Raw genomic sequence first — 104,110 nt, 5'->3', positions numbered from 1 at the left:
GGGAATGGAACCACGGAACCATGGAACCATGGAATCATTGAATGGTTTGGATTGAAAGGGACCTTAAAGCTCATCTTGTTCCACTCCCTGCCATGGACAGGGACAATTTCCACTCTCCCAGGGTGCTCCAAATCCCATCCAACCTGGCCTTGGACACTGCCAGGCATGGGGCAGCCGCAGCCTCTCTGGGCACCTTGTGCCAGGACCTCCCCACACTCGCAGGGAACAGTTTCTTAAAAATATGCAGTCTCAACCTACTCTCCTTCAGTTTGAAGCCATTATTCCTTGTCCTGTATCTCCAGACCCTTGCCCAAAGTCTCTTTCCATCTTTCTTTCTCCATCTTTCTTGTTGGCTCCCTTCAAGTATTGGAAGGTTGTAATTAGGTCACCCTAAAGCCTTTTCTTCTCCCAGCCAAGCTATCCCAATTCTCTCAGCAAAAAACTGCTCCATCCCTCTGATCATCCTGGTGCCTCCTCTGGACTCTCTCCAGCAGCTCCAGGTCCTTCCTGTGCTGGGCCATAGAGCTGCAGGCAGCTCTGCAGGTGGGGTCTCACCTGTGTGGGGCAGAGGTGCAGAATGCCCCCTCCCCTGCTGCCCACGCTGGGGGCTCAGCCCAGCACACGGTGGCTTTCTCTGAGGTCAGATGCTGCCATCCCAGCACAGAGCCCAGCAGCAGCTCCTGGCAGCAGGGTCAGGCCAGTGCAAGGTTCAGCATCAGCAGATCCGGATGCTCAGCTCTCTGGCCGGGATGGTGCCCCATGTTTATGGAAATGAAGTAGGAGAAACACTGCTGCTCTGAGTACAAACGAGCTGTTGTGACCTCTTGGCAAGAAATCCAGGGAAAGCCAGCAGCAGTTCTTCCAGAGCCATGCTGGAGCGCTGAAAATAAACTCACATCTGAGGAGCTGGAACATGAAGTCTGTGCTGCAGAAAGTACAGAGGATTTGAGATACCCCAGCACGTAGTGAATTTTACTATTAATAAAATCAGCACAGTTTTCACATCTCATTTGTACCAGGGCCTTGACAGGCACTCCGAGACCACCACGTGCTCAGGGAGTGTTGTTTTATTCCAGCACAAAATGTGCTGCTGAGGCAGGACAGCAACTTGCTGTGAGTCAGGAGACTTGGAATGTCACCAACACTTGTTTTTCCTAACTGGGATACAGCTTTGGGTTTTGAGACAGCAACTCAAAGGCCCATCATCTGCTGCCTTCCAGAGAGGGAAGGAAGAGCACAGGTTTCAGCATCTCTGGCTGGGAGAATCCCAAAGATATCACCTTTCTCTTCCCCCACTCGACTGCCACAACTCTTTTTCAGGAGATGCTTGGGAGATGCATGGTTATTGTCCCTGCCCATGGCAGGGCATTGGAATGGGATGAACTTTGAGGTCCCCTCCAACCCAAATCATTCCATGTCTTATGATTTGAGCAAACTGCTCCTTGACCATGAAGAACCCCATTCCTTGGTGGGGTCCCATGGCCCAAACAGATGTGAGGGGTTGGAGCCAGATGAGGGGCAGGCTCTTTTCCTAGGTAACAAGAGGCAGGACAAGGGAGATGGCCTCAAGTTGCACCAAGGGAGGTTTAGGTTGGATATTAGGGAAAAATAATAGAACAGGCTGCCAGGGCTGTGGTGAAGTCCCCATCCCTGTAAATGTTTAAAAAATGTGAGTATGTGGCACCTGAGGACATGGGTTAGTGCTGACCTTGCCAGTGCTGGGGGAACAGTTGGACTTGGTGATCTTATAGAGCATATCCAACCTCAACCACTCCATCTTTCTCTGATTCTAAGACTTTTAAAATGTCTTGAAGCTTCTGTGATTTCATCTTTTAGAAACTCAGCAACTCAGCCAAGAGCCTGCTCAGGGCAGGGCAGGAGCCTGTGACACAGAGCCAGCAGTGAAGCCAGCAGTGAAACCAGCAGGGAAGCCACCAAATGGTTGGGACATCCCCTCCAAAATCTGGAGGGGATTTTTGGGTGCCGAAACAGAGGCTGTGGAGCTGGAACGGAGTCTGAGGGGTCATCCTGCCCATCTCCTGGCCTCCAGTCTCATTTGGGCAGCTTCAAACACCCTCAGCTCTCTGGACTAGGCTGTCCTACAAGGAAAAATGTAATCTTCCTACATCTACCCTAAAAAAGTCTTTGCTGTAATTCCAGCTCCATACCCAGGACAGTCCCTGACACTATTTGAGGACTGGGATGTGGTAAGTTTGAGAGCACAGCTCAGCATATCCCGGAAGGATATAATTTCCTGGCTCAGGCTCCCCAGCTTAGCAAATGTTTGTCCCTGCTGCAGATCCCAAATCCTGCTGTGCCAGGGCAGACGGGCCCCAGGGCAACAGTTAATCCCTGTCCTGAAACAGAGATAATTTCCACCCTGTGCTCCAAGGCACAAAGTAAATCCAGCCTGGATTTCCTCTCTGCTGTGTGGGCACACGCTGTTCCTCCTCCAGCACCATCCCAGCACGTTCCATCGCCACTTCCAAGGAAAGGTTCAGCAGCGGTTCAGCAGCAGATCCATGAAAACTGTCTGGCCTGATGCCATAACTATGCTGTCCCACTGGACCTTGGACTTTCACACTTCACCTGGAGCTCCTTGATGGAGAGGGACTTTGACCAAGGGGGTGGAGGGACAGGACACAGGGAATGGCCTCCCACTGCCAGAGGGCAGGGATAGATGGGATATTGGGAAGAAGTCATTCCCTGGGAGGGTGGGGAGGCCCTGGAATAGGCTATGCAGAGAAGCTCTGGCTGCCCCTGGATCCCTGCAATGTCCAAGGCCAGGTTGGACGGGGCTTGGAGCAGCTTGGGATGGTGGAAGGTGCCCCTGCCCATGGCAGGGGATGGGATGAGATGACCTTTAAGTCCCCTTCCCACCCAAAGCATCTTGTGATTCCATGATTCTTTGTCAGCCAGCACCTCCAAGCATGTGGAGATGCCGCCCATCCCTCAGAGCTGTGACCCCTCCTCACAAGGAGCCACCCTTGCCCATGTGAGGGCTGGGCCCTTTGTTCCCTGCTCCAACTGGGTTACTCCTGCCCTGTGCCAGGGGCTGCTCTCCAGGAAGGTGTCTCATCTGCTCCCTTCCCAAAAACCCCAGGGCTGGGATGCCTTTCCCTCATCCAGCTTGGCTGGAGCAGCACCGGGCTCAGCACATGGGCAGCTGTTGGTGTGGTGGGAAACCCAATCCTTCCTGGGGCCGGAGCAGAGGGATAACACCAGGCTGAGATCATGGCCTGGAATACCCAGAGAGAGGGTCACCACAACCAGCCACCCCTCCCAGCTCTGCTGGGCTTTCATGGGCAACACAGCCTCAAATCCAGCAAGAATGCTGCCCTTGAACCCCCATGACCAGCCCGGCTACTGTCACCACTGCACAGGGACACACACGGCCACAACCGGCCACGCTCCCTGGAGCTGCAGGGCACCGGGATCACCACATGGCACTGAATCCAAGGTGGAAAAGGCAAAGCCATGGATGGAGCCAGGATCCAGGCAGCCCCCAGTGCCAGCAAATGAGTCAGGGGGCTGGGATAGGCAGGGAGTCCCTGGCAGAGGGCTCCTGAGCCAGCCATGCTGCAGGTGGCAGGTTTGCAGGTCTCAGTCCTCCTTCCAACACTCCCCGCTGTGAAAAGCCTCTGGAATGTGAGCTCAGAAAGCAAACACGCTCCCGGCCAGAGCAGGGGCCGCTGGCTGATAACTGCGGGCCCTTTGTGTCCTTTTTGGGATGGGCACCACTCCAGCCGCACCTGGGGCACCTTGGCAAAGGTGGCAGCAGCGGTGGCACGCTGGGCACACCCCGGAGAGCTGCCCACCCCTCACCCATGTGCTGGGAAGGAGCCGTTCCTCAGGTGCTGCTGGAAGCAGCCTCAAATCACTGCCCTAATAATGGAAAAAAATCGGTTTGGGAAAGAGGGCGGGAACCAGCGGGGATTTTCCAGGGGAAGCAGGGTTGTGCTTTTGTGTTCAAGTGAGTCACCAGGCTGGCAAGAGGAGGGACAAGCAACACATGGTGTGACTTCTGGGGCTGTCCTGTGCAGGGCAAGGAGCTGCACTCGATAATCCTTGTGGAATATCCAACCCAGGATATTCCATGATTCCATGACTCGGGAGACAGGATGCTCCAGCGTCATGCCACCCCAGGGCAGGGCAAAGCTCCCAGCCCTTTTTCAGACACTTGTGGTCAGTGACTGCTCTCAGTGTCACCGCATCCCTCCCGTGTCCTGTGGGGTGTCCCAGTGCCAGCCCTGAGGCTGCCAAACCACAGCTGAACTGCTGGAGCTGGAGATGCTGGACACAGCTTCCCAGGAGCTGGAACATCCTGAGGCATTTCTGTGCCTCAGTTTCCTATCCCTGCACTAGGTGCTCCTCCCTTCCTTCCTTCTTGGCCAGATCACTGGGAGCCAAGGGTGGAGTACAACAAAAATAGAGCTTTATTTTGGGACAAGTGCAATCGGAGCTGGGTCCTTCAGCCCTGGCGTGGAGATACAAGTGTGGCAATGGCCACCACGGACCCCAGCAGCGGTGCCAGGCACACACACTGGACTGTCCCTTTGCCATGGTGAGCATGTGCTGTGCGACAGCCCAGCACTGCCCTGTGTCACAGCCCAGCACTGTCCTGGAGCGATGGAAGCTGGCCCAGGCTGCTCCTGTGCCCTCGGCTGGGCTCTCACCATCTCTGCCACAGATGCCAGTCTGCAGCGAGCTGGGAGGGGTGGGGACAGCTGTGGGGGCTGAGGGGCGTAGTGGGGACAAAGACAACACTGGCAGCACCACTGGCAGCCCCGTGGGATTGTCACGACACAGTGGGGATGGGGACAGGAGAGGGGACACACACCCGCCCTGTCCTGGGTGTTCGGTTTGGCCACGAGAACCGAGTGTACATAGAGAGCCAGGGGCCACTCCAGCCAGCAGAGCTCAGTAGTGACACACACAGACACAGACACACAGACACGTCTCTTTTCCCACGTGGGACAGCAGCTGGATGCACGGGGCTCTGTATCCAGAGCCATGTGTCCCTGGGCACGTCCAGCCCGTGTGCACCCACAGGGACATGTGCAGAGCCAGTGCACAGCGGTACCTGCCAGCAGCACACACACAGAGCTGTGCACACCTAACCAGCACACGTGTGCCACACAGACACCATGTACACACCTGTGTACAGCCTGTGGCAATGCACACGTGCCCACAAGCACAAGACCTGCTTGCACACAGAGCCTGTGCACACCAATGTGTGCAGTGTCACACACATCAACACAGGCATGTCCCACACAGAGCCATGCTCACACCTGCAGAGCCTGTGTATACTCACAAGCACAGAGCTGTGCACAGACCCACTCACACCCAAGAGTGTGCAATTCAACACCGATGCACACAACACGTGTGCATGTCAGCACGTCCATGTGCACAGTGCTGGGCACACCAGCACACCTGCACACTGTGCAAAGCAGGACGTGTATACTCACTTCTGGGCACACCAGAAAACGCACACGCACACAACCATGCACACTGACGCACTTGTGCACCTCAGCAGCTGTGTGTGCACACAGAGCCATGCACACTGGCACACACGTGCACAGAGTCACAAACACACGGGCACACACATGCACAGTCACACACACACTGGCACACACGTGCACAGAGTCACACACACTGGCACACATGTGCAGACTCAAACACCGGCACACATGTGCACAGAGTCTCACACACACACACACTGGCACACATGTGCACAGAGTCACAAACGCACGGGCACACATGTGCAGACTCAAACACTGGCACCCACGTGCACAGAGTCACACACACACTGGCACCCACGTGCACAGCACTCCCCCAGAGCCCTCCTGGCCCCAACCCCCCCACAGGTCCCTACTCGTGGTGCGGGTGTTGCCGCAGCCCACGCAGGCCCCAGCAGGCGGCCAGGAGCCGGGGCTGGTGGTACAGCACCATCCCTGCCAGCGTCAGCGCCACGCCGGCGTAGCCCAGTGCGCCCAGCCGTGTGCCGAACAGCAGCCACGACAGCAGCAGGTTGCCCACCACGGTGAGGCTGCCCAGGAGGTGCAGCGTGAGGGCCGAGGTGAGGGACAGGAGGCAGGAGGTGGCCAGGTTGTAGAGGACAGAGCCCAGGCAGCTGAGCAGGACGCAGCCCCAGAGCGCGGCATCGGGGCGAAGGACGCCCTGCCACGAGGGGCCCAGCTCCAGCGCCACGGCCGCCCCGAACAGCAGCACGAAGCTGGGCAGGGACGTCAGGCTGAGCAGGGACAGCGCGTCCAGACGGTCCTCCTGCAGCAGGACACCTGGGGGACAGGGGGACGGTCAGTGGGACATCCCACGGGAACACCCAGCCACCGCAGGGACACCCAGCACCCACAGGAGACACCCGCCCACATGAGACCAAGCAGTAAAGAGATCCCAAATGTCACTGGGAAGGGGAGAATGGGGGGGGGCAGTTCCTTCCATGGGCTGGGGGTGCCCTGGTTTGGGGGGGGGGTCCCAGTTTAGAGGTTCTCTGGTCTGGATGTGTCTCTGTTGAGGAGTCCTTCATTTCTGGGATTCCTTGGTTTAGGGGGTGTCTCACTCTGAGGATGCCCTAATTCCAAGGGTGTCCACTTTCAAGGGTGCCTGTTTGGGGTCGGAGTGCCACCGGGAGGGTTGGACAGGGCAGCTTCCCCAGCCCGTTTCAGAGCATTTGTCCCCATGTCCCCCCCTCCAGGTCATCCAAGGACAGTGGGGACAGCAGGCATAGCAGGGCTGGCTGCCACACACAGACGTGCCCCTACCCTCCTCCCCAGGGCCACGGTCCATGTCCCACCGGGGGTGAAAAGGTGACGGGGCAGTGGCAGATGACCAATGCTGTCCCTTGGGGGCCCACAGCACCCCAGTACAGCCATGGAGACCTTGGGGTGGGCACAGGGCCCCATGCCAGAGCCTGTCCCCACGGTGCCCCAAGTCACAGGCTCCAGAGGAAACGCTCCCTTCCCAGCCAAACCCTTTCCAGCTGGCTCCTCGCTGCCATTTGCCAGGGACACCACGGCTCGGGTGGCACCGTGGTCACTAGAGTCCCCAGGAAGGGGGGACTCGCAGCGAGTCCAGCAGCGCACAGGGATGGGACAGGGTGACACTGTGCCAAGCTAGAGCGCTTCCACCCCCCATGGCCCAAGGACACCACAGGGACACAAATGGTGTCACCACTGATGAACTCAAGTCACATCACCTCAGGGCCACAAGCACGACACAGCCCTGAGAGGGGCAAGGGTGGCTCTGGGGTGGCACCAGGGCCAGCAGGTGGCACCGGGGCTGGGGTGAAACTGGGAGCCACAGTGTCACCACAGTTGGGGTGACACTGTGGCCAGGGTGGGCAGGCAGTATCACCAGCCCAAAGGAGGCACTAGGGTGACATCAGTGACAGGGTGGGGTGGCATTGGGGCTGGGGTAACACCAGGGTGCATGGTGGGTAGCAGGGCAAGCAGGGAGAACCGCCAGCAGCGGGAGTGGCACCGAGGTGATGCCAGCACCCCTGTGCCCCAGGAGCCGTGCCAGGGGCGGGCAGACATGCAGGACAGGGACAGGGACGGCCGGCACTTACTCTGCTGGATGGACTTGAGGGCACGGAGCACGGTGGCGGCCAGGAGGAAGCCGCAGCCGGGCTGGGAGAAGCAGAGCCCGCCGGCGATGCTGCAGGCGGCCCCGGCACACACCGGCCCCATGGCCCAGAACTGCAGCGGGTGCGGCCGCCGGCCCCCCAGCAGCCCCAGCACCAGCGTCACCAGCGGCGTGGTGGTGGCCACGGCCTGTGCCACGTCCAGCTGCACGTAGCTCAGGCCCAGGTTGCCCAGGGCCACGCTGGTGCAGAAGGTGAGGCTGAGCAGGTAGATCCTGGCGCGGGGCCGGGGGCCCGGTGCCCGTGCCCAGCCCAGCGGGTATCCCACGGCCACGCCGGACAGCATGTGCAGCGCCGAGAGCAGCAGCGGGTAGCGGAAGCCGTGCGCCGCGAAGATCCACTTGTTGAGGCCGGCCATGGTGGTGCCGGTGCCCAGCCAGGCCAGCACGCTGAGGGTCAGCGGCAGCGCCGGCCCCGGCGGCGGCCGCCCCCCGTCCGCCTGCCCCGGGTCGGGCTTCCAGGGCCGCACGGTGCCCGCGCCCGCCGCGCTCATCGCGGCTTCATCGCCCCGCCGCGACCGCGGGCACATGGGCACCGGCTCCGCTGCCTCCGGCCGCCCCTCGCCGCTCTGCCCCGTCCTCCCGAGAGCCCCGCGATGGGTGGCGGTGACAGCGGCGCTGGCGCGGTGGCGGCCGCGCTGTCTCCGCTCCCCGCGGTGGCGGCCGCGCTGTCTCCGCTCCCCGCGGTGGCGGCCGCGCTGTCCCCGCTCCCCGCGGTGGCGTCGCCCCGGCCGGGGGTGCTGGCGGGGCTCAGCGCCGGGGTGGCGGTACCATGTGCCGGGGAGGCGGCGGCGGCGGCTGGGGCCGGCGGAAAGTTTGGTGATGGCGGGAGCGGAGGGCGGAGGCTCCGCCCTGCGAGGCCAGCGCGTCACTGCCGGGCGGGCGGGGCGCGGCGGACACGGGCACCGGGGGCACCGCCGGCGCTGCCGCCCGCCGGGCACCCCGGCCCTCTGCACCCTGCGGTGCCTCCGTGCTGACAGCGGCGCTGCCTCCAAGCCCGGCCCGGCCCCCGGCGCCATCGCCCCCGCTCCCGAACCGCCGCTGCCCCCGGGATTTTGGGCGCTGGATTAACCTCCGGGGGGAGTCACGCAGATTTGGGCACACCTAGGGGTGTCCCTCGGGCACCGCGGTCGCCGAGCGCTGGGACAGTGGGGGCTCAGTGCCCCCCAGGGGGTTACAGAGGAGGAGGATCCCAGCTTGCTGAGGATGAACAGCGCTGACTCAGACTCCCCACATTTTTGGCCGTCCCAAAAATGCTTTGGACATCCCAAAAACGGCTCCTCCCAGCGGCTGCCTGCCCCATTCCCGAGTGGGACCAGGACTGGAGGAGCTGCTCATTTTGGTGCTCCCATCACACTGCATCTGTAGGACACAGAGCATTGTGTGTCCCCTCGTCCTGCCCCTGACAGATTTGGGGTGCTGGCCCATGGAAAGCAGGGGACAGGGAGCCAGCAGATCATGTGCCCACAGTGGGGGTTTCATTGCCATCACCCCCCACCCTCTACCACTCGCTGAGGCGCAGGATGAGGGTCTCGCCATCCTGGGGCCTGTAGTCAGCAATACCTGTAGGGAGAGGGACAACAGCTTGGGGTGAGACAGCAGCCACAGGGCTGCGGGGGACCCCTGCCACCTCCCCAGGGACCCCCACCCACCACTCACCCATCTGCAGGGGGGTGTTGGGCGCAGTCAGGATCTGCCAGTAGTTCCGCTTCTCCTGCCGGGCCTGCAGCCCCAGCACCTCAGTCAGGAAGGGGCCCTGGGGGGTGTCCTGGGTGTGGAACCTGGGGGTGGGACAGCGGGGTCAGGGGGGCGAGGGTGCAGCCTCGGCACTGCTGGTGTGGGTACGGAGCTGCTCCCAAGGGAGCTGTGCGCTGGGAGCTGGAGTGAGCCCGGCACAGGGCACAGCTGCAGGACACGTGGCCACCACAGCATGACCCCCACATACCTGAAGTCACGGGGTTCCAGCGCAGCAGCCGCCTGGAGCACGTCCAGGAGGGAGGCGGCGGCGGGCACGGGCACCAGGCGGTCGTAGAGCCGGAGCTCGTAGCACCAGGGCAGGGGACACTCCACCACCAGCTGCACCGTCTTGTTCCCCAGCACCTCAGCCAGGGGCTCCATGTCCAGAGGTGTCAGTGTGTCTGCGAGAAGCCACCACGGCACTAGGGACACCCAGCCACCCCTGTGGTGACACCAGCTCTGACCCCAGTCCCGTTACCCCAGCTCCCACCTGGCTCCTCCCCACAGTGCATGGAGGCGATGTCCAGGTAGGAGCGGCCATGCAGCACCGGCAGCACCTGGGCCATGGTGGCGGCGGTGCCGAAGGCTCCCAGGTTCTCCTGCAGTGCAGCCATGGCCTGGCCGAACGCCGGCTCCGTCTGGCACTCGCCCGTGGCCAGGAACACCTGGGACAGGGAGGGATGGAGGGGGTGGGAAGAGGGAGGAGGGTTGGGTACCTGGGCACTGCACTGCTGAGCATCACCTGCCCCGTGGCAGCTGCATCTGCCTGGGCACCCACATCTGCACCCCATATCTGCATCTGCACCCACATCTGCATCTGCACCCACATCTGCACCCCACATCTGCATCTGCACCCATGCCCATATCTGCAGACCCACTTCCCCCATGCCGATTCCCAGTGCCAGCCCAGATGTCCCCTCAGGTGACACCCACCTGCAGGGCCCACGGGGTGCTGTAGATGTTGCCGATGATGCCGTCGGGGCCCTGGGCCTCGGCCATGTTCCTGCTGGCCTCGTGTGTGGCCACCCGGAGCTTGGCCGCTAGCTCGGTCCCCACCAACCTCCTCCGCTCCAGGCAGGTGAAGGCCAGTGCCACCACGGCCTCGGTATCTGCAGGGACACCCCGGTGTCACCCCGGAGTGACACACCCGCTGGGGCGCCACCGCCTGTGCCCACGGGCCCTTACCCACGGTGTTGCCGCCGTGCCCGAGCTTTCCACGGTGCTGGGCCGTGAGGAGCCGCCGGACCACCTCTTCCCGGACCCGCTTGCGGTGCACACACAGCGCCAGCACGCCCAGCCCGTACTGGTAGTAACTGGTGATGGGGTGGCCTTGCTGCCGGGAGCCTGGGGACAACGTGCGGTGTCACCAGGGTGAGCTGGTGCCTCACAGCCGGACGTGCAGGTGCCAGGTGGGCACTCACCCCGCAGGGACACTCTCACCTGTCCAGTCCTCCTCCAGGTAGTACTTGAGCCATGTCACCAGCGAGCGATGGGGACTGAGTGGGGGGCAGGTGGCCTGCAGCCCCAGCAGGTACAGTGCCAGCCGCCCTGTGCGCGGGGGCTCCGCCACGCTCCTGCAAGGCACCGGTCACCTCCCAGGACACCGCCCGAGGTGTCACCTGCCCCGAGGGGACCCCGGGACACCCACACGTACGTGCCACTCTCAGCGTCCCAACGGGAGTGGCCGTGGCCCTGCAGGCTCCTGCGGGGACAGGAGGTCAGCAGAGGCGACAGGAACGGCCCCAAAGGCCCGTGGGGGACCCGCGGGCACCCACCTGCCGTAGGGGTGCTGGAAGGCGTCCTGCAGCCGCTCCAGGTAGCGCTGCTCCAGCCGCGGGTCGTGCTGGCGGGCCAGGCGCAGGGCCAGGTACACGGCGGGGTCGGGGTCCCGCGCGGGGTCCCCCGCCAGCCCCAGCAGCCGCGCGCTCAGTGCCCGCACGGCGCCCGCCGAGCCCTCCGGGGGCTCTGCCCCGGCCCGGGAGAGGCAGCACAGGTGAGGGGGCACGAGAGGGCCGAGAGCCCCCCCAGGCACGGCCCTGCAGCTCCACAGCCCCCCCAAAGCTGTGTGGGGCCGCGGTGGGGAGGGACCCCCAGCACCCACCCATCCACGCAGCCCACACCCTCCGCGTCCCCCCCTACATCCCGTAACCTCCAGATTTCCCAGCAAAAAGAAGAGGAAGAAACAAGGAGACGTGACATGGAGAGGAGCACGGAGAACCCGAGGGGGTGGCAGGCGTCTAAGGTGGCACCTGTGTCCCCAGGGACCCGGGGGAGGGGTGGGCACGGGCTGGCTCCAGGCAGGGGAAGGGGTGGCAGGGCTGGGGTTGGCTTGGGGGGAGCTGAGCCCCGGAGAATTTTTCACCGAGGGGCTGGAGATCGCCCGCAGCCCCGCTCCTCGGGGACCCCCCGAGCTCAGGGCGAGCCCCCGGCCCGGGGGGTCCCGGGCGGGTTCGGGGGCCGGGGCCGCACTCACCGCAGCAGCGGGCGGGCAGGACCGCGGGCAGCAACAGCAGCAGGACGAGCGGCAGCCCCATGCCGGAGCGGGACGGGGGAACACGGGGGTGGCACAGCCCCGCCGGACAGCCGGGAGCGGCAGGACGAGCCGGCGGCGGGGACAGCACGGGAAGGTGTGGCGAGAGGCCGTTTCCGCACGCCGGGGCCGAGTCAGCACAAACGGGGCAGAACTTCGGCTGAGGCGCGGCCGGGGGCAACGGGGGCACCCCCAGGCAGCTCGGGACACCCCGCCCGGGCCAGCCCGACCCGAGGGGCCGCTGCTCGGGGCGACGCCGGCGGCCACAGCCCGAAAATAGACAGGGCTGAACAGCCGGCCAAATCAGGCCCCCTTGAAAGGAGAATTGCCATGCTCGCCCCCAGGGACGATTGAATTGAGAAAACGGAGATCGATCAGCCCCACCCGGGAGCCGCGGGACAGGCGGGGAGGGGGCACGAACCCCCCAAAAACACCCCTAAAGCCGGGGGGGGTGGAGGTCCTGAGCCCCAGGACGTGAAACTCCCCCTGCCGGGGGGGACGTGGCGTCCCGAGCCACAGAAGGGAATCCCCCGAGCCCTGAGGGGATCCCGGGGCACCGCTGGGGCTCAGGCCCCGTCAGCCCGGGGACACCCGAGCACGGCGGGCGGGCCTGGGGACGCCCTGGCACCGAGACCCCCCGTGCCCGGGAGTTCCCCAAACACCCACCCCGCTGTGGGCCCCCCAGGCCGGTGCCATCGGTCGGTGCTGCCGCGTCAGGGACCACAGGAGGGCAGCGGGACCCGCAGGCCCGGGCAGGGACCCGCGGCCGCGATCCCGGTGTGTGACCGGCCCCCGACCCCGGGCCGGGCCCGCCGCTCCTGCCTCGCTATATCCCAGCATGCCCCGCGCCAGCACCGCCTCGCTATATCCCGGCATGCCCCGCGCCAGCACCGCCTCGCTATATCCCAGCATGCCCCGCGCCAGCACCGCCTCGCTATATCCCAGCATGCCCCGCGCCAGCACCGCCTCGCTATATCCCGGCATGCCCCGCGCCAGCACCGCCTCGCTATATCCCGGCATGCCCCGCGCCAGCATCGCCTCGCTATATCCCGGCATGCCCCGCGCCAGCACCGCCTCGCTATATCCCGGCATGCCCTACGTGGCACCGCAATATCCCAGTGCGCTCTGCGCCTCAGGGCCCCTCCTGCTAGGGCTATGGGCTGCCCGAGGCGCGCCTGACTGAACCGCCGGTGCCGCCGGTCCCGGCCCGGCCGCTCGTTCGCTCTGCCCCCGCTGCTCTCTGTGCCCGCGCCGCGCTCGGTGCCCGCGCTGCTCTCGGTGCCCGCAGGCCCGGCCGCGGGCGCAGGCGCGGCGCGGGCAGCGCGGGGTCCTGCGTGGCGCGGGCGCACGCGGCGGCGGCGCCATGGGCGGGCTGGAGAAGAAGAAGGTACCGGGCCCTTCCCGGGCCCTTCCCGGCCCGCTGCCTCCCCTGCCGCTCCTCCCTCCCCGCTCCCTGCCCTCTCCGTGCCCCCCGGGGTCGCTCCGTGGCTGCTCCCCACGCTCCGGTGCCGGTGCCGCCCCTCCGGCCGTGGCGAGCCCCTGCAGCCCTCCCTGGCAGCGGTGCTCGCTCCCTCTCCCGGTGCCCGGCTCCGCTCCTGCCCCCGCGCTGGCCGCGCCCGGTGCCCCCTGCCAGCCCCCCATGCCCCGGCTCCCGTCTCTCCTCCCTCTCCGCTCCCAGGGCTCCCGGTGGCCCCGGGGCGGTTGCGGGGCTCCCCTCAGCACCCCCGAGCTCCCCCCAACGCCCCCGTCTCTCCCCAGTACGAGCGCGGAGCCGCCACCAACTACATCACCCGGAACCGGGCGCGGAAGAAGCTGCAGCTGAGCCTGCCCGACTTCAGGTGCGTCCCTGGGACCCCCCTGCGCCCCGAGCCCCCCTTGCTGCGAGCCCTCCCGGGCCCCCGAACCGCTGCCCCGCGATTCCCGGTGCCCCTGCGCTCCCCCCGGGACAGCCTCAGCAGCCCGGTCCTGCTCCCCGTTCCTGGGGCCCCTGGAGCGCCCCCAGACCCCGGAACCGCTGAGCTGTGCACACCCACCCCCGGGGGGGGCAGAGGGGCTGGCTCTGTGCTGGGTGTGGGGCGGCCCTGGGACACCCCGAGCTCCTCCCCAAGGGCTGCCCCAAGGGGGCCCTGGAGCCCGGGCCGGCCTTCAGGCTGCCGGGATCGGGGTTCCCCCTCCAAGGGAAGGGCCTGGGCTGTCCCAGGGACACGGGGGAGCCGTGGCCCCCCCGTCCCAGCGCCGTGCCCGTCCCCAGGCGCCTCTGCATCCTCAAGGGCATTTACCCCCACGAGCCCAAGCACAAGAAGAAGGTGAACAAGGGCTCCACCGCCCCCAGGACCTTCTACCTGCTCAAGGACATCAAATTCCTGCTCCATGAGCCCATCGTCAACAAATTCCGGGAGTACAAGGTGATTGTCCCCCCCGAGGGGCCCCGGGGGCCTGGCCTGGGCCGCAGAGCCCCCACGGCCCCTGTCCCCCCAGGTGTTCGTCAGGAAGCTGCGCAAGGCCTACGGGAAGAGCGAGTGGGGCACTGTGGAGAGGCTGAAGGACAACAAACCCACCTACAAACTCGACCACATCGTCAAGGAGAGGTGAGGCTGAGCAGCCAGGGGTTGCAGCATCCAGCCCTGGGGACCTGGAGCTGCTGGAGAGAGTCCAGAGGAATCCATGGAGCTGCTCCAAGGGCTGGAGCCCCTCTGCTCTGGAGCCAGCCTGGGAGAGCTGGGGGTGCTCACCTGGAGAGGAGAAGGCTCCAGGGAGAGCTCAGAGCCCCTTGCAGGGCCTAAAGGGGCTCCAGGAGAGCTGGAGAGGGACTGGGGACAAGGGATGGAGGGACAGGACACAGGGAATGGCTTCCCAGTGCCAGAGGGCAGGGCTGGATGGGAGATTGGGCAGGAATTGTTCCCTGGCAGGGTGGGCAGGCCCTGGCACAGGGTGCCCAGAGCAGCTGTGGCTGCCCCTGGATCCCTGGCAGTGCCCAAGGCCAGGCTGGACACTGGGGCTTGGAGCAGCCTGGGATAATGGAAGATGTCCCTGGGAATCCACCTCATGTGTCATTTGTGGAGTTATTGGTGGAATTTTATGTTTCTGTGTTGGAGAAGAAGGAATGAGAGAGCAGGGAATGCCCAGCTATCCTGGGAGGCTCCAAGAGAACACAGGGAGCTCCCCTGCTCTCCCTGTGGGGTGTTTTCCTCGGAGGGCTGGTGAAGGGTTAACGCTGCCAAGGCTTTGGTGAGTTTGGTGACTGTGAGCAAGGAGGGGACACATTCCTAAATCAGGATATTCCCTGGCTCCCTGGCTCTGCTGGGATGTGCAGGCGGATGCTCCACAGATCCCGTCCTGTTCTCACCCGGGTCTCCCGCAGCCGCAGCAGCTTTTGCAGGACTCTGGGGCTGGGTGTGACCCCCTTGTCCCCCGCCTGGGCACAGGTACCCCACGTTCGTGGACGCCCTGCGGGACCTGGACGATGCCCTGTCCATGTGCTTCCTGTTCTCCACCTTCCCCCGTACGGGCAAGTGCCACGTGCAGACCATCCAGCTGTGCCGGCGCCTGGCCGTGGAGTTCCAGAACTACGTCATCGCCTCCCGCTCCCTGCGCAAGGTGGGCGCCGCCGCGAGCTCTGGGTGTCGGCTCACCCATCCCCCTGGGCTCTGAGGAACCTTCTGCTGCGGGAGGGGGGGACAGGGACACGGCCTTCCCTTCCTCCCGCTGAGCCTGGCCTCTGTCCTGCCAGGTGTTCCTCTCCATCAAGGGCATCTACTACCAGGCAGAGGTGCTGGGGCAGCCCATCACCTGGATCACCCCCTACGCCTTCGCCCACGATGTGAGTACCTGGGGAGAGCCCGGGGGACCCCCCCAGGATCCTTGGGGGTCACCAAGGGGTGAGGGACGGTCCCGTGGGACACAGAGCAGGGGCCTGGCTGCAGAGGCACGTGGGGACACGGCCACCTGTCACCTTGGGATCCCCTGAGGCTACCGGTACCAGGCTCCCCAGTTCCTCGTGTCCTCAAATATTGATGTGTTCCTTTTTCAGCCATTAAAGATTAACCTGGGGGAGCAGAGGGAAGGGATGAGTCAGATGCTGCAGCCTCCCCACAGGAATTCTGCTCCAGGCAGAAGGGCATGGGGATGTCCCCGCTGTGCTGGGACAGCTTCCCCTGAGCCTTGGCAGGAGTTCACAGGCACAGCAGGGCCCTCTCCAGTCTCTCCTGGGACTTCCAGGGCTGGGCAGGGTTGGGTTGAGGTTGTGTGGTTCTGAGTCATAGTACCCTGGGATGTTTTCAGTTGGAAAGGACCTTCAAGCCCATCCAGTGCCACCCCCTGCCCTGGGCAGGGACACCTTCCATTATCCCAGGCTGCTCCCAGCCCTGTCCAACCTGGCCTTGGGCACTGCCAGGGATCCATGGGCAGCCACAGCTGCTCTGGGTACCCTGTGCCAGGGCCTGCCCACCCTGCCAGGGAACAATTCCTGCCCAATATCCCATCCATCCCTTCCCTCTGGAACTGGGAAGCCATTGTCTCTTGTCCAGCTCTGCCCTACCTGCACTCTTCACCTTGAAGAGTTGGGAGTCCCTGGACCAAACCCCAAGGTCCCCATCCATGGTGGGATGAAGTGTTCCATGTATCCAGGCATGGAGGGGTGGCAGCAGGACCCTGGGGGAAGCAGAGACCCTGCCCAGGGTCTGGTGCTGGCTGTGACATCTCTGTGATTGGGGCATGTTTAGGTTGGTTTTCAGGGAAAGGTTCTTCCCCCAGAGGGTGGAAGAACCACCCCAGGGAATGGGCACGGCCCCGAGGCTGCCAGAGCTCCAGGAGCCTTTGGACAGCGCTGCCAGGGATGCCCAGGGTGGGGTTGTTGGGGGTCTGGGCAGGGACAGGGGCTGGGCTGAGTGATCCTGTGGGTCCCTTCCTAAATGGGGATATTATGTGATCCTTCTCCCTGGGGGTGGGCTGGGCCCCTGTGGAGGGGAGTCCTTTATCCCTGTGTCCCATCCCGTGTGCTGGCAGCACCCCACAGACGTGGATTACCGGGTCATGGCCACCTTCACAGAGTTCTACACCACCCTCCTGGGCTTCGTCAACTTCCGCCTCTACCACTCCCTGAACCTGCTGTACCCCCCCAAGGTGAGGCCACCACCCCGGGGTCACTGTCCCACCCACCCTGGGGTGATGGCAGCCCGGATTGGTGGGAGGGAGGGTGGAAATGAGAGATTTGTGGGGTCTCTGTTTTTGGGAGCTGCCTCCTCACCCCTTTTCCTCCCCAGATTGACAGCCAGGCTGAGGATGAGCTGAAGCCTGCAGAGGGCAAGGAGTACGCCATGGATTCAGAGAGCTCCCTGGAGGTGAGGGACACTGCTGGCACTGTGACCCATGGGGACACTGTGGCTTTTGTGTCCTGCCCACGGCCCTCCTGGTGTGGCACAGAAGGACAGAGCCAGATTCCTGCAGGGTGGAAGGGGCTGATCCCAAACTCCCTGTTGCTGTAGGACGGAGCTGGGCTTGGCCTCAGGCACCACCGGCCTCCCCCTGCATGGCCAGGGACCCTCCAGAGTCCCACGCTGGGGACATTGTCCTGGAGGAGGCTGAACTCTGTCCAAGCCCGGGCTCTTCCAGCTTCTTGCTCTGAGAAATCCCCTTCCCCCGTGGGGCTGCCCCTTTTCCCACCCCCTGGATGTGATTCCATGTCCTCTCCCTGCAGAGGCTCTCGGCTCTGAGCGCCAGCCTGGCCCGGGCGGTGGCTCCAGCCCACGAGGACGAGGTGGAGATGGATGAATTCCCAGTGGAGGGGGTAAGACCCTGCTGGGGGGCTCATCCCTGGCCTTGGGGGGTCCTGTCCTGTGCCCAGGCTGGCAGCTTGGGGACAGCTCCTGAGACCCCTCCTTGGCAAGGGCTGTGTGTGGGAGGAGGCTGAGGGCTTTGCTCTGAGCAGGAGACAGCAGAGCTGATGGATGCCAAGAAGAAGGAGCAGGAGGCTCTGGAGAAGCACAAGAAGCTCTTTGAGGGGCTGCGCTTCTTCCTCAACAGGGAGGTGCCCCGGGAGCCGCTGGCCTTCATCATCCGGTGCGTGGTGGGGGCAGGAGACCCTCGGCAGCCCTGGCCTCCCTCTCTGGCAGGACTTCTGGGGCCAGCCCACCCGATGTCCTGTGGGCGAGGTGACCCTGAGGGTCCCGCCTGCCCGTCTGACTCCTCGGTGGCGTTCCCTGCAGGTGCTTTGGTGGCCAGGTGTCCTGGGACAAGTCCCTGTGCATCGGTGCCACCTACGACGCCACCGACCCGTCCATCACCCACCACATCATCGACCGGCCCCGCCTGGACAAGCAGGTGGTTGGCAGGTGGGTGGGGCAGGGGGGCCTTCCCCAGAACAGCCATCCCAGAGCTGTCCCGTGGGCTCCAGAGCCTGAGGTGGGACCCCTCTGCCCTGCCCAGGTACTACCTGCAGCCCCAGTGGGTTTTTGACTCGGTCAACGCCAAGCTGTGCCTGCCCGTGGCGGATTATTTCCCCGGGGCCCTGCTGCCCCCGCACCTCTCGCCCTTCGTGACAGAGAAGGAGGGTGACTACGTCCCTCCCGAGAAGCTGAAGCTGCTGGCCCTGCAGAGGGGAGAGAATCCAGGTGCTGGGAGCCCTTGCAGGAGTTTGGGAGCTGGGCTGCGCCTGCTCTGGAGCATCCCAAGGGTAACGGTGGTGTCTCCTTACAGAGGAAGAGAGTGAAGAGGAAGAGGAAGAAGAAGAGGAGGAAGAGGAAGGTGACAATGACAAAGAAGAGGAAGAAGAGGAAGATGAGTCTGAGAAAGAAGAGGAGATGAAATTACAGAAGATGGAAGAGCAGAAAATGGAAGAGCAGAAGACTCAGAGCAATAAGGTGGGAGCCCATGGAGGCAGCTCTGGTGCTTCTGTCCCTGTTGAGGCGTGTCCCTGTCCTGGGACCACTGGGACATTCAAACTGTCATGGAATGGTTTGGGTTGGGAGGGGCCTTAAAGCTCATCCTGTTCCACCCCTGCCATGGGCAGGGACACCTTCCACTGTCCCAGGTTGCTCCAAGCCCTGTCCAGCCTGGCCTGGAACACTTCCAGGGGTGTTGCTGGCCCCACACTCATGAGCTGCAGCTCCCATCCCTGTCAGGGCTTGGCTGTGGCTCTCCCTGGCCCGCAGTGAAAGGGCTGGGAATGCCTTTCCCTGTGGAAGGAGGGTGGGTTCCTGGTATCCTGAGCTCCCTGGCTCCCCACAGGTGCTTCCTGTGAAGGTGACGGCGGGGAAGGTGCGGGTGGAGGACAAGCAGCGCCTGGAGCAGGAGCAGCAGAGCGAGGAGAAGCGCTTGGCCATCATGATGATGAAGAAGAGGGAGAAGTACCTTTACAAGAAGATCATGTTCGGGAAGAAGCGCAAAATCCGCGAGGTACGGAGACTGGGCCCCTCACCTGCACCCTGGGGCAGGCTCTTCCCAAAGCCGCTCGCTCCTTCCGCTCCTCCCTGTCCCTGGTGAAGGTGCTGAGGTCCCTGCCAGTGTCCCCAGGCTGCCCCAGGCGTGCAGAGCTCCCTGTGTCCCCTCAGGGCTCTCCGTGTCCCACCCCTGATCCCGGTGCTGTGGGGCCCGTCCTCCACATGCAGCTGGAGCTTCGGTGGGACCGAGGGCTTGCAGCCCCATCCTGCTCTGACTGAGGGTCTCGGGGCTCTCTCCCCAGGCCAACAAACTGGCTGAGAAGAGGAAAGCCCACGACGCAGCCCTCAAGGAGCAGAAGAAGAAGAACAAGAAGGCGCGGCAAGCATGACGGGACCGGGGGCTCCTGGATGGTTTTCCGCTGTTGCTTTTGGGTGGAAAACCCTTGGCTTTGCTCCTGGGGCAGAAATGTTGTATTTGAAACGTTTCCCATCTGTAAATACACCTGCTGCTCTGCCTTTCCCTCGCTGCCCTCTGCGGAGTCAGTGTTACAAGGACTGTCCTCTCCATGCCGGTGCCACCTCTGCGTGAGGAAGAGGAGGCCAAGGAGAGCTCTGGGTTGTTCTGTGTGAATGTGTGAATTTGCACAGCCCTGGGTGCTGGAGCCTTCCCCAGGAGCTCCCCGGGGCACAGGAGTGCAGAGCCTGGAGCTGCTTCCCAGTATCCACACAGAAAACCATATTCCCCTGTATTTTTATTTTTAATTAAAGAAGGTGATGCTTTCCTGGTGCTGTTTGTTGTCTGCTCCTTCTGCCTGGGCATGGGGAAGCTCCTCGGGGGGTGATGTGGATGGATGTGGAGATCCATGGCTGGTGCCAGGGTTGCTGATCCTGCTGGATGTGATCCTGACATCAGCAGTTACCTGTCAGTCCTGGGTTTTCCCCCAAAAACACCTTGGAGACGCCACAGCTGGGGACAAGGTGTCTCATGGGCTTTATGGGCACACCTTTGCCCCCAAAAGTGGTGAAGGCTCTGTCTCACTCTCAGGAATTTTTGGAGGATGCCACTGGCACTGCTGTGGGGACACACAGGATCTGGAGAGAAACAGCCCCTGGAAGGGAGGGAGCTCAGACAGGGAACAGCTGGGAACACCCAGCTCAAAGGAATTTCAGATTTAGTTTCTTTTCCTAGATATTTTTTCCCAATTTTTTTTACATTTTGAATTTGTTTTAAGTGCTTTTTTTTCATTTTCTGTTTCCATTCTCCCCCTTTATTTTCCATTTATTTAAATATTTTTTTATTTTTCATTTTTTTCTTTTGTATTTTCCTTTTATTTTTATTCGTTTTTTCATTACTTTGATTTTTCCCCTTCCCTTGTTCCCCACTTTTTCCCCTCCCTTTTTTTTTCCATTTCCCCGCTTTATTTTTGCTTTATTTTTGCTTTTTTTTCTTTTTTTTCTTTTTTTTTCTTTTTTTTTTTCTTTTTTTTTTTCTTTTTCTTTTTTTTTTTTTTTCTTTTTTTTTTTCTCCCATTTCAGAGCGTTGCAAAGCTTTTCCCTTTTCATGTTTTTCTCCTTGCTGTCCCCTCTCCCCAGAGGAGCAGGACCAAGCCCTGGGGCACCCCCAGGGCCAGGGCTCTCCTCAGAGCAGGAGACCCCAAACAGGGCCTCAACCCCCGGGAGCCCCCGGCCCCAAACAAACCAACCCTGGCCCCAAAGCATCCACAGCTCCCAAAACCCTGGCCCCAAACAAACCAACCCTGGCCCCAAAGCATCCACAGCTCCCAAAACCCTGGCCCCAAACAAACCAACCCTGGCCCCAAAGCATCCACAGCTCCCAAAACCCTGGCCCCAAACAAACCAACCCTGGCCCCAAAGCATCCACAGCTCCCAAAACCTCAGCCCCAAACAAACCAGCCCCGGCTCCAGGCCTCACTCCCAAGGCCAGGCCGAGGGCCTGGGCCGGCCGGGCAAGGCCGGTGCTGGTGACCACAGACGGGTCCGGGCCCGGGGCCTCTCCGGCCCATAAGGGCGCGCGTCTGGCCGAGTGTGACCCCTCGGTGTTGCCACCCTCGGCCTCCTCACCCAGTCCCTCAGGATCCACAGCTCCCTCGGGATCCACGGTTCCGGCCAGCAGGGCTTTCAGTGAGTGCTGCTGTATAGCCCCAAATCGCGGGGAGGGGAAGGGACCGGGGTGGGGATGAGGTGGTGGAGCCCTCCTGGCCGCCCCCCGTGGGATGTGGGACATGGTGGATGTGGGGAATGGGGGGTTGCGGCTTCCCGGCTCCGTCACATCCGTCCCCAGGCTGTCAGCATTCCATGGTTGAGCTGCCGCATACCGGCCACTGCTGCTTTTTTCTGGCTGGAAAGCCTTTACAACCCATTCCCTAAAAAATGGAAAACCTGGAAATAGTTTGTGATCCAAAAAACCAAAAACAAACAAACAAACAAACAAAACCTACCAAAAAACAAACAAAAAAACCCACCCAACGTCCCCCCCAAAAAAACAAAAAAAAAAAACCACCAAAACCAAAAACAAAAACACACAATCAAACAAACAAAAAAAACCAACCAACCAAACAAAAAAAAAAAAAAAAAAAAACACACAAAAAAAGAGGGAAACCTGGAATTGGGAGAGGTACCCTGCAGAGAAAGGGTGGGACAGCTCATTGCTCCCATGCCAGCAATTCCACATCAAATCCTGTGACTGTGATCAGTGGTCTTCACCTCTCCTCTTGCAATGATGATGATGATGATGATGATGATGATGATGAAAACTCAGCTGTTATGGCTTTTCCTGATCCCAGAGGGTCGTGCAGGTTACCCTGGTGTGGGAACTGATGAGGTCAGGCAGGATGGGCCAGGGATGAGGCAAGAGCTGCCAGCAAGGTGATGCCCACAAATCCCGTAGGGACAAGCTCTGATCCCCGAACACCTCCAGCAGGGATGGTGAGTCCCAGGCATGGCCAAGGTGGTCACCCCTTGCTTGGGACCCCAAGGCCGACACCACCCCCTTTAGTGACAGAGACTAAGGGCAGCAGGAAGAGCCAAGGCTGCATCCAGGAGCACAGGAGCCCATTTTTCACCCTGCCACATGAAGGGTGACAGACCAGGGACAGGACTGAGCCCTCCTGGCGTGGCCAGGGCACCCTCTGGGCACCCAGTCAGCTGCTGTGATTAGAGGAGGGTGGAAAGGCTGGTGGTACTGTGGTTGTTCCACAGTTGTCACACTAAGGTTGGAGATGCCAGAATATTGTTGTCATTAAGGCCATAAAGCCATGGAAACAGTGGGAGGGAGGAAGGAGGGCGGGGAAGCTGCGGGAGAATGAAGAGGAGCCGATGGTGCGTGGCCAGGGTGCCCCGGGGAGCAGGCGGCTGGGACGGGGTGCGGGAGCCAGCTCCCCAAGCCCGGGTGAGCTCCGGCTGCAGGAGGTGACAGCCGGGCTATGAGCTGTCCTGCGGGACGAGGAGGAGGACGGCGGCTGGCGAGAGGTGAGTGCCACCGCCCAGGGACGGCCATCGTCACCCAGGGCTGTGGGGCCACGCCGGGCTGGTGGCAGGGAGCCGAGGGGCCGGCAGTGGGGCCCGCGGGGACAATGTCCCCGTTGAGGCCGCGGACACAGATGGAGACAAATGTCCCTGTTGTTCGCGGCGCGGGCTGAATGGCTCCTCTGTGCCCCGGCAGTGGGTGGGGGCCGGGTGGCTTGGGGTGGCCGCAGGCACCCAGGGCCGGCCCCGGGGAGCCGGGCAGTGCCCGGCCGCAGCCCCGCGTCCCCCCGCCAGCCGCTCCCACTCCTGTCCCGTTCCCCCTTCCCAGGCCGGCGAGCCAGGGCCGCGATCCTGGTGATGCCATAAACACCGCGGTGCAGTGGGGAGGCTTTGGAAAAGCCGGCATTTGCGGGGAGCTGCCCGGGAAGAGCTTATTCCATGTCGGAGCAGCATCGGCACCCCCGCCCCGTGCCGCCCGCTCCCCTGGCACCCCGGTCAGGAGCACAGGAGAGCAGAGGCACGGCCCAGCACCAGCGGTGCAGGAGAGGAAAAGGTGATGGATACTGGGGGGGTGCTTGGAGGGTGGCAGGATGGTAAGGGGGCAGCAGGATGCTTGTTGGGTCCTTGGGAGGCAGTGGGATGCTGGGGGGGCAGCAGGATGATAAGGAGGTAGTGTGATGCTTGAGGGGGTGTTGGGATGTCTGGAGGGTGTTGGGATGCTGGGGGGGCAGTGGAATGCTCAGGAAGCAGCTCTATGGGGCAGGATGATGAGGGGAATTGTGGGGTACAGAGAGGACAGGGAGGTAGGAAGCAGCATGCCTGTGTGGGATGGGGCCTGTGGAAACAGTGTCCATGGATTGGTGGGATCAGGAGCAAGCAGGTGTATGCACCTTGTGTTTGGCAGGGGCTTGGCCGTAAAAAAATTGACCCTGTAGGGAAAACCCAAAAGCAGATTCTGGGATGCCCCCAGGGAGATGGAGAGCTGCTGGGACACAGAGATGGGGCTGCAGAGCTGCGTGGCCTGGCTTGGCCCGGGGGTACCTCTTGAGGAAATGGTGGGTGCAGCCGTGTTCTCTGGCTGGGCATCTCAGCCGGCTGGCGCCGTGGGCACGCCCCACCCGTGGGAGCCCCAGGAGAACACCCAGCACACCACTTTCTCCTAACGAGCTATTAATAATTAAGCTGCTCACTGAAGGCAAAGTCAATAGAATATTTGGCTGGGAAGTGTTTGCCAGAACCACCCCTGGGAAGCAGGTAGGGTGGAGTGAGGCATCCCCTTGGCATCCCAGAGCTCTGGAATTTGGTGCTGTGTGGTCCTGGGGTCATGGTGGGGTCACGTAGGGATCTATCAGGATCCATTGGGACCCATCCGGACTCACTGGGATCCATTGGGACTCATCAGAGGGGTTCATTGTGCCATTTCACTCGCTCCTGTGGAGTTGGTGCCAGCTTTGCTCCCTCTTGGCAGCACCCACAAAAGTGGGTGTCTCCCAGCCCTCTCAAGGGCCAGTGGCTTTGCCAGGTGGTGCCAGGTGGTGACTGTGATGGAATCACAGCCACCGTGTAAAACTGAACTCCAGCTGCTCCTGGAGCCGTCTGGCATTCCCACACACACGGTGGTTTTGGGATACAGTCAGAGCAACCTGCTCCCCCCGTGGTGACACCGTGCACCCCAACATCCACATGAAAACCACTCGGGAAGAGGCTGGATGCACCAGCCCTGCCTGATCCAGCGGTCCCGGCTCCAGGGGAAATGGGGGGGGGGGGGGGGGGGGGGGGCTGGATGAGCTTTTCGGGTGCCCCAGGTGCTCCTCTCCCAGCTCCCCCGCCGTCCGCGGCGCTGTGCCCAGCACCCGGCCGCAGCCCGGGGCTCCGGTTGCATTTTCCATTCATTATTCATCGAGCTGGAAATCTCGGCAGCACGAGGCGATCCGACCTGGGGGGGCCGGAGCGGGGGAGCGGCGGCAGCAGCGGCACCCCGGGATCGCCGGGCGGCGGTAACCGCGGTGCTGGGTGAGCCGGGAGCCGGGGCGGCTCTGCCGCGGGGGCTGGGGGGGTGGGATGTGCCGGGCTGCGATCCACGGCTCATCGCAGCGGGATTTCATCCCGCCGGCATATCCGCGGGAGCTCTGAGGCTCTGAGGGGGTGATGCGAGGCGGGGGTGGGGGGCCGGGGGTTATTTTTGGGGGTGATACTCAGAGGGAGCGCAGCCAGCCTTGGCCGAGGGATCCCGGAGGATGTGGAGCAGCGGGAGCTGGGGCAGGCAGGCGATGCTGCTCCCGCCGCTAAATGGGGGAGCAGGGAACCGGGGGGGCTCAGGCCACAGCTCGGGGGGGGCTCCCTGGCGCGGAGCTCTGCTGTGGAGGCCTGCGGTCGCGAGTGGCGTGTCCCCGTGTCCCCGTGTCCCCGTGTCTCCGCGTCCCCGCGTCCCCGTGTCCCCGTGTCCTGCCGCAGGGGACGGCCCTGCTGCAATGCGGTGTCACAGTGAGGGTGACCCCGTGTCCCAGGAGGAGGGAGGGGACAGGGATGGGGGCCACGGGGGGAGCGCTGGGGAGGGAGCAGCGGGCACAGGGGCTCTGTGAGCGTGTGTGTGTGTGTGTTTGTGTGTGTGTATGAACACAGCTGATGTGTGTGCACGTTTGGTGTGTGCACCTGTGTGTGTATACGAACACGCATTGAGGTGTGTGCGTCCTGGTGCACACACGAGCACACGAGGGGTCAGGGGTATCTGTGTGTGCCCTGTGTGTGTGTGTGTGTGTGTGTGTGTGTGTGTTGTGTGTTTGGGGGGGGCCGTCCTGTCTGCACCCCTCTGTCCCCAGTTCCGTGTCCCTGGCCCCAGCCCTGGGCCAGCCCGAGCTGCCATGGCCAGAGGGGCCCCCCGAGCCCCCCACTGCTGCTGGCAGGGCTGGAGAGGCTGCACAGGGAGGGCATTGCAGCACCCAAACCATTCCGAGCTGCTGCAACTCCTGCTCTGGCCTGCAGATTCTCCTGGGAAAATGGATCCCAGAGCCCTCAGGGAGCTCCTGCTGGCACTGGTGGTGTCCCAGTGGAGTATGGCCACTCTGTCCCTCAGTTGCCCACTCTGCCCCTGGGCTGTCCATGGCTCCCCTTTCTCCCAGTCCCAGCCCTGCAGCCTCTCCCGCCGTGGGAGTCACTCGGTTTTCCCAGGGCGGGCAAAGGTTGGCGCGGCGGGCAGAGCCGCTGGGGCTGGGCCACAGATGTGCTGTGAATCATGCCAGGCACCAGTGGGATGCTTGCCTGGGAATTGCCATGCCCATTATATGTCCACGTGCCTTGTTGGAGCCACTCACCCCCCAGTCCCTGGCACCAATGTCTCTCCTCTCTGGCTGCAGGTGACCAGGATGCTGTGGCATGGGAAGCCCTGGAGGTCCATGTGCAAGGGGCTGGTCCTGGGACCCTCCTGACCAGCTTCATGTTGCTGCTCTACTCCTACGCCGTCCCCCCACTGCAAGTCAGCGTCACTGAGTGAGTCTGGGGTCCCCATGTGTCCGCCCCGCAGCTCGGCCTCCCTGTTCCACACCAGGAACCCCCAGGTGGAGGTGGGGGACATGGAGATGGCCCTGGGGCTTTCCAGGCCCTGGTGGCTTCACACCAAGATGTCCCCTTCCTGCTGGAGGCTGCAACTCCCAGCAGGGCTAGGGACACCGTAGGGCACTCAGTGCTCCTGGGTGGAAAGGGGAGGGGAAGGGGAGAGAGGGGAGAGGAGAGGACTCGAGTCTCGGGTTCTTTCACTGCCAGAGCTCCACAGCACGCAGCTCCTGGCCGTGCTGCCTGTCATCAAATTAATCTCCAAGCTTGTAAACAAGGTCCACGTGCCTCATAAGCCCGGTGCTGTTGGATGATATCCTCATCAAGGATCAGTTTGGCAAGTTCATTACAGGTGTCCAAAGTCACTCGACTCTGGGCTTTGCTTACTGCCTCGGGCAGCTCAGATAACATCCCTTGTGTCCTCACATGTTCCTCCAGGGCCCAGCTCTCATACCCATAAAAATGTTATCAGCTCCTCTCCATGGACTTGTGGCCACGGAGAGCTCCCCTTTTTGACATCACCTCCACCAGGACCACCATGGCCATGCCCAAGGAGACCCCCTGCTCTATTTCCATTTCCAGCACCTATTCCCAGGTCCAGAACCCACTCCCAGATCCAGCTCCACCAGCACAGAATATCCCTAAACCTTCAAAGTGCCAATGCCACTCTCACCACGGCGCTCCACCTCTTCTCTCACCCAGGATCCCCGTCCCCTTCTCCTGCTCCTCCCACCTGTCCCCCGTCCAGGCTCCGTCCCCACCCAATGGCACGGGCAGCGCCTCGGGGTGGAGCTGCCGGCCCAAGCTCAACGTCATGTTCATGAAGACCCACAAGACCGCCAGCAGCACCATCCTCAACATCCTCTTCCGCTTTGGGGAGAAGCATCGCCTGAAATTCGCCTTCCCCAACGGCCGCAACGACTTCTACTACCCGTCCTTCTTCGAGCGCAGCCAGGTGCAGCACTACCGGCCCGGGGTGTGCTTCAACATCATCTGCAACCACATGCGCTTCCACTACGAGGAGGTGCGCAAGCTCCTGCCGCCCGACACCACCTTCGTGACGGTGCTGCGGGACCCCGCGTACCTCTTCGAGTCCTCCTTCCACTACTTCGGGCCCGTCATCCCCCTCACCTGGAAGATCACGGGTGAGGATAAGCTGGATGAGTTCCTCCGGGACCCCCAGCACTACTACGACCCCAACGGGTTCAACGCTCACTACCTCCAAAACCTCCTGTTCTTCGACTTTGGCTACGACAGCAGCATGGACGCCAACAGCCCGCTGGTGGAGGAGCACATCCAGGAGATCGACCGCCGCTTCCACCTCGTCATGTTGCTCGAGTACTTTGATGAGTCGCTGGTGCTGCTCAAGGACCTGCTGTGCTGGCAGCTGGAGGATGTCCTCTACTTCAAGCTCAACGCCCGCAAGGGCTCCACGGTGTCCCGGCTGACCCCTGAGCTGTACGAGCAGGCGACCGCCTGGAACCTCATCGACGCCAAGCTCTACCGCTACTTCAATGCCACCTTTTGGCGCAAGGTGGAGGCCTACGGGAGGGAGAGGATGGCCAGGGACGTGGCTGAGCTGCAGAGGGAGAACAAGAAGATGACCAGCATCTGCATCGACGGGGGACACGCCGTGGATGCCAGCGCTATCCAGGAGTCCTCCATGCAGCCCTGGCAGCCCTTGGGGGAGAAGACCATCCTGGGGTACAACTTGAAGAAGAAGATCAGCAAGAAGCACCAGAAGCTGTGCCGCAAGATGCTGACGCCCGAAATCCAGTACCTGACTGACCTGGGGGCCAACCTCTGGATCACCAAGCTATGGAGCTACGTGCGGGACTTCCTCAAGTGGTAGGGGCTGGCAGGTGCTCCGCTTCCCTGGGGAAGAACCAGGTGCTTTCGTTTTTGTTACTCATGGTTCTCTTGGTTTGGAACTGGCTGGAGGCTCTGGAGCCCAGGAACTTTTGGGGGGACCCTCCATCACCTTCCTGCAGAGCCCCAGCTTGGGCAGGAGAGCAGAGACTGCCTCCATCAGCAGGGTCAAGGACTGGGGGCTCAGGGGTGGTGTTTTCCTGCAGGATCCTCTTCTTCCTTCCCCACGGAAAAGCTGGAGGAGGGATTTGTGAAGGATGTGGCCTTGTCACAGCGAGAGCAGCATGCATCACCAGGTTGCTGGGTGCAGGCAGGGATGTGCTGGGACAGCAGTGGTAGAGGGTCTCCCTTGCCCGGGGTGGGCAGAGATGCCCACAGGGACCCCAACCCTCCAGGCACTCCTCAAATCAACCTACTGAGCCCTGGCTTTGAGGTGTGGGAATGTCAGAACCTGCTGCACTGCCTCAGCCCATGGGTGTGATGAGTGCCGCATGTTCTCAGCCCACCCACAGCCATCACTCCATGCCAGGCTATGACCCGGAGCCATTTGGAGATTGGAAAACCCATCCCAAAAGCCTCCACCTTTATCAACAGGTCCCCGTGGCAAAGGGCACACCCTCACTGCCCCCCATCATCCCAGTTAGAGGAGCCCGTGGACCTGGTCCCCACAGGGACCAACAAAAGGCCAGCAGGGTCTGGTGACAACTGGTGTGGGGAGGAGATGGGAGCAGGTGCAGTGGGACTGTCCCTGTGATGCCACCTGGGGCACGGTGGGGATGCTGAGGGCAGGGGCCATCCCCAGTCCCCACCCTGCCTTGGGGACAAACCTCGTGCATCCCAGCTGGGCTGGATGACACTGGTGACACCACGTCCCACTGAGAGTAGCCCTGGCTGGGCACAGAGGTGGCACCTGTGGCTGAGCCACCCTCCAGCAAAGGGACCCCCTTGTCCCCCCCACCTGTGTTCAGCTCCTTCTGTAAAGACCAGAAATAAAAAAACAATTTACTTTTGTAATATAATTGTATATTTGGTAGTTTTGGATGTAAGGATGGTCTAGCTGGTCTCCAGCCATCTCCTCCTTCTCTGGGATGGGATGGATGGGGTGAGTATGTTCTTACAGACACAGTAGGATGCTCAGCCAGTCCCTGCTCCTTCTGGGAGCTCCCCAGGGTCCTGGCACCATTGTCCCCATCAATCCTGGGGGTGGAGGGCCCCATGCCCCCAGGCAGTGCTGAGGAATGAGACCCTCAGTGCGAGTGGGGTGCCAGGGTCTGTCCCTGCTGGATGCTGGGGGACATCCTCATGGTGTGCAGGTGCCCCCAGGAAGGTCTGCTGGCTTCACAGGGACAGCAGAGCCATGGGACCAGCCATCACTGGTGACACAAACCACTCGTGCCACCATGTTCCAGCTCTGCTGCTGGTGGGGGGCACCCCGTTTCAGGGGTGGCCACAGGACTTGCACTGGGACTTCTCCACGCTCCCTCTGCGCCCAGGCCACCAGGTCAGCCCACTCAGAGGAGGCCTGTGGTGGGGTGTTGGGGCTGTGATGGGGACACCTGCAACAGGCAGGACCCAGGGACACAAGCACTGCACCAGGTCTCTGTCCTGGCTGTGACGGAGCTGCTGCTCCCAGGTGGTGTTCCTCTCCAGCAGAGCTGGAAGCAGAGCTGTGATGGGACAAGGAAGGGAGCTGGGGACGGGGACTGGGACTCTCTGGTGGGACCAGGATCAGCCATGGGATCCTGACAATGGTGGGGTCAAAACTGTGGTGGGTTAAGAACCTTGAGGTGGGACCAGGGACATCCAAGGGACCAAGGCTGAGTGATGGGACCAGGCCATGGTGAACTGGGATCAGGGAAAATTGGCTGGGTCAGGACCATGTGCAGGAGTAAAAGGACATGGTGGGAGCAGCACCATGCACAGGACCAGGAATAATTGGTGGGGATGGGACCTTGTGGTGGGAGCTGCACCTTCCTGAGGACCAGGACCACAACAATGACATGAGAGGCCCACACCTGGGAACAGGACTGATTGGCACATATGGGACCAGGACTAACTGGTGGGTACGGGATCATGCTCAGGACCACCTGCAGGACCAGTCTGAGTGGTGGCACTGGGACTGTGGGATAGAATGGGGACTGGAAGATGGGCACAGGCTCTTGTGGTGGGACTGGGAAGGTGTGAGGGATGGGACCAGCCCCAGGTGTGGGGCTGCCAATGGCTGCAGAGACCAAGCAAAGCCCCCAACCCCATCAGTGCCAGCTGGGACCCATTGACACCCAGCCCCATGTCCTTAAAGACCCCCAGCTGGTGGGGTGGGGACGCTGCTCACTGGGGATGGAGCTGTGCTTGTTGGTGATGGTGTGTGGGGTTGTGCTGGAGGTGGCAGGTGAGTGGGGCTGGGATCCCCCTTCATTCCTCCCACTGGTTGTCCTGGGGGAGGTGGGTGGTGGGTGTCCCTTGCTTTGCCCAGTGCTGGTTCCAGATGGTCACCTGGGGGCTGGCCCGGGCTGGAGAAGCCTTCCTAAAATGATCCCAAGCTCTGAGGGTTGGGGCAAGGGGCTGCCAGGAGCTCCCCTGAGGTCCCAGAAGGGCTGGTGGGTCCTGGCTGGGTCTGTGGCTGCTGACAGTGGTGTCCCACCCCATGAGCAGCTCCTGGTCTGTCCCCAGCCCTGGTCAGGGTCACGGTGCTGGGAATGCTCCTGGTGAATTCCTGTAGTGCAGGTGAGTTCCTCCTGGGGTGGGGCTGGGGACAGAGGAGCCCCTGATGTGCTCCTAGGTGCTCTCCCTGCCTTTGTGCTGCTGCCACCTGTCCCAAACAAGTCCTAGGGACACCTGAGGACCTGGATGTCCCTGCTGTGTCTGGGACATGCTACTGCTGGCTCAGCCCTCCTCTTTCAGGGACCACCATGGCTGCAGTTGCCTCAGAGTCCCCTGGTCACACGGTGACAGCTCCAGTGATGTCCTCAGGCATGGGGACAGGGAGGGTTCCTGCTCACCCCCACTCTGAGGAGCCCGTCATGAACTTCACCTTGAGGCTCCTGTATGGTGAGTGCTCTGGGAATGCTGCAGGAAAACACTGGGGGGGTGAGACCATGGGATGGGTCCAGCCAAGACCCCTGGGCTCAACCAGCAGCAGTCAGTGCCTTCTCCTGGCTGGCCCCAGCACCAGGACCACCAGGAAAGGTGGCTGTCCCTGCAGGAACTCCCCCCTGACCTTGTGGAGGGTTTGAGATGTTCCCAACCCTGTGCCTGATACCACAATGGGGTTTGGGGTCAGCTCTGCCCCTGATGGGTGATATGGTCCCTCTCAGCTCCATGGGGGGGTCCAGGAAGGTGCTGTAGATCTGAGAGCAGGAAAGGCAGGCCTGGGGGCTGGGCTCTGAAAGGGGGAAGCTGCAGGGACGGTGGTCTGGGATGTCTGGTGCCCCTGCCTCTGGTGGGATAGGTTTAACCCATACCTCTCAGAGGACTCCAGTGCCACTCCAGAGAAGCTGCCAGTGCTCAGCTCTGGCTCTATGATCCACCTGGAAGCCAGTGTCCACTTCAGTCCCAGCATCTCCATGAAGATCCACGTGGATCAGTGCTACTGGACCACCATGGAGCAGCCAGGACACTCCAGGAGAGTCTTCATGGTGGTGAACAGCCATGGGTCAGTGCTGGTGGGGCAGGAAGTAGGGGCTCCTTCTCCAGCCACCCTTGGGTCCTGCAGGACCTCCTGATGGAAAGGGATGCCCAGGGCCTGGAGACAGCCCTGGAATGTCCTGTGTCACTCTCCTGCCACAGGTGCCTGCACGGGGAGAAGCTGGGGAACGTGTCTGTCCAGCACCAGAGAGGGGGGTCTGTCCTCCAGCTCTCCATCCTGGCCCCTACGCTGGAGGGTGAGCCTGAGGAAGAGCAGGTGAGGTGGGGATGATGCCCTTGGTGGTGGGATGGAGATCCCAGGGAGGGGGATGACCTGGGTGTCCCAAAACATTGTTCATCCTGAGACATGGTGCTCCTGCTGGGGTGGCCTCAGCCCCACAAGGTCGTGTGGAAGGAGAGCAGGGTCCCTGAGAAGGATGTGGTGTCTCAGCAGGTCTACGTGCACTGCCTGCTGATGGCATGGGGACAAGGACGTGCCACCAGGTCCTGCTTCTACGGCCACACCACGGCCAGGTACACTGGGTGTCCGGGGACACAAGAACCCCATGGGTGTGTTGGGGGCAGAACTCCCTTCTGGGTAGACCAAATCACCCCACTGTAGTCTGGATGTTACCTCTTCAATTCAATGGTAGCTGGTGGCATTGCCAAAGGTCCCAGCTCCCCCGTGCTGCGGAGGTGTTGTGGAGGTGCTTGGAGACATCTCCTCTGGGGTGGCACCATGTGGGTCTTGTGGTGGAGTCTGGGGACCCCTAGAGCCACCCCCCTCCCCCACTTCTGTCCTCTCCTCTCCCAGCTGGCACAACGCAGAGGACCCTGTCCGGAGTACCCCATGCCACTGCTGTGACACCGGTTGTCCTGCTGCTGCCGCCCTCCATGGAGATGTGCCAGGTACCAGGGGTGGGACAGGGTGGCCCCAGGTTGTTTTGGGGTCTTGGGAGAGCTCCTGGACCTGGGCTGGACTGCACTGGACATATCGTCCCACAGCATTCCCAGGAAAGGGGACACTCCACCGGGAGACAGTTGGACCAGTGCTGGTGCGGAAGGAGAAGCTGCCATGGTATGAAGGTGAGGGACACTCCAACCCTGGCCCATGTCCCCAAAACCCCCACCCCTTGTGCTGAACCCCCTTCTGACCCCTAGGTGTGTTTTTTGCCATTCCCAGCACAGTGCTGGACGGTGAAGAGGTTCCTGCTGGCTGGGCTGGCCCTGGTGGGCAGTGCCATGCTGGGGGGCTGCTGGGGCTGGCCCTGAGCACCTGGCGCCTGGGCAGACCCCGGTGGGGACAGCAGCCACCGAGGCAGAGGTGTCCCTTCCAGGTTGAGGTGCAGAGCGTGGTGGAAGCCCTGGTCCTCAGGGAGACTGAGAAACAGGGCAAGACGGGACCAGAGTCTCTTTCTCAACAATAAATGTGGTTTTGCTTTCTCTAAAGCTTCTCCTGGTTGGTAGCGTGTGGATGCCACCGAGGGACGGAGATGTGCCCCTACACTGGCAAGCCACTTCTCCAGGTTCCTGTGGCTTCCAGGTGTTGTGGCACTGTCCCAGCCTGGGGTGCTGGAGATGGTGGCTCCTGGCTGGGTGGATTTCATGTCCTTGGAGACCATGGACATGGTGACAGCTCCTTGGGGACAGTCCCCAGGCTGTCCCATGAGGCTGTGGAGATGGTGGGGACAGCAGGGCTGCTCTGGGCAGGCAGAGACCCCCTCTCCCAGGTGGAGACCCTGAGGGATTGGGACCAACCCAGACCCATGTGTCCCCCAGGTGAGGACATGGCCTGGCTGTGGTGGCACCTCAGCATCACCCATCAGGGGTCATGTTTGAAATGGTTTATTAGGACCAGTGTGGGGCAGGGTGGCCACTCTGGGGGTCACAGTAGGTGGGTCACAGCAGCATGCCTCAGTTTCCCCAGAGTGTGCAGGGTGGTGCTCAGTGGGACGTGGGGGGTTCTCCTGGTGTCCTGTAAAGCTTGCGGAGGCTGGAATCCATCAGGAAATCCACAGTCCTGCAGCAGGAGAGGGCATCAGCGGGGTCTTGGGGTGTGTCTGGGGCAGTGGATCTGATGTGGAATGGGTGGGACTGTCCTTAATATCCCCTGAGACACGAGCGCCACCCAAACCAGGTTTAGTACAGCCTCACTGTGCTAATCCCGGCTCAGCTCCGGATAATCCCTATCCTGGCAGGGACATGTCCTGGCTGGACCCCAGCAAAGCCCCTCTGGAGTGGAGACATCCTGTCACCACCCTCTGCTCCCAGCCCCAAGCCCATCCTGGGACCGGTCTCCAAGGAGACAAATGTGCTCCATCCCTCTGGGCTGTGGGGATGGGGTGCCGGCACCCACCTGTCCCCCAGCCCCAGGGGTGTCCCCGTTACCTGTCGATGGGGGTGATGATGAGGGGGATGGCAGCCAGCCCCAGGGCAGTGGTGGTCCAGCGGCGCACGGGCAGGGGCCAGCGGGTCAGGGAGCCCAGCAGGGCCAGCGAGGCGGCGCAGAGCCGGTTGATGGTGAAGCCGGGGATGGCCACCGAGGCCAGGCTCTGCCACACAAAGGTGTCCACCACGGCCATCCCCACGCGTGTGGGGTCCTGCGCGTGGGCCTGGGGGATCACAGGGGTCAGTGGAAGGGCAGGGATGGAGAGGCTGGGGGGGTGAGGAGGGAGTGGCACTCACGGTGGCGGCTTTCCGACCCTTGTCGATGGCGTCGGCGGTCACGTAGGCAGTGGCCACGCCGTAACTGGCCCACACCACCGGCACTGGCACCAGTGGGCGGAAGGACTCGCCCACCTCGTTGGCATAACCTGAGGGGATGGTAGGGTCAGGGACCGACACCCTGCAGGGTGTCCCAATGTCACTGGATGGATGTTGCACAGGGGGTGTTTGGAGTGCCTGCGTCTCCTTGGACCCACTGCACCAGGACAGCTGGGCTGGGGGTGACCGCTGCCAGGGCTGGTGTCTGTGACTGCCCAGTGCTAGTGACAGTGCCCACTTCTGGTATCTGTACCTATTCCCAGTGCCTGGCAGGAACCAGTAACTGCTCCTGGTATCCAGTGTCCGTGCACGGTGCTGGTGGATGGTGCCACTAGCCAGTGACAGTGACAGGTACCTGGTGCTGGCGTGCAGTGCTGTTACCCTGTGTGCTGTGCCATGCCAGGGCCTGCTGTGTGGTACCAGAACCCCATATCAGTGCCCAGTACTTGGTGCTGGGTGTTGGTGCCCAGAACCACGGAGCCAGTGCACTGTGGTACCAGTGCTGGGTGTCAGTGCCCAGTACCCGGGCAGTGCAGTGCGTGGTGCCCGGTACCCAACACCGTGTCTGGGGTCACGTCCCTAACGCAGGGCCGGCTGTCAGTGCCTGGCTCCTGCTGTGGTGCCTGATGCTGGTGCCCGGTACCAGTGTCCAGTGTGTCAATGCCCAGTCTCCGGTGTCGGTACCCTGCGACAGGGGTTGGTGCCCGGTATCACCGCCCCGTTTGCGCAGCCGGTACCCGATGTCAGTGCCCAGGTCCGGGTGGTGCTATTTGATGTTAGTGCTCAATGTCAATGCCCAGGTCCCCGTGCCCGTACCCGGTGTCAGCGCCCGGTGCTGCTACGCGGTACCCGATGTCAGTACCCGGTTCCCGGTGCCAGTGCTCTGTACTCAATGTCAGCGCCCGCTTCCCGGTGTCAGAGCTCAATGTCAGTGCCCGGTGCGGGTACCCCCTTCCCGGTGTCAGTGCTTAGTGTCAGTGCCCGGTTCCCGGGCTCGGTGCCCGGTGCCGGTTCCCGGTGCTCACCCAGGTATCGGACCCACGTGTCCCGGTACAGGTCGGGCTCCTCCGGCCCCATGGCGCGCGCCACCGCTCCCGCTGCATGCCCCGCCCCCGATGCCGCGTCATAGCCACGCCCATTCAAGCCTTATTTGCATGACCCCGCCCCTCGGGGCCGCGCATGTGACCCCGCGGCCTTGCGTCACCGGCGGCCACGGGGGCGGGGCTGGAGCGGGGGCGGAGGGGGCAATGGTGGGGCTGGGGGGGCAGCTGTGGGGATACCTGTGAGGCTGGGGGGGCAGCTGTGGGGCTAAGGGGATAGCTCTGGGGCTGGGGCTGGGGACAGCTGTGGGGACAGCTGTGGGGCTAAGGGGATAGCTGTGGGGCTGGGGCTGGGGGACAGCTGTGAGGCTGGGGGGACAGCTGTGGGGCTGGGGACAGCTGTGGGGCTAAGGGGATAGCTGTGGGGCTGGGGCTGGGGACAGCTGTGAGGCTGGGGGGACAGCTGTGGGGCTGAGGGGGCAGCTGTGGTGCTAGGGGCGGCTCTGGGGCTGGGGGGCCATTCTGGGACTGGGTGGGTAATTGTGGGTCTGGGGGAGCAGTTGTGAGACTGAGGGGGCCGCTCGGGGGCTGGGGCCGCTGGCCTGCTGGTGGGGTTGAGGCGGGCAGCAGGGGCGGTTCTGGGTCCGGGCAGCCACAAAGCGCAGCAGACCCCGCTCAGTCCATCCCTTTACTCCCCAGCCCAGGCAGCAGCGGCGGTGGGTGCGGGGCCCACATAAGGCACAGAGTCTGGGGGGGCTGCAGGAGCTCGGCCCCGTCCGGCCCCCGCCTCAGTCCGGCAGCTCCGGGGCTCAGCCCCGGCTCCATCTTCCCAAGGGGCCGTCCTGGGGGCGCGGTGCAGCCCGGGGGGCTCAGGGGCTGTGGTTGGGGGACTCCCCCTGGATCTGCTGGGCCGAGGCGGCGTCGGGCAGCAGCACCTCCACGCTGTAGCTCACCTTCTTGGAGTGGAGGAAGCTGTAGGTGTTGTCGAAGCGCAGGACATCTGCGGGGGGACAGGGACATGGTGGGGTCAGGGACACGGGGGACGCCCCGCAGCACCCCGGGGAGGGCTCGGCACTCACAAATGCCGGGCGTGGAGCAGGTGAGGGAGCCGTCCTCGGGCACCATGTGTGCGTTGTAGCGCTGGCTGGGGAGCACCTCGGTCATGTCGCCCGCCCGCTGCCGCTCCCCGACCTTGGTCTTCAAGTACACCCCAAAGCCGATGTCGGCGCCCTCGGAGTGGAACTGCCACCTGCACGGCACAGTGGCTGTGCTGCGGCGGGCTGGGGACACTGCGGCCGTCACCTGCTCCCTGCGGCGCCAAGCCGCCGCTCACCTGAGGACGCAGCCAGGGAAGAGGATTTCGTACTCGACCTGGTGGGACGAGCCCCGGTTGACCACGACCGAGTGTTCGTACTTCTGCGCCAGCTGGTCCCGCACGTAGTAATGCTGGGGCACATCCCCCCCGTAGTTTATCTGGAAGGGACGGAGGATGTGGGGGTGGGGGAACTGCCCAGCACCCCTGAAGAGCCCAGCGGGGGCTCCTCCTACCTTGCTGGAGCACTTGGGGTCCCCGTCAGGGTCCGTCAGCGTCCCCCCGTACTCCACCGGGATCTGCGCGGGGTCGATGTACTTCTGCAGGACCTCCTTCCAGTTGGCTGGGGGGGGAGGACAGCAGGTTTGGGGGGCTGCAAGTTGGAGTATGTCCCCTGGGCAGGGTGACAGCAGAGGGGGGGGACATGTCAGCTCCATTTGGGACGCCCCGGGGAGGGTCAGGACTCACATCCCAGCACCACGACCTTCTTGCGCGTGTCCTCGCTCAGGAAGTGCTTGACCAGGTTGTAGGCCACAGGGAAGAGCTTGGGGGCTGGGGGCAGAGGGGGCCATTAGGAGGGCATCAGCACCTGGAAAAGGGGAGTGGGACCCTGGGGCCAAACTCACCCTTCACAATAAAGAGGCGCTTGAGGGACTCAGGGTAATTCTCCTCGAACATGGACAGGATCTGCAGATGGGGGAGCTCAGGTCACCCGTGCCATGCACCCAGCAGGACCCCACCCAGAACCCTGGGGAGTGCAGGGCACTGCAGGGACCTGCTCCTGCATCATCCCAGGGATCAGCCCAGACCCCTGCGGTCCAGTGGGAAGGGGGGTGGGCAGGAGCCCTCACCTCCCCATACGTGTCCACAGCTGGCTTCCAGAGGTGCTTCAGGCCCAGGCCCTCACAGTCGTACACCATCATCACCATCTCAATCTTCTTGCCCAGCTGGGACGGGAGGATGGGGGGGATCAGGCAGGACCCATGGGGAGGTCTAGGGATGGGGTGGCCCCAACAGGCTGGTCACGCCAGCCAGAGCCTCCTCCTAAGTGGTGGTATGGGGAGAAGGGGCATCGTGGGAGCTGGGACAGGGACATGGGCTGAGGGACAGTGGGAACATGGAGTGGTGGGGATGGGCAGGATGCGGAGTTGTGGGCTGGGAGGATGAACCAGAGATGGACATATGGGGTTGGCAGGGACATGGTCCACGGTGGGGTGGACAGGACATGGACTTGTGGGGCGGAGGGAGATGAACTGGACATGGACCTGTAGGGCAGGCAAGTGAGGACATTGGCTGGAGAGATGGACAGAGATGGACATATGGGACAGGGGAGGACATTGGGTGGTGGGGATGGACAGGACGTGGGCTGGCAGGGACACAGGCTGAGGGGGATGGACAGGACATGGACCTATAAGATATAAAGGGCCGTCAAGGTTATTGTCTGGTAGGAATGGACCAGAGATGGACATATGGGGCTGGGGAGGACTTAGAGTTGTGGGAATGGACATGGACTTAGGGGGCTGGCAGGGACACGGACAGAGGGAAATGGACAGGATAGGGATCCATAGGGCTGGGGAAGATGATGACTGGTAGGGGGCAGACCAGATGGGACACATGGAGCGGGCCGGGACACGGTCCCACAGGCCTGTTGGGGCCAGCAGAGTGGGGGCAAGTTCCCACCTTTTTACTCTGCTGTTCACACTCGTGCCGGAGCAGTTCACAGTCTCGGAACTTGTTCTTGATCAGGTCCTGCTTGGAGACGGAGAAGAGCAGCCCCTTGGCGTCCAGCGGCCCGATGATCTCGTAGCGCACTGGGCTGCCCTCCCGGTCGTAGCCGCACAGCCCTCCGGACATGTACTTCCGAATCACCTGCAGGAGCACGGGGGGCTCAGGGCACCTCACACACACCCCAGGGCACTCAGGGGGACGGTCTCCTCCAGGGCCACCCCCGGGAGGCCAGGGACACTCGCCTCAGGTGGCTCCCAGGCGATGATGTTGTCGGCATCCATGTGCTTGCGGACCTCGATGTGCTGTAGCGGGGGCAGAGCGGGCCAGGGTGAGATTTGGGACAAGCCGAACCCCATGGGCGGGTCCCCCTTGCTGGGGCTGGTGGCCCAGGGCATGGGGTCCCACGCCAGGTATGTCCCAGCACAGCGGGGTGCCCCTCTCACCTTGCGGAGCATCACCTCTGCCTTGGGCAGGTCGAAGGAGCGTGCTGCAAGAGAGCAGAGAGCTCAGCCCCTGCCAGCCCCATGGGGCTCCCACCCCGCCAGCACTGTCCCCACTTCGGGGTTACCTCGGAGCCATTTCAGGAGGAAATAGTCGTCCTGGGAGGGTAGGGAGGGCAGCACGTCCTGCAGCTTCTCCCGGAACTGCGAGGACAAGAGGGACAGTTGGTGAAGGGATCCCTGGTCCTCCCCAAAAACCTCAAGGCTGGAGGTTTGTCTCTTCCTTGTCCCCCTAAAAACATGCCAACCAGGACTGGGACGTTGCCAGGGGAGAAGGGTCACCCTGTGCCCTCTCCCTGCCCCACGTGCAGCCAGGATCAGCGGTCACCTGGCAGGGACCGTCCCCAGGCCGGCTGCCATGCTCTGGGTGTCCCCCAGCACAAGCTGTCCCCAAGCCCTTGCATAAGGTGTGAGTGTGGGCTGTCACCACCCCTCTCCTCCCGGGGTGTCCCACAGGGAAAGGTGAAGCAGTCCCCTCCAGGGGTGTCCTTTGGGATGGATGGAGGCTGTCACTGTGTGTACTCCAGTGACCCCCAGTGGACCACAGCCCCCCTGGCACAGGCAGGAGGGTGCCAGGGTGCTGGACTGGAGGGTTGGGAAAGCCGGGGCCCCTCAGAGGGGGTCCTGCAGGCACCAGGCAGACCAGGCCCCACCAATGGCATCCTTGGGATGAAGACAGTCACTAGCAGATCACCACATGTCCCCATTTCAGTGACACTGCAGTGTGTCACAGCCCCATGACACAAGCAGGAGGGTGTTAGGGTGCAGGACTGGGTGATTTGGGGTCCCCTCAGGGAGAGACCAAGCAGATCAGTCCCCACTAGTGGCATCCTTTGGGATGGAGCTGGTCACTGTGTCCCCTGCCGTTTGTGACCCCCAGCACAGGCAGGAGGGTGTTGGGGTGCAGGATTGGGAGGTTTGGGGGACCCAGGGTCCCCTCTCAATGTGGCCCCACTCACCCCAACCAGGCTACGGCTCAAATCTCCGTACCAGCCGAGGCCCTCCCCTTAATGAGCCTGATTAGCTTATCTCCCGCTGAAATTAGGGGTAATTAAACCCGGGATTAGCTCCTTCACCCTGGGACAAAGCCGGTGGTGGTGGACGAACGGGTTCGGCCACTCGCCTCCCTCACCCGCCCAGGGCACAGCTGGCACCGGGCACGGTTTGGGCTCCGTGCCCCACGCCTGCCCCTGCCCCCCCCGTGCTGGCACCCGGAGGGGTCATCGCCCGCCCGTGGAATTTGGCTGGGAATGAAAAGCAGCGATAAGATAAAGGCACGGGGATGCCCTCGTGGTTGGGGTGCACTGAACCCCGATAACGGCTGGCACCCAAGCACGAGGGGCTGGCAGAGGTGGCCGTGGCGGGTGACAATCACCGGTTCTGGGTGTCCCCGGGCCTGCAATCCCGGCGGTGAGGGCAGGAAGTTCTCCGGTCCCATGGAAGGGTGGAAGAAGAAAATGGGGCTCGGCGGAGCCCAGTCTGGTGGGACACCCGGGATGGTCCTTCCCTGGTGGGCAGCGCCACGGCGGCTCAGCCCGTGGGACTGGGGTCCAGGGTGGAACAGAGGTAGCAGAAGACCACCGTCCCAAGGGCCCTACAGTGAGGCAGGAGGTTCCCGAGTCCCGGGGAGGATGGGAGAGGGATGGGGGCCCACCACCGGGATGGTCCAGCCAGCGGGACCCCCAGGACCCACCCAGGACGGTCCGGCCCTAGTGGGCAGTGCCACAGTGGGGCTCGGCCCGTGTGTTTGGGGTCCGGGACGAGGGATGGAGGCAGCGGAAGCCTCCCGGGGCCGGATTTAGGGGGCGGGATGGAGGCTGAAAGCGATGGGACGTCCCCGGGGCCAGGAATCGGGGTGAAGCCGGTAGGTTTCGGGTGCGGAGCCCTCCGGAGGCCGGAGCGGGGGTGATGCCGGTGGGTTTGGGGTGCTATGGGGGGCTGCGAAGCCCCCCGGAGCCGGAAGCAGAAGTGCTGCCGGTGGGTTTGCGGTGCGGGGTAGGGGTGATGCCGGTCCCGCGGCGGATGCGGGCACACATCGGGGAGCACAGCCCGGCCCTGGCCCCGGTCCCCCCGCAGCCCCCTGGTCGCTCCGTCCGAGCTCACCTGGGCCAGCACCTCCGCCTGCTGCGGGCTCAGGTCTCCGACGCAGCCGCTCATGGTGCGCTGTGGGCGGCTCTGCCCGGCCCCGGCGGCCGGGGAGGCTCCGAGCACCTCCCCGGGACCGCCCCCGGGCCCGCCCGGCCCCCGCCCACCTCCGTGGCCTTGGACCCTGCCCGACCCCTGCCCGCCCGGTCAGCGCCCGCCGCCGCCCCGGGGTCGGGGACTGGGGGTGCGGGTGGTGATGGAGGCATAGGGGATATGGGGGCACAGAGGGGCTTGGGGAGTATGGGGGCTGTAAGTGATGTGAGGGGTATGGGAGACTTGGGGGATTTAGGGGCACAGGGAGATATGGGAGGCATGGGGAGCACGTGGGAAATGGGAGGCTGTAGGGGTATGGGGGCTATAGGGGTATGAGGGCATGAGGAGGCACAGGGGGCTTGGGGACCATAGGGGAGTGTGGGGGCTTTAAGTGATATGGGGGATATGGAGGACTTGGGAGGGTTTGGGGCCTACAGGGGATATGGGGGCATAGGGGGCCTTGGGGGTATGAGGGACTTGGGGGCTATAGGGGACATGTGGGGTAGGAGTGCATGGGGAATATGAGGAACAGGGGCTATAGGGGCACAGGGAGCCTTGGGGGGCATGGGGAATGTAGGGATTTGGGGGGACAAGGGAGAGATGAGTGTAGGGGCTCTGGGGGTTATGGAGTGTACAGAAGGGTGGGGCCCTATGAGAGTTTGGGGGACACAGTGGGGTAGAGAGGGTGTAGGAGGACATTGGGGTATGGAAGATGTGGCTGTGGGGTGGGAGATGGTGATCCGGGCCAGGTGTCAGGGAGAGGGGACAGGGATGGGAGGTGGGGACAGGGATTGAAAGTGGAGCAGGGACAGGATGAGAGTGGAGGGGGCAGGGTGCCAGGTAGAAGGGACAGGGATGGGAGATGGGGACAGGGACAGATTGAGGGCTCAGGTGCAGTGATTGAAAGATGGGGATCAGGAGCAGGATAGCCATGGGGCTGTGTGTGTCCCATGGAGGCATGGACGCCCCACAGAGCCCTGTGTCCCCCATGGACACATGGTTGTCCCAGAGAGCTCTGCATATGCTATGGAACCATATTTGTCCTGTGAAGCTGTGGATGTCCCATGGGTGTCCTATGAAGTTATACATATCCATGGATAACCCATGGAAACATCCCATGAAACCATACCTTGTCCCTTAGGGCTGTGGATGTCCCACAGAGCCATCTGTGTCCCATCTGTGCATGTCCCAAGGAGCCATCTGTGGCACGGAGGCATGCGTGTCCCTTGGAACTGGGACCCATAGATGTCCCATGGAGCCATCCACGTTCTGTGGACCCATAAGTGTCCCCTGGAGCTGCAGATGTCCAGGAAGCCATCTGTATCCCACCTATGCATGTTCCATGGAGCCATTCACACCCCTTAATGTGTCCCCTCCGAGGGGCAGCTCTGGCAGCAGCCACCCCCAGGCCCCATTTTGTGTTTCCCCCCGAACACACAGAGTCCCCCACATCCATGCTCGCCACTCCAGGCTGGTTCCTGAGCCAGCCATGCTCCCGGCTGTTGTTTATGGCACATCCAGACCGTTGCAATCGGGATGTTTCGCCGTGTGGTTAAACCGGCTCTGGCTGCAGCCGTGGGAGGAGGGATTACCTCACCCTGTGATTACACCCCCGCACTTAAAACATGGATGGGGACATGGGGACACATCCAGACCCATCCCACAGCACCCTGCAGCCGCGGGAACTGGGTCCCACAGCCCCGAGTCCCGTTCCTGGTGTGGCCCCTGCCAAAAGGAGGTCAGCCTGGGCCCATGCCGCGGCTAATCCAGCCGGCAAATCCCCCGGAGGCACATGGGCTGGGCACACGTGGCCGGAGCGGGGCCAGGCTGTGGCACTCAGGGGGTGGGATGGGGCACCCAGGGGTCAGGATGTGGCACTGGAGGCTGCTCCCAGGCTGGGGCTGGTGAGGGGTGTCCGGTGGGGGGGGGCAGTTGGGTTTTGGTACTCGGGTGTTGGTGTGTGTCCATGTCACCTTGGGCTGGGGGGTGTGCCCATGTCCCTGCCTGTGCCACGGCTGTGGGTGCCCGTGTCCCCATTCCCCCAGAGCACACGTGTCTCTGTGTCCCCGTGTGTCCCTGTATCCACACGTGGGGATGTGGATATCTGTGTCCCCATGCCTGTTCCTGTCCCTGTCATTCTCCTGGTGACAGTTGGTTTCCTGTCCCTGCGTCCATTCCTGTCCCTGTCCTGCTGCTGCTGCCAGTTCCCATCCCGGTCCCAGCACTTGTCCCTGTCTTGCTCCCGCTCCCAGTCCCTGCCCTGTTTCTCTCCTGATTCCCGTCCTCCTCCTGGTCCCTCTCTTTGTTCCCATCCTGGTCCTGGTCCTGGCCTTTGTCCACGTGTTGCTCCCACTTCCTGTTGTTCTTCCAGTGCCTCTCCTTGTTCCTGTTTTCCACCTGATTCCTGCTTCTGTTCCCATCCTGGTCTCATCCTTGTCTCTGCCCCTGCCCCATCCCTGTCCCAGTGCTGGTTTCCACCCCAGTCTCAACCCTTGTCTGTGTTTAAATCTCCATCCTGGTCTCAATTCCCTGTCCCTCTCCTGGTCCCTGTTCCCATCACCTTCTTCATCCCTGCTCTGTCCAAGTGTCCAGCTTGGTCGTGGTCCTTGTCCCTGTCTCAGTCTTGGTCCCTGCTCCCTGTCACTGTACCTCTCTTGCTCTCTGTCCTGTTTCCCCATCCCTATCTCTGTCCCCCTGGCCCTCATCCCTGTCCCAGCAGTAGTTCCTGTCCCTGTCCTTATCCCAACTCTTGTCCCAGTCCCCATCCCTGTCCCCATCCCCTGTCTCTGTCATTATCCCGACCCTTGTCCCGATTTCCATCCCGATCCCTGTCCCTGTCCTTGTCCCGATCCCGACCCTTGTCCCAATCCCTGTCCCGATTCCCATCCCTGTCCCTGTCCCCATCCCGACCCTTGTCCCAATCCCTGTCCCGATTCCCATCCCTGTCCCTGTCCCTGTCCCCATCCCGACCCTTGTCCCAATCCCTGTCCCGATTCCCATCCCTGTCCCTGTCCCTGTCCCCATCCCGACCCTTGTCCCAATCCCTGTCCCGATTCCCATCCCTGTCCCTGTCCCTGTCCCCATCCCGACCCTTGTCCCAATCCCTGTCCCGATTCCCATCCCTGTCCCTGTCCCCATCCCGACCCTTGTCCCAATCCCTGTCCCGATTCCCATCCCTGTCCCTGTCCCTGTCCCCATCCCGACCCTTGTCCCAATCCCTGTCCCGATTCCCATCCCTGTCCCTGTCCCTGTCCCCATCCCGACCCTTGTCCCAATCCCTGTCCCGATTCCCATCCCTGTCCCTGTCCCTGTCCCCATCCCGACCCTTGTCCCAATCCCTGTCCCGATTCCCATCCCGATCCCTGTCCCAATCCCTGTCCCCATCCCGATTCCTGTCCCGATCCCTGTCCTTGTCCCAATCCCTGACCCCATCCCGATCCTTGTCCCTGTCCTTGTCCCAATCCCTGACCCCATCCCGATTCCTGTCCCAATCCCTGTCCCGATCCTTGTCCCTGTCCTTGTCCCAATCCCTGTCCCCATCCCGATTCCTGTCCCGATTCCTGTCCCTGTCCTTGTCCCAATCCCTGACCCCATCCCGATTCCTGTCCCGATCCTTGTCCCTGTCCTTGTCCCAATCCCTGACCCCATCCTTGTCCCTGTCCTTGTCCCAATCCCTGTCCCGATTCCCATCCCTGTCCCTGTCCCCATCCCGACCCTTGTCCCAATCCCTGTCCCGATTCCCATCCCTGTCCCTGTCCCTGTCCCCATCCCGACCCTTGTCCCAATCCCTGTCCCGATTCCCATCCCTGTCCCTGTCCCTGTCCCCATCCCGACCCTTGTCCCAATCCCTGTCCCGATTCCCATCCCTGTCCCTGTCCCTGTCCCCATCCCGACCCTTGTCCCAATCCCTGTCCCGATTCCCATCCCTGTCCCTGTCCCCATCCCGACCCTTGTCCCAATCCCTGTCCCGATTCCCATCCCTGTCCCTGTCCCTGTCCCCATCCCGACCCTTGTCCCAATCCCTGTCCCGATTCCCATCCCTGTCCCTGTCCCTGTCCCCATCCCGACCCTTGTCCCAATCCCTGTCCCGATTCCCATCCCTGTCCCTGTCCCTGTCCCCATCCCGACCCTTGTCCCAATCCCTGTCCCGATTCCCATCCCGATCCCTGTCCCAATCCCTGTCCCCATCCCGATTCCTGTCCCGATCCCTGTCCTTGTCCCAATCCCTGACCCCATCCCGATCCTTGTCCCTGTCCTTGTCCCAATCCCTGACCCCATCCCGATTCCTGTCCCAATCCCTGTCCCGATCCTTGTCCCTGTCCTTGTCCCAATCCCTGTCCCCATCCCGATTCCTGTCCCGATTCCTGTCCCTGTCCTTGTCCCAATCCCTGACCCCATCCCGATTCCTGTCCCGATCCTTGTCCCTGTCCTTGTCCCAATCCCTGACCCCATCCTTGTCCCTGTCCTTGTCCCAATCCCTGACCCCATCCCGATTCCTGTCCCAATCCCTGTCCCGATCCTTGTCCCTGTCCTTGTCCCAATCCCTGTCCCCATCCCGATTCCTGTCCCAATCCCTGTCCCGGTCCGGGCTCTCGGGCTCCCCCTGCGGGCGGTGGGGGGTGCGGCGGGTCCTCCCCGGCGGCAGAGGGCGCTGCGGGGCGCGGGGCGCGCAGCCATGGCGGCGGTGCGGGCGGCGCTGCTCGCCCCGCTGCTGGCGCTCGGCCGGGCCGGGTCGGGGCCCGCGACCCCCGCGCGGGTCGAGGTGGCCGTGTCGGGGCCCGGGGCAGCGGGGCCGGACGGGGACGGGGCCGGCAGCGGGGCCGGCAGCGCGGCCGCGGTGCCCGGCGGCTCGTACACGCTGCGCGGGGCCGTGCTGGGAGCGGGGGGCGGCCGGGCCGGGCCGGGCCGGGGGGGCCCGCGGGGGGAGCGGGAGGAGATGGAGATCCGAGGCCGCCTGGTGCTGGTGAGCGCGGGGAAACGGCGAGTGGGGCTGGGGGGTGCTGTCGGCACTGGCGAGAGATTGGGAGGGGAGAAGCTGGACGTGGAGGGCACTGGGAGGTATTGGGGGGGCAGGGGCAGTAAGGGAGGGAGGGGAACAGCGGGGACTGGGGGCTACTGGGAGACATTGAGGGGCTGCTGGGTATGGGGTTGGGGACGTGGGTGCTGGGTGGCAGAGATGAGGGGGAAGCAGTGGGAACTGGGAGACATTAAGAGACCGGGGGCATTGGCAGGGCCGTGTTCAGTGGCAGGGAGGCGGGTCACTGTGGGCCAGTGGGTGCTGGCGTGAGTCCTTGGGCACTGCGGAAGGAATGAGGCAGCGGAGGAGCCGGAACTGAAGGGCACTGGGAGGCACTGGGGGATTGCTGGGGAGGCCGGAGGCACTGGGGGACTGACCAGGGCAGGAAGCCCACTGCTCGGGTGTGGCCAGCAGCAGAGAGGAGGTGCAGGCAGGGGCACAGTGGCACCCTGTTTTCCCTGTGTTACCCCAGCTGCTGTCCCTGTCCCCACACAGCACCCAGCTCCCCAGGGCCCCTGGGGCATAGGGGTGCTTTGGGGGTGCCCTGAACCTTGGGGTTCATCCCAGCTCTCCCTCTCCTTACCACGTCCCCAGGTGGGTGACGTGGAGCCGGAGCTGAGCGCTGCCGACAGCTGGATCGGGGTGGTGCCCGTGGGCACCGAGGAGCCGGCTGAGGGCCCCCGGGGTGCCAAGGAGGAGTCCTTCACCACCGCCGTTGTCACCAAGGTGACCCTCTGTCTCACCCTGTCTCCCCTGCCTGGCCTGAGGGCTGCCGTGGTGTTTGCAGGTCACAAACCCACAGGGGTGTCTCCTGGCCAGATCTGGGGAGTCCTGGTCTGTGCTTGGTGGCCCACGGGGTCTCTGACAGCTTCTGACTCCTCTTGGGTCCCGTGTGACCCTGGCAGAGACGTGCTGGGTGCTTCCTGCAGCAGGACAGGAGCTTGTCAGGGACACAGCCCCGCTGTCCCCTGATCGTGTCCCCACTGTCCCTGCAGATGAAGCGAGCGCTGGTGCTGGGGGCCTCCGCCCTGCTCATTCTGGCGCTGAACCAGAACGCCATCCGTGAGGTAGGGCGGTGCCGGCGGCGGGGCCGGGCGGGGGTCGTGCCCCGCTGACCGCTCCGCTTCCCTCCCGCTGCAGCTGGACGTGTCCCAGCTGCTCGCCAAGCCCGTCATCGTCATCCAGTCCTCAGACAATGTCACCAGGCTGCTGGGAGCGCTGCTGCGGTACGGCCGGTGGTGTGGGAGGGGCTGGACCCTGCCTGGTCCCTGCCTTGTCACTACCTTGTCCTTGCTTTGTGCCCCAGCAGGCTGCGGCACCCAGGGAACCACCCTGGGGGTCTCTCACTCAGCCCAGCATGTTTGCTGGGGTGGTGTTGAGCCATGCCACGGCCACCTGGGGCTGAGATGTGTTTCCAGGGAAGATCTGGGTCAGATCCATCCCTTCCTCAGGACTGGAGCCCTTCTATAGTTCCCCATGTGGTGGCAGGTGGCCTCAGCCAGGAGCTGTAGGACTCTCAGTAGAAATTATCCAGACCAGTTGGTTCTTGTCATGGCACCGGCCTCCCCACAACCTCTGTGGGTGTTTGTTCTCACCATCAGCAGCAGCGGGACCCTGTCTATCCTCCTGACTTGTGGGACATTTGGATTGCTGCCATGGTGTCACACATGGGGAAACTGAGGCACAAGGCTGGGAGGAAGAGCCCTGTGCAGGGTCACTGAGGGCTGGGCACAGCTGGGGAGGAAGTGTCTTGCTGCCACCTCCCCTACATGTTCCTCTGGTCCCCTCAGTCACTGCCAATTCCTGTGGGGAAGGGGTGCTCCCTGGCACAGGGGAGCTGTGCCCGAATCCTGCCATGTCCATGGAATTGACACTTTCCTCTTTGCTCACAGTGGGCTCCAGGCTACGGCGAAGATCACGTACCAGGCAGTGCTGCTGGAGAACCTGGTATGTTTGTCTGTCCTCCTCTTCCTCATTCTGCCAGTGGGAGAGGAGGGCATGACTGTGCCCAGCCAAACTTCTCCGATCCATCGGAAGCAGCTGCAGGGAGCAGGGAAGAGAAGAGAACCCATGGGCACAGGGCAGCTGGCAGCACCAGCGTTCCTCCTCCCAGGACACGTGCGCTCCCATGGCTGGATGCTGCCGCGGCCATCAGCAGTGCCGTGTCCTGCCTTGCAGGGAGTGACCCTCACGCTGTGGTCCACCTGCGGCCTGTCCCGAGGGGGCCTCTACGGGGAGTGGCAGGGGGTCATCTGCCCCGGGGAGAGCAGCTCGCAGGTCCAGGTACGGCACCGGGCTTCCGGTGGGGCCGGGAGCGGGGCTGGGAGCGGGGCTGGGAGCAGGGCCGGGTCTCCGGCTCCCGTCCCCACCGCGCTGTCCCCACAGAAGTACCTGCAGCAGCTGTGGAACACCATCCTGCTGATCGCCCTGCTGCTCTGCACCGGCGTCATGGTGCAGGCCCAGCGCCAGTCGCGGCAGGACCTGTCGGAGCGTGACGCCGAGGTGGGAATGTGGGAATGTCTCTGCTGTGCACCGTGCCGGGGGTTTGGGGTGGGCCGTGACCCTCGGCTCTGCCCCCGCAGCTGGACCTGAAGCAGCACATCCGGCGGCGGCTGTTGGCGCTGAAAACCCGGCGGTACCATCCTGGGAAGCCGCCCCGGAGCCGGGCCTGCGAGATCGACAGCTGTGCCGTGTGCCTGGACCAGTTCCACAAGAGCCAGGTGGGACTGGAGCCCACCCTGGGCCGAGCCTCCGGTCACTGGCCGGGGCCAGGGTGACCCTGCCAGGGTGTGGGCTGTGTCCCTGCCACCCAGCTGTGCTCACGTGTGCCCTCACTTCCCTGCTGGCAGTGGCTGCGGGTGCTGCCCTGCTCCCATGAGTTCCACCGGGACTGTGTGGATCCCTGGCTCCTGCTGCAGCAGACCTGCCCTCTCTGCAAGCGCAACATCCTGGGTGAGAACCGCCCTGGCACCCAGCCAAGCCCCCGCTGACCCTGGGGCACAGGCTGGGGAGGACCTGGAGCCTGCCAGGCTCCCTGTGCCAAGGCTGTCTGTCCTCCCTTGCAGGGAACTGCTGCACGGACAGCTAGCTGGCCCGAGGACACACTCCAGGGACAGACCCATGGCTGCTCCAGGGACAGGGAGGGGCCAGGGGGTGCCCAGCGAGCGGCACTTGCTGCTGGAGCAGGGTTGGTGTGGCTGTGCCCATCACAGTGCCCAGACTTCGGAGAGGGAAGGACTTTGGGCTCTCCTGCTGGGTGTGAGTAGAGGGGTGGGGGAATCCAGATGGGCAGTGCTGGGAAGGGAAGATTTGGGGCACCCATGGGTGTAACGGGGTGGGGGCTGGGGCAGGGAGAGCCCTGGTCCTGCTGCGCTCTTGCCCTGCTCACAGCAATTTTTCTAAGTCTTGGGTTTTTTGTCTATTTGCTGGTAGCTGTGGCAGGGTAGGCAGAGCCTGGCTGCAGTGCCAGCCCCTCCAGGAGGTGGGTGACAAACCTGCCAGGGCTGGGGCTGGCAGGGCTGTGGGGTGACTCACGGCCTCACCGTGGGAGGGCAGGGGTCAGATGCTTTATTTATAATAACTTATTAGAAAGGATGGCATGAGTTGGCTGCAGAGCCAACACAGGGCTCGGCTCACCAGCACAGTCACTGGGGACACACCATGGGTCCTGCCCGGGTCCTGCCCCACGGGCTGCAACATGGCACGTGTCCATTCCTATTAAACATGGAGCAAGGGCTGGCTGTGTGGTTTGTGTGGGGCTTGCACGGGACTCATAGCGCTGGGCAGGCAGCTCAGAGGTCAGGGCCAGCCTGTGCCAGTGACTCGGTGGTTCCCAGCCCCTTGGTGCTCATGGAGCGGGGAAGGACTTTCCCAGGCTGTGGCTGTGCTGGTGGGCTGAGGGTGGCTTGGACTCCTCTCATCCCAGGACAGCTCTGTTTTCCTTTTCCAAGAGTGGCCACATCCCAGTCCCCTCTTGGGAATGGATCCTGGCAGGAGCTAGCACACGCTGTGCCCTGGCATCAGCCCCAGGGCTCTTCTGGGGACTCCAGCAGCAGCGTAGCCATGGGTGACTGATCCCAGTGCCCAGGAACGTCCCTGGAGCAGCTCCCCAAGGAACCAGGCAGAGCCCAGGTTTCCCTTCCTGACGCACAAAGAACTGGTAACGAGGTCCCCTGGGCAGGGCAGGTGGCTTCTGGTGGAACAATTGCTCTGTTAGGAAATTCAGACTGATCCGTGTTTATTTGCGGTGAGCCCTGGTGTGGTGTGAGGGGAGGCCAAGCCCCAGGCGTTGCACTGGGAGAGTCAGGCAGGGTTTGGCCTGGGATGTGGGCTCTGCCCGGAGTTTCTTGGAGTGCTGGCTGCTGGGAGCTCTATACCAGGCCTTGTCAATGCATCCTGGCACCCCTGTGCTGTCCCTGCTGCTCCCGCTGCTGAGCTGCCTGTGGGGTGGGAGCAGTTAAAGGGGAGGAAGTGCAGGGGATCCGCCCCCAGCTCCTTCCTCTGGGTTCCTACTCACCCAATGTCCTGTCTGCTGGCCTCCCTGTGGAGCTGGGACCCCAGTTGGGCCTGTGGGACGAACTGGGGAAAGGAAGAGGAGGTGAAATTTCCCCCCACCAGCTTCAGCTCCAGTCACATCCCTTGGCCACCACACCCTGGGCACCTCAGGCAACAGCAGTTAAACCAGAGCAACCTCCCAGCAGCATGAGGAGCTGGGAGGCCACGGGGTGGTTTTGGGGTACACAACACCCACCCCTGTGGCATCCAGCTCACCTTGAGCACACCCTGCTCGGCTGCTGCCTTCACCTTGGCGAGCAGAGCCTCGAGCTGCGCGTTCTCCCGCTCCAGCACCTCGATCCGGATCTTGTTGGCCTGGAGCTGACTCTCCATGTCCTCTGTAAAGTTCCCGCTGCCTGCAAACAAAATCCAACAGAGCCCAGCCTGCTGCTGCTGCCTGTCTGCTCAGAGATGTGGGCATCCCTCCTGCCTGTCGAGGAAAGGAGCCTGCCCCGGACAGGGAGTGGCGGCACAGCCCAGGAAGTGGCAGCTGGGACCCCAAGCCCTGTGGGCAAAGGAAGCTCTGCCATGTCCTGGTCCTGCTGTGTGTCCTGGTCCAGATGTGGGATACACAGCACCCATGCAGGGGAGCACGTTGGGATGGTCACAGCTTTGCACGGCGTCTGAGCCCTTCCTGGGTATCAGTGGGACAAACAGAGTGTCTGGGGCCAGCAGGATCCCCTGAGAGCTCTGGAGACCCCAAGGCACAAACCCAGTGTGCTGCCATCTGCTCCCTTACTCTCAAATTGCGTCTCAGTGGGGATGTGGAGATCGGGGAAGAACACCAGGAGCCTTTCCCGCTCCCTCAGCTCCTGTGCCTGTTGCTCCAGCCGGGATGTGTTTGCCTGCAGCTCCAGGATGGATTGCTCCAGTGCCAGCTTCTCCTGCTGCAGCGTGTCCAGCAGCTCCTGCATGGCACAGTGGGGAGGAGATGAAGTTTGCAAGAGTGAGGACTCGGCCTCTCATGGAAGGCTCTAATGGAAGGCTCCCACCCTTCCCTGATGATAAGGATGTCCTATGGCAGCTGGAAGTGGACAATGTGCAGGGTTTTAGCTGTGAGATCCCTGTGTGTGCTGGGAGCCGGAACACCAACCATGAAGTGTGGACCATGTCCAGGTGTCCAAGAACAGAACACTGGAGATGTGGAAGCACCTGAAGATGTCCCTTCCTGCTGCTCCCCTCTGCCCTGACTCAACCAGAGACTTGTCTGGCACAGGGTGGACGGAGAGGGCTCTTCCCCCAGGAATCCCATGAGGATGTGGCCATGTGGCAACGTCATCCTAGGCCCCAGAGTACCCCTCCTGGGCAAACTGGCTGTGGGTGTGGGCAGGACAGTGTGTGGCTCCTGACAGCCCTGTGGCACAGGCTGTGTCCCACACCTGGGTACCAGCACTCACCTGCTGTGCCTGGAGCTGTTTCCCACTCCGCTCCTGGCTCTGCTCCAGCTGCTCAGCCAGCCGGGCCTTGTCCTCCTCAGCCTCTCCCAGGCTGGCCTGCAGCTCCTCACGCTCCCGGTCCAGGCTGTCCAGCTGCTGCAGCAGGGTCCTCTGCTTGGCCTGCAGGGACTGTGGTGGGGGGTGAGCCTGTGTGTGGCTGTGGCACCCATTCCCCACAGCCCTGACACCAGCAGCAGCTCAGCTGTCCCACTGCTGCGGAGCCGGCCGTACCTCCTCATGCCGGAACATGCTCTCCACACGGACCTTCTCCTTCTCCAGCTGCATGCTGGTGGCACTCAGCTGCTGCTCCAGGCTGTTCCTCTGGCCTGTGAGCACCTGCACCTTCTCCTCCAACTCTAGCACCTGGCTCCGGGCCACCATTGTGGTCCTCATCTCCTCCATCAAGGTGGTCTTGGAGAGCTCTGGGAAGACACAGCCACCATGGCCCAGGCTGGGCAGGGGTGAGAGGCTGGAGGACCATGGAGGTGATGTGAGGGTTGGGGGTGTTCAGCCTGAAGAAGAGAAGGCTCCAGAGAGAACTTAAGAACCCCTTCCAGTGCCTAGAGGGGCTCCAAAAGAGCTGGAGAGGGACTTGGGACAAGGGCCTGGAGTGACAGAACAAGGGGAAATGGCTTCCCACTGCCAGAGGGCAGGGTTAGATGGGATAGGAGGAAGAGATTATTCCCTGTGAGGGTGGGCAGGCCCTGGCACAGGGTGCCCAGAGCAGCTGTGGCTGCCCCTGGATCCCTGGCAGTGCCCAAGGCCAGGCTGGACAGGGCTTGGAGCACCCTGGAACAGTGGAAGATGTCCCTGCCCATGGCAGGGGTGAAATGGGATGGGCTTTAACGTCCCTGCCCATCCAAACTAGTCCGTGATTCTGTGGTTCAGGGGCACCCCATGCCCTCCACAGGCCTTGGCAAAGTGAGGCAGGTCTGACAGGAGGCCTTGGACCCCCCCCACGCCCCCAAACCTCCATCAGCATCAGCCCACTCTGGCACTGGCTGATGTTGGGGTGCTGCTGTGAAGGAGGCCCATCCTCTGTCCATCCCCTCAGCTCTACAGCCCAGTCTGGGGGGTGCTGGGGGCGACATGGATGTGAAACACTTGTGAGGCCAGGGTGAGGGTGGGGATGTGTGAGCTGGGCAAGCCCCTGCATGAGCCCCTTACCCAGCTCCTGCACAGCCACCTGTTTCGCTGCCAGCTCTTCCTTCAGGGCCGAGAGTCGTTCCTCCAGCAGAGCAGCTCCTAAGCCAGCACAAAAACCTTCTCATTAATCAGTTCCTAAAAAAAAACTAAACCAAGGGGCAGCAAACAGCCACACCAAAGTGTTTTCATCCTGATTGTGTTGTGCTATCAGGGAGGAGGCAGTGATAGGACACACACAACCAGCTCCCACTGCCCGGGATTGGCCTCACAGCAGGGAAAATCCCCCAACACTTACAAAAAGCCCTGCTGGTTGTGGTGGGGCCAAAATTTGCCCATGGACTCTGTTATTCTGTCTGCAAATGCCCCCGGGGCTGGGAGGGGATACCAGGAACAGCTCTGTACCTCTCCGGAGGTCATCCTTGTCCTGCTCCAGCTTGGCCACAGCCTTGGAATGCTCCTTTTCCTTGGCTTTCAGGCCCTGCTCAGCCTTCTTCTGCTGCTCTGCTTGGGTGTCCTTCTCTGCCTTTAGCCTCCTGGAAAAGTCCTCAACCTGTTTCTGCAGCTTCTCCTTCTGTCTGCCCAGCTCTTCCAGCTCAGCCTTCAGGGGGTTCACCTGCTGCAGCAGCCCCTGGAGGTGTTTGTTGATGCGGGAGAGGTCCTTGCTCTGCTCCGAGGCCCAGTAGCTCATGTCTGTTGCAGAGAGGTTCCTTCTCCCTGAGCTGTCCCCCAGCACCTCCTGGAATTTGCTGAGAGCTGAAGGGATGTTCTGGCTCTGGCAGATGCTGGTGATGGCTCTGCCCACCTCGTGGAGGCTGGCCTGGGCGCTGGAGCAGGTGTCACAGGAGCCCAGGGGTGACCCCGGCGTCTGCGTGGGGACACTGCGGGTGCTCTGAGCCAGGCTGGGGCCAGCCCTGGGCTGGACACCCGGACGTGGGCACACAGAAGTGGACTGGGCAGCCTCTGGGGCAGTTCCTGACTCCAAAACATCTGGCAAGAAGCATTTCAGGTGTTCCTTCTGATATTTCCCAGCCTGGGGAGCAGAGGGTGGAGTGGATTGCTGTTTGGGGATCTCCCACCTGCAATCCCTCCCCCGAGAGAGAGAGCACAGAACAAAACCAGAGCCCAGATCAAAGTGGAAATGACCCATAAAAGCCTAAATCAGGTGTGGAGATAGGACAGCAATGCAGCCAAAGGGACAGTGACCAAGGGGAACCCTCAGCAGCAAAACCTACTCCCCACCATCCCTTCTTTCCCACCTCCTTCACTGCCTCCTGGTTTTACCACATGGATTGTTCTGAGACTTTTCCATGAGAAAGATCATTTTGGGGAAAAATAAAATGCAGGAGAGGTTGTTTTTACCACCAGTTATTTCACTGTTTTGAGACAGCTGAGATCCACAGTGGGATCGGCAGAGCTGCAGCATTTTGGCAGTAGGAGAATATTTTCCAAGCTCTAGAGGCAGCCCAGCTCACTCATCCCGACATCCTGGAGCAGGACGGATGCAGTGGCACAGCTGGGAGGGGCGGAGGGAAGGGACTCGGGCTGGGAGGGGACAGATGTGTGACACTGGGGCCAGCACTCAAAGGGTGCACGCACATCTGGTGCGGCCACAGGGTGTTGAGAAGGACCACGATCCAAATCCAGAGGGGGAGGGGAGTGACTCAGCTCATGGGACGTCCCCAAATGTCCCACCTCGTCCCGGAGCTGCTGGCAGAAGGCCCCGAGTTTCAGCATGCTGCTCCAGAAGGTCCTGGCCGTGAGCCCCGCGGACATGCCGGGCGCCGGGCCCCGCGCCGGCGGCACCGCCCGCCCGCTCAGCACCGTGTCCGCGTAGCCGGTAAAGCTCTGCAGCAGCAGCAGCAGCCTGTCCCGACGGGAAAACACGGCTTGGAGCTGGCAATGCCAGCTGGGCCAGGGAGGGCGGCCCCCTCCCGCCACCCAGACCAAGCCGCAGTGATGCAGGACGGTGGGATTGGTTCTCCCGGGACCGCCCGGGCGTGGATCACTGCATGGAGCAGCCACGTCCGAGAGGCTGTGGTTAAGCTCCCCACAAACATTTGGGGCACCCGTGCTGCTGCAAATCCTGACTTTTAGGGCCAACAGCTCAGTGGGAATGGCTCCTCTTTTAATCCAGAGCTGTATTTATTTCACCCAGACTGCAAAAGGGGCTTTGGCCTCCCAGGGCTGTCAATGCAGCTGTTTCCAAGGTTTTGGGAGACAGTTTAACAAGCCTGTCCCATCTGCTCCACCTCTGGCTCTGCTTCTTTGTGGCCAGTTCGTGCTGGGAGCTCTAAGAAGGGAAAGGAGTTGGGTTTTAAAGGTCAGCAGAGCATGAGGCCAAGGTGCTGGCACTGCTCATCATGGAAATACATGGGGAACAAAGCATCCTAGAGTTCATAAAATCATGGGATATCCTGAGCTGGAAGGGACATCAGGGATCATCCAGTCCAACTCCTGGCCCTGCATAGACACCCCAACAATCCCACCCTGTGCCTGAGAGCATTGTCCAAAGGCTCCTGGAGCTCTGGCAGCCTCGGGGCCGTGATGTGGCACTTGGTGCCGTGGTTTTATTGATAAGGTGGTGTTACGTCATGGGTTGCACTTTTCCAACCCAGCTGATTCTGTGATCATTCCCTGGGGAACCTGTTCAGTGCCTGAGCACCCTCTGGGGGAAGAACCTTTTCCTGATATCCAGTCTAAACCTCCCTGGCACAGCTCCAGCCATTCTTTGAATCCCATCCCTGGTCACAGAGATCAGAGCAGTCCCCCTGGAGGAGCTGCAGCCCGGCTGAGGTCTGACCTCAGTCTTCTCTGTTGCAGCTGAACAGACCAAGTGCTCTCACCCTCAGCCCTCATTTGGATGCTCTCTAACAGCTTTAAGTTCTCTCTGTGCTGAGGTGCCCAAAACCTTCGCCAGGACTTGGATAAGCTCAGCACGTCAGGCACACAGCTGCCCTTCCCCGCCGGGCAGGAGCCGCTCCGGGGGGCCTGGGGCCTCTCACCTGTCTATGAGCAGCTCCAGCAGCACCACGTGTGCGTGCTGGCTGAACTCGGGCTCGCTGTCTCTGTGCCTGTAGCGCTGCAGCAGCAGCGGCACGTCCAGCTCGCAGGACACCTTGTCGGGGAACTTCCAGGAGGGGAAGCGCACGGCGCCGGCCCGGGAGCACACGTCGGCGATGGCGGCCTGCAGGTCCCGCAGGTCGGCCCGCAGGCTCTCCATGCAGCCGCGGTGGCCCAGGAGGTGCGCCATGGTGCGCGGCGGGACGCGGCCTGGGAACCACGGGGCCACCGCGCCAGGGAGCGCTGGGGTCAGCAAGCCTGGGATGCAGGGAACGCCCTACCGGGACAGGCTGCTGGAGCCGGACCGGCACGGTACCCCCCGGGCCCGGCGGTCTCCAGGAGTGCTGGGGAACCGGAGGCAACCGGGGGGATCGGAGGAATCAGCAGCAACCGCGGAGAAGAAGCGCCGGGCCCGGGACCGGTGCTAGGCCTCGGCGTCCCAGCCCTGTCTCCATGGCAACGGCGCCCCTCCCGCGCCTCAGTGGTGCATTCCCGCTTTGCCCCCCCCCCCCCCCCCGAGCGGGGCACTAATGGTACATCCCGCAGCGGGCGCGCGCGCCCGATGCCCACCCCCTTCCCGGCAATCTGCGCCTGCGCCCCCGCCGGCGCGCGTCACTTCCGGCGCGCACGCGCGGCACAGCGCCCGCCGCCGCCATTTCGCCCCAGTCGGTGCCGGTGCCGCGTCCGCTCCGGACCGAGCCGCGCCCGCCCCTCGATCGGCCCCGCCCGGCGCGGAGCTCCCGGCCCCGGCAGCGCCATGCCCGCCGGACCCGTGCAGGCTGTGCCGCCGGCGCAGCCCGCGCCCCCCGCTGAGAGCAAACCGGTGCGGGCCGGGGAGGGGGGGCGGTGAGGGAGGGGAGGGGAGCGGGGAATGGCGCGAACCGCGGGGCTTTGGGAGGATGGCCCTCACGGACCGGGCTGGGCTGCGCTGGGCTTGGGGGAGCTGCGGTTGCGTCCGGTGCGCGGTATTGACCCCTGTGCCCCGCTCGGGTGCGACCCCACCTGCAGAGCTGCCCCAGCCCTGGGCCCTGCACAGGAAGGACCTGGAGCTGCTGGAGCCCGTCCAGAGGAGGCCACAGAGATGCTCCAAGGGCTGGAGCCCCTCTGCTCTGGAGCCAGCCTGGGAGAGCTGGGGGTGCTCACCTGGAGAGGAGAAGGCTCCAGGGACAGCTCAGAGCCCCTTGCAGGGCCTAAAGGGGCTCCAGGAGAGCTGGAGAGGGACTGGGGACAAGGAATGGAGGGACAGGACAGGGAATGGCTTCCCAGTGCTAGAGGGAACGATAGATGGGATATTGGGAAGGAATTGTTCCCTGTGAGGGTGGGCAGGCCCTGGCACAGGGTGCCCAGAGCAGCTGTGGCTGCCCCTGGATCCCTGGCAGTGCCCAAGGCCAGGAGCCTGGGATAATGGAAGGTGTCCCTGCCCATGGCCTGGGGTGGAATCAGATGAGCTTTAAGGTTGCCTTCCCACCCAAACCATTCCGGGATTCCTTGGAGACAGCAGGATCCTGCTGGGGCTGGGCAGGAGCTGAGCGCTTCCCTGCAGTGCCCCAGGGTTGTGGTTCCAGTGAGTTTGGGGGGTTGCCAGGAGCTGTGGGAGCTGCCCTGGCTCCAACGATGATGTGTGGAAGGATTAAAAGTCTGAAGGAGCGTGGCAGTGCTGTGTGGCCCTGTACCCTCCCAGGTCCTTTCTCTCTTGGCCATATTCGTGTTCTTGCAGCCTTCCTGAGATGGGAATGTTCATTCCTCATGCATTCCTGAGATGGGAATGCAGCTCCCACAGAGCTGGAGCTGCTGTCCTGATTCTCTCACAGCAACATCAGCACTCTTGGAGCTGATCTCACTGGGAACCTTGGAAAATTGTGATTCTCCCCGAGAAACCCAGTGGCTTTTTGGTAACAGATGTTACCAAGGCAGCTCAGCATGACTGTTAAATATCTCAGTTGTAGTGTTGCCCCATCCTTCACCTCCTCAAGATGATGTTCTGAGGGAGTGGGAATGAGAACTGGAAATATTCATGGTGCCTTTCTCTTAACCTGCTTTGTTAAGGTTGTGTTTTATGGAATGGTTTGCATTGGGAGGGACCTTAAAGCCCATCTCATCCCACCCCTGCCAGGGCAGGGACACCTCCCACTGTCCCAGGCTGCTCCAAGCCCCGTCCAGCCTGGCCTTGGGCACTGCCAGGGACCACTTTGACTTGAGAACATTTTCTGGCTTGGATTCTCCATGGATTTGGCAGAGCTGGGAGCTCTGCCTGGATTTTAAGTTATCCCTGACTGTCCCTGTTAGGATTATAAACATTTCCAGCAGATCTGTCCTGGCTTATAACACCTTTTCTTGGAAGCTGCTTGGTGAGGAAAGAGAAGCAGCATCTTTAGTATCCCGCAAAAGCAGCTTCTGGTTTTATTGGAATACAGAGCCATCCACAGGGAGAGTTCTGGAATTTTAGTTTGGATCCCCCTGCAACATCAGTGAGAAAAACACTCTGTTGGAGATTTTCTCTTCAAGACAGCTTCTGTTGCAACTACAATGGCATTAAAAGCTGTATTTTATTTAGTGTGGAGTTAATAATTCAGGTCCCACAAGCCCCTAGGAAGATACAGAACTTCCACAGCTGGTGAGGAATGATGAATTATTCCTGGAAATGTTACTGGAGCTTCTTGGCTCAGCATTTAAAAACATACTTGGGGTCAAGGCTGGTACACTGAAAATTGTTTTGGTTCCCATGGGGGTACCTTCCTTGTTGTCCTGCTGTCCCTGCCCCTGCAGCAAGTGTCCCTGAGAATCCCAGGAATTGGTGGGATGGATGATCCAGATTGTTCAACCAGTTCAGTGACTGAGGGGCTGAGGAGGAGGATGGATAAAGGTTCCTGTGTGCCACGGGGATGGTGTTTGGAATGCCTAATCCTGACTCCCCTTCACCTTTTGCAATGAAACTATTACAGCCAGAAGAGGAGCCTAAAGAGGAAGCAGCACCTGCCAAGCCTGTGGTGGGAATTATTTACCCTCCTCCAGAGGTCAGGAATATTGTGGACAAGACTGCCAGCTTTGTAGCCAGGTAAGTGGCACTGGTGGGGTCTCCTTTTCCTGGGATTTTCATGCTCTTGCTGTTCAGTGCAGCTCTAGAAGCTGAAGCAGGTCCCAGTTTTGTGGTTTTGCATGAAGGATTTTAAGGATTGAGGCTGTACCAGTGAGACTGAAAAGGAAGTCTCTTCAGAAGAGGGTGTAAGACACCCTTTGCTAGAGAAACTGGTAGTAAATAAATAAAAGTCCTTGTTCAAATGTGCAGTGGGTGCTGCAATAACTGGGTAACAGGGCCTGTTCTGAATGATCTGAAGGGGAAACCAAATTCCAGGTGCAAAGGGAGCCTTGGTACCGGAGTCATGGCTGTGTTTTGGTGCTAAAATGTGGTGGGTTTTGGTTCCAGAGAATTACTAAATGCTGCTCCAGTCAAACCCTTATTGTGTAACTCATCTCTAAAGTGCTGCCAAGGAGTGTTGGCTGCTTCTGAGCATAAGGGACTGTGTTTATCCTTTGGGATTGCAGAGACCTCCTCTTTTGGAGGAGGTGGAATGTTGAAATGAGACTGGGAGTTATCCAGAGAATATGAAGAGGAACACCCTGTGGCAGCTGGGAATTTTCTCAAACTGCCTGAAATCACTGGCTCGTGCTTTAGGTGGGAGGAGGAGATTTTACCTGGACTGGGGGTCCTAAATGCAGCACTCTGGGCTGGTCAGCCCCTGCACAGGCTGATGTTTACCTGCTTTTTTTCCTTATATTATCATTCTGGAACTGATATTAGTCTTGAGAATTTGTTAATAGAGCAGATAAAACTGATGTAGTAAGTAACTTGTAAACCTCATGCTTTGTAACTGTGAACTTCAGCCAGTGGTGGAAATGACCTCTGAGTGCAGACAGATGTGGCTGTGGAACACTTGTGAGTGTGAATTTTTAATATGCACATTAAAGACAGAATTAGGGGGACAGTTCCATTTAACTTGTGTGTGTCCAGCTGGGTGTGAGCTACTGAGGGAGAAACTCCTGTCGTGTGAGAGAGAAAATGATCTTCCAAGGGGCTGATGCCTCAACACGTCCTAGTCTGAAAGAGACATTCACCCTTGAGTTGATGACCTAAACAGTTTTTCTTCTTGCTTCCCAGAAATGGTCCAGAATTTGAAGCCCGAATTCGTCAGAATGAAATAAATAACCCCAAGTTCAACTTCCTGAACCCCAACGACCCTTACCATGCCTACTACCGGCACAAGGTCAGCGAGTTCAAGGAGGGCAAAGCCCAGGAGCCCTCGGCTGCCATCCCCAAGGTCATGCAGCAGCAGCAGAGTGCCCAGCAGCAGCTCCCACAGAAGGTGAGTGTTCCTTTTCATCACTTTGGGCAAGATTTTGGCCACTTTGGGGTGTTGTCACAGCCTGGGGTTGAGAAGGAAGGAAGCTTGTAAGTCAAGAAGGAGCAGTTGGTTGTACATTTGTCAAAATGCCAGCAGTGACAGGCTTGGAGTTGAGTGTCTGGGGCTTTGTTTTGATGCAGATGTACATCTCCCAGGTGCTGGTAACTCAAAGCTGTTTGAAACTGCCAATATACAGTTTAATTGGTCCTTGTTAATTAAGTTTAGCTTAATTATTGTATTGACTGACAAAGTACTTACACTAGGGATCACTTGGACTGGATATGGCAGAGGCAAGCCTTGGGAATCCCTTGGAGTTCTGTTTGGCCTTGTTGCATGTACTGTTCTGTAGAAACTTTTCCTGCCACAAGGATCGACCTCCCCTTTAAACATGGGGTACAAAATGCTGCTCACTTTGTTCAGCTGTGCCTTTAAACATTCTGGGTGGGAAAAGGGCATGGAGTGAAGCTTTTCCATGCTTGGTGTGGCCAGCAGCCACACTGGTGGCCCTGGGAGGACTATAGCAAAGTCCTAATGCATTCCAGATTTGTTTGGTGTTGGAACAACTTTTTTAATAGTATTAAATTATACCTGATGATTTCTCATCCTTGCACCTGCCAGGATGGCAACTGGCATTGCTTTCCCTCATCAGCTGGAGGAGAAAAAAGATTCTACTGAGTGTTTGCTGACCGTTCCTTGCAGGTGATGCCCCAGGTTTTAGCTTTTGTGTTTTTCAGATTCTATTCTGCTTTAGTGTGTAAGTCTAGGCTTCATATTAGGGGATGGTGAGCTCTCTTCACAGAGCAGGGAGACAAAACAATTCCTTCTCTTGCTGGGAACCAAGGACAAATGATCCAAATCTCAGGCCCAAGAGCACAAACAACGTGGACTGAAGAGAGAGAAACAAGAAGCATGGGACTGCATGGGCTAAAGCTGTAATCAGACAATTAGCTCCAATATGCAAATGGACCAAAATTTATAAAAATGTGAGACCCCATGACCTGTCGTCCATTTTGTGGCCATTTTGGGTTGTGCTGCCCAAGGTGGATTTATGAGGCCACTTTACAAATCCCTACTTTATCCTTTAGCTCCTTCTAGTCTCTGTTCTAGGTCAGCCTTCACCAGGCATCACAGGCAGTCACTGGGCCGTGTCCGTTCTCCCTGCAGGTGCAGGCCCAGGTGATCCAGGAGACCGTGGTTCCCAAGGAGCCCCCGCCCGAGTTCGAGTTCATCGCGGACCCTCCGTCCATCTCGGCCTTCGACCTGGACGTGGTGAAGCTCACGGCGCAGTTCGTGGCCCGCAACGGGAGGCAGTTCCTCACCCAGCTCATGCAGAAGGAGCAGAGGAATTACCAGTTTGATTTCCTTCGCCCCCAGCACAGCCTGTTCAACTACTTCACCAAGCTGGTGGAGCAATACACAAAGGTACTCCAGGCAGGGTGATTCCTTCCACAGCAGGAATGAGTTTGGAGGGCTGATGAAGCCCTCCAAACCAGCCAGGATGGAAATATCCAGGAATCCATCCTTTAAATGCTACTCTTCAGAGTGGATATTGTACTGGACTCAGTGGGCTGTCACCTAAATGTACCACACACTATTGTAATCTCACTAAAGTGTTGGGTGTTTTTTTTTTTTGTTTTGGTTTGTTTTGGGTTGTTTTTTTTTCCTCTTTTTTTTTGTTTTTTTTTTTTTAATCTGGAGGATAATTGAAAGGCCACAAGTGGATAATTTGAAGTGCAGGGATGAGCAGTAAGTAGTGAGAGGGCTGCAGTAGAATAAATAGGATATAGCCCTGGGGGGGGTCTGCTGGTATTTTTAGCAGTGTGGAAAGAGAATAATTGCTCTGAAGGAGGCTTTGGCACAAAGAACTGTCACCAACTGTCATGTAAAATGTGTTTCAGATCTTGATCCCACCAAAGGGCTTACTCCTCAAGCTCAAGAAGGAGGCCGAAAATCCCAAGGAAGTCCTGGATCAGGTATTCCAGAAAAAAATTTGCAAAAATGCTGAAGCATTTTGGTTATCTTTTGAATTTTTTTCTCTTTGCATGTTTTTGGCTTGTTGGCAGCAAAGAGAGAATAAAACAGATATGTCACTTGCTGTCACTTGAGTACAGGGTGCTCAAAGTTGCTTTAAGCTGCAGCTGGTGTTCATATTGGGGATAGTTTGTGGCAGCACAGAGATACTGCACAGCCCCATTTCCACGTGCTTACAAAGTGGAATCCTGGAATATCCTCAGTGGGAAGGATCGCACCATCCAGTCCCGCTCCTGTCCCTGCCCAGACCCCCAACAGCCCCACCCTGGGCATCCCTGGCAGCGCTGTCCAAAGGCTCCTGGAGCTCTGGCAGCCTCGGGGCCGTGCCCATTCCCTGGGGAGCCTGGGCAGTGCCAGCACCCTCTGGGGGAAGAACCTTTCCTGATCTCCAGCCTGACACTGCTTCGGCTGTTCATCCTTTCATTTGCAAACCAGCAGTGAGATGGCTGTGCTGTTCCTTGTCTGACACTGTGCTCTGTCTGCTCCTGCAGGTCTACTACAGAGTGGAGTGGGCCAAGTTCCAGGAGCGAGAGAGAAAGAAAGAAGAGGAGGAGAAGGAAAAGGAGCGTGTTGCTTATGCCCAGATTGACTGGCACGACTTTGTGGTTGTGGAAACAGTTGACTTCCAGCCCAACGAGCAAGGTACTGATGTTAAATGTTGTCACCTCCATGAAACTGCCCCCTTTGTGCAGGAAATGTGTCCTGAAGTGCCATTTTTAGGCAGACATTGGGGTTTACATCCTTTTATCCTTCAGAGTTGAAGGGAAATACCTTACACTGAAATTTTGGTTTGTTCTGGAATTATTGATGTTCTCCTTGAAAGAAGTCCAGGACTGCAGTAATGTCCACTTCTCTACTTCCACCAGGACAGCAGAGCTTGTCCCACTTTCTAGTAGTGCTTCCATTTATCTTCATGTGTCATGCTGGTGTTTGTACAGACTCCATCTATTCCCTTCCTTATCCTCTGGCTGCCAAGGATTTTGTTGCCACTGCTTTTTGTTGAAGAATTGGTATTTCTTTCAGTGTGTGTTGAGTAATGAAATGGGATAGAAAAACAGAAGCTCTGTTTTCTGCATTGTAGGGAATTTCCCTCCTCCCACCACTCCAGAAGAGCTGGGAGCTCGAATCCTGATCCAGGAGCGTTATGAGAAGTTTGGGGAAAGTGAGGAGGTGGAGATGGAGGTGGAATCAGATGAGGAAGATGAAAAGCAAGAAAAAACAGATGAGCCTCCAGCCCAGCTGGATCAGGACACACAAGTGCAGGATATGGATGAGGTAACTGGACAATAGGATTTTGTCCTCTAAAGTTCATGTGGTTTATGATGGTCCCCACTTTCACTGTAAATAGTTCTTCAGTTTCTTGAGGAAATGAAATTTCTCTCTGATGAAATCTCCAAACAACCTGTTACTGCTGGAATATGGTTGTTTTTTAAAATGTTTTCTACAACAATACAAGTTCCAAGAGAGAAATCCAGTAATTTTGGCACCCAGTGGTGTGGATTTTATATTTCTGTGGTTTTAAGTCTTTCAGGCTATTTTATGCCCAGAGTCTGGAGCACTGAAAGATGACTCATCTTAGCCTCTGCCCACTGTAAGCTGTTTTTCTGGTAACAGGGAACAAGAATGTGGTTAACTGCAAGCCCCTGTGTGCAAAGCTGCTGTAATGTGGAAGCTGAGGAAAATTTGCTTCCTCTTCTGGGGCTGCTGAATTTCTGAATCATGGTCCAGAGGAACCACTATGCCATAGGTGTCCAAAACTGCTCCGTTTCTTTGAAGCTGCGTAATCCGTTCTTCCAGCACTGTGTAGGGTTTTATGTCTCTCTCAAAGGAATTTGACCACTGGAACTTCGTTGTGATTTTTGTTTCCTTTTCAATAAGGGGTCAGATGATGAGGACGAAGGTCAGAAGGTTCCTCCTCCTCCAGAAACTCCGATGCCACCCCCACTCCCTCCCACACCAGATCAGGTCATTGTGCGGAAAGATTATGATCCCAAAGGTAAATCAAACTGAAAACCCACCTTTATTTCTTCCTAAAGAATCCCAAACCATTTATTTCTAGACTGAACCAACACTATGGTTTTGTTCTCCTAGCCTCAAAACCGTTACCACCCGCCCCGGCTCCGGATGAGTACCTGGTGTCTCCCATCACTGGTGAAAAGATTCCTGCCAGTAAAATGCAGGAGCACATGAGGATTGGGCTCCTGGATCCCCGGTGGCTGGAGCAGCGGGATCGATCCATCCGGGAGAAGCAGAGTGATGACGAGGTCTATGCCCCAGGTCAGCTTGAGCATTGATTGCACAGCCCCTTGCTGACCCCACTGAGCAGGACCACCTGAAATGTAGCTGTGTGATGCCCTTTCTGTGATAATGAGATGGGAATGTTTGTCAGCTGTTGCTGGCCAGTATCTTTCCAAAGGAAAAAAAAAAAGGGGGACAAGAGTTGGACTTTAAAGGTCCTTGTAGTCCCGTCCAACTCAGAATATTCTGTGTAAAAAGAGCCTCACTTTCCCACTAGGTATCAAATAATAGAAAAATCAGTAAGAGGCTTGGTTATATTCCTTGAGATAAGAATTGCTCTTTTCCCTCAGGTTTGGATATTGAGAGCAGCCTGAAGCAGCTGGCAGAGCGTCGTACTGATATCTTTGGTGTAGAAGAGACTGCCATTGGTAAAAAGATTGGTGAAGAAGAGATCCAGAAACCAGAGGAAAAGGTAGAGTAGAAATTGGCAATTTGTGTTTGATTGGTTGGAGTTTTTTTTATAATAGGTCCCTGTAGCATTGTGAATGCTCAGGGACAGAAGAGTCTTGAATTTTTTTTTTTTTTTTTCTATCAAGTTGTTCTCTGGATTTCTTTGCAGTCTGGGCAGGTTGGGTTAATCTGGTTTATTTTACTCTTTCAGGTGACCTGGGATGGCCACTCAGGCAGCATGGCCCGCACACAGCAGGCTGCTCAGGCCAATATCACTCTGCAAGAGCAAATTGAAGCCATCCATAAGGCCAAGGGACTGGTGCCAGAGGATGACAGCAAGGAGAAGATCGGGCCCAGCAAACCCAATGAGATACCCCAGCCACCCCCTCCCTCCTCAGCCTCCAACCCCCCTGCCAGCGCCCAGCCCATCACATCTGTACCTCGTCCACCCACTGTGAGTGTTTGGGCTCTCAGAAGCCAATTACTGGGGCTGTAGTTAATTAGGAGGGATCCTGATGGTGGGCAAGGGTGTTGGCATGGAAGAAGGTTTTGTGGGAAGTTTGTGGTTTAAGAGTAGTTTGGAAATATTAGAAGAACCTTACTGAACTTGCTGTTAAAAATGGAATATAATACTTAGGTGGAGTTTTTACCTTAGAGGTATCAAAAAGATTGGGATCAGCTGGGCAATGGGATTTTGGAGACAGCGAATATGGCTAAGAAAGGGATGGCCTTTGTAGGTGTAGAGTGATGTTGGACAAAAGCAGCCCAAGGTAAGAAGGGATCTGCTGTGAGTCCCAAACAGCAATTTAGCAAAGGAACTAAGTGGCTGGAGGTCTGATCCCAAAGCAGGGGGTGAAGGAGGACCCCTTTAATCTGTTAATGAGGCTTCTGTGCCTGTTCAGAGCAGCTTGGGTTGCCCATCTGGTGGGGCCACTAAGGCTCCCTTGCAAGTCTTTGGACAGCAGAACCCGTGGTTGTGTGTTTCCCTGTTATTTTAATCGGGGCTGTGGCCAGCCCTGGGCATTCCTGCTAAGGAGCTTCACTGTCTCTCCCCAGATGCCTCCTCCCGTCCGTGCCGCCGTGGTGTCTGCAGTGCCGGTCATGCCTCGTCCCCCCATGACGTCCGTGGTCCGGCTGCCCCCGGGATCCGTCATAGCCACCCCCATGCCTCCCATCATCCACACCCCACGCATCAACGTGGTGCCCATGCCCCCCTCTGCTCCCCCCATCATGAGCCCCCGCCCGCCCCCCATGATCGTCCCCACAGGTCAGTGCCTTCAGTGCCTTCAGCTTTTCCTGGGGAATTGTGAGATAATTCCTTTAGAGCGGGCTTCGGCTTGGAGTCTTTTTCCTCCTGTGCCCTGGTACTGGTGTGTAACCGGGACTGCAGGCACTAAGTTGTGTTGTTAAGAATTTGGGGATGTTTGGTATGGCTTATCTAGTCCTGCTTTTGGGCTCAAGGCTCTTCCTGCAGCATGAAATGCAGAGAATCCTGTGGCCCCAGGAGCCTGCCTGGGTGAAAATTAAGAATGCAGGGTAAAGAGAAGCTGCCAGCACCTCACTGGGTGTTACAGCTCCTTACAGAAGCTGCTACTGCTGGAGGAAAAGCTGTTTGCTGGCCCTTTTCCTCATTAGGTGCTTTGAAGTTAAAAAGCATGATGTAAGAAGCAATTCTTCCTTTTTTTCATCTTCTTTTCTTCCCTAACTGGAGGAGCTGGCACCGCTGCCTGCCAAACTGAGAGCGTGTTCTTTTTTTGCAAGATCTGCAGGAAGCTCTCATGCCTTGTTATCTCTTCCTGGAATGCTTCCCAATATAAGAGCTCTCTGAATGTTTGAAGTTTGCATGTTGCTGTTGGTTGTAACTTCCTCCGTGTATTGTGGTGTTTATTTTCAGCCTGTGCTGCTCTGCTCAAAGTGTTTTTGTTTTGAGGGGGTGTTTGCTGTGCACTCAGGGGTTGACTGTGGGTTGTGCTGTGTGTCCCCCATCCATTTCAGCCTTTGTCCCTGCTCCTCCTGTGGCTCCGGTCCCGTCCCCAGCACCGATGCCTCCTGTCCACCCCCCACCACCCATGGAGGATGAGCCAGTCTCCAAGAAACTGAAGAGTGAGGACAGCCTGATTCCAGAGGAGGAATTTCTGCGCAGGAACAAGGTACACGTGTGGGTCAGAGTCCTGGGCTGCTCCACTCTAGCTCCAAAGGGGCTGTAAAGCCAATTCCCTGCACAGAGGGGCAAAAATACCTGGCAAGAAAGGGACTTCCTGAGCTATCTCCTTTTGTCATTCCTGAGCAAACCAAACTCCTTTGTCTCTTACTGGGAAGAGCTACACAGGGTGGATAATGCTCTTCTGTAATTAAGGGCAGTGAGAGGTAGGTTATAATGCAGAGAAGAGCTAAAGTTGCTAATGAGCTTTTAAAGAAAGGAGGGCTAAGCTGGAGATGCAAAGAGATTAGAGTATCAATGCCAGCATGATATTGTGGTGTATTCCATAACAAGGTGAGCTAAATGTGAGCCTCCGTTCCTTCCTGAGGCATGCTAGTGTCACAGGAGGAGTTTTAAATCCTTAGGAAGGTCTGTATGGTTTTTCTGGGAATATTTAAAGTAAAAGAGGAAGTTTAGGTGGGATACTGGGAAGGAATTGTTGCCTGTGAGGGTGGAGAGGCCCTGGCACAGGGTGCCCAGAGAAGCTGTGGCTGCCCTGTCCTTGGAAGTGTCCTTGCTTGGATGGGGCTTGGAGCAGCCTGGGATAGTGTGGAAGGTGTCCTCTCCCCATGGCAGGGAGTGGGACTGGATGGACTTTAAGGTCCTTTCCAACCCAAACGAATCTGTGATTCTGTGGTTTCATGTGCACAGAGAAGCTGTCTCCTGTTCAGGGCTTCACACCCTCACCCTGTGACACTGTCAGCGCGTGTGGTGCTTGATAGATGGCACCTGAAAGAAAGAGAAATCCAACTGAATGTTTTATTGTGGGAGCAGTGGAGTAACTTGTAAACACATTTCAGTGTGTTTACTGAGGAACCAAGATATGGAAATGAATACTTAGTCTGGTGCTGTGTTATCACAGCCCTGAGAGACTTTATCTGTGTTTTCCCATAGGGCCCGGTCACGGTCAAAGTCCAGGTTCCCAACATGCAGGACAAGACGGAATGGAAGCTGAATGGCCAAGTGCTGGTGTTCACCCTGCCCCTCTCAGACCAGGCATGTAGCTCATCCTCCTGCCCTGCTCCGTGTGCTGCCTGTGAGAGCAGCAGCTGGAAGCTCAGCCTACTCCCCACACTGCAGCTCCACGGGGCTGGGGAGCAGGACTGGGACAAAAGCACTGAAGGAGCCCTTTGATCCTCCCCAGGTGTCTGTTATAAAGGTTAAGATCCACGAGGCCACAGGGATGCCAGCTGGGAAGCAGAAGCTGCAGTATGAGGTGGGTATAAGGCCTTCAAGTGCTGGTTGTTTCTTCAGTGCATTCTCTCACATGACTTTTTTACAAAGAAAAATCATAATGTATAATTTAATGCACGATGAGATACTGGAAGAGCGAAGGGAATGTTTCTCCTGCCTGCACAGCTGTGACAGATCTGCCCTCTGTTACAGCAGGACAGGCTTTTAGTAGGTGATTAAATCAATGGATTTTCACATTGTTGCTGCTGCAGATGAGTCCTCCAAACTTGATGTGGCTTGATGTGGCTTTCTCTGAAATCAGCCTCTTGTTTTATTAGAGTTTTGGTCTTTTTTTTTTTTTTTTTGACATTTAGCTGCCGCAGCCTGCTCCCACAGCTCTGCTGTGTGCTCCGGGAGGTGGGCGAGCGTGCTTTGGAACCCTGGCAGCTCAGGGAAGGCTTTCTCCAGAACAGGAAAGGGAAGAGCTCACTCTCTCTTCTCTCTCTTCCTCTGGAAGCCAGAGTTGTGAGAAAAGCCCCATTCCTTTTTAATGACTTATTTCCAGTCATGCATGTGCCCAGGCAGGCACAACCTGCTGCCTAAGCAGTGAACTTTGTGCACTTATCTCCTCAGAGTTCATCTGTGGGCAGATACTCTGTTAACCCTTAACAAGAAAGGGAGCTGAGCTGATTATTTTTAAGGGGAAAAAAAGAAAAGGTGGGGGGAGAGTGGAGCCTGAATAACTCCCCTTGTGGTGACTCTTTATCTGTGTGTTCTCGGAGACACATTGTCTATATTGGCTGGTCTAGTGGAAAGTGTCCCTGCCCATAGCAAGGGGGGTGGATTGGGGGTCCCAAACCATTCTAGGATTCTGTACCAACTTCCAGTGTCCATCTTGGATGCTGGAATCTCTCTGGGGTCTTCAAAGCCTGCAGTGTTCCGTCATCCCCCTGCTCTGAGTGTACAGCCAGGAGGGGTGGTGGGATTCTTTGGGAAGGCAACACTGAGGTTTGTGCTCTGACTGCTCTTTCGTGGTTTTTTATCCATTTCTCCTCCCCTCAGGGCATCTTCATCAAGGATTCCAACTCCCTGGCTTATTACAACATGACAAGTGGCTCTCTGATTCACCTGGCACTCAAAGAGAGAGGAGGCAGGAAGAAATAGGAGGCGTGGAGCCCTGAGACGTAACGTGTCCGTGTTGTAACCCCAACCCTCTCAATCCTATTTCCATTCTGGCCTTTTTGGGGCTGCATCCACTGCCCCCCAGCAGGAGTTTGAACAGAGAGGCTCTGATCCCCACTGATGAGAAGCTGATGGAGCCCCAAAATGTGTCAGTGTAGTGAGTAGTCTGTAGTGTTCAATGCTTTGCTTGAGTGCAGGCTCTCCCTTGAATCCCCTCAGGAAAAGACATCATCAAGGTCATGCCCAGCTTAGTTTAGATCCATCTTTGAGGGATTTATGGTGGCCAGGAGCATCATCTGTCTGCCCTCAGCACTCACTGCTTCATTTAACCTCCTGCTAATTGAAAACTTCTTCTCCACACACTTATTAACCCCCTTGTTCTTTCCCTGTCTTGGATCTTGTATGGACCCTGACTTGGAGGTTTTTCCTTTCTTGGCATGAGCTTGTGTTGCTGTTGCTGTGATAAAGGAGGTCTGGGTCTGCTCTGGACAGCCTGTGATTTGTTTTAATAAACGTGCAGCTCTGCTTCCTTGGATTTGGGGTTTTTAATGGAGATGTGCCTGGTTTCGGAGCACCCGGATGGGGAAATACATCAGGATTTGTAATTAAGCAGTTTACAATAGGAAATCCTCTTATTTTCTGGGAAAAGCTACAAGAAAAGGGGCTTGTTGAATTTTCCCTGGTGCTCCTCAGTCATTCCTGAAGGAATGCTTATGTCTGTGTGTGAGGGGGGAAAAAATACTCTGAACTTAGCAAGAATTTTATTGGAAAATGTGACTTAACAATTATATCCTGCAGTTGGAATCTCTCGGTCCTGGAGAGCATCTGGGTCTGGAAAACAGATGACTCCTGGGCCTTCAGTTAGAGTTTGATAGAAACACAACACAGCAAAGTTAATCCATGGAATTAGGTGACCAGGAAGAGGCAGGTGTCTGGAATTTGGGTACCTCTATATTTTTGGGTAACCCAAAGCCATACACTTATTATTACATGTATTTTTAGTCACGGTCAGGCTGTGCAGGAGCATCCTGTTTACCTTATTCCATGCTTAGGAGGGGAGAGAGGGATGAAGCAGGAGGGAAGAGCCAGCATCCTCCTGCCTCTGGTGTGCTCCCCTGGGATCAGGAGGAAGCCCTGTGGCTGTGGGGAAGGTGGCTGGCACTGGCCCAGCCCAGGTGGCCCGTGTTCCGTGGCCACAGTGTCCAGCTGTTGCCTCTGACAGGTCCCCACGTGTCCCTGTCACAGCCTGCTCCCCTCCCTGCTGCAGGAATCCGGAGTGTGTGGCTGGATGGTGGGTGCAGGGTGCTCCTGCCCTGCAGGAAGACAGGATAATCACTTCCCTTCTCTCTTCAAAACCAGACAATAGGTACAATCCTGGAGAAAACAGGCAGTGAGTGGGGTTTTCCAGAGCGGATAGAAAAAAACTGCCAAGCGAGCTCTGAAATGGAGAAGTTGTGTTTGTATCCGGGGCCGGGCCCTGCTGTGCTGAAGGTCACCCTGTGTTCCTCCTCCTGCTGTGCTGGGCACCACGGAGCTCCCCTGTTCCTTCTGTGCCCTCGGTAACAGTTTCAGCCAAGCCCCTTTACCGACTCTCCAGCAAGAAAACTTCCCCCTGGAAATCAGTTGCATGGAGCATTGGCAGCCTGTTTCGATCTAAATCCGAGGGATGAATGCTGCAGCAGACTGTGTGTGTGGAGATCTGGTACAAAACAAGCGCCATCGGAGCCTTCCATTTCAGTGGCAAGGACTGGTGGGCCCCTGCTGCCAGAAAAATCTGAAAGTAGGTTGAGTTGCTGATTTTAAGGGACCTCATTCCCTCTTCCTTTTGGCACAGGACTACCTTGAGAGAGATCCTTCCAATACCCCCTGATCTGTGCTGTAAGAGAGAGGAAATGGAGCACTGGGCTCTGGAGGTAGGATGGACCTGCCCCTGGAAGGCTTTACCTGACAGGTCCCAGCACATCCCAGTCTCCTACAGATCCTTTGATGTGCTATTTTTGGGAGAGCCAGGCTGGTTTTACCTGTCTGGGGTGCTGTGGATGGGGACTCTGGGGTGACACAGTGGTGGTCTGGCTATGGGATCTGCAGGGTAGGGACAGCTTTGGAGGGGGAAATAGATCCCACCACTGCCCCTGGAAGTGCCCCATGCCAGTGGATGCCCCAGTGCTTCCCAACACAGCCCTCCTGCAGTCCCAGTATCCAGCCTTCCTGGAATGCCAGTGCCATCCCAGTACAGCCCCAGCAGAGCCCCAGTGTGGCTGTCTGGTCCCACTACAGCCCCCTTATACAGGTCCCAGTACAGCTCTGCTATGGCCCGTACTGGTCCCAGTATGGCCCATTTTATCTCACACTGGTCCCAGTACGGCCCTATTATATCTCATCCACATCCCAGTACAGCTGTGTTGTATCTCATAGCGATCCCAGTACAGTGGGTTATGGCCCATGCTGGTCCCTGTACAGCTCATTATGGCTTGTACTGGCCCCAGTAAACTCCTTATAGCTCATGCAGAACCTAGTGCAGCCCTTTTATGTCTCGTACTGCTCCCAGTCCATCCCGTTCTGTCGTTTACTGGTCCCATTCTATCCCGTTATGTCTGTTACTGGTCCCAGTCCATCCCGTTCTGTCTCGTACTGGTCCCGGTACCTCCCACCCCAGCGCTGCCCCACTGCCGGCGCACGGAGCCCCGCCCCTCACCGACACCCGCCGGCACTTGACGGACAGCTTCCCTCGTCCTCTCGACCAATCAGCTTCGGGGGCGGGCTCTCCTTTCCGCAATCTTGGCGGCTGATTGGCCGGATCCCTGCTCCCGCCCAATGGCGGTGCAGCGAGGGGGCGGGGCCTGGGCGGGGCGTGGCCGCCGCCGTGTCCCGGCATGGCGGAGCGGCCGCGCCGCCGCTGAGGCGCCGCCATGGCCAAGAGCCGCGGGGGCGGCGGGCCCAGCTCGCCCGGCGGGCGCAGCCTGGCGGGCACCCGCGAGAGCCTCGCCGACCCTGGCGGCGATGAGCTTAGTTCGCTCGGCTCCGACTCTGAGATCAACGGCGGCGGCCCCGAGGAGCGGCGCGTCGATAAGTTCGGCTTCATCGTGGGCAGCCGCGGCGCCGAGGGGACGTGAGTGGGGGCCGTGAGGGGGGACCGTGAGAGAGGGCCGGGGCCTGGGCCGGGGGGGCACTGGGGCACCGAGGCGCAGAGGAGCCGCCCCAGGCCCGGCCCAGTCAGCTCCGGCCGCTCGGCCCCCGCAGCGCCGGGCCTGGGGCTGGGCCGGGCCGGCCGCGGCTCTCCCCGCCCCGGGGGGGTTTGTCCCCGCCGCTCCCGGACTGGGCGCGGGGCCGCCCGGGACCGGTGTCAGGCATCGTTCGTGCCCGTGGCGGAGGCCGCAGGGATGTGAACAAGGGAGTGAGGCTGGAAGACCTGCGGGTGTTCAGGCTGGAGAAGAGAAGGCTCCGAGCAGAGCTTAGAGCCCGTGCCGGTGCCTAAAGGGGCTGCAAGGGAAGCTGGACTCCTGACTTTGGGCAAGACCTGGAGTGACAGGATAAGAAGAAATGGTTTCCTTCTGTCAAAGGGCAGGGTTAGATGGGATACTGGGGAGGAATCGTTCCGTGTGAGGGTGCTGAGGCCCTGGCACAGGGTGCCCAGAGAAGCTCTGGCTGCCCCTGGATCCCTGACAGTGCCCAGGCCAAGCTGGATGGGGCTTGGAGCAGCCTGGGATAGTGGAAGGTGTCCCTGCACATGGCAGGGGGTGGCACTGGATTAGCTTTAAGGTCCCTTCCACCCCAAACCATTCCATGATGTTGTGATGGCTCTGTGAAGAGCCCCAAAAGCTGTTCCAGCTGTCCCATTTCCCTCTGAAGAGTGGGAATGGCTGGGAAGTGGTGTCCACCCCATTTGGGATCTGGGAGCTGCCAGCACACAGCTGTCTGGTCAACTCCAAGCACTGATTCCAGTGGACTTTTGGCCTCTGTCAAGCCAAGGAGGCCAGGCCATGGTGTCCCTCCAAGGACCCCTTGTTGGTAGTGTTGGCAAAGGCACCGTGGTCACCCTGCTCCGCGGAGGAAACCCTCGGAGGAAGTGAGGCTAACCCGAGGCGCTGGGCCCCAGGGCGGTGCTGACACCCAGGAATGTGCTGTTGCTGTCGAGCTGGTTCGGCAGCGTGTTTGGTGATTGCCTTCCTGGCCCTGCTTTCACAGCAACGCCCAGAGAAAGTGGGGATGGCAGTGGGAACGGCGCGTGGCAGCCAGCTCCTCTCTTGCTGGGACATCGCCTGGAGCGGTCTCCTTGGGTTTTGCCCACCTGAGTGCTCTGGTGCCAGCTGTGCCTCAGTTTCCCTGCCTGTGAGGAGCAGAGCGTTCACCCCCCCATAGCCCGTGGGTGTTATTGGGTGGATCCGTGGGGTGAAAAGGTGCTGGAGGTTGGAATATTGGCGCTGGGCAAGGTGCATCACTCTGGGTGATAAACCTTGTCCCTCAGCACTGCAGGAGTGGTGCGGCCTCCTTCCCGTGGTGCTGCACCCTGTCCTGGCCACACACCACATTTAGGGGACACTTGTCCTGGCTGTCATTTCTGTGGGTGTCCCTGTCCCTGCAGCAGGCAGCAGCAGCTCTGGATGAAGGTTGTGGTGCTAGTTGTGTGCTAGGTGAAGGTTGTGGAGGCTAGTGGCTGCTCCCAAGGGTGCTGACAGTATGGTGGCTGCAGTCACTGGGGACTGAGCCTCCTGCAGCACCCTGCAGATGTGCTGGGGCCCAATCCTGCCCTGCTCCAGGGCTTTATTGGTTCACTGTCTGTCCTGGAGGGGATGAAGGGGAATACATGACCTCCTGCTGTGGCTGCCAGAGTTGGGTTTGCCATACTGGGGGGGAGGCACAGGAAGGGCAGGCAGGGTATCCGAGCACCCATGGACGGTCTGAGGGCACCGTGAAGGGCCGAGCTGTGGGGATGTCACCCAGTGTGGATGCAGAGGAGCGCATTCCTGGCACAGGGCATCTCGACACTTCCCCGCCTGGAGTGCCCCCACCCTCCCGCCTGGGCCATATGAAATGCAGCCGGTCCTCGCTCCCTGCCCGCTGCCAAGCAGCCATCAGCTGGGAACAGCTTCCAGTCTGTGCTGGCGGGGCTCCAGCAGGCCCACAGCCAGCTCCTGTATCCAGCGTCCCGCGCTCCCGAGCTTCCCACGCCTTGCGGAGCTCCGGCCGGAGGCCAGCGCTGCCTCCATCCCCGTGCTGGGCCGGGGAGCTGCCGGCCATGCCTGGCCGTGCTGGGGAGGGTGGGGAGCCAAGCAAAGCAGATCCTTTGGGAGCGGGTTTGCTCTCGGAACAATCGCGCTCGCCCCGTCCGAGCCGCTGCGGTGGGTGGGACTCGGCGGGGAGGGGCTGGGCAGGGCGCGGGGCAGTGCTGCCAGCTGGATGCGGCCCTGGACTCACCCTGCCGCTCGCTTTCCGGCTCGGCATGTGGAGGGAGGAGGCCAGGCCTCCGTCTCCTGTAGTGGGGCTGGGTGCTGGAGGATGCTCAGCACCAGGCCACTGGCCTCGGGTCCTCAGGAAGGATCTGACTCTCCCTGAGATTGACGTGGCCACAGGACAGTGTGGAGCAGAGCCTGGGAAGGCATCGAGTCTTCACTGATGGCTTAGAGGAGTGTCTGCTCTCCTTGGATGTCCCTGCCTGGGCCTGCCCGAGCTGCCTGTCACCCATCTCTGCACAGATGTGGTGCCACAGAGGGGTTGGAGGCCGCAGTGCCAGATTCGGCATCGCAGCAGCATCCCTCCTGCCTCAGCAGGGTTAAATCGGATTCTCTGGCTAGACTGAGCCGTTTCTGGAAAACACTCCCCTCCCTCCTAAGAGACCCTGGTCTGGGCTCGGCGCCGGGCCTGGAGCAGCTCCAGGCATTGGGAGCGCAGTGTGGCTGGAGCTGTGTGAATGACACGATGCTTATGGCCCCGGCTCTCTCTGCGTGCAGCCGGCCCCTGCCACAGGGATCAGGTCTTGCTCATCCCTCACCTTCCTGGCATGTCCCTGGGGATGCTGCAGCATGTGCTGTGTGCAGTGCAGGCTGCTCCCGAGAGGTTTGAGCTGCTCTGCTGGTGCAGTGACTTCACTCACGGGTGGCGAGCGCTTCCGGCAGCTGCCGAAACACCGGCGCTGCCGAGCGTGTCCTGAGCCCTGCGCCTTGAGGGGTGCAGCCACCTGGGCATGGGGGGCACGCAGGGTGCTCGGGAGGCCAGGGGGCTCAGCACCGTACGGAGGGCCAGGCACCCACTGACCGGCCTCTTCCTCCCGGTCTCACAGGCTGGAGGAGGTGCCCTTGGAAGTGCTCCGGCAGCGGGAGTCCAAGTGGCTGGATATGCTCAACAACTGGGACAAGTGGATGGCCAAGAAACACAAGAAGGTAAGTGACAGCCATGTCGCCTCTGGGAGCTGGCAGTGAGGGACAGCCAGGCACAGCGGTGTCCCTTTGGGGCAGCCTGGTGTCAGTGGTTCCCTGCAGACAGGCATCTGTCTGCCTTTGGATGTTACTGTTGGCTGAATGGGCTGTTCTTTCCCCTTGGAAACTTGGGGGGGCTGAGTGGTCCTGATCCAGCCCACTTTTGCCTTCAACTCTTCCCTGCCAGGCTGGAGCCTTGCTAGGGCTTCTTTGGCTGCCTGCAGGCAGCCATGGGAATTGTTTGCTCATGGAAACTTCTGTTCTGAGCATCTCACAGACCAAAAAAAGCTCGGTGTAGGAAATGTTTGAGCCTGATGTGCGTGACACTGGTCTGTGAACAGGCGTCCCTGGGAGACTCCTGGTGTGCTGACTCCATGTCTTGGTTTGCTGGTGCTCCCTGATGCCCTGAGCCTGCAGATGAGGCGGGAATTGGGAAGCAGCAAGCCCAGGGTTGCTGCGGTGTGTCTGCTGGGAGCAGTGAGGCTGCTGGCATGGGACAGCAGTGCCAGAGAGTGGTTGAAGGGCCTTCTCCTCCTCCTCCCCATGCTGGCAGAGCCTCCTCAGTGTGCCCAGAGTGCTGTCCCTACACAGTGCCTGGTGAATGACACCGGAATCCCTCATCTGTTTCTTGGCTGCTCTTAAAGGATTTGGGAGAGTTCTCTGGGCCACGGCAGGTGGGCGCTTTGTTCCACGGGCAATTTCCATGTGCCACAGGGTGCCCTCTGGGATGGGGTGAGTGCTCCAGCAGCCCTGTGCCTGGCACAGCAGCTCCCTTGTGCTTGGCCAAGCCTCTAGGAGTCTCCATGGGACTGATGTGCTATATAGTCTCTCCTGCAGCAAAAATCCATGCCTGGAGCTTTGGAGAGGCTGCTCTGGAATGCTGTTCTGTGCCTCTATCCCTGGGGCTGCTCAGGGAAGGCTGCCAGGCCTGGCCTTGGATGCTGTCAACTATCCTTGGTCTGGCAGGAGCCTGCTTGGTGCAGGTCCCTGCTGCTCTGGGGGAGCTCCCTGAGTTTCTGAAAAACCCCAGTACTTTTCTGGCTGCTTCACCAGGGTTGGCAGGCAGCCCAGGGATGCCTGGGCCAGCTCCTGCCGGGCTTGCTCACACCTGCATCGCTCCAGCATCCCAAAACGCTCCCTGCCTGGCCCCGATCCCAGCAGAGCCTGACCCCACATCCTTCATGGTGCTGGGCCGTGCCAGCACCGCATGCTGGAAGGAGGGCAGACGTGTGGGTGTGCAGCTCCCACTGCTCTCCTGGCATGGGCAGCACTCCAACTTCACCTTGCTTTCAGCATCCCTCAGCCCAGACACACTCCCGGTCCCTGGAAGATCACGGTGGGACTGTGGGGCTGACGCCAGGACCCCACGTGGGACCAAGGGGATGAGCTGCTCAGCCCTGGTGGCGCTGGCTCGGCCAGCTGGAGGGGTTGCTGAACCAAAACCCAGCGAGGTGGTTTCCTTCCTGGCAGCTCAGTCAGCAGGAAGGGGAGCTGGCTGGAAATGGGAGCTGTCAGCAGCCATGGAGCTGCCACAGCAACCCTGGGCATCATCCGCTGTGTTCCCTGCCAGCACAAAGGGACCTGCCTCAGCAAACAACCAGTGAGGGAGCAGCAAACCCCCAGGGGAGGTGATGGTACTGTGCTTGGAAACATCCACCTGCTCCCCAGTTGCTCCAGCAAACAGGGAAAGACAGCCCTGAGCAAGCAGGAGAGGCCTGAGGAGGATTTGGGAGCTGTTGGACACTGCTCTCAGAGCCCTGGCACAGTTGGCATGTGCCACCCAAGCAGGGACATGAGGAATGGAGGCTGTGCTAGGGTTTTGCAGGGTGTTGTGGGGTGTGACTGTGCTGAAAGCAACAGGCTTGTGGGACCCACCTTGCTGCATACCCTGGCTGAGGACTGTGGGGAAAAGGACACAAAGGGATGTGGAGCTGCTGGAGCCAGGCTGGGAGAGCTGGGGGTGCTCACCTGGAGAGGAGAAGGCTCCAGGGAGAGCTCAGAGGCCCTTACAGGGCCTAAAGGGGCTCCAGGAGAGCTGGAGAGGGACTGGGGACAAGGGATGGAGGGACAGGATACAGGGAATGGCTTCCCAGTGCCAGAGGGCAGGGATGGATGGGACATTGGGAAGGAATTGTTCCCTTGGGAGGGTGGGCAGCCCTGGCACAGGGTGCCCCGAGAAGATGTAGCTGCCCCTGCAAGTGTCCAAGGCCAGGTTGAACAGGGCTTGGAGCACCCTAGGATAGTGGGAGGGGACCCTGCCCGTGGAATGAGATGGTCTTTACTGTCCCTGCCAACCCGAACCATTCCATCATTCTGTGATTTGGAGCTGCTCCTGTGATGAGGAGTTGGAGTGGGATGTTGGGGGCTCTGTTTTGATCCCTGCTGGTGCAGGCAGCACCAGAGCTAAGCTGGCTCAGCTTCCCACACAGGGAAGGCACTGACTGCCTCGCCTGGACTTTGGTCCTGGCTGTTGCCCAGTGCCAAGGAAACCAGGGGCACAGGAAACTGGGCATGGAGCTGGCTCTAGGGGCCTCAGGATCTGGCCATACATGGAGATAGAACCAGACTTGCCCTTCTGCCAAGGATGAGCAGGTGGAAAGGCTGAGACACTTGTCAGGGTGCACATCGCTGCTTTCCATGGCCCCATGGTGGGGTGGGGGGCTGGACTGAGGGCTGGGAAGCCTCCCCTGTGTCCTCAGTGCTTCCCAAGTGGGACAGAGCCACTCACTCCCCACCTTGACTCCAATGTTTGCTTTTCCAGCTCCCAGCAGGATCTGGCTTTGAGGCAGTGCCAGGCTTGTTTGGAGCTGTTTGCAAGCCATGAAGCCTCTGCTGGGCCTCTGGCAGCTCCTCTGTGCTGCTGGTGCTTGACTGCCATTCCAGCTGGCATCCCTGCATCCCAGGCGCTCAGGGACACTTCTCCTTGTTTGGGAAGCAGCAGGGGACCAGCCTGTGGCCGTGGTGCTGGCCTGGCTCCCACCTTGCCCCAGGAGTCTCTTTGTTTCCCAGCGCTCTGTGATTTTCCTGTGACGGCTGTGTCTCCCTTAGATCCGGCTGCGATGCCAGAAGGGGATCCCGCCCTCGCTGCGGGGCCGTGCCTGGCAGTACCTCTCTGGGAGCAAGGTCAAGCTGGAGCAGAACATGGGCAAGTTTGATGTGAGTCCTGCTGGGAACCCTCCTGCACCACCAGGGAGGGGGCAGTGCTGGGGTGCCTCCTGCTCGGGCTTGGGTGTATGTTGGGATCTCAGACATCTTGGGGAGGGTGTCAAGGGTGTTGCTCACCCCAATCTTCCCCTCCCCAGGAACTGGACCTCCTCACAGGAGATCCGAAGTGGCTGGACGTGATCGAGCGGGATCTCCATCGGCAGTTCCCCTTCCACGAGATGTTCGTCTCGCGTGGAGGCCATGGGTATGTGCAGCTACTGTGTGTCCAGCCCTCAGCAGCCATGGATGGGGTGGGCACTGTCTATCCCAGCTCATGGAGCCACACTCACGTCCCCAGTATCCTCCCCATTCCTCCAACATTCCCTATACTCCCACAGTCGCAGAGCACCCACTGACTGAAAACAGGATGGCTCAGACCAGCTCTGAACACCCAGTGGGATGGGAATTGCCATGACAGGAGGGTAGAGGGAGGAGGTGGCAGCCTGTGGCCTCCGTTTCACCAGGAAAATGCTGCTTCCAATGTGTTGGGGAGCGCCTGTGCCCCTGTGCTTGCAGCTGGGTCCCTGCCTGCCCATCCTCACTCTGGGCCGGATGGCTGTCTCCATGCCTTGACTCCCAGATCCAGGCAGGATCTGTGCTCTGTGGGCCAAGCTTCCCAGAGCTGTTGGCCTGGGTTTGTGTGGAAAAGGGATCCCAGCCAGGGACTGACCCAGGCTCGTGCCTGGCGTGCACGGGGAAGGCTGCTGGGCCACGTGCATGCCGTGTGCCCAGCTGTGCGTGCCCGGTGTCTCTGCAGGCAGCAGGACCTGTTCCGGGTGCTGAAGGCGTACACGCTGTACCGCCCGGAGGAGGGGTACTGCCAGGCCCAGGCGCCCATCGCCGCCGTTCTGCTCATGCACATGCCGGCCGAGGTACGGGCACGCAGCTCAGGGGACAGAGCTGGCACCTCCTGGAGGGTGTGGGGCCCTTTGGGGGGTGCTGATGAGTGGGGTGCCTGGCTCAGGGCAACCCAGAGTGCTCCAGGGGTGCTCTGCTGCTTGCCACCCTCTCCCGTGGTCCCTGGGAGCAGGGAGTGGGCCACAGGGATGTCCTCTGAGTCCTCACCTGCTGTCCCTTGGCTTGCAGCAAGCATTCTGGTGCTTGGTACAGATCTGTGAGAAGTACCTCCCTGGCTACTACAGCGAGAAACTGGTGAGTAAAGGGCTCATGGTGCTTTCAGCAGTGGCAGGGACCTGCAGGGTGCTGCATCTGGGTTGGGGCAACCCCCAGGATCAGTCTGGGCTGGGGATGAAGGGATCAGGAGCCGCCCTGGGGACAAGGACACTGCGGTGCTGGTTGGTGAGAGTTGGCCACGCCCTGGCTGTGTGTCCTGGGCTGATCTCCCAGTATGGGCACCAGGGGAGGAAGGATTCTGCTTCTCTACCCTTGCCTAGGTGAGACCCCACCTGCAGAGCTGCCCCAGCCCTGGGGCCCAGCACAGGGAGGACCTGGAGCTGCTGGAGAGAGTCCAGAGGAATCCATGGAGCTGCTCTGAGGGCTGGAGGCCCTCTGCTCTGGAGCCAGGCTGGGAGAGCTGGGGGTGCTCACCTGGAGAGGAGAAGGCTCCAGGGACACCCCAGAGCTCTTTGCAGGGCCTAAAGGGGCTCCAGGAGAGCTGGAGAGGGACTGGGGACAAGGGATGGAGGGACAGGACACAGGGAATGGCTTCCCAGTGCCAGAGGCAGGGATGGATGGGATATTGGGAGGGAATTGTTCCCTATCAGGGTGATGAGGCCGTGACACAGGGTGCCAGGAGCAGCTGTGGCCACCCTATCCTTGGAAGTGTTCCAGGCCAGGTTGAACAGGGCTGGAAGCAACCTGGGATAGTGGAAGGTACCCACATAGCATTTGGGTGGAACGAGCTGAGTTTTTAAGGTCCCTTCCAACCCAAACCGTTCCACGACTCTGAATCTCCAGGCCAAAAACTTTTCCAGCTCCTCACCCTGGGGAAAGAAGGGGTCTGGGTATTCCCACAGTCTTCCTGTTGTGATGTGGCTCCCAGAAGCACTTCACATTCAGGGATGGGGTTCTCAGTGTAGCATCCATGGGACACAGCTCTGCTCATATCAGGTGTAGAGGGTTGGCTGCCCTTGCTGGGGCCAGGCACTGGGGGCTGATCCCAGGGCTGGGGTATTCACTGGGATGCTGGTCCCTGTCCCTGCAGGAAGCCATCCAGCTGGACGGACAGATCCTCTTCTCACTGCTGCACAAGGTCTCACCTGTGGCCTACAAGCACCTGAGCAAGCAGAAGATCGACCCCATCCTGTACATGACGGAGTGGTTCATGTGCGCCTTCTCCCGCACGCTGCCCTGGAGTTCCGTCCTGCGCGTCTGGGACATGTTCTTCTGTGAAGGTAGGAGCTCCCCACCATCCTCCTCCTCCTCCTCCCTCGGTGACTGCACTCCCCATGGCCATGGGACCTGCAGCAGGGCAGGTTTGGGGCAGCCACAGCCACCAGTGGAGATGGGCTGTTTTCCTGGGGGTTAGGAGGCATGTACATCCCAAATTCACCCTCTTGCATGTCCTGACCATTAGTGGGACTGGGATCTGCTGCCCCACAGCATTTGAGGGACATGGTGGCAGTGTCACCCTGTCCTACCTGGTACTCACTGCCTCACGTCTCCTCTTGCAGGAGTGAAGATCATCTTCCGGGTGGGCCTGGTGCTACTCAAACACACCCTGGGCTCCTCGGACAAGCTCAAATCCTGCCAGGGCCAGTATGAGACCATGGAGAGGCTGAGGGCCCTCAGCCCCAAAATCATGCAGGAGGCCTTCCTGGTGCAGGAGGTGAGGTGCTGGGGACGGCCTGGGGGCCCAGTGCCACCCAGCTGGCCAGTGCTGCCAGACTGGGCTGTCCCTGGGTCGGCGGAGCATGGGGAGCAGCCCCCAAAAAGCTTCCTTAGCAGTTGCCTGTGCCCTGACGGGGATCCCACACCCGGCCCCGGTGGCACTGTCGCTGATGGCACAAGTGTCCCCACAGGTCATCGAGCTGCCGGTGACGGAGCGTCAGATCGAGCGGGAGCACCTGATCCAGCTGAAGAAGTGGCGGGAGACGCACGGAGAGCTGCAGTGCAAGTCCCCCCCGCGCTTGCACGGCGCCAAGGCCATCAGCGAGGCGGAGCCCGCGCCGCGCAAGGCACTGGAGCCCGTCCCCTCCATCATCGTTTCCCCCGGGCCCGCCCCCGTGCCCAAGGCCCGCAAGAGCAAGGAGAAGAGCCGGGAAAAGGGCCCGGCCAGTCCTGCCAACGGCCCCGGGGCCGAGGGCAACGGGGCGCCCGGCACGACCCGGGAGCTGCTGCACCCCCAGGTCTCCCCCCACCACCAGTCCAAGGAGAGCCTGAGCTCCCGGGAGAGCGAGGACACGTACTTGTAGGGTCCGGCCCACACCCCGGGCAGCCGGGCTCAGCGGGGCTGCGCACGGACCCGGGCGCGAGGACACCGAGGGGGACCCCTGGCACCCGGCGCTGGGGGCTCTGAGCTGGAGGGATGGGACAGGGGGGCTGTGCGGCTCCGTGAGAACAGCGTGGCCCTCTCGGGGCATCCGTGGAGCTTGGCCAGGTGTGGTGACCAAAGGGGACACCGTGGGTCTCTGCTGGGTGCCCACCCCGCAGGGTGCTGGCACCACGAGCGGTGGGAGCCCGGGCAGGGGGTGGCTGAGCCACCTGAGCTCCCTCCCCACACTGGGGGGCTGGGCTGCCCCTCGGGCCCTTCTCCCCGCCCCAGAGCCCCTCAACCCATCACCCCCCGGGTCCCTCCTGTAGCCCCCACCCTGCGCCAGCCGGGCAGCCCCAGCCCCGGTTCCCAAGCACTTAGGCATGGCGCAGGGCACTGGGGGTACACGAGGAGCCCTGGACCCCTCGCCCCCCTCTTATCTAGTGAGGATATATCAAGCTGTAGCCCTATATGTAGTACCCAACTTACCTACTCACTGAGCCTATTTATTATTCCTCTGAGGCAGGACAGGGACCGAGGCAGGATGCGCTAGAGGCAGCGGGATTTGATGCCGAGTTTTGGGGCTAAAGCCCCCCCATCCCATCCCCTCCCATCCCCAAGTTCCCCACAGCTCGGGGGAGTGTTTACCCTGCCAGGGCTCACCCCACCACTGCCACCCCCCCCCCAGGCCCCAGTGCAGGTGAGATGGGGTGGGTGAGCAGCAGCCAGGTGCCCCCTGGTTGTGGGGTCCCCTCTGCCCCCCCTGCCCTCCCCGAGGGTGGGTTGGTGGGTTTGTAAAATAAAGCGGGAAAAGCAGTTTTGTACAAAGGGGTCAATAAAGCGAGTGTGTAAAGGCGCAGCCCTGGCTCCCACCTCTCTTGGCCTGGGATGGGGGTGGAGGGTGGCAGGAGGCAAGGCTGTCACCTGGACCCTACCCATGGTTCTCTATCCCTGGGGGCACCCTCCCATGCATCCCATTTGCACTGGACACTGACCCTGGCACTCACCCTTCCCTGGGTGCCATCTCCCCTGGCTGCCCTTGTCCTGGGGGCCAGGTGCTGGGCAGTGTCCTGGGAAGGGCTACGCTGCTGTCACTGCTCTATCACCGCGGAGGGTGGCCCAGCCTTGTGGCTGCCCCTTTGAAGTGGAATGGGAGGGGACTGAGATCTGCCCCAACTTGTGATAGTGGTGGCTGCCAGGCTCTGGTGCACTCCCATCCCATCACCCAGGCCTTTCCCCCTCTCCCACTGTCACAGCTCCTGTGGCTGAACAGAGCCAGGGGACCCCTAATTAATCCCATGACACCCCAGAGCTCAGCTTCCCATCCCAAAATGATGCCCAGGCCATCTCTCTCCTTCTTCCTGCAGGCAAGAATTCTGCCCAAACCTCCATTCCTCCCTCCACAAACCCCTTTTTCCCGGGGAGGACCTGGTTTGGTGAATCCCCTCTCCAGGCCTGAGAGGAGCCCAGTTGGGGCTGAGCATGTGGGACCCGGTTGGGTGCTGGGGTTGGGGGTAGAGTGGGGCTGGCAGTGGCTCCCAGAGGGTCTCCCTTGGTTGGGCATCCCGAGCTGTTGAATTGAGGCTGGTTTGGGCACCCCCAGGGCTGCAGTTCGGGGGTACCCTGGGACTCTGAGTTGGAGCTGCTCCAGGCACCCCGGGGCGCTGAATTTGGGCTGGTTTGGGCACCATGGAGTTCTGTATTGGGGCTGGTTCCGAGGCTCCGGTGGGGCTATCCCGGGTCTCCAGTGCGGGCATCCCGGGGCTCTGAACTGGGGCTGCTCCCGGAGCGCCGGGCCCGGGTCGTTGCCTGTCTCGCGGTGCGGGGCGGTGCCGGGCTTGTCCCGGGGCGGTGCCGGGTCGGGTCCCGAAGCGATGCGGGACGGTCCCGGCGCCAGGCAGGCGGTCACAGGGCGGTCCCAGCGAGATGCGGAGCGTTCCTGGATCGGTCCCTGGGCGATAAGGGCGGTCACAGGGCGTTGACGAACCGAGGCGGGGCGGTCCCAGGGCGGTTCCGGGGCGATGCGGGGCGGTCCTGGGCCGGTCCCGGGGCGATGCGGGGCGGTCCCGTGTCCGCCCTTATAGCGGCGGCGGCGGCGGTTCCCGGGGCGGCGCGGCCGCCATGGACCTGCACATCCTGGAGCACCGGGTGCGGGTGCTGAGCCTGGCCCGCCGCGGGCTCTGGCTCTACACCCACCCGCTGCTCAAGCTGCTCTTCCTGCCCCAGCGCTGCCGGTACCGGCTTTTCTCCCCCCACCACCCTCCTCTTCCTCCTTCTCTTCTTTCCCCGACTCCCGGCCCCGGGAGACGGCGGTGGTTTTGAGGTCAGCAGCACCGATTTATTCTGCTTCAGATGCAAGTTCTTCAGCCTGACGGAGACCCCCGAGGATTACACGGTCATGCTGGACGAGGAGGGCTTCAAAGGTACTGAGGGTGGCCCCCTGGCAGGGCGGGCTGGCACCGCAGGCACGGGCTGTACGCGTCCCCAGCCCGGCTGTACGCCTGGGCCGCAGGGAGCGAGTCCCGGCTTGTGCTTGGCTCCCTCGGAACATGCCCATCCTGCCCCCTCGGCGCCTGCGCCGGCGATGTACCGGCTTGCCCGGCCGAGGCTCTCCCGGCGTGGCTGCCCTCGCTCCTCCGACAGCCGCTCCCGGGCAGAGCTGCCACCCGGCTCGTGGCACCGGGCTGCGGTGCCAGCCCGAAGCCCGAGTGCTCCCGGCAGGGCGCAGGCCCCTCCCGGGACGCCTGCGGGCTGCGCTCCAGGCTCTGGCAGCGCTCCTGTCATCGTTCCCGTGTCCAATTTCATCCCGTCTCTCCTCCCGGTGGGGGCCAACTGGAGCTTTGGCAGAGGAGGGCAAAGCACAGGCGCAGCCAGGCTGGCAGGGGTGAGCCCTGTCCGGCAGCAGGGTGCAGCTTTTGGGGTGTCCTGGGGAGGTTTGATCCCTTCCAAGCCGGTCCCTCTCGCAGGGAGGTGCCATTTGGTGACGTCCCCACCGCCGATGACCCGGCGCGTGCCGTGCGTCACCTTCACCGCCAGCCCTGCCGGGGTACCGGCCCAACGGGCTGAGCCAGAGGGTCCGGATCCCGGCCCGCCTTCCCACGCCCAAACCTTCCTGCCGAGGCCGCAGCGGATCCTTGGCCGTGACCCAAGGAACGAGGGTCAGCGCTCCGGCCAGGGGCGCTCACGGCCAGGTGCCAGGCTCACCTCCTTGTGCTGTGGAACGGGACGGTGTCCCGGGCTCTCCCCGCTCCCAGAGCCAGAGCTGTTCCCCATGTATTGTTTTATTTTGGGGCCTGCAGACAAATATTCCTCAATCCCGAGGGGAGGGCGGGAAGTGCTGAACAATGGTCCTGCGAGCCTGGGGCCCCGCGGTGCCCTGTGAACCCCCCTTGGCTGGGGGCTGCCAGTGTCCCCCCACTGCCGGGCTGGAAGAGGACCCCCAGCAGAGGAGAGCTGCACCCCCTCTTCCCTTGGGATCAGGATTAAGCCCTGGGGTGGGTGACATAGGGACAGCGAGGTCCCCTTGCATTCAGCCTCGCCCAGAGTGGTGTTGAAAAGCAATTAAACACTGAGCTCTGGGACAGGTCCCCATGTCCCTGAGTCCCTGTCCCGCCCCCCTGTTCCCAGCACTGGGCCCTGGGCTGGAGCCGAGGCTGTTCTGGCGCTTCCTGCACAGGAACAGGCGCTGGGAACACCCGCCAGGGCTCTGGATCCGGCCCCGCTCCCGCCCTTCCCCGGGCCGAGTTTGGGAGCGGAGTACAGAGCCTGTCCCCTGATGGGGTCCCCCCTCAGTGAGTGCTGGACCCTCCCCCCGTGCAACCTCCCCTCCACCACTGGTGTGATGAGTCTGGGGTCTCAGCTGGGCTTGGGCACTGGGTGCCCACCGAAGGGGTGGGGGCTTGTGTGATCTCCCATGGGAGCTGCTCCCACCTTTCCTGGATAGGAGGAGTGGACTGGAGACCCCTTGGGGGCCCTGGCCTGTCCCTTGCTGGGAAGGGGAGCTCAGAGAGGAGGGAGCAGCCTGACCGAGCCCTGCGTGCCCCAGCAGTGCCAGCCCCTCTCCTGGGCAGGAGGGTGAGAGCAAGGGGGGTGGGAGGCAGGAACAGCTGGCCTATGCCCACCCTGCCAACACCAATAGATTTTTGGGAAGCAGCTGTGGCCCTCTGGCAGCCTGGGCTCTCTCCACCAGGCTGACACCAGGTGCTGGGACTGCCAGGACAGCAGGATGACCCTCCCCTTGTCCCCTCCAATGTCCTGTGTGCATCCCTGAACATCCCTGGTGGTGGGCGCTGGGCTGGGGGCTCCTGGGGGGCAGAGGATGATCTGGGCAGCCCCACGGCCCTGGTGGTGCTGGTTTTGGGGTGCAATGCCAACACCCCCATGTACCCAGCCTGGGGTGCTGGCACAGGGAGGAGAGACACGTCTTGGGGTTTGGGGGCCTGTAGCCTTGGCCCCCCCTCGTCCCTATGGCCAAATCCCAGTGTGGAGCAGCTGAGCCCTGTCTGGCTCATTCCACCCGAGGATGGGGCTCATCTGCACCCCCAAACCAGTGTCCCCACACTTGGGGCTGATCCTGCCTTGGGGATCACCCAGGGGACGGTGTGGCATGCAGTGCCGTAGCTGGCACTGGCTCTGCGTCCGGCTGTGCCGAGCCCTGTGGAGCCACCTGCCTCAGTGTCCCTTGTCCCTTGCAGAGCTGCCGCCCTCCGAGTTCATGCAGGTGGCAGATTCCACGTGGCTGGTGCTCAGCGTCGTCTCCAACGGGCGGGAGCCCCCCGGCTGTCAAGCCACCGGTGTCACCAAGATCGCGCGCTCGGTCATCGCGCCGCTGGCCGAGCACCATGTCTCGGTGCTGATGCTCTCCACGTACCAGACCGACTTCATCCTGGTGAGTGACGGGCACGGTGGCACCTGGCTGGCTGTCCAAGGGCCCCTCTGTGCCCTGAGGAGGGGTGGCAGTGCAGGCCCTGATCCTGCGCCCTGGGGCAGGTGCGGGAGCGGGACCTGCCCGTGGTGATCCACACGCTGGCCGGGGAGTTCGACATCTACAAGGAGGAGAGTGGCGAGCGTGTCTCTGTCACCTGCGATGACGTGAGCAACGGCTTCCTCAAGCCCAAGCCACGTAAGTGACACTGGGCTCTGTGTCCCCTGGGGCCACCCAGTCCCACCCAGCTGCTCCAGCACAGCTGGTGGTACCCATATCCTTGAAGGACCTCCAGGGCCACCCTGTCCCAGGGCCACCCAGTCCCCACTGAGATGATCCAGTTCCCACCAGTGGAACCCACATCTTTGGGTGACCCCCAAGGCCACCCTGTCCCCTGGCCACACTGTCCCAGAGCCATCCTGCCAAGATGCTGCTCCCATAGGGGGTTCCTACATCCTGGGGGACCCCCATGGTCACCCTGTCCCCGGGACCACACAAGTCCCTCCCACCGGTGGTACCCACATCCTTTGGGGCCCCCGGACCGCCCCTCTGCTCCCTGAGAGACTTCGGGCTGTGGGCGCGGTGGCCACGGGGTGGCACTGCGGGACTGTCCCTGAGCTGTCCCCAGGCCTGACGCGCGGCCGTTCCCCTGCCAGCCGCCAGCCCCACGCTGCACCCGGTGCAGAGCCCCCAGACGCGCTTCTGTGTCCTGACGGTGGCCCCCGACACGCTGCCCGCCATCGCCACCATGCTCATCGACGTCCTCTTCTACTCCCACAGGTGAGTCCCGGGGATGGGGACATGGAGGTGGCCCCTTGCCTGGTGCCACCTGAACTGCGGTGACATTGGTCCCAGCGGGTTTTCAGACTCTGGATGTGTTTTCCAAACTGGTTTTGTCTTCCCCGGAGCTGCACTGTGAAGGGTGGGAACCCCGAGGTGATGCAAGGGACAAAGCCACCGTTGTACCAAATCCCAGGGGGGAGACTGTAAAGCAGGAGGGGCTGGTTTTGGGAAAGGCAGTGGGAACAGTGCTGGGGGGAGGGAAGGCTCCTGGTGGGTTCTCCCGTGTCCCCTGGGATGGGGTCCCTTCTGGTGGCATCCTCCTGCTCCAGAGTGACCGTGGCCTTTTGAGAATGCCCCTAAACCTGGTGTCACCTGTGAGCTGCAGACCCTGTGGACACCACCACCTCCTATCCCCTCTCCCCCACCCTGCAACACCCCAGCATGATGCTCAGACACCCAGTGCCACCACCAAGCCCTTCTCCTCCCCATTTTGGGGGTGGTGACCCCTCCGTGTGTCCCCTTCCCCCTCGGCAGCCCCTCATGGGATGCATCCACCGGCAGCCAGGACCTCGACTCCATCACCTTCTTCTCCTTCTCCCTCATCGAGGGCTACATCTCCATCGTGATGGATGCCGAGACCCAGAAGCGGTAGGTGCCATCCCGGGGCCGTCTGTCCCTCTGTCCCTGGGCCTGGGGGCTCAGGGAGGGGGTGACACTTGGCTTCATCCCCCTCAGCTTCCCCAGTGACCTCCTGCTGACCAGCTCGACGGGGGAGCTGTGGCGTATGGTGCGCATCGGGGGGCAGCCCCTCGGCTTTGGTGAGTGCGGCCGCGGTGGCCGTGTCCCCTCTTGTGCCACTGCCACCCAGAGGGTGCTCTGGGGCACTGCTGTCCCTGTACGTCCCCACGGTAGTGACCCGAGGCCCCCTTTGTCCCCCAGACGAGTGTGGCATTGTGGCGCAGATCGCGGAGCCGCTGGCGGCCGCTGACATCTCGGCCTATTACATCAGCACCTTCAACTTCGATCACGCCTTGGTGAGCCCTGCCCCTCCCCGGGGACCCCTGCCAGCCCCGGGGTGTCCCCTGAGGATGACACCCCTCTGTCCCCTGGCAGGTCCCCGAGGAGGGCATTGCTGAGGTCATCCAGCTGCTGCAGCAGCGGCAGGAGAGCGGCAGATAGCGGCCGGCCATCCCCACGCTGGCTGTCCCAGCGTGGTGTCTCCCCTCCTCCCCACCCCTGTTCATTAACTGTTCTTTTTAATGATCCCCCAGCACAGGGCGGAGCCGGGCACAGCATCGCTCCCTCTGTGCTGGGCATGTGGTGGCTTTGGGGACGTGGTGGCCTTGTGGCAGTGGGCGCTGGCCCTCAGGAGAGGGGTCAGTCCCTGGGTGCCATCCTCTCCCTCTAGCCCAGCCTGTGCGGGGTGGGTGGCCCAGGGAGAGTGGGTGTGTCCAGGTAGAGGGGACAGGGGGGACATGCCAAAGAGCAGTGATGTGCCACCGTGGTGCTATTGGGGACAGCCCGGGGCTGATGGGATGTGTCCCCTTGGGAAGGGGGCAGTGTCCACGAGGCTCAGGGACACCCCTGGACCAGCCCCATGTAGGGGAGAGCATTCCTGGAGCTGGGGTTACCCCTGGCACCCCAAAAATCTCCAAGGGGGCAGTGGGGGGGCTGAGGTTCAACGCCATCCCTGGCTGTCACCTGTCATAGAGGGGTGACAGTGACACCCAGCCCCTCACAACTTGTATTTTCACATAGTTTTTGATAAGTCAATAAAATTCTTACTATTTTTATTTCTGTGTAGCCCAGAGCTGGTTCCTGTGTTGGTGGCAGGGGCTGGGATGGGACAGAGTTCTGCTGTGAGGTGACTGGGACATGGCCACTTCCTCTGCTCTGTATTTTGGGTGAAAAAATGCATTAAAGCTGTATCCCCAGCAAATCACCAGCCCTGGGGAAACCCAGGCACACATTGGGCCAGACTGGGGGGAAACTGAGGCAGGAGCTTGACCCCAGGCCTGGGGCTGTCCTTGTCACACTGGTACTGTGTCCCCACATCCTCTGCCCTTGCTGGCAGCATGGCATCCTGTGGCAAAGCGGGGCACACGGGGTGGGGGCTGTGCCCTCCTGGGGGTGCTGCAGCCAGTGGGTGCCCCCAGGGGGGCCTGGGCCTCAGCCAGACCCAGCACGAACCTGGTGGGGACCTCTGCTCCCATCCTGTCCCCAAAATCCGTCCCCTGCTCTCCCACGTTCCGAGCACGACTGTGCCCCGGTCCTGGCACGTCTTGCCTACGTCAGCCCCACGCTCTTGCAGCCACCAGCTTCCTGCCAGCTCTCCGGGCACTCTCTTTCCTGTCTCGCTCCCTTCTCCGAGTCATGGGACACCAGTGACGCGCTCCCGGCGATGAAGAAATTGCCGCTGGCCCATGCGGTCACCGGTGCTATTTTTGTCCCTGTTGGGTATTGCACAGTCCTGGCCATGCATTTGCCATGGGGTGGCCACCACCATGGTGTCCTGCTGGCCCAGCCCAGGGGGTGACGGTGCCATATGGAGGGGCCAGGGCCACCTGTGGCCAGGGGAGAGCTGAGGGTGGGAGCCCTGATCACCCTCATGGTAGGGCATGGATGGATGGATGGATGGATGGATGGATGGATGGATGGATGGATGGATGGATGGATGAATGGATGGATGAGTGGACAGCTGGTGAACAGCCTGTCCAGGCAGCCTGAGGGATGGACAAACTGCTGTGGAACAAGCAAGGTCTTCTCCTGGTTCCTCCACCTCTCCAGGACTGCCCTGGGCACAGCCCTGCCCACCCCGGCCCCATGGAACCCACCCCAGCCACCACCTCTGCCGGGGAGGTTCCGGGGAGGAGGAAGAGGAAGAGTCATCAGAGGCAGCTGGTGGAGGAAGCAGACGGTGCAGGTTGTGGTGTGGCGCGGCCAGGGCAGGGAAATTTTGGGAAAAGAAAGCACTTCTAAAAATGAGTCACCGCTGCATCCTTCCTTCCTCCTGGAAGGAGCTGTTAATTTCTGGGTTGTCCCCCTGCGCCACCACGGAACTCTCCAAATACGTAAATTCAGCGAAGGTCACCAAAATCAACGGGATTGCGACACACCTCTACACGCTGATCGGAGGCTTTCACCTCTAAGGAACGGGAAAACCCCTGTCGGTGCCGGGCTCCACCTGCCAGGAAGGGGGGCCCAGGGGACAAAGGGGACTGTCCTGGGTGCTGCTGGCTGTGCCGAGGCCGTGGCAGCCCCAGGGCAGTGCCGGTGGGGCCGTGCCGAGCCCCAGGGCTCTCCCAGGGCAGTGTTGCACAAGGGGCAGTGCTGCCTTGGGCAACACCCGGCGCCCTCGGTGCTCCCGTGGGTGCTGCCAGGCAGAGGGGCTAAGCCTGGTGTCCCCCACTTGGTTCAGCACCCAAATTTGTCACCCAGAGGTGTGAGCAGGTGGACAGAGCATCCCCCGGAGCATCAGGCAGTGCTGGGATGCCCTGCACTTCCCGCACCTCCACCTCCCTCCTTGCCAGGGTAGATTTTTGCCTCCCACAGCCGGATTTGGGATGCGAAACACCCAATGGTGGCACAAGGGTGACATCCGTGTCCCCGCTGCCAGCAGCCACTGCCCTCTTTTGCATTGGGGTTTCGGGGCAGCCGGCGCTGGTTTCAGTTCAACCTGTCGGGTGCTGAGCGGGGAGACCAGCGTGAATCCAAAAGTCTCTTTCCCAAGAATCCAGGACCGGGGGGTCCTGCCGGATCCGGGATGAGCGGTGGCACCGCAGCCTCCCCGGCCGGACCCGCCCGGACTCCCTCGAGGAACTTGACTCGAAGGCTCTCATTCACCCTGCTCATTGGCCCCCGGGCCACGGCTTCACCTCTTAACTGCCTTCCGTTAGGTCCTCCGCTGGTGGGGGTGACGGGTTCTCTTTAAAAGCCGCGCTTCCCCCTCGCCGAGCGCTTAAGGAAGTAGCTTGCGCGCCCGGCAGCCCGGGCGGACACCCTGCCCCGGCCATGCGGTGCGACGGGCGGCCCTGGGCAGTGCTGGCAGGTACGTGCGTGCCCGTGTGCCGTGTCCCCGTGTCCCCTCTCGCTCGCCCCGGCCGGGAGCCGCGGAGGGAGCGCGGCCGCCGGGCCCCCATGGCTGTTGAGTCAGCGGTGCCGGGGCAGATGGCACCGAGGCTGTGCCACGGCAGTGTCGCCTCCCTCGGGCGCTGGCGGGGTCGGGGACATTCCCTGCGGTGGCACATGGGGAGCACTGGGAGTGGGCAGCCTGGGAGAGAGGCGATGCTGGGAGCGGTAGACAGGAGGGGACAGTTTGAGGACCACAGGCAGAATGTCAGCTTGCCCAAAGGGACAGGGGCTGTGTGTCAGCCCAGTGCCATATCCAAAGTCCTGTGGGTGACAGCGGGACTGGGACAGTAACTGACCAGATCTGGAGAGCGGGACTGGATCCAGGAGTGTCGCTGCTGTCCCCTCCTTTGCGGTGGCCCGCGCTGGCAGGGGGAACTGCTGGAGCAGCTGCTGTGGTTTTGGTCGGCACATCCCGACTGCTCCACAGCACCTCCAGCACCCTCATGCTCCTTCCCGCCGGGTGCCCAGCAGGTTTTTGGCTCAGGGTCTGTGATGCAGGCGGCATTCCTGGCGCGGGGGTGGTGACCCTGTGAGAGAGGGCTGTGTCCCTGCACCCAGCGATGCCCCAGGGGCCCCTGACTCCCTCCTCTTCCTCCGCAGCTGTCGCCAAAGGGCTCCTCATCCTCTGGGCAGTGCCGGGCCAGGGGGGCAGGTCCCCGCTGGCCCCCACCGTGCAGCAGACGCAGGCGCTGGTGAGGCTCATGGCCGAGGACGCGCAGGAGCTCTTCACCTTCTACGTGAGTTCCCTTCCCCAGGGCGAGGGGTCACACCTGTCCCCTCCACAGGGCAGCTGGGGGCGGTCCCCGCGCTGCTTCCACATCCCTGATCTTCCTCTCCAATCCCTGGGCAGGAGAAGGAGCAGCACCTGGACATCCACAACATCTGCCGCACCAACAGTACCCCCGAGTGGCTGCAGAGGCCGGCCAAGGGGCCCTGGGGGCTGCGGAGGCTGCGGAGGCCCATGATCCACATGGAGCAGGCGCTGCAGGACATCATCCGCCACCAGCGCGACCTCCACCACCCCGAGGCCGAAATCCTTCGCCGCTTGAGCAGGACCCACCGGAAGGTGCGAGCGCTCCTCAGCAACCTGGCGGGGCTCTTCCCGGCCCCCGGCCTCCGCCCCGGCCGCCGGCCCCTCCCCAGCCCCGCGGCATCCCGCGGCATCTTCCGACAGAAGCTGCAGGGGTGCCAGATCCTCTGGAGCTACGCCCGCTTCATGGCCGAGCGCAGCGCCGAGCTGGACGCCGGGAGCCGCCGGACGAGCCGGGAGAAGGGGAGGTCGCACCGGGGCTCACGGCTGCCCGCACGCCCCTAGGGCAGCGCCGCCGGCAGCGGAGCTCCCGTCTGCATCTCTTTCATCTCCATCTCCATCCCGTGTGACGCCATCCCAACCCCATTCCCAGGATGGAGATGCATCCGATGGCCGGGATGCCCCACGGAGCCTCTCCCACCTCACCCGAGCGAGGGCTCGGATGCACTGACAGCATCTCCTACCGCTTCGGCTCCTCGTGGGGACCCTGCTGTCCCCGAGCCACCACTGGGCTGCAGGACAGCCCCGGTTGGCTCTCCCACATCCTGCCCCGCTTTCCTGTGAATCCAGGTGGCCCCAGTGGAGCCGGGTGTCCCCCGGGTGCCCAGCTGTTCCCTGTCCCCGAGCCCTGCCGTATTTTCCAGTGATTCAATGGGTCGGGTGACACAGCCTGACTCAGAGCTGCTCCCTCAGCACGCGCCAGAGGGCCCACGGAGAAGCCGCTGCCACCGGCGACTGTCACCGGTGTTGTCACCCCCTGCCTGCCCGCCGCCAGCTCTGCTCCCCGGAAGAAGCTGGGAGTGGAGTCCTGTGTCCCTGCACAGGCTGTGTCCCTCTGTGCTTGGTGTCCCCAAGCTCAGTGTCCCTTTGCACATCCCTGTGCTCTCAGTGTCCCCTGTGCTCGGTGTCCCTGTGCTCTCAGTGTCCCCAAGCTCACTCCTGCACACTGGGTGTTGCCACAGTCCCAGCACCCCCGTCCCCTCCGTGTCCCCCCCGAGCCTCCCAGGCCGTGCCACCACAGCCCTGACCGTGCCCAGCAGGGACTCGGCTCTGGGCACTGCACTGTGACAGTGGGTGACAGCCCCCACTGCCTCCCCCCTAATTTATATATTAATATTTGTGTGTTTATTGTATTTATTGATTGTTAGGGTTAATTTAACTCCTGCAGCTTGCAGAAGTATTTAAGGACATTTCTAATATATAAATATCTATTTTTATTACATTTTTTGTACAGTGTTAAATGATGAACATCACAAGGATTTATTTATGTATATTGATATTTTTGGTACACATAGAAGGACAGTGCCCCCGCCCATGTGGCACTTCTTTATTTTTCTACAATGGCAGAAGGAAATAAAGTGCTGACCTTGGCCTATGGGCCACTGAGACGTTGTGTCCCTGTGTCCCTTTGTCCCTGTCTGTCCTGGTGGCTGTGGGCAGGGAGAGGCTGTATTGTGGTGGCCAGGCTGTGTCTGATGTCCTTGCCAGGGCACATGGGATGTGACATGAGGTGGTGTGGGGCATGTGGGACAACACGGTGTGACACATGGCATGGCACAAGCTGGGATGTGACCCATGGCATGGCACAGGGTGCGGCACTTCATAGTGTGGCCCATGGCACAGGACACAACTTGGCACATGATGGGATGTGGCACAGGATGTGGCACACGATACAGTGTGGCACAGGGCATGTGACATGACAGGCTGTGGTGTGCCACCACAGGGCCTGGCACTGCCAGGAATGTGCCATGCCATGGTATGGCACGGGCCACACCACGCCTCTTGCCACAGGTCACGGCCCTGTCTGGGCCATCACCATGGCCACGCTGAGTGCAGTGTCCTGCAGTCTGGCCAGGGCCACCATGGGGACCGGGCCACCCGCTGCCACCAGGCCCTCTGAGTCAAAAATCCTAAGACCTGGTCATGTGTCCCCGTGGAGTCACTCGTTCCTGTGGGTGCCGTGTGCCCGGCCGGAGCGCCCGGCTCTGCCACCGGCACCGCTGCCTGACTCAGTCCCGGCAGCGCCACCGGGACGGCCACCACGGCCAGCTGGAGATACTCGTGGTGGGACAATGTCACCATGAAGCAGCCTGGGCCAGCTCGGCGTGCTGTTGGTGACCGTGGAAGTGACTGTGACTGTGCCACCACCAAGCCGCCCACTCAGCTCTGGAGAGGGCTGCGGAGGGGAGGGTGCAGGTACGTGACCCCCCGGGAGGGCTGGGGGACCCCACACACGGGGTGACACCAGCTGAGTGTCACTGAAGGGGTGGTGGCTTCTCTGGTGGCCTCAGGGGGACACCCAAGGGGCCCCAGTGCCCATTTGTGAGAAAAGCATAGGGGTGACACCTGTGGGGTGACACCTGTGGGATGACACTGCTGGGGTGGCACTGGTGGGTTAACACCAGTGGGGTGGAAGGAGTGGGGTGGCATCAGTGAGGTGACATCAGTGGAACAGGGGTGAGGCAGCCCTGGCAGGGACCCATCATGAGTCGGAGGGGAATTCGGTGCCCTCCGTTATTCAGCTCTGGACTTCCCCGGGCCAGGAGCCCCTGCCTCTCTCAGCCCCTGCTCAGCCCCCCGGGCTCCCGATCCCACCACAGCCCCGTCCCCACACCTGGGGGACACCCAGGGCTTTTGGTGACCCTGGAGTCTGGATGTCCCTGGAATCTGGGTGTCCCCCTGCACGGGCACACAGCGGGAGGGCGACCTGGAGGGGAGCCAGAGGGGGATCAGGATGGGGCGTGGGGGGCAGTTATGGGGTGGGGCAGTAATGGGGGCAGCTGGGGCACTTCTGAGAGGGGCTGGGAGGGGGGGACAACGATGGGATGGGGAAGGGCAGGAGGGGACAGCTGCTGGCTGGGGAGAGAAGAGGTCTGGGGTGGGGAAGGGGCAGGAGGCAGCTCCGGAGCAGGGATGGGATGGGTCAGTTCTGAGTTGGGATGGGGCGGCGAGGGCAATTATGGGATGGGGAGAGGCCAGTTCTGGGCTGGGGCAGCAGGGGGCAGCACGGGGACGGGGATGGGGACAGGGATGGGGACAGGGATGAGCAGGCGTGGAACAGGGGTGAGAAGGGGGACAGCATAGGGACAGGGAAGAGGGAACAGCAGGGGGACAGGGATGCGGCAGAGAGGAGTCAAGAGGACAGGAAGGGGACAGGGACGGGGTGGGGGGTCTGCGATGGAGCTGAGGACAGTGATGGGCAGGGATGCTCACAGAGGGGACCACTCAGAGGGGCACAGAGGAGCAGCAGCACGGCAGCGGTGGCCTTGGAACACCCTGGGCTTGTCCTCTTGTCCCTGGGCAGGTCGGCGGTGGGGATGGAGGGGGCAGTGGGGACACTGGGGACACTGGGGACACTGAGGACAGTGGGGATGGCTGCCCCCCGACCAACTTGCCCCAGCTCCTCCTGGGACCCCAAACCCCACAGGTCCCCGACCCTGAGTCTCTCCTGACAGGGCTGGCTCCCCCCTGCCCCGCTTCCCGCTCCCTCCTTGGGACACGCTGTGCCCCCCGCCCCTGTCACCGTCTCCTCACGCTCCTGCAGCCCCATTCCTGCTGCCCATCTCCACCGGGCATCGGCACAGGGTCCGTGCGGGGATATTCCTGCTACCAAAGGGATTGGGGAAGGGGATATTCCTGGGTATCATCTCCTGCCCTGGTATCTTCCCGCCTGGCATCTCCCATCTCCCATTCTGCCATCTCCCTCTCCAGCCAGTATGGAGTAGGAATTCGTTTTCCCACCGGAGCATCCCCCCCTGCAGAGGTCCAGCGTCTCCCGGCGGGTTTGTCTTTTTTCCTAAACAAAACCCATCCTTTAATCCTAACGCTTTTGCCCGAGGGGCTGAGCTGCAGATGGGGACACCAGTGCCACCTTGATGATCCCACCATGACCAGGGGTTCCACACCCCTCGGGGGATGCCAAAGCCCAGCTCAGCTCCAGCCTAGACTCAGTCGCTCCTGGGAAATCCAAGAAAAGGACAAATCCATGTCAACCCCTGCACACAACCCTCCTCCCCCCCCCCCCCCCCCCCCCCACCAGGACGTTCCCTATGCTAATTATTAAGTGCTATTAATTCCTCAGCTAATTAAGTGCGTTAGGCCATCAGATGACCATCAATATGTGATGTGCTGCTCCCCATATCCCAAAAAGACTGGGATGAGGCTGCAGGGCGGGAGATGGAGCTCATCGTCCCCGCCCTCCACAGTCCCCAGCTCATCGCTGGTGTCCCATTAGGACCAGACTGGGCTAAACTGGGCTGGGGCATCAATGCCACCGGCAGACCAGGCTGGTCCTTGCATGGGGAAACTGAGGCACGCAGCAGCTACGGCCCGACCCCGCCAGCACAGAGGGGTCTTCGTGTCTCCCCTCACCGTGTCCCCCCACCAAAGGGAGGACAGCCGGGGTCGTGGTGGCTCTTGCGTCATCGTTCCTGGACTGTCACCGCCGGTTCACCTGCCGGAGCACAAACTTGCTAAACCTGATTAAAGCTTCAGTTCGGCCCCGGTGAGAAAAAAAAACACAAAGAAGGATAAAAAAAAATCCATTTAACCTGTTTTTCACCCAAATCGGGCAGCGAACAGCCCCGCAGTGTCCTGATCCCACGGGATCCCCACGAGACGGTGACCCAGCGCCCTCCTGTCTGCTCCAGCACCCTCTGCCCGCTCCAGGCAGGGGACAGACCCGCCGAGGGAAGGGTTAACCCTGGGGGGGCCGGTCCGGCCTCTCCCGCTGGGTGGGTTTGTCCTTTTTCCTGCAGAAAACCCACCCTTTGCTGATAATACTTTTGCCCAAAGGGATGAGCCAGCGGCGGGCTGGGGGACACCGCTGCCACCGCAGCCATCCCACCGTGACCGAGAGTGCGGCACCCCACCACCACTTCCTCGCGCCTCCCATCCCTCCAAGACCCCAAACAAACCCCAAACCATACTTTTTTACCTCCTTCATTTTATTGCCTGCTGCGGCAGCCAGCGGGGAAGCCTCGGCCCGAGGAGGGGGACCCGGGGGTGAAAGTGTTTGCGGCTCCTGAGTCACAGCACCGCGCGTTCTCCGCCGTGCCTCGACACCCCCGAACCCCACGTGCGGCCGCGCAGCTCCCTTGGGGAGCTTCAATTCATCCTCCCCAGCCCACCCACTTCCCCGAGCTCGCGCGTGAAACAAAAGACGACACTAAATTCAGTGTGACATCAACTTTTTAGAAATTTATTTCTAAGAAACATTCATGATTTCCAAACGCTTCGACTTCCTGATTTTTAGTCTCAATAGAACTAACGATAGCGAGTGATTATCCCTCATCCCGACCTCTCCTCCCCTCTTACAACATAGGCTGGCTGCCGGACCGGTATATAAACCCCGAGAAGTCCCCCAGTATGAACATGAATTTCTGAAAACTTCCTCTGCCAACACCAATCCCTATTAAGTCGCTCCCGGGACGCGGCTCACAATGAAGTTCGTGCCGGCAGGTAAAAAAAAAAAAAAACAAACTGCTTTGGGGATACTATTTCCCCTTCTCCCCCTCCCCCTTTTTTCCTCCCCCTCCCCTCCTTTTGCCGGTGATGCTCGGGTGCAGGCGGGTCCCGGTTGGATGCCGCCGCTGGAGCCGGAGCGAGGGCTCCCGCCGCGCTGCGTCCCCCCGGGATGAGCATCTCTGGGAATTGGCAGCGGGAGCGGAGCGCGGCGCTGGCGCGGTGCAGCCAACATCTGGACACTTATATAACTGGAAATGCTTCCAAGGGAAAAAAAAAATCTCAAGGAGGGGGGATTTTTTTTTTTTTCTTTTTTGTACTTTTAAATACTTCCCCCCCCCCCCCCCCCTCCTGATTTTCCTCCTCCCGGGTCTCCCGATGCCTCAAGCCGCTGCCGTGCCGGGAGCGGTGGAAGGATGGGGAGGCTGCCAAGTGCAGGAAGGTGGTTGGAGGGAGCAGCCCCCACCCCAGAAGCCGTTCTGGGGGTCCCACGGGGCAGCACGCACCGGGGACTCCCCACCCACCCAGATCCCTGGCACACGTGGGGCAGAGCCTCTCCCTGCCCAGCTGTGAATGGGGGGACACAGCGAGAGGGGCTCGTGAGGGGTCGGGAATCTGCATCCCGTGTGGAACACCCAGGGCCGCGGGGACACGGGGGGCAAGGTCTCCCCGTCCCGTGCGGGAGGGGAGCGGCGGGTCAGGCATTGGAACACGCCCAGGTAAGTCCTCTCCCACCTGGGCAGGGTAAATAAATCGAGGCTTGGATTACCCGGCACCGGCGGCACGTCCGAGGCGCTGACAAGTGCGGGCAACTTCGGCACTCGTCACGGCCCGGGCATTTCGCCCGGCAGCACCCCCGCGGCGGGGCACGGGACCCCCGCCCTGACGGGACCCTGCTGCTGGCATCCAGGTCACGCAGCGGCGGGGACACCCTGGCCACCCTCCCCGAGGTTGCCCAGAGCAGTGGCGGCTCCAGAGGCAGTTGGCCTCTCTGAGCGGGGATGGATCCCGGTTTGGGGGAGTCCCAGTGGATTGGGGCTTGCAGCGCCCCGCTCTCAGGAGGGGACGCAGGGGTGACCCAGCTGCCGGAGGCTCAAGGGTCCCCTTGTTCCGCGTCCAGGGATTTCCTGGCTGGAGTCTCTGGCAGCTGTATCGTCTCTCCCCAGGGCTCCTCGGCGCTGCGCCCACTTCTCAGATGGGGAAACTGAGGCAGGCGGTGGGGCCGGGGGCGGGAGGAAGGAGGGAGGGCACGCCGAGAGCAGGTTTCCTTGCGGGAGCCCCGCTGAGTCAGCCGGGCCGGGGTGGGGCCTTGCTCCCGAAGCGCCCGGACCAGGATAACGGAGGAAAAAGCGTCTTGCGCGGTTGATTAAACACGACAGGTCGCCACCGGGCCGGTTGCGAAATGTGGGAATGCTGCGGGGGCCCCCGCCGGGAAGGGAGGCGGGGGAGCGCCTGCCGGGGGGCAGGTGAGGGGGACGGCAGCGGGATGGGAGCTGCGGCACGGCCGGGACGGCGGAGTGGTGGGTCTGGGGATTCCAGCTGAGCTGGACGCACACCCAAGCGGGATGAGTCCTCGCTCCAGCTGGACACCCTCCCTTTGGGTGCCTGGAACTGGGGTCATCCCGGGTGGATGCCCTGCATCAGCGGCAACGCGATAGGCCGCCACTCGCTCGTCCCGGTCCCCGCCGTGACAGCAGCCTCTCTCCCCACACAGGCGTCATGCCGTTCGTGGCCCTGCTCCTGCTGCAGCGGCGGCCCGTGGCCGGCCGGGCGCTGCTGGTGACCGGCTCCGGCTGCCCCAGCCACGGCTTGTGCCGCTCCAACGTGCAGGAGCAGACCCGCAGGCAGGTGGCCGTGCTCAACGCCACCGCCCAGGAACTCTTCAGCCTCTACGTAAGTGGCGCTTGGGGACGGTCGGGGATCACGGCGGGGGTTGAGCCACAAGTGCATGAAGGGGGAGGGCTGGGGACACCGTGGGGACGGTGGCAGGGGAGGACACAGGGGACATGGGGTGATGCTCGCCTCTCCTCCCAGCTGAAGTGCCAGGGAGAACCGTTCAGCAGCGAGAGTGACAAGCTCTGCAACCCCGCCGGCATCTTCTTCCCCGCTTTCCGCGTCAACCGGACGAGTGAGAGGAAGGAGGTGATGGTGGCCATGTACAAGCTCTTCGCCTTCCTCAACGCCTCGCTGGGCAACATCACGCGCGACCAGGAGGAGCTCAACCCCATGGCCAAGGAGCTCCTCGAGAGACTCCACAACACCACCAAGACCACCCGAGGCCTCATCTCCAACCTCACCTGCCTCCTCTGCAAGAACTACAACATCTTCCAGGTGGACGTCAGGTACGGGGACAGCTCCAAGGGCAAGAGCGCCTTCAAGAAGAAGCAGCAGGGCTGCCAGGTGCTCAGGAAGTACGTGCAGGTCATCGGCCAGGCAGCACGTGTCCTCCTACCTCATCTCAGCCCCTCATGAGCGCCCACCCCGGCTACGCTGCCTCTCTGCTGCTGGCTGGCCCCCACCGCTGCCTCCCGAATTCCCGCCTTCCTATTTATTACCTGGACCCTGCGCCGGCCCCATCCACCCTCCAGTAATTTATTGCCCCTTGAGGGGCTGAACGTTGCGGCCCGGAGTGTCCCGGGCAGAGCAGAACCAGCATCCAGCAGGACGAGGCAGTGCAACTCCGAGGAGCATGGGCTGGTCCCAGGATGTGCCTCAGCCATCCCCAGGCTCCCATGCGGTGCGGGGAGCTGTGGGGGCTGGAGGCAGGGCCAGGCTCTGTCCCCCATGGATGGTGTCATCATGGAGAGCAAATGGACAGATGCCCTTGAGCACCAGCTGAAAGCTGTCACTTCCCTGGAAAAAGGATTATGAGGAAGGGCACTGGGATGCAGTGGCTGGCAGGGATGTGGGGATGTTGGGACATGCTCCCCCTGCACATTTTAAGGCTGGACTCCCCTGCGAGGAGCCAAACTGAGGGTACTGGTGGCTGAGCTGGCTGGGGCTACTGTCTGGATCCCACCATCTGGGACAAGGCCACCTGTGTGGGACAGTCACCCCACTGTGGAGCATCATCCCCCCGCGCAGGCACGGTGGGGCACAGAATGTCCTCTCCTTTGGAAAAGTGCTTTTCCCATTGGAAGAGCTCTGAATGTACTAACGGCCAAGAGCTGGGCTTTGCACGGCTGCATGCAGCCCTGGTGTGGGGACGTGGGACACGGGGACATGGGGACATGGGACACAGGGACACGGGGACATCATAGGGATGTGGGACATGGGGACATGGGGATGTGGGGACACAGGGACGGGCCCCAGGCCGGTGGCAGGTCGTGCTGGCTCGCTCCTGGTACCAGAGCGGGCTGTGAGGGTTATTTATTGACTCCGTGGAAAGCCCAGCATGCACTGAGAGCTGACTTTTAATAATTTTATTGTTAATAATATTAATAATTATTAATAAGAATTGTGGTAATATATTTGTGAAATTCTATTTAAATATTTATTTTTTTATACTTCTTGCTCTACTTTTTTAAAATAAACCGATAGAAACAAGATTGTATTTGGCTGCTCTTCCTTGGGTGCCTTTTGTGCTCACCCTCAGAGACCTCTGCTCCCCCAAAGCACCCTCAGGGAAAAAAACCCTCAAGGCATTGCTGTGGATCACAGTCCCCTGTCACCTCGTTCCTGCCTCCCTTCCCAGTTGCTATGGGATAGCTGATTGGAAATATATTTTTCCAGGTGGGGGAAATGTTTAAATTGACTCACCAGCTGCTCAAAAGTGCTGGGACGATGTGGGACCATCATGGTGCAGGGACCATCATGGTGCAAGGATTGTCCTGGCACAGGGAGCATCTTGGTGTGGGTACCATGGCAGCACGGGGATCATCATGGCATGGGCACCATCACGGTGAGGGGACCGTCCCAGTGTGTGGAGCACCTCAGTGTGGGTAGCCCTGCTCTGGCAACCCTGGAAGTTCCTGGGGAAATGGAGAAAGGCTGGGAAGAGGCTGAGGGAACTGACTGAGCATGTGCGAGGTGGAGGGGACACACCAGATAAAATCAGAGCCGCTTCCCAGGCTGTGCTGGGAGAGCCTCAGCAGAGCTTTGCCGGGGCCAAGACCACCTAAGGCTGCACCAGTGGCCCGGTCCTCAGCGAGTGCCTCGCATGGGGCTGTATCGGTTAACAAGAGGCTGATTATACAGGAGACGTTGGAGCAGGATGATGAAATTTTCCTCCTCCTCCGGAGCCCTTGGGCCACTGGCCAAACCTCCCAGGCATGAGACAGCAAGCGGATGAGCTAAGATCCTGTGTGATCATCTCTCGTGTCTCAGAGGAGCCCCGACCTAAAGATCACCGCAGAAATTCAGAAGTTGCCCCTAAGCCCCTCTTCCTCTGCCCTGCAGGGTCGTGTTGCCCAGTTGTGACCAGCTCCTATGGGAGGTTTCATGGTGTGGGTTTGACCCCAGACAGACACTGCCTTGTGCCAGTGGCAG

At 61.0% G+C, this 104,110-nt stretch overlaps 14 protein-coding genes across 19 annotated transcripts; 7 read left to right on the top strand and 7 right to left on the bottom strand.

Moving 5' to 3' along the window:
* Positions 1-4,413: 4,413 nt before the first annotated feature.
* On the bottom strand, positions 4,414-9,043 carry SLC35E4 (solute carrier family 35 member E4). Its single transcript, XM_053959287.1, has 2 exons — positions 7,589-9,043; positions 4,414-6,299 (listed from the first exon to the last, which is right to left on the bottom strand). Exons 1-2 carry the CDS (start codon positions 8,679-8,681, stop codon positions 5,872-5,874), a joined length of 1,521 nt encoding a protein of 506 aa, XP_053815262.1. The 5' UTR covers positions 8,682-9,043; the 3' UTR covers positions 4,414-5,871.
* A 75-nt stretch (positions 9,044-9,118) lies between these two features.
* Positions 9,119-12,016, bottom strand: TCN2 (transcobalamin 2). The gene is made up of 10 exons (XM_053959294.1): positions 11,873-12,016; positions 11,175-11,364; positions 11,054-11,101; positions 10,840-10,973; positions 10,585-10,743; positions 10,333-10,508; positions 9,890-10,064; positions 9,608-9,800; positions 9,322-9,443; positions 9,119-9,225 (listed from the first exon to the last, which is right to left on the bottom strand). The coding sequence occupies exons 1-10, from the start codon at positions 11,931-11,933 to the stop codon at positions 9,164-9,166; spliced, it is 1,320 nt and encodes a 439-aa protein (XP_053815269.1). The 5' UTR covers positions 11,934-12,016; the 3' UTR covers positions 9,119-9,163.
* Positions 12,017-13,257: 1,241 nt separating this feature from the next.
* On the top strand, positions 13,258-20,087 carry PES1 (pescadillo ribosomal biogenesis factor 1). Its single transcript, XM_053959286.1, has 15 exons — positions 13,258-13,316; positions 13,688-13,767; positions 14,181-14,334; positions 14,408-14,517; positions 15,355-15,526; positions 15,660-15,749; positions 16,934-17,050; positions 17,191-17,268; positions 17,625-17,714; positions 17,856-17,986; positions 18,133-18,258; positions 18,353-18,537; positions 18,623-18,786; positions 19,154-19,321; positions 19,608-20,087. Exons 1-15 carry the CDS (start codon positions 13,293-13,295, stop codon positions 19,692-19,694), a joined length of 1,776 nt encoding a protein of 591 aa, XP_053815261.1. The 5' UTR covers positions 13,258-13,292; the 3' UTR covers positions 19,695-20,087.
* Positions 20,088-20,183: 96 nt separating this feature from the next.
* On the bottom strand, positions 20,184-22,446 carry LOC128797069 (uncharacterized). Its single transcript, XM_053959297.1, has 3 exons — positions 21,926-22,446; positions 21,239-21,689; positions 20,184-20,414 (listed from the first exon to the last, which is right to left on the bottom strand). Exons 1-3 carry the CDS (start codon positions 21,979-21,981, stop codon positions 20,298-20,300), a joined length of 624 nt encoding a protein of 207 aa, XP_053815272.1. The 5' UTR covers positions 21,982-22,446; the 3' UTR covers positions 20,184-20,297.
* Positions 21,376-29,217, top strand: GAL3ST1 (galactose-3-O-sulfotransferase 1). Of its 4 annotated transcripts, none has more exons than XM_053959290.1 (4): positions 21,382-21,447; positions 23,120-23,344; positions 26,145-26,277; positions 27,043-29,217. In XM_053959290.1, exons 2-4 carry the CDS (start codon positions 23,230-23,232, stop codon positions 28,190-28,192), a joined length of 1,398 nt encoding a protein of 465 aa, XP_053815265.1. In that variant the 5' UTR covers positions 21,382-21,447; positions 23,120-23,229; the 3' UTR covers positions 28,193-29,217. The 4 variants fall into 4 exon arrangements, with proteins under 4 accessions (XP_053815268.1, XP_053815265.1, XP_053815267.1 ...); XM_053959291.1 differs by lacking the exon at positions 21,382-21,447 and adding an exon at positions 22,776-22,794; XM_053959293.1 differs by lacking the exon at positions 23,120-23,344 and having other exon boundaries at positions 21,376-21,447.
* A 4,503-nt stretch (positions 29,218-33,720) lies between these two features.
* Positions 33,721-35,814, bottom strand: MTFP1 (mitochondrial fission process 1). The gene is made up of 4 exons (XM_053959299.1): positions 35,622-35,814; positions 34,519-34,646; positions 34,222-34,445; positions 33,721-33,853 (listed from the first exon to the last, which is right to left on the bottom strand). The coding sequence occupies exons 1-4, from the start codon at positions 35,671-35,673 to the stop codon at positions 33,778-33,780; spliced, it is 480 nt and encodes a 159-aa protein (XP_053815274.1). The 5' UTR covers positions 35,674-35,814; the 3' UTR covers positions 33,721-33,777.
* Positions 35,815-36,310: 496 nt separating this feature from the next.
* SEC14L2 (SEC14 like lipid binding 2) lies at positions 36,311-41,383 on the bottom strand. The gene is made up of 12 exons (XM_053959295.1): positions 41,280-41,383; positions 39,245-39,320; positions 39,120-39,163; positions 38,919-38,978; positions 38,629-38,817; positions 37,800-37,895; positions 37,575-37,635; positions 37,417-37,500; positions 37,185-37,291; positions 36,970-37,109; positions 36,716-36,885; positions 36,311-36,636 (listed from the first exon to the last, which is right to left on the bottom strand). Exons 1-12 carry the CDS (start codon positions 41,331-41,333, stop codon positions 36,506-36,508), a joined length of 1,212 nt encoding a protein of 403 aa, XP_053815270.1. The 5' UTR covers positions 41,334-41,383; the 3' UTR covers positions 36,311-36,505.
* Positions 41,384-46,029: 4,646 nt separating this feature from the next.
* RNF215 (ring finger protein 215) lies at positions 46,030-50,557 on the top strand. Of its 2 annotated transcripts, XR_008433999.1 has the most exons (11): positions 46,030-46,317; positions 46,966-47,097; positions 47,367-47,438; positions 47,512-47,597; positions 48,264-48,318; positions 48,550-48,654; positions 48,757-48,873; positions 48,954-49,091; positions 49,221-49,323; positions 49,437-49,629; positions 50,322-50,557. XR_008433999.1 is itself a non-coding variant. In XM_053959296.1 (10 exons), exons 1-10 carry the CDS (start codon positions 46,030-46,032, stop codon positions 49,457-49,459), a joined length of 1,119 nt encoding a protein of 372 aa, XP_053815271.1. In that variant the 3' UTR covers positions 49,460-50,105. The 2 variants fall into 2 exon arrangements, 1 of the variants encoding a protein (XP_053815271.1); XM_053959296.1 differs by lacking the exon at positions 50,322-50,557 and having other exon boundaries at positions 49,437-50,105.
* A 34-nt stretch (positions 50,558-50,591) lies between these two features.
* Positions 50,592-56,945, bottom strand: LOC128797063 (coiled-coil domain-containing protein 157-like). The gene is made up of 11 exons (XM_053959289.1): positions 56,849-56,945; positions 56,510-56,691; positions 55,200-55,371; positions 53,910-54,537; positions 53,529-53,606; positions 52,593-52,783; positions 52,323-52,490; positions 51,665-51,833; positions 51,142-51,281; positions 50,888-50,949; positions 50,592-50,810 (listed from the first exon to the last, which is right to left on the bottom strand). The coding sequence occupies exons 3-11, from the start codon at positions 55,278-55,280 to the stop codon at positions 50,609-50,611; spliced, it is 1,719 nt and encodes a 572-aa protein (XP_053815264.1). The 5' UTR covers positions 55,281-55,371; positions 56,510-56,691; positions 56,849-56,945; the 3' UTR covers positions 50,592-50,608.
* LOC128797071 (coiled-coil domain-containing protein 157-like) lies at positions 56,506-56,855 on the bottom strand. Its single transcript, XM_053959300.1, has one exon. The coding sequence runs from the start codon at positions 56,755-56,757 to the stop codon at positions 56,506-56,508; it is 252 nt and encodes an 83-aa protein (XP_053815275.1). The 5' UTR covers positions 56,758-56,855.
* A 290-nt stretch (positions 56,946-57,235) lies between the features above and the next one.
* On the top strand, positions 57,236-70,776 carry SF3A1 (splicing factor 3a subunit 1). Its single transcript, XM_053959285.1, has 16 exons — positions 57,236-57,390; positions 59,510-59,622; positions 60,724-60,928; positions 62,132-62,389; positions 62,866-62,940; positions 63,490-63,640; positions 64,080-64,273; positions 64,877-64,994; positions 65,090-65,275; positions 65,587-65,708; positions 65,898-66,140; positions 66,743-66,953; positions 67,682-67,836; positions 68,781-68,882; positions 69,031-69,102; positions 70,122-70,776. The coding sequence occupies exons 1-16, from the start codon at positions 57,325-57,327 to the stop codon at positions 70,221-70,223; spliced, it is 2,373 nt and encodes a 790-aa protein (XP_053815260.1). The 5' UTR covers positions 57,236-57,324; the 3' UTR covers positions 70,224-70,776.
* Positions 70,777-73,102: 2,326 nt separating this feature from the next.
* Positions 73,103-84,150, top strand: TBC1D10A (TBC1 domain family member 10A). The gene is made up of 9 exons (XM_053959612.1): positions 73,103-73,350; positions 76,519-76,618; positions 79,703-79,810; positions 79,957-80,063; positions 80,616-80,730; positions 80,945-81,010; positions 82,023-82,212; positions 82,492-82,646; positions 82,840-84,150. The coding sequence occupies exons 1-9, from the start codon at positions 73,151-73,153 to the stop codon at positions 83,230-83,232; spliced, it is 1,434 nt and encodes a 477-aa protein (XP_053815587.1). The 5' UTR covers positions 73,103-73,150; the 3' UTR covers positions 83,233-84,150.
* A 1,193-nt stretch (positions 84,151-85,343) lies between these two features.
* CASTOR1 (cytosolic arginine sensor for mTORC1 subunit 1) lies at positions 85,344-90,791 on the top strand. Of its 2 annotated transcripts, none has more exons than XM_053959437.1 (9): positions 85,344-85,525; positions 85,644-85,714; positions 87,986-88,179; positions 88,281-88,413; positions 88,872-88,995; positions 89,533-89,646; positions 89,734-89,816; positions 89,938-90,028; positions 90,112-90,791. In XM_053959437.1, exons 1-9 carry the CDS (start codon positions 85,413-85,415, stop codon positions 90,404-90,406), a joined length of 1,218 nt encoding a protein of 405 aa, XP_053815412.1. In that variant the 5' UTR covers positions 85,344-85,412; the 3' UTR covers positions 90,407-90,791. The 2 variants fall into 2 exon arrangements, with proteins under 2 accessions (XP_053815412.1, XP_053815411.1); XM_053959436.1 differs by having other exon boundaries at positions 89,938-90,032; positions 90,112-90,263.
* Positions 90,792-99,600: 8,809 nt separating this feature from the next.
* LIF (LIF interleukin 6 family cytokine) lies at positions 99,601-102,147 on the top strand. Its single transcript, XM_053959754.1, has 3 exons — positions 99,601-99,619; positions 101,337-101,515; positions 101,657-102,147. The coding sequence occupies exons 1-3, from the start codon at positions 99,601-99,603 to the stop codon at positions 102,092-102,094; spliced, it is 636 nt and encodes a 211-aa protein (XP_053815729.1). The 3' UTR covers positions 102,095-102,147.
* Positions 102,148-104,110: the final 1,963 nt, after the last annotated feature.

This window comes from Vidua chalybeata, chromosome 18 (genome assembly GCF_026979565.1).
Source record: "Vidua chalybeata isolate OUT-0048 chromosome 18, bVidCha1 merged haplotype, whole genome shotgun sequence".
Classification (NCBI taxonomy): domain Eukaryota; kingdom Metazoa; phylum Chordata; class Aves; order Passeriformes; family Viduidae; genus Vidua; species Vidua chalybeata.
This window is presented reverse-complemented; position numbering and strand designations above follow the sequence as displayed.

Bases quoted from the DNA above. Each gene is read 5' to 3' on its own strand.
- LOC128797069 (XM_053959297.1), bottom strand. From the start codon at position 21,981: ATGGGAGCAATGAGCTGTCCCACCCTTTCTCTGCAGGGTACCTCTCCC. The intron at 21,690-21,925 runs GTTTCCCTCTTT...TCCATTTTTTAG, and splicing joins GGTACCTCTCCCAATTCCAG to GGAATGGGTTGTAAAGGCTT. The intron at 20,415-21,238 runs GTGAGGCCTGGA...CCTCCCTTCCAG, and splicing joins CCCTCGGCCTGGCCTTGGGA to GGGCTGTTTCTCTCCAGATC.
- SLC35E4 (XM_053959287.1), bottom strand. From the start codon at position 8,681: ATGGCGCCGGGGGCCGGGCCGGGCTTGGAGGCAGCGCCGCTGTCAGCA. The intron at 6,300-7,588 runs GTAAGTGCCGGC...CCTGTCCCCCAG, and splicing joins CCTCAAGTCCATCCAGCAGA to GTGTCCTGCTGCAGGAGGAC.
- LIF (XM_053959754.1), top strand. The intron at 101,516-101,656 runs GTAAGTGGCGCT...CTCTCCTCCCAG, and splicing joins AGGAACTCTTCAGCCTCTAC to CTGAAGTGCCAGGGAGAACC.
- TBC1D10A (XM_053959612.1), top strand. From the start codon at position 73,151: ATGGCCAAGAGCCGCGGGGGCGGCGGGCCCAGCTCGCCCGGCGGGCGC. The intron at 79,811-79,956 runs GTGAGTCCTGCT...TCCCCTCCCCAG, and splicing joins AGAACATGGGCAAGTTTGAT to GAACTGGACCTCCTCACAGG. The intron at 82,647-82,839 runs GTGAGGTGCTGG...GTGTCCCCACAG, and splicing joins AGGCCTTCCTGGTGCAGGAG to GTCATCGAGCTGCCGGTGAC.
- GAL3ST1 (XM_053959290.1), top strand. From the start codon at position 23,230: ATGTCGGAGCAGCATCGGCACCCCCGCCCCGTGCCGCCCGCTCCCCTG. The intron at 23,345-26,144 runs GTGATGGATACT...CTCTGGCTGCAG, and splicing joins GCGGTGCAGGAGAGGAAAAG to GTGACCAGGATGCTGTGGCA. The intron at 26,278-27,042 runs GTGAGTCTGGGG...TCTCTCACCCAG, and splicing joins CTGCAAGTCAGCGTCACTGA to GATCCCCGTCCCCTTCTCCT.
- LOC128797063 (XM_053959289.1), bottom strand. From the start codon at position 55,280: ATGTCCGCGGGGCTCACGGCCAGGACCTTCTGGAGCAGCATGCTGAAA. The intron at 51,282-51,664 runs GTAAGGGAGCAG...TTTTGTTTGCAG, and splicing joins CACTGAGACGCAATTTGAGA to GCAGCGGGAACTTTACAGAG. The intron at 50,950-51,141 runs GTGAGCTGGATG...TCCTTTCCCCAG, and splicing joins CCGAGCAGGGTGTGCTCAAG to TTCGTCCCACAGGCCCAACT.
- SF3A1 (XM_053959285.1), top strand. From the start codon at position 57,325: ATGCCCGCCGGACCCGTGCAGGCTGTGCCGCCGGCGCAGCCCGCGCCC. The intron at 62,941-63,489 runs GTATTCCAGAAA...CTGCTCCTGCAG, and splicing joins CCAAGGAAGTCCTGGATCAG to GTCTACTACAGAGTGGAGTG. The intron at 65,709-65,897 runs GTAGAGTAGAAA...TTACTCTTTCAG, and splicing joins TCCAGAAACCAGAGGAAAAG to GTGACCTGGGATGGCCACTC.
- TCN2 (XM_053959294.1), bottom strand. From the start codon at position 11,933: ATGGGGCTGCCGCTCGTCCTGCTGCTGTTGCTGCCCGCGGTCCTGCCC. The intron at 11,102-11,174 runs GTGGGTGCCCGC...CTGTCCCCGCAG, and splicing joins TTCCAGCACCCCTACGGCAG to GAGCCTGCAGGGCCACGGCC. The intron at 10,744-10,839 runs GTGAGAGTGTCC...CGTTGTCCCCAG, and splicing joins CCTGGAGGAGGACTGGACAG to GCTCCCGGCAGCAAGGCCAC.
- RNF215 (XM_053959296.1), top strand. From the start codon at position 46,030: ATGGCGGCGGTGCGGGCGGCGCTGCTCGCCCCGCTGCTGGCGCTCGGC. The intron at 47,598-48,263 runs GTACGGCCGGTG...CTTTGCTCACAG, and splicing joins CTGCTGGGAGCGCTGCTGCG to TGGGCTCCAGGCTACGGCGA. The intron at 49,092-49,220 runs GTGGGACTGGAG...CCCTGCTGGCAG, and splicing joins ACCAGTTCCACAAGAGCCAG to TGGCTGCGGGTGCTGCCCTG.
- SEC14L2 (XM_053959295.1), bottom strand. From the start codon at position 41,333: ATGAGCGGCTGCGTCGGAGACCTGAGCCCGCAGCAGGCGGAGGTGCTG. The intron at 37,896-38,628 runs GTGGGAACTTGC...CTCCCGTCCCAG, and splicing joins GTGAACAGCAGAGTAAAAAG to CTGGGCAAGAAGATTGAGAT. The intron at 36,637-36,715 runs GTGAGTGCCGAG...GTCCCCCCGCAG, and splicing joins CTGCTCCACGCCCGGCATTT to ATGTCCTGCGCTTCGACAAC.
- PES1 (XM_053959286.1), top strand. From the start codon at position 13,293: ATGGGCGGGCTGGAGAAGAAGAAG. The intron at 17,051-17,190 runs GTGAGGCCACCA...TTTCCTCCCCAG, and splicing joins ACCTGCTGTACCCCCCCAAG to ATTGACAGCCAGGCTGAGGA. The intron at 18,538-18,622 runs GTGCTGGGAGCC...GTCTCCTTACAG, and splicing joins GCAGAGGGGAGAGAATCCAG to AGGAAGAGAGTGAAGAGGAA.
- LOC128797071 (XM_053959300.1), bottom strand. From the start codon at position 56,757: ATGGCGCACCTCCTGGGCCACCGCGGCTGCATGGAGAGCCTGCGGGCC.
- MTFP1 (XM_053959299.1), bottom strand. From the start codon at position 35,673: ATGGGGCCGGAGGAGCCCGACCTGTACCGGGACACGTGGGTCCGATAC. The intron at 34,647-35,621 runs GTGAGCACCGGG...CCATCCCCTCAG, and splicing joins CACGTGGGTCCGATACCTGG to GTTATGCCAACGAGGTGGGC. The intron at 34,446-34,518 runs GTGAGTGCCACT...GTGATCCCCCAG, and splicing joins AGGGTCGGAAAGCCGCCACC to GCCCACGCGCAGGACCCCAC.
- CASTOR1 (XM_053959437.1), top strand. From the start codon at position 85,413: ATGGACCTGCACATCCTGGAGCACCGGGTGCGGGTGCTGAGCCTGGCC. The intron at 85,526-85,643 runs GTACCGGCTTTT...ATTCTGCTTCAG, and splicing joins TTCCTGCCCCAGCGCTGCCG to ATGCAAGTTCTTCAGCCTGA. The intron at 89,647-89,733 runs GTAGGTGCCATC...CATCCCCCTCAG, and splicing joins GATGCCGAGACCCAGAAGCG to CTTCCCCAGTGACCTCCTGC.